Source organism: Crocodylus siamensis, chromosome 5 (genome assembly GCF_052110815.1).
Source record: "Crocodylus siamensis isolate JL-2025a chromosome 5, ASM5211081v1, whole genome shotgun sequence".
Taxonomy (NCBI): Eukaryota; Metazoa; Chordata; order Crocodylia; family Crocodylidae; genus Crocodylus; species Crocodylus siamensis.
In genome coordinates this window covers 137,270,346-137,374,900 of record NC_143399.1, presented here as the reverse complement: position 1 = coordinate 137,374,900, position 104,555 = coordinate 137,270,346, and the positions used below count along the sequence as shown (strand labels likewise).

At 42.8% G+C, this 104,555-nt stretch overlaps 1 protein-coding gene across 1 annotated transcript; it reads right to left on the bottom strand.

Moving 5' to 3' along the window:
• Positions 1 to 1,411: 1,411 nt before the first annotated feature.
• On the bottom strand, positions 1,412 to 75,002 carry TRIM71 (tripartite motif containing 71). Its single transcript, XM_090046453.1, has 4 exons — positions 73,971 to 75,002; positions 28,880 to 29,047; positions 14,204 to 14,338; positions 1,412 to 11,492 (listed from the first exon to the last, which is right to left on the bottom strand). The coding sequence occupies exons 1-4, from the start codon at positions 74,871 to 74,873 to the stop codon at positions 10,041 to 10,043; spliced, it is 2,658 nt and encodes an 885-aa protein (XP_089902579.1). The 5' UTR covers positions 74,874 to 75,002; the 3' UTR covers positions 1,412 to 10,040.
• Positions 75,003 to 104,555: the final 29,553 nt, after the last annotated feature.

Genomic DNA, 104,555 nt, shown 5'->3' with positions numbered 1-104,555 from the left:
ATAGCATTTGAAGTTCATAGTTAGTATTAGGTGTGAACTTTATCCCTATCAAAACCTGAGAACAAGGCAGAAACCCCTGTAAGATGGAAGAGTCCAGTTCCATTAAGCTCTGATGGTTGAGGAGGAGTCTCACCTCTCTTCCCCTCACCCCCCCCCCCCCAAACAAGAAAATTAAGAGTACTTGACATTAGAATTAAAAATAAGTGAAAAGGAAACATATTGACTCCTTCCACATGTATATGCTGCAACTGCATCAAGATGGCATCTCTGGTCCTCTCCTTGGCTTTTGGTGGCATACCAGGGACAGGCAGTGATATCAAGTCACTTACCTGGAGTGCTGATGGAGGGCTTCTGGCATTTCAAGCTCCACAGGGTGAAATGACACTTAAGAGCACTGGTGTAGACTGAAGTCCAGGTGGACATCCTCATTCCCAATTACTGTGTCAGCTAGCGCCTGTAACTGGTGGAGTGTCAATGGCCACTTGAAAGTACTACTAGTATTTCCTTTGTTACTTGTGCCAGAGTTGTTAGATTGGTGGCAATATTTCCTACTGTGGACAAAGATTATGTTGTATTTCTGTATTAGGCACATTCCTAGGCTATTTTTGTATTAGGCATGTTCCTAAGTACTAACAAGCTGATAGACACTAGTGTGACAGCTTCTACTCAAGTGCTTATGAATGACTAAGGGATGACTAATGGGACTCCACTGGACTAGATACTGTACAAACATGGGGGAAACAGAAACCAAAAAGGAAATAATGACTTGTTTGGGGCAAGGGAAACGGTAAGACTTGGAAGGAGGTTTACTTAAAAGGAGGAGGAGGGGGCAAGCAAACTGAGAAGACACTCCAATCTCAGAACAATAAAATACAACGACTTACTCTCTTCATACTTAATAAGCTACTAGGTCCATCATTAACTTGCTCACACATCTGATCACTTTTAAAATTGGATGTAGGCTCTTGGTAAACCAACAGCTCTGCAAAAGTGTTGACAAGACTGATGTGTACATTCTGTACTTACAATCATAGAAAATTAGGGTTGGAAGGGACCTTAGGTCATCTAGTTCAACCACTGGCTCAAAAGCAGGACCATCCCCAACTAGATCATCCCAGACAAACCTTTGTCTAACTGGGTCTTAAAAACCTCCAACGATGGAGATTCCACCACCTCTCTGGTAACCTGTTCCAGTGCTCTACTACCCTCCTAGTGAGAAAATTCTTCCTAATATCTAACTTAAACTTCCCCAGCTGTAACCCAAGACCACTGCTCCTTGTTCTGTCATCTGCCACCACTGAGAACAGTCCGGCTCCATCCTCTTTGGAATCCCCCCCTTCATATTTTCATAGATTTCATTGATTTTAGGGTTGGAAGAGACCTATTTCCAACCCTCTGCCCTGGGCAGGAAAGAGTGCTGGGGTCAGATGAAAAATGATGTCCAAGTGAAAAATATTTAAGACTTCTCTGGGTCCCTGCCTGCCTTTTGGTTGGGCTGTCTCTTTAGTTTGCACATCCTTCAAAAGGTGGATGTTTCTCACCAGGCAGGTATGTGCACCCAGCATCTTGGGACCAGCTGTCTGGTCACAAATGAAGCACATGAAAGCCTTCAGAAATGAGGTGGTGTTATGATTTCAAAAGATAGGGAGGCAATGAGCTGTTTTGGGTTGACTGGGTGCTGTGATGATGCTGTACGAGGAAGAACAACATGCTCTGACAGCGACAGGTCGCTAGACTCCCTGGCACTACCTGGAAGTACAAGCATCAAACCCTTCCTGCATCACACAGAACAAAGGCTTTAAAAAAAAAGCGTCACAGACTTCTGCTTTGGTCATTGATCTTCTAACATGCGTGCCCCTAGCATTTTTTCTGCAGAACTTAAAGACAGGAGAATATGGAGCAAACAAGGAGAAGATGAGCTGATACTCACAGACTTTTTCCGTTCTTGCAAACTGCCCCGCTATCAACCAGGACAGGGCTGTGACTGCAGCAAGGGCTCCTATGTGCAGGACTAGAGCTGTGGCTGGTTGAAGGCTGCTATTAAATCTCTCCTCAGTCTCCTCTTCTCTAAACAGGCCTAGTTACCTCAGCCTGTCCTTAGAAGTCACGTGCTCCAGTCCCCTCACCATTTGTGTTGCCCTTTGCTAGGCTCTCTCCAATTTGGCCTCATCCTTTCTGTAGTGGAGGGCCCAAAACTGGACACAGGGGCCAGATGTGGCCTCACCAATCCTGAATAGAGGGGAAGAACCACTTCCCATGACCTGCTGGCAACAAATCTACCAGTGCAGTAGTCCGATTCCTGGGGCACTCCATTTGAAGCTGGCTGAATTACTCCTCTCTGAACCCCATGCTCCAGCCAGTTTTCCATCCACATTATAGTGCATTCAGCCCACCTGTACTTCCTTAGCTTTCCTACAAGGTTTTTCACAGGCGACTGTATCAAAAGCCTTGCTAAAAATTAAGCTATACCACATCCAAAAGAGCCTGTCACCTCATCATAAAAGGCAATCGGGTTGGTCAGGCATGACTTGCCCTTACTGAGTCCATGCTGACTGTTCCCGATTACTTTCTCCAAAGCACTTGGAAATGGATTCCTTAAGGATCTGCTTCATGATTTTTCCAGGGACTGAGGTGAGGCTTACTGGTCTGTAGTTTCCTGGATCCTTTTTCCCTTTGTTAAATATGTGCACTATGTTTGCCCCTTTTTTTAAATCATCCAGGACCTTTCCTGATCACCACAGGTTTCTAAAGTGATGGCTAGTGACTCCAAATCACATTGCCCAACTCCCTCAGGTGCATCCCACTCAGCCCCATGGACTTGTATATGTCCAGTTTTCCTACATCTTAAAAAGTCATTTCTTAAAACTCCCTACACCAAAGGTTTTTTGGAACTTTTACTTTAAGGACCCTCCTGTTAATTCTGTATGCCATTCTCAGCCATAGAATTTTGACCTTTCATAAGCTTTTTTGTTTTATTATATGCTACTGTGAATATTGTAGTCTTTCCCTTGTACTTGCTTTTCCAGGCCTAGCATACGTTTTAGTTTGGTCTAAATCCTTAGCCTTGCTGAACTTCATATTCCAAAGCAGCCGTTTTCTACATGCTTTAGAACAATTTAAATGAGAATTCATCTAAACTGGCTTCCGTTAGTGTTTAAACCACAGAGCTGCTGTTAAAAAAAAGAGTCAAGTTAATGTAGCCAGACATACTGCGAAGCCTGTTTGTATCGAAGCCAAAGTCGAGACAGCCAGGCTTCACTTGCCAATGTTCCCTTTCCCATGGTCCTTCCCCTGCCTGGCCCTCTTCTCTAGGGCCTCCTCCTCTTCCCCTCCCCCTTTCCACTTATCAGAGGTCTATGCTAGAACTTGTGCAAGTGGGGAATCAGACACCACGCTAGCTGCTTTTGCAGGAAGCAGCCAAGCCCAGGGACATCATGAAGTCAGGACAGCAAGGCAGGAACTTCAGCAAGAATTGCAGCATCCTTATTCCTAAGCATTTGTGTGTGCATGCAGATGCAGAGGGGTTTGGAGGGAATGGAGCAGCTGATACACATTTCAATGCATCTTTCTGACAGCAACTAACTGCACCCTCTGCTTTCCTGTTAACTGGTGTCCAGATGCTGTCAGTGCTGCAGTCTGGGCCCATGCAGCTGATGCTGTCACACCATCCCTTCAGTGTTCCTACAGTTTCAGGTTTGCCACGATGTCTTTTGTCCCCTTCTTATAGGATGCAATAGAAAGAGGAAACAAATAAATAGACACACACACACACAAGCTTGCCATGAAAAAACTCCTCACATTTATTTGATTAAACAAAAAATAAAATAAACTGCATAGGAACATTTTAAAGTCCAAGGAGACACTGACTTTGTTTTAAGGCTGCCAGTAGCTGATACATCATCTCCTTGCTACATCCTTCAGCCTTCTCCATGGACCACAACAATACATTCAGAAGCCTCCGTTAAAACACAAGAGTTTTCTAACATTGTTAACTTGTTCTACATAACAGTTTGCACATGACCTGTCATTGCTTTCTTCTCTGCAGTATGTAACATTTGTAAGTTAAAAGCCTCACCAATTTTTTGTCCTAATAGTAAAGTGAAACTTTTTTGAAGGGTGCAAATTACTGCCATTGCCTATTTCATTAATCAGAGCAGTCTGCCATCAAGATGACCATGCTTCTGTGCTAGTAATTAGAAGATGGGGCTTTATCTTTGGTAAAATTAAGAGGGGGCATTAAAAAACTCTTCATGTTTGTTACATTGGTTTTATTTGGCAAGAGCTGTCTTTTTTTTTTGCGCTGTCGCCAATTTTTGCTCATCTGTGCCTTTAGAGGGCCCATTAAGGTTGTATACATGCGCTTAACACTTAAAATGCATCCATCTGTAATCAAGCCGTTCATGACAGGTAATGCACAATGTGAACAAAGTAAGAAACCCTCCCCCACCAATCTGGTTTAACAAACTAGTTAAAAACAAACAAAAAAAAATCCCAATTTTAGTCACTTAGGAGGAGGGAACCTAAAAAACAAAATCCAGAAACATGACAAAATTTCTTCCTCTGAAGGAAACTGCTACATAGACTGAAGTATTCTACAAACCTAAGGAGTTCACTGGTCTGGTAGTTCAAAGAAAAATATCTACCTACTTCATTCACTACAAAGACACTTAACATTCAGTCAGTAAGGCTCTGCGCAAAGAGCTTAAAAAATATCTACCTGAGTTTGTAAGTTGATACAATCATCAAGAGGAGGTCTAAGACCATGCAGGTACACAAAGCTTTTTTAGAACCATTACTGGTTAAACGACGATGGAAAAATGCCAGCCTGGCCTGTTAACCCGTAAGATCATAGACACTAGGTACATTTTCCACCAAAAACATTTACCAAACCCAACCCGACACCTGATCATTAGTGGTTTGCTATACTTACTTTTCCAACTGTTGTCACTCACCCATATGACAGAAAAAGTTAAACATTTTCAATGCAGTTATTTGATTATGTGCTTTTTCAACTTCACTCCATTTGTAAAAACATTAAGCACACTTAAAAGCACCACTGCTCAAAAATCAAATAAAAGCCCAACACTTGAGCTGCCACTGGCTGTTGTAAGTACACTCAGCCTGAAAAGCTTGGTTGCATTGTCATGGTGGAAAACATCCTGTTGTGTCAAGAAGTCTATATATACAATCACCGAGTCAAAAAAGTCTCATTCCCTTCAAGCATTTGGTGTAGCATTGTGTTTAGAGAAATTATACCCTTAGTCTCTTCTAACAGGATATATACGGAAGCATGCAAAAAGTACAATTATTTTTCCTCTTGTAGAGAGAAGACCTAAAGGTCTTAAGGACATAAGAATTCTGCAAATAAAAATGTCATGTCAACCAGTAGTATTATAATACTGAAACAAACCACGATTTAAGTTTGCATAATTCCTAGTGAAAACTCATACTTTAAGCAATTATTCATATTTGCTCATAAGACTTGCCTGAGTGTGGGAACATTTGGTTTTATTTAAAGTTTCTCTAGCAAGGACGGCCTAGCATTTCCATGGGAAGGCAGGGAAAGACAAAATGAAAAAAGTTGCCACATTGTTCTCATTCAATAATATTCCATTTAAATAAAAATGCTTATTCAGCAGATAGATGTACCCTCCCCCCATGCAGATTTACATTTACTTCCAAGACCTGTTTGATGCTAAATTGAGGTAGATTATTTCTCCAAAGTGAGGTAGAACTTTAAGGAAAAAAGTAACAAATCAGTGGCATTTGTGCATTCTAATGTACCACAGCAAAGTGGGTTTCACTCTCCAACAGTCTCAAGGGACCAGAGGTATGATATTTGTCTACCGCAAGTACCAGTGTTTATTTTTTATACAGCTCCAAACTGTTTGTCTAAACATCTTTTTTTCCTCTTTTTATTTTTTTTTTTGCTTTAAATACCATGTTACCTTTTGGCACCATTTGGATAGGCTCCTTTAACAAACAAACAAAAAACCCTCAAAAAACCAAAACCTTTGGCACATTTTTTTTTCTTTAAACCTGAACTGAACATAGAAGTCTCATGACCTTCAGAAGAAATTAAAACAAAGATATGGCTGGATCAGGCCTAAAGTCTGTTCCTCTAATAAATTACATTTTGGTTTAACTCTAAAGAGACTGAACTCCTCTCCAGCAATTCCATTGGAGTACCACATTGAAGTGCCTCGTTCAGTTTCCCACTTGATTATTTTTGCCCTTAACATACACTAACTTTCAGGTTTTCTACTCCTTACAGTATATGGTTTGTGGGCATCCCCAGTAAGTTTTACTTGAAAGGGTTCTAATTAAAAAAAAAAAAAAAAAAAAAAAGAGTGAATTACCTGAGGATCCTGCACCACCCAGTATCATGGCTGCTTTTAAGCCCTCAGTCAATACAATGCTGAAACTTTCCCTGAAATATAGTCAGATCTGCTCCATATGGCTGAATTGGGAGAATAGAGAGAGTTTTACTTGCTGATCATCTTTCACAAAGTGAAACGTTTCCTGACAGCCAACACTGGTTTAACCCAGCATATTCAAATTCCTCTGGGAGTTTCTAGTGCACAAGCCTGTAGATCTAGAGCTGTCCTTCTTCACTAAAGCTAGAGCTTGGAGAAAGATAAACCAGCTTCACCTTCCCTGCTGAAATCCACTCACCAGTTCAGAAGATTAACTGGACAGTAAAGAACAAGCACAAAGTTTGCAACTCAGCTTCAAACTTTTGTTCCCCCTTTCACACACACAGTCTGTGTGTCCAACACTTAGTCTCTACATGTATTAGGACACAGGGGCATTATCTAATAATAGCCTGAGAACATGCATAGAATAAAAATTTTGAGCCAGATTTGAAATCCTATGAATTATATAACCAAATAAAAACCCCTATGGGGCACTCAATGTTTGGCATTTTACTTTCACTAGAACATCATGCTAACTTTATTTATTGCATTATAAAACACTCCATCTGAAAAGCTACTACTCTCAAATGAGATCAAGTGTGCTTAGCACTATCTACTACAGTAACAGTTTAGGAATTAATTTGGGTAGCCCTACAGTAGTGTTTTAAAAACCAAAGCTTCCCAACATGTGAAATGAAACACTTAGAGGCCAAATGGTTTTTGTTTGTGCTGTACGCAGATCCACTGAACTAAGTAACAGAAACTTAAAAACAAACAAAAAACACAACATTCCTCCCTCAGAGATTTGCGGCCTTCTTCTAGCTTGTGCAACGACAATGCAAAATAGCAAAGGTCGACGGAAATTCCACCAACCAGCAGCCCTTCCACACTACAGGGATGGTGAAGGACAAGAGCAATTTTTCTAGAATTCGACACAAAGAATGCCAGAAGCAGCTAAAGCAGTTTCAAATAATGCCCTGAAGAAAGGAAATCTGAAAGGGCAAGGCCAATAAACAATAAGCACAATAGCTCTTCTGGTATAATCCAGCACTGACAACCATATGGGTCAAGGTAAAAAAAAAAAAAAAAAAGGCCAAGTATTTTTAAGACACAAAATGTGATAAATGCAAGGATACTGCAAACTAAAAATTAAAGCTTTTAACCAGTTCTTTGGTATATAGATCTTTTAATCTAATTAATTCCACAGCCCAAGAAACAAACAATTCTCCTAGTGAAGAACACAAACAGCTTTCACAAGGAGTCAGACAGAACCAGATTGTGAGTGTTAAAAAAAGAATGGCTTGCTTTATCACGCATATGATCTGAATGGCCATATTCAAATTTAAATATATGCATAAAAGATTATCTTTGATATTAAAAAAAAAAAAAAAATGGTTTTTCAACGACACTCTCCATTAAAATTAAGACCAGCTGCAATATGTTGCTTTGAGGAATTTGCTTCATGAAACTTTGGCTGAAGATAGAGTAGTTGTTCTATACTGTGTAATTTAGGGTTAACTCCTCCCCATCTTAAAAGAGGAATTTTGCTATCCCAAGACTCTCAGTTTCACTTCCAAAGTAGCTACTATCATGGAGTGTGAATGTATAGTCATAAGGATTTCTAAAAACAGGAAATCCCTTTATTGGAAGTCTGATAGTAGGAAAATGCAGTGAAAGAAAATACACCTTGAAATACTCAATTAACATGGAAAGAACCCTTCGATATTCTAGGTTGCTTTTGTGAGTGGGATCTTGGAGAGATCAACACTTTCCTTCAAGGGTAGCAAGGCACCTTAGCTTTTTTAGATAATGACCTTGCTCAATCTTTCAGCACAGCTCTTGCTGGAATAGAAAATGCAATTTTTACAGCAAAGCAAGGAGATTGCATGAAGTCTTCAATCCCCACATGGGAAAGCTCCTCACGCTAACTACATTAGCTCTTTTGGTTTGCCATCATGGGCCCTACACAGAAGGCAAGGCAATACATGTCTTGGGAGTCCCTTCCCAACTTAGCTGTTAACACTGGCATGAAAATACTTAAGTGTGGACTGTAACTTCCCAAGAATTATATTCATGTGGCTTGGGAAAGCAGCTCTCTCCAAAGAAATCTCTGCTTCTCCAAAAAAACAAGAATCCCTTCTTCCCTAGTTAGAGCCAAGCTTTGCAGCTTAAAAATCAGATTCAGAATTTAAATCAGAATTCAGAAGTTTTGATTTTGGCCACTGTCCCCATTTTAAGCAGAAGTCTTTGGTGCTGCCCTGGAAAAGATGCATGTAGATCCATGGTGCTTTCTGTTAATTACTTAATAAAATCAGGACTAGTACCACCAATCTATGGGGCTATTCGGGTGTCCTCACCTCTGAGTCTTTTGATCCAACTGTTTGGAGGGTGAGGGAGGGAGGGGAAGAGGAAGATATGAAAGGGTGAAGGGAAAAGAACAAAAAAAGTTTCATTCTTGTCACTGATTAGTTGGACCTCTCCGAAATGCACCCTGAATTTCCAAAGTTGTGCTTGTTTTTGGAAAAAACGAGACATATTAATTTGTCCCAGAACAAATCTATTAACTCAGTTCCTCTAACTAAAGTCTTAAAATGGAAGGAAAAGAAAGACTAGCTATTTCACAAGAAACAAAACTTCAAAATCAAGGGTTCACTCTTCCTTGTTGCCACACTCCTTGTAACCACCAGTGGTTTTCCATAGTGGTTAACACACAAGTGGAGGGAAGAATGGAAACTTGTTCTTCAAAATACAGCTAAGAGTCAACCAAAAAGACTAAAAGAAAAATTAAAGAATAGAGAATACATTAAAGAGTCTTGCTTTTTCATTTAATCTTATAACTAAGCTAAGTCACCAGAAGTGACTTTTGTTTAAAAAATAAAACCCAAGAAACAGAAATCTGTGCATTTTCTTAGCTTCATGTTGTGCTGTGGGATTACTACTCTTAAAACACACATGCCAAAAATGCAAGCATGCTTCTTCTGGCTACTGAACCCCACCCATTTCCACAAAAAGATCAAAGTCTTCTGGGAACAAGACACTGTATTGAACAGTAAATCAAACACATTGAGGTATTAAAAATAATAAAGGAGAACAAGAAAAAGTTCTCTGCTGCAGCAGCAATTAAAAAAAACCACCCTCCTAGCCCAAGCCACAGTATGATCAAGAACACAAAATTCTCTACAAATAGCTAATGCTACTGCTTCCCCCCCCTCTGACCCCTTCTATATTTAAAAAGATACATAGAGCCTTTTTGGCTTAGTCTACAGAACTCACCACACAGACCACCTAATGTGCACAGCAACACATTTGTGCATGATGCCCCATCTGGGGGGGAAAAGAGGTAAAAAATTACTGAACTGTGTGTGCAGGGAGTGGGGTGGGGAGGGTCAGGGAGAAGGGAAAAAAAAAAAAAAAAGATAATGAGGTAGATAGAATTTTAGCTTCACAGGATCACTCCCTGCAGAAAAAAAAAGAAGTACATTCATCTGTAAAAAAAAAATTAAAGATGAGGTAGGTTTGAATCAACGTTGTATTTTTTCGTTATCTTAAAAAAAAAGAAAAGAAGAAAAAAAAAAAGAAAAAAGAATTTCCCTGAGACAGTTTCTTCCTAATTCAGACAACAAATTAGAAGACGAGAATCCGATTGTTTCCAAAGTCGACCACAACAATCATGCCATCAGGGGTGACTGCTATACCCGAAGGACGGTCCATCTGACCAAAGCCACTTCCCTGAGTGCCAAATTTGCATAAAAAGCTACCATTGGACTCAAATATCTGCACTCGGTGGTTCCTAGAATCAGCCACGATGATGCGCCCCTCTTGATCCACTGCCACACCCTGTGGGCGCAGGAACTGGCCATTACCAGTGCCTTCTGACCCAAGGAAGCGTGCTGACTGGCAATCTGGATGGATGACCAAAAGGCGATGGTTGTTGAAATCTGTGACTACTAAATGGCCCTCATGATTGAAAGTCACACCCCTTGGGGAATCAAAGTGCTTCCAGAGTGCCCCTTCAAAGCCATACTTATTCAGAAACACGCCGTCAGGCCCGAAGAGTTGAACTCGGTGGTTCCTTGTGTCAGAGACTAGGATTTTGCCTTCAGAGTTGACTGCCACATCCCACGGGTAATTGAATTGCCCATTCTTGGTTCCTTTCTCCCCAAATTTCAGAATGAACTGCCCCTCAAATGTGAAGATCTGGATGCGATGATTGTCCTTGTCAGCCACAACAATTCTACGCGAGATGTCACAGGCAACACCCGCAGGTCGATCAAACTGGCCAGGTCGGGAGCCCAACGTGCCAAATTTGTGGTGAAAGGTGCCACAAGGCTTAAACACCTGAATGCGGTTATTGCTGCGATCAGCAACAATGATGTAGCCCTCTTTGTCTACACTGACTCCCCAGGGACGACACAGCTTGCCATCACTATCTCCCTCACTGCCAAATGAAAGTCCTGGTAGCCCAATGCCAATGTAACTGCGCCCAGATTTCACCACGACCTTGAATGGACTGTTCTCAATGTGCTGGTTGCACATCATGACTGAAACAAGATGCTCTCCCTCCAGCTGTGGTCTGTAACTGACCACGTAGGTCCCATTTTGCTGATCACTGACATCGGCTCCAAACAGGTTTCCATCAGGGCCCATCACCACTGAGGAGATCATATCGCCTCCTGAAAGGCGTGGCTCACCGTCATGGTCGTATCCCATCACTGTGAAGGAGGCCACTTTGCCCTGTAGTGCACGTTTGAGACCTTCCCCAGTGGCTTTGGTCAGAGGAGCAAAAGCCCCACTGCTAACAAACCCCATTGATTTTATGGCCATGTACAAAGCCTGGTCAGGAGGTGTGAACATGATTCTGTCATCCTCCTGGGGCTGCAGAAGGCCTCTCACATTCTTCAGCTCCTGCACCTGAGCCAGCATGCGGTCCCGGGCCAGAAGAATATCTATGGTGCGCCCCTCCTCTAGGACCTGCTGAACAGCACTAATTGTGTTGTCCAGTTTATTCAGGTTCTGACGCAACTTTTCAACTTGCAAGTAGAGCGACTTGGCTTTGACTTGACGAATCTTTTCCACCTTAAATAAAAAAAAAATGAAAAGATATAAATGCCTATATTAAAGCAGCAGAATCCTACAGAAATATTCCCTCATAGTAGTATCTTGCAAAAAATTGTTGTTGCCATATGGGTGAGAAGATTGAAGAGAATAAGAGTACTCCGCAAGATAAAAAAAAAAAACAAAAAAAAAACAACACTTTTTTAAAAAGTATCCACCCTGCTGACTCTTAATTTTTCCTAATATAGGTTGCATCTTAATATGGATTTTTTTGTTTGTTTTCTTAAGGGATTTTAACTCCCTCTACCAGAGACACTCAACATTGTTTCCCTTTCCCGCTGACTGCCTTTTTCTGCTATGAGAAGGGGCTACATTGGCATGCCACTTGAAATCAGCATTTTTTTAACCCAAGAGAAAGTCTCCCTTTGCGTTATCCCATATTACAGGCACATAGGGGTTCTTGAAAGAGCAGAAGCAACCTCATTTAAAAACACAGAAGCCTGGTCAATCCTCACTGCAGCTCAGGCATAGGAGATAGCATTACTGACATAATAGGAAGTAGGCTAAAATAAAAAACACCTTAAATGATGCCTTTCTGTATGCTGTTAGAAGATCGGACTTATCCACTACTATTTTTTTTAAACTAAAATAGTGTTAATAACACCAATGAAATAAAAAATGGTTTGTGCACATATTGTGACTGCAAGCACCAAAACCAAGATTTTGGAGCCAATTACCTTATGACAAAGTACCTTACATTACTGATTCACCAAGGTTTAAATATTGGCTATTGGCTTGTAAACAACTGTTGGTCTACTTTACACAGACATCTGTATACTTGCACTTTTGTACATGTATATGCACACTTTCCCTCATTACTTGATATCAGTACTTGCTAAAACCATTTAATGTTTTGTGTGGGAACAATACAAGTAACCTATTCCTTGGAAAATTAATGACAAGTATAACCATTACGTTGAGGAAATGATGGGAGTATATATCGCTAAACATTTTCATGTAGTGCCTTGGAAGTTCCAGGAAAGCAGATTTACTTATTCCTTGGCAATCTGTTTCCCTCCATCACAGAATGTGCCCATAACAAACAAACAAAAAATATAAAAAAGGCGAAAGAAAGTCTGCCAAAAGGTCTTAATGTTCAAATAATCTTGCACATAATAAACTAAACATATAATCAAAAGTTTAAGCAGTTAAAAAATGAGAAGGGAGTCACTATTAATTTTAATGATTCTTTGAAAATAATTAAATTCAACTCTGTTGGACTACTGAACTTGAAAAAACATTACGAATTGTCAAAATGAAAATTGTAAACATTTTGAGGCTCATTCAGGTCAATTTTACATTGCTACACCTAAACAGAAAAGGAGAGATCACTACTTTAAAAAACCCAAAGAAAAACAAAACAACCAGTCTCCCGTACAGATACTTCCTGGCTTGCAGGAACTCCTCTCTATCCCTTAGGATCAAGTCACTGTTTGACCAACTTTCACAAACCAGCTCAAGCCTTACAGTTTAAATATTTAAGTCCTCCTTGCTTTATGAAATTTGTTTTTCCTTCATCTTCCTAAAAACAAGATGGATTTATATAGGCTAGTGTTAGGTCCCACAGCGTGTTATATAGACTAGACTAGTGTTAGGCCCGTCTTGCAGAATATCTTGTTGCTACTGTCACTTGTTGTTCTACCATCCATAAAATCTCTCCTTGACTGCAGCTTGTTGCAGACTGAGCATGCCAGAGAAGGTGGGAAAACAGTGGTGAAGTGGTGTCCTCTTATTTTTACCTTTTCATATTCCTTAATTCAGAGATGTGCCAGCACCAGCCAGCCAGTGATAAAAGTAGAGCATAGTTTCTGATGGCTCACTAGCTGTAGTGACCAGAAGTTATCACTACAGAAAGCAATGCCAACATTTTTATTCCAAAAAGCAATATGGAGGCATTCTTGCAAATGAATTCTTGTGACTACAAAAGTAGGTTAGTCACAGCTGTCTGCACAGACTTTTTTTATTACAGATAAACGGCAAAAAAGAAAGACGACCATCTGGACAAGTGTGAAAAGTAGCTTTTATGTTTCAGTACATTAATACACTATACCACATTGTGTCTGCTTGCTACAACATGAAAGGTGTGGCCTTTACCAAGATCTGGCCTCTTCAATGAGTGGAAGGAATGGTCTTTTGGTTATTAAGAAGAAATTGATCCTCCCTCCTCCTCCACCCCCTTTTTTGGATCGTTTATTCATTCTAAAATTAGATACTAACATAAAATAAGAAATGGTGTCTAAGTAAACCAGACTGGGCATAGTTCTCTCCACTCATTGTATGCTTAATGTGTAGGGGGATAAACACCTGCAGTTAAGTTAGGCCTACTCTGTTCAATATTGCTGCAGGTGCGGTAAGATGGTTCCCAGGGTTCTGATGTATTGCTGCATGCCCCCACCAGGGGGACCTCCCCTATTGCTTGTGGGTTACTAGAGTGGGCTCCCTGCAACTCTCAGTCCCTCTATTTTATCTCAAACACATACATAACCCCCACCCCACTTTTGGTGGGGAATATCACCTTCATCCTGAAGATTTTCAATGAGATTACTTAAAAATTAAAAATACTTAGTCCAAAGGCTCATCAGAAATAGGACCATTTACTAGTTCAAAAAGGATCAAATTTCTACCTTAAGGGTTATTTATCAGTAATTCAAGTAAATTAAGTTGCTTTTTACCTTCCATAGCAGTTCACACTCTCTTTCTTCCAGGGCCTTCTTATGTCTAGTTGTCACAGCTTTGACTTCAGACTGCACCATTTTAGCTTTCATTTCAACTTGCTCTGCCACTGCTTGGGCCTGTTCAATACTCAGCTGGAGAGGAAAGACATGTACTGCTTAGACAAACCAATTAAAGTTGCATTAGGCAAGGGGCTCTTGCATTTAACCCAACTCCTCCAGCATTAGAACAGATGGGTCAACATGCTCTCACAGTGCCCACTGTAGGACAAAGTTCGAAGAAGCTGTTTTCATTTAGGTTTTACTGAATGCCTGTCAGGTTCACATACCAGAGGCTGGAACTCCTAAAAGATTTGCTCCAGCAGACCAACACAGCATTCCCCACCCCCCGCCCCGCAATACATTCTGTGCTGCTCCACGGATACCAATCTACTTGCACAAAGTTCTAGTTGCAGAAAAGTTTGGTTCAATAAGCTTGCTAGTTAAAGTGACAAGCCAGAGAGAACCAACCAACCATATGGCAACACTGGTGTTAAATAAATTTTACTGAATTCACAGATCAAAATTTTACTAGCCATGAAATTCTGAGTAACATTATGTTATATAACAAGTGGCTTCTATTAGAATGCCAATGAATACCAATTTCTATGCAAGTCTACTATAATATAGACAGCCACCTCTGACTTGCTTATGAATAAATAAATCAATCAATCAATCTCTTGTAAAGAAGCATCTGTGCATAAAAAGGAAATTAGAATAAGCACGTTAAAACTGGACCAACTGTTAGAAAGAGCTTGACATTTCAACTCCTTTAGACAAAGTAGCGCAGTAAACCTGCCTACTTTATTTTAACAGGCTAGAATTTTGTACTAATGCAATATGCCAATTGTATGCAAAAACATTAAAAGCAATATCAAATTTACAAGGCATGCTTGGGAAAATAACAGACTAATAACAGCATTTAAAAAACTGAATTAAGAATTAACCTGAAGGCTATCATGAACCTTAGCAATATTTTTTTGGTCAGAGGATGCGTTTTTATTTTAGTAAAATAGAATATTTGGGTCCTTCTTTAAATCGAGTAAATCTCCTGTGGGTTTAAGGGCAATAGAACTACAATGATTTTTCTGTATTCAAAACTTATATGGGAAAATGGAAGCTGAAAACATGAAATTTTTAAAATCAGGCTAAAATGGAAGACAGACCTTTTTCTCCGCTCCAAGAGCCTCTTCAGTTTCAGAGCATTCCTCTTCTTAAAGTTTTGTTTTTAGATTAATGGGAAGTAGAAACACCCAGGAGATACAGTTCCTGCTTTGTATTGGTGGCTGAGGCAATAATCCTCAAAAAGGTTGGCGGGGGGGGCAGGAAGGCAGAGGAGAAGGAAAGGAAAGTGCTTTAGAGAGTAAGGCTGTACAAAGCTTTGGGTGCCAATTCAATTCAGGTGGGATTCGGCAGCCAAATCTCTACATTGAATTGGGAGACCAATAAAAAAAAAAAAAGGCCAACATCAATTTGAAGCTCTCTGAATAGTTTCGGAGATTTGGACAGTCCCTGCTAGCCATCGCAGGGAGCTGGACCTCGACTCCATGCCAGTAAGTGTGGGAAGGGGGAGGGAACCTCCATTAGACCCCACCCCCGCTTGCTCCCTCAGCCCCCCTGAGCACCCCCCAACCCTTGCCCACTCTACCAGCCCCATCAATGGATGCCCCGCTGGACCCCAGCCTCAAAAAAAAGAGCTCTTCACTCACCAGTTGCTGCAGCAGCTTCAGGGTTTCTGGGGGTTCATGGCACAGCCCCCCCACAGCACAGGGCAGTGGGGGGCAGCAGGGATAGCCCCCCCCCCAGGCCTGGCAGGAGCTGTTGAGTGCAGAGCTTTTTCTTTTCTTCCTCTCAAAGCACTGGGATGCTAGGGCTGGGCAGGGAATGGGCCTATTTGATTCGGAGATTTGGCCAAATCTATTCAGGACAGTTATTGAAAATCACCAAATAGAACTGCTGTCCTCCAAATCAGCCAAACCCAAAGCAAATACTAGCTGCTTTGCACAGGCATATTTTAGAGTAGGTTTAAAGGTCTTATGGTAAAAGGTTCATAAATGGCTTAATAGGCTGGGTGTTTATTAGAGGTTGAGACATCCAGTTTAAAAAAAATTAAGTTTTCAGCAAGTGATTATCATCCAAGATATCCAGAATGTGTGGGTGGCAAACTAACTGGAGGAATAGTACTTCAGATGATTAGTAGAACATCCCTTCAATAACTTTAAGACTAGACAGCCAAAAAAAACTAAGGTTCTAGACAGTTATTGCAACGCATTGTTTAGTGTTCAAAACCAATGATCAGCAGGAGTTCAGAGCTACAGAGAGGTTGTTTGGTTGGATCTCTACAGGAAAGATTTAATCCTAAATTCTAACTGAAGAGCAGATCTAGTGCAGCACCAAAAGTCAGACCTATTGTAAATATGCCATTTGGGTTTTTTTTGTTTTTAAAAGAATAAACTTCTTTAGAAAAGTTCTTAAGCACTGAGAACAAAACAAAAGCTTACAGTCATATCTGAGGTGTCAAAGTAGAATTGTTATGCTTCCACTTAATCCATACCTTTAATCAGCTGCCTTCCAGCATTCCCTCTGAAATCAACCTGGAGTTTTCCCAAGTAAAGACAGAAGTACTCCTTTCTTCAACTAGAGGGATGGGCCCCTATGTTAGCTGTTGCTCTATTTTACAAGGATGTATTTTCCCCACTATTCTATAACTGAAGCTCATACACCCAAGACTATAATGTTCTTGAACAGCAGTATTGGTTAGGACTGCAACCTGCATGCTACATACCCTAGAAACAGAAAAGGCATTAGAGCATGGAACAGCAAAAACATACCTCCAGTTTCATCACCAAGGCAAGACTGAGATAGCCAAAGACATTCCCACCCCACCCCCAAACAATGAAGGTAGACAGGATGGGGAATCCATACAGACAAAGTTGCAAAGAAGTTTACATGCCACATAGGCCTGAGAATTGGTCAGATAAGACTTCTGACCACTGTTTACCTGCTAGGGCATCTCTCAAGCTTTTGATCCATGGAGGTTTTGCACCTGCCCCCCTCCCCCGGTTTTCGAAATTATTTACCTAGATGATGAAAATGCAGTGCTCAAAGATAGAGACTGGTCTTTCAGGATGTGACATGCCCTTTGGCTCAAGTTGTCTTTTTTATTGCCATTTTCCTGTTTTTGAAGTTTAGGACAAAAACCCAGAAAAATGCACTGCCATGAAAAGCAAATCACTTCAAAGCCCCAGCAAACTGCAGGAGTCAGAAGTGAACTTATTTCAAATTAAGAATGTCTGTGGCACTGAAATACTGACAGTCAGCAAGGTACCACAGCAAACTGCCTCTTCTTTCAAGCCCACTTGCACACCAGCATAGCACAGTGTGCACCAAACTCCAATAGCAGAAGAAAACATCTGGCGTACTAAGGGTATAAAATTGCTCACATTATCAAAATTCAAAAGCATTTGCTTCACTACTGTTGGAGTACTCTTCAGGCACCTGGGAGCTTGCAAGAGCGTATGTCATTTTTCAGGATACCAGTACAAATTGATTATTTCATCTCAACATGCAGTATTTTACACTTATTTTCAAAGCACAGACACCACACAAACAGGCCTGCAAACAAGCCTAGTGTGAAGCATGGCCTGGACTCCTGTGAGCCTATGTACAAATGTTTTGATCAAACATTCCATTCCAAGGTGAAACAACCAACCCAGACTTGCTCAACCTGTTCCTATGTACAGTAGCCATTTTTAAGAGTGGAAAAAAAAAAAAACCAAGCAAAAAACCAAACTGGTATCAGAGCAAGTATAACATAGAAGAGCATCTTCTAATTATGCAAGACTATTCTCAGCTAAATTGGGAAAAGGTTGAGCCTGGACTGACTCCACAGGACATAAAAGGGGTGTTTGTAGTTACTCTCATGACAATACCAAGGGTACTGCAGCTAAATGCAGGAGTAGACTGAGCACTCATAATGAAAGGGACATACGCGTGTCCAATTTCTCCTTAAAGACAAAAACAAAACAGTTCATATCTGTTTAGGAACTGGATGCAATATAGAAATTGCCATTTAGAGAGTGAAAAAACAGTCACTTTGGAACTTGGGGACAACCAAAATAAATAACTCTTTCACATGTGTGTGAAAGAGTTATTTATCTGGCTGTCCCCCAAGTTCCAAAGTGACTGTTTTTTCACTCTTTAAATGGCAAGGTAGAAGTGCATCATCTGCTCTCCCAATTAAAGAATTGGGCCCTCAATTAGTGGTACACATTTTCTAGAAACTCAGTTCCATTCTAATTATTTCCCACCAGAAACAGTTAGATTAGTGCCACAAAAGTGTGGCTTTAGAAACTTTATTTTCCTCTTGTTCCAAAACTTGATAGAAAAGCTAGTGTAAGCTTCTACAGCTATACTTACTTCAGCAACACTATAACCATCCATGAGTTAAGGGCAAATAAACTGATACATATGAGTAAAGGAGCAAACTGGTTTACTTCTCATCTTCAGATATGTTTCTAGCTTTATGTAGATTTAAGTAAGGGATAAGTCCCAAAAAAGTTCAGTTAAGCCCTACAAATTTTAAAAGGCAAGGTTGTTGTTCATTTCTGCTTCATACTGACACCATGCAAGACAGGGATGCTAGTTGTAACTGTTCAAAACTACAAACATTTAAGTTAAAAACAAGTTGCTTTTAAAACCACTTTCATTTTTCTTCTGTGTCACTAGAGACAGCCAAAGTTTTAGTGCACCTTCAGTCACATTTCCAAAAAGCAGAACCCTGACTTTGAAAGTCCTGCTTTGAGAATCATGGAAAAATACAGAATTTTGTAAATCAGAACTAGAGGTATGTGCTCTCCAAATGCACACACTTTTAGCTGGAGTTAAAAGGTTGAATTTTCTTTAATAAAAAGAAGTGTCAAGTGGGCACCAAACAATTAAAAAAAATACTGCATGGAATATTATCTTATTATTTGAAGATGGTATACATCCTCCTTTCTGTGCGAAAGGAAGTTTTTCCAGACCCCTGTGGCTGCTTTATCCCACTTTTGAGCAGCACGTCACATAGGCCTGAGAACTGGTCATATAAGACTTCTGACCACTATTTACTTGGTAGGGCACATCTCAAGCTTTTATCCCACTTTTGAGCAGCATAAGCCACCCAGAGTATACTAGCTAATTTTCTTCTGTGTGCAAGTGTATATATGAGTGTGTTATAAAGTATGCATACACATGCATGCCTCCTTGTCCCAGTTTTTGTTCTTACCTAGACAATGAAGCAAGCTTGGTGCAACAAGTAGTTTATAAGGAATTTAAAAACAAACAAAAAACAAACACACACACACACACCCAAAAGTGTTTTTTGGTGGGGTTTTTTTGGCAAGTCACCATCTTCAGAAAGGAAAGTTTATTCTTCAACTTCTCTTGAAGGTTCATATAAGGAAAATATTAAAAAGTGCTATGGGAGGGGGGAGGAAGTCTTCCACATCCCTTTAGTTTCAAAGTTACAACTGGCCTTAGCAAAAAGTGCTCTCTTTCAAAACATCTAACAGCTTCCCTTGGTTCTAACTAGTTCAGATAGAATCACAGAAAAAGTTAGCGTTGGAGGGGACCTGAGGAGGTCATATAGTCCACCCCCTGCTCAAAGCAGGACCATCCCCAACTAGATCATCCCAGCCAAGACTTTTTGTCTGTCTGGGTCTTAAACATCCAAGGATGGAGATTCCACCACCTCTCTGGGTAACCTGTTCCAGTGTTTTATTACCCTCTCCATGAGAAAGTGTTTCCTAATATCTAACCTAAACTTCTCTTGCTGCAACCCAAGACTATTGCTCCTTGTTCTGTCATCTGCCAGAACTGAGAACAGTCCAGCTCAATCCTCTTTGCAACCCCTCTTCAGGTAGTTGAAGTAGCTCTACAAAATCAGCCACTTTAAAGGAACCCTCACCCCTGTTGGGAACAATGAGAGCCAGTGTAAAAATATAGGCACTTTTAGAAGGTGCAAGTTACTTTGCAAGTAGAAATTATGAAAAACTCAACATGGGCTAAAAATAGCCAAAAGGTAAGTTCTAGAAATACAACCACTGATAAGTGGCATCTCTAGATTTAATTTTGGCTTTTAATACTTTGCTCAAATAAAACAAAACACAAAACTAAGTTAATGGTGGCTTGGAATGCTAAGACTGCTTTCAATGCAGTTCCATTCTTATTGCAGAAATAAATATTCCTGTTCTTGAAAGCAGTTTTGCCTATATTACATTGTACCAGTTTGGTTTTTAAAATGACTTGGCTGAATTAGTTTAAGTTAAGACCAGCCATGAGCCTCTTCCCTTTACTTTTCCCCAAAACAAAGGATGAAAGAAAGGGAACATGAAAGAAAAAAAAAAAACAGGCCAGAATACATGCAGCATCTGCCCCTGCCTCCACTGCGAACAAGGATCTTTGATGAAGATATGGCTGTAGGCTAAGCTGCATTTCAAATCAGAAGCTGACAGACTAGAAACTATTCACTAAGCTCCATCTTCAGAGCAGTAACATCTCACTGTTTTGTATCTTTACAAGTATGCTTTCCCCTCTACCCTTGTCCTCTCCCAAACTGTAGGCGGAAAAAAAACCTCATTTGCACCTTTGGATTAACATTTGGGAAGGGGGTAGTCCTCAAGCAAAGCTAAAGAATTTGCCACACAGCTACCCAATTCTTAAGACAAATTCAGCCCAAACCTGAGTTTGATAGGCAAACATTTTTCTGCCACCTTTAATAAAGAATGTAAGATTTAAGAGTAACAATTTAAAAATTCCTTACTATTTTAAATTTCTCAGGCTGGACAATTAAAAAGCAAAATTGTGTCCATTTCCACTTTTGTTTGGAGCATTTCAGATTTGGGTTGGCAAAACTTAAATATTTAGGTTTGAACCTTTGCAAGGGGATTGCTATTTATTAAAAACCAAGTACACACTTGCACATGCTTTGGAACAAGACAGGAAAAGAAGATCATTTGTGTGAAGAGATGCAGTGGTGAGAAAGACAAGCAGCAGAATAGGACAACCCTTGAAATTTTGAATATTTACTGCCAGTTCCTGTTGTAGGAACAGAAGCCCTAACAAGGTACTCTGGATTGTTGGTTGAAGAACATAGGCAGACAAGGTTATTTGGATAAGTGTGATAGACCAAAAGAACAGTTCGGAAAAAAAAATTGTTTTTCACAAGCTTTTTCCAACTATTCTATTGGTCTAATAAAAACAAAAACAAAAACAAAAACAAAAAAAAACAAAACACATTTACCAAAAGAACCCTGTCTGCCTAACAAAAGCACTAGCATTTTCAACAGTGTCAGCTTTTCAACAGTGTCAGTATATCTACACCTGTGCTGTAATGCACATTAGTCTATTTTAATGCACATTAAAGCATCACTAAAAAGAGCCATTTAGTTAATCCACATCAAAATAAGCCAATGAGCATTAAGCAACAGTTCTACCGTCCTCTTTAGTTAATGCACATGAAGACAGGCTAATGCACATTTTCGTAGTACTTCACAACAGAGATACTAGATTTAATGTGCATTGACTAAAGTGTGCTAATGCACGTGTACTCATGCCCTATGCATCATTTAAAATACAGCTTACTGCTGCTGCCTAGACTTACACTAGGATGCTAGTGACCGAGAATGACCCATCTACATTACAGCCTAGTTTTACAGAATAACCTACTGCATAAGGAAAGTGGCAGAACTATTTTTTTAGACTGAGACAAATCTAAAAAGCGAGATTTAAACCCAGTTCTACTAAAGCAAAAACATCAGCTCCAGTATTAAAAACAAAAAAACAAAACACCCAAGCTGCATACAGTCAACACACCCAGTGCCACTTATCTCAATCATCAACTTCCCATCCACATAAGCTAACTGCAGGAATAAGGTGGATTTAGGAGCCAGCATGGTGGTGGGGCTGATCTGTTTTTGCTATTGGACTTTGCAAATTCCTTTTACTTAAGTGTCCGGTCAGACTCCACCCCATCTGCTCCCCAGCTGGATGCTTCTTATTGCTTTCCCAACAGGCCTCCCCCACAGCAATCCTCAAAATTTATTTCTCTGAGGCAGAAAGACATTGCCCTAATGGCTCTCTCTACCAACAGCTCTTCTGTCTTTGATGTCCAAAGATAACGGAATTACTTCCTCTGTGTTCTGCTAATGACCTAGCCCTGGTGCAGTCTTCAGCTTTTAAATAATATACTGTCAAAACAGCACAGCAAAGGCAGCCCAGGGCTTGCCTAGGCTAGGACAGAAAGTACTATATTTTAAAAAGACAGTTATTTTAACTAACATGTTTAAAGGAAAAAAGCCTACAGAGGTCATACTGTATTTTAACATTTTGTTAGCCTAGTGATTACCCTACAGAGCAAACCCAAAGGTCACCCTGGATATTTAATGTGTTAAAATACAACCTGGCCTATCAAAAACCTCTCCAAACACTTTTAAAGAGACATACACCTCTTCTCTTAAATTTAGAGTAGGGGTAGGCAACGTTTTTTGGCTGGAGTGCCAAAAAACACCATAATGCCTACCTCGGAAGGCAGTGCTGGCATAACAGAAAAACAAAGTGAGGGCAAGGGGTACATGGCAGGATGCCCTGCTTGTGCCCCCTTACCCCCCACCCACAGGCCCTGTCCCCCAGCCCTACTGCCCCTTGCCCCCCAGCCCAGGCTCCGTGGCTGCCAGCAGCTACCCCAGCTCTGGAAAGCTGCTGGAGCCCAGGCTGCTCCAAGCTTGCAGCATTCCAGCTGTCTGCTGAGAACAGCCCGGGATCCCAGCTGGCAGCAGCTCCCTAGAGCTGGGGCAGCTGCAGTCAGGAGGTTCCAAACAGCTGTGCCAGGCTCCATCACCAGCAGGCGTGCCTTGGAGTGGGGGGTGGGGGCAGGGCCTGAGGCAGCGCAGCCCTGGTCTCTTCCCAGCTCCCAACACAGAGGTGATGAGCCCAGTGCAGCTGTTTGTAGCCTGCCTGGGCTCTGGGCAGTTGGGCACACTCTTGCTTAAGCTTGAATCATCCCCTGCACATTCACTCATACTGGCCCAAATCATTAAATTAACCTGTTTAGGGTTTTTTTGGTTTTGGTGTTTTGTTTTAGTTTGTTTTGTTTTGTTGTTTTTTGGGGGGGGGGGGGCGGGGCATGGAGAGATAAAGCTGAAATGTAGTTTGTGTCCATAAGGTATAGATGCACCCTGTTCTAGAGCCTGGTAACAAGCTAACTCAGTAGTTCTCAACCTTTAAAAAAAAGGACTTGGAGGCTCCCCTTGGAAAATGCTAGCTTTTAATTTTCACTTGGTTTTTGACTAGCAGAAAAAGAGCAAATCGATTGCAAATTGCTCAGAAAGACCACAAGTTGGGTTTTTGATGTTATAGATTTCCATTTGAAATCTCTGGGTTTAAATTTTGTGAATCATCTTAGCACACTGTGGCATCCTTAAAAGGATAAATCAAGGTACCCCAGGGTGCTGTGGTATCCTGGTTGGGAACCACTGGGTTAGCTAGCAAAACATTAAAAAAATTCTTCTGCATGGGCTGAACATGCAGTTTCACTGCCCCTGGGAATGATGGAGAACAGAGCATGTAACCGTTTCTTTGGAGTCACAAAATGAATAAAAAACTTTTGGCTTGATCTGAACGTTCTTTATACATTTGCTCGCAGTCCTTCAGAATCATTTGCTGTATTCACATTCATAATCTTTTAGACCCTGCATAGCCTATTTTTGCATTTTCTTGTCCTTAACTAACATTAATGGGTTAGCTTAGTGTTGGACATCTTTTGCCAGTTGTTTCAGGCATGAAAGATACAAAGGAAAAGATATACCACAAAGTTAGTAGGGTGGAAGCAAAAAGTTCACGTGACTACTAACAGAATGGCATTCAAAGCCTCGTGGCTAATTTCTGCTTTAATTTTTAAGAGGCACGTTCTGCTCCTAAATCATCTCACTGATGCTTTATCTCTACCAACAGTACTAGAGGTCAAAAGTAATAATCTAATTACAAACAGACTACCCCTTGTCTAGGCCAGTGTTGGGAAATTCAAAGCACTGTGCCTCTTTTAAGCTACCATATCCCTACTCTTTGCTCAGACTTGGGACATCTTAAATGCTTCAATATGGTTTCCACAGAACAGTCCTGACAGTCTTGGGACTGTCAAATCATGAGTCAGGGTGACCTTTAAAGCAGGCCTGGGGAGAAGTTGTGACTTCCTGGCACGTCCATGAATAAGCAATCCATTTGGTGCCAAGCTCCAAAAAGCCATTATTTCTCTCTGTTCTGGGCCCCCATAATCTCCAGAAATTAGGATGGTAAACAGTTTATAACTATCTATATTGTAGTATGGCCATTTTACTAGGCACTATACAAACATAACAAAGTTCTTGCCCCAGAGAGCAGGGGGTAAACTCATCTGGCCCTATCGGCTGGATGAATGGGATGGGCCCAGCTCCATAGGCCAGATCAGGCCAATAGACACCCCACCACCCACTGCACACCAAATCCAGCATCCCAACTCAACAATCCTGGAGTTGCCAGAGTGGATGTTGGATGCAGCATGGTGGGGAAGGAGGAAGAGGGGGTGGAGGTGTCCTGGACTGGACCCACATGCAGCACGGGTCATGGAGCAGGCACTGAGCATCCCAGACTGGCCAGGGTGGGCACCTTGTGCGTGTCCCAAATGATGGGGCTCCATGGCTGGATCATGCCCACAGGCCATATGCTTTGACACCCTGCTATAAAGAATTTAGCTCAAGTAATGAAACAATAGTTTTCTTTATTCTTCTAGCTGAGGTACTTACATGGCACTCATGATCTTACTATTCATGAACCTTAGAACCAAAATTTACTTTCACAAACGTCCCCACAAGGGAGGGAGTGTTCTTACCCATTTTAAGGGCAGGAAATTGATGTTGAAAGAAATTAAGTCACTCTGAATCATACAGGAAACCAAGAGCAGAGCAGGGAAATGGAACAGGGTCTCCTCTGTTTCTCCCAGCACAACACACGCCACTTCCTTTCACGAGTGAGCAGCATTTGAGAGCATTAGCCAGCTTTTGTTCTCCATGACAAGAATTTAATGATTTACCTCTTAACCATCAAAGTCTCCATGATGCACTCTGAATGTCAATTCCATTTTGGAGTTTGTCTTTAGCACTTATAGAACTCAAAAATGATGCTACCTAATGACCTCTATGAGATTTCGGACCAGTTTTAAGTTTAACTTTTTTTGCTGTCAAGATTTGCTGGACACAAGTTGGCTGCTGAAACCTCCTCTGGAGCACCACTAGGCCTGTTAAACTGGGTTTTACCAATTTGCACATCTCCATCTCTCTATGCACCCAAACACCCTACAGTTTTCTTCCTCTTCTGCCTGTTGAATCCAATGTGGTATATGTTGAAAAATATTTTTACACAATGATGATTTTGTCCTCTTCCTCCCTTCCTGCCCAAAAGTTTGTCAGCAGAGACTGGACCTCTTCAGATAAGTGCAAGTGACTGCCCTCTTTGAATATGGCTGCTTTCCTTCCACTGTCTTCAAGTGGGACTAAATCCAGATTATCCCCTTAGAAAATGGTAGCCAACTATTGTCAGAATGCATGGCAGAACACTGAGGAATAGATAAACGAGGGGACGGTAGTTTTTGGCCACAGCATCCTGTGGCATCAGTCCCACAGAGAAATAGGAATATCCATCTTTGTGGAAGGCTGGGTCAATGTTGCCCCCCTGTTACAGAAAACTTTCAGGTAGAATGGAAAGTAGTAATTGTTTTAAAAATTAATTCTTCAAATGTAGCCTATATACAATTATTTCAGTGAGCTTTAGCCACATGGGAAATTTACAATGTGTTCCCCAAGATTGTTATGGAATGCCAGAGTCTAATGATGTATTCGAATTACCTTAGAAGGCCCTCAAAAAGTTAAACTTTCAACCCCTAAAAACAGTGTACTTAAAGAAGCTTCAGAAAGTGTATTCTACAAAAAACTCACCATGTGCTGTTACTCTTCGAACAGAGGCAGAATTATTGCTTTAAGAGCAAAGTGCAGTGTTCATGATGATGTTTCAAACTGACATCTATTATGGAGGCACCAGTTTCATAAGCATTGCACAAGTCTCAAAATTGTAAAAAAAGAAAAAAGAGGCAACTAGAAGCAACATCCTTTAGGGCAGGGGTTCTCAAACTGTGGGCTGCGACCAAACTTAAAGGGAGCCGCAAACTTCCCAAGGGGTACACATGGCTATGTGGAGTGGTGGATGGCAGCAGTGGCTGCCGCGTGCAAGCTCACCATCCCTTGCCGCCATCCAGCACTCAGGGTTGTGGTATCAAAGTCTGAGAACCTCTGCTTTACAGCAAAAGGTATTTCATGCTGCTATTAACTATAGATGATGACCATTCAGTTATTTTCTGTGTTAAAGATTTAAATCATTTTGAGATTATAACAGGGAGGCAGTTAAGTGTCTGTTATTTAGATTTGGAAAGTCTAGTGAGTGCTGGTTCATGAAATGGCTCTTTACTACTGCAGCAACAAAGCAAGCCACAGCTATTATACTGTAAATGTTACCACCATTCCTAAGGCAGGGATTTTCAACTTTTTTTGGTCAGGGTACCCCCAGCAACCGGTCAAGAAGCAGGAAGGGGGGTTCCCTGGCAGCCAGTCGCAGCAGGGAATCCTTAAGTGCAGTGGCATCTCCACACTGCTGCATACCCCCCTGGAGCCTTCCAATGTACCCCCAGGGGTATGTGTACCTCCCCACAGTTGAAACCCGCCCTCCCCCCAACATAGAACCTGCAGATGTTGTGTAACCCCTATCTTCAAAAAAAAGTTAGTTCTGTGTTTAATTTCAGAGTAAGATAGGAACCACTGCTTGACACTGTCCTCTAATTTCAGGTACCAAACCAAATCAAGGCTTTTCAGGCTACCAAGGATTCACATAGCATTTCAGTACTAAAGTGTGACAGCTGAGAATGGGGCATCAGTATTTATTTGTAAAGCTACTTCCTTTTCAAAAGTCTGGTCATTAATATTGAAAATGAACTGGGGAAAAGCAGCAGTATGTGGAAGTAAAATAGAAGGTTAAGTTAAATTGGCTCTCATGGCATTTATATAGGAGGTAGGATCTCTGGGAATAAGGAATAGTCTAAAAAGTAAATTTGTTGCAAACACACTAGGAAACAGTATACCAAGTGATAATCCTGGATCTGATCTGATTTCTCAGAAGAGACCACCTATATACAAGTCATTAAATCTCAAATTTCAAGAAATATCCTCTAATTTGCGTATCAAATAGCAAAGATAAAAGGCCTGACTTATTGGAGACTGCAGTCATCAGATTCAAATAAAATCCGTGGTCTTCAGCACCTCTAAAAACATGGTTGTAGGTTTGCAAACTTGAGGCCCTCTTTTGAAAAAAAAATCTAGCTCCAAAACACCATGAACTGCAGAGCAACACCTATCTTTGCAGTTCTAATACAGGTTCCAAAAAAGCAGAGGGCAGATTGAAGCCACTCAAATGTTTGGCTTAGAAAGGAAAGATTACACCCCCACAAGTCTCACTGTTTTGTTTTGTTTTGTTTTTGTAGGGCCTAACTATTTTGGATATTTGAGACTGGTGATAAACTACTTCACAAGGTACGAGAAGAATAATATTTACAGGGCTTTGACAATGGGCAGAACCCTGGAAGTTGTAATAACTAACATAATCACTTGATTTAAGGGGACTGTAGTTTATAGCCCAATTCTGCCACATGCATCTCAACAAGTAGCCCTTTATTTCAGGAGAACTTCTACCATCAGCAAAATAACCTGTACTACTGGTTAAATTCCTTTCTATCTACTGAAATTCCTTCTGCCATTTGGAGGGGCATGGTATTTTTAATCCCACCCTGGTTCAATATTTAGATTTGTTGTATGCTCTTGAACAGCTGTAGCATTCCACAAATGGCACCACTTAAGCCAGGGGTGGGTGAAGGCATTTTTTACATAGAGAATGGCCCCTGAATGCAAGGTGCTGTATGACTAAATTCATCCTCATTCAGAGTCTCAGAAGGTTATACTTGTAACAGAGCCCCACTCACCCACACAGTGAAATTGAGATCATTCTGATCCAAGTACTTGATGCTTCCTATGCATCTTGTGGCAATGCTAGTCAGAAACATGGGTTAGAAACTTCTGGCAAGTCCCTGCTCTGAAGAAATGGACACACTTACTGACAGTTATATAGCTGCAATAAGGCATGTGCCACCTGCCAAGCCAGCTTCACCAGTTTAGAACATTGAGCCTGCAGGTATTCAGAACAAGTCACATGTTAAACTGCTCGGCATTTCAAGCAGAAACAGTAAAACATCATTATTTATAGAAAAAAAGACAACGTAATAAAGAAGTATGCAGTTAACACACTAGCATTTCCTTTGATTTTACTGCTGACAAGGTAGAGACTGCATTAACCCATGAACAGAAATAGGGCAAGAAGCACACTCGAACACCAAGTTAGACATTACAGAGAGAAAAAGGAATAGCTCATGTTTGTCTTTTCACTTACAAGGGATGCTCTAGCAGCAGAAACTGCTGGGAGGGAGAGAGGCGAAGGAGCAAGGTTTTCTTAGCCAGAGGAACATCTTACCTGAATAGCCTGGCGTCCTTGCTGAGCATCCGCTAGCAGCTGGATGGTAAGGGTTCTTGAATCTTGAAGGGCATCTTGGAGGTAGATAAAACTATGACCTACATGTCGTCCCATAGTACATTCCCGGCAGATTGGGACAGAACAAGTGTCACAGTAGAAATGCAGCACCTGAGAGGGAATATACAAAAAACCATATGATAGTGAACCAAGCCGCAGTAAAGACAACAGACACTACCATAGCTAAACAAGGAAGAGAGGCGGAGGGAGTAGTGATAAAGGGTTTTTGCAATACCAGCAGTTTCCATGGGGGGGGGAGGGGAGAGCTGTCTCTTGTAAAGGGCCAATCAGCTGGACAGAAGTAAAATGAAAACATTAGTTTTCTTTGCAATACAATATCAGAAAAAACACCACAAAAAAAAAAAACAAAAACAAAAACAAAACCCAACCAACTCACTAATCCACCCCATTCCCCTTCTCAAGAACAGAAACCATCTGCCAGCACTCAGATTTGGACATGCCATCTACTACATGCTTCAAATTACTTTTCTTGCATATACAAGCATTGTGCACACAGATACTAAACCATTTAATTTTGCACAGTGCAAGGATAAGAATTACTATCAGGGCAAAATAAAACTAAAATCCAAGGGTAATCATCCCACTAATTTTTCAGTCTATTGGCAGGATAGAAGATCCAAGGCAAGGACAGATTGGATGCAAATGTTTACCTTGCACCACCTTTCAGTCAAATGTGGTATTGAAGACAGAAAATTTCAGCAATCCTCCCCTGCAAGCCAGCACCTCAAGGTGTCAGTGGCAGTTCTAGGAAGAGCTCATACAACAGAAGTTGAAGAATTTTAAATGGAAACAGAACCCCATTTTGACCAGTACCAAACACAGACAGCAAGTGCTTGCACAGCACCCAAAGTTTCACCTTAGATTAGTGGTTCTCAACATTTCACACTCAAGGCACCTCTACATATGCTTGAGGTACCCCCTTGGAACTCTTGTTTTTTCTATAAGCAAAAAAGTGAAAGAGCCATTTTCTTGTTGCAAAGAACTCTGAAAGACCACTATGGATTTCAATTTGGCATCCCACAGCACCCTGAAAGGCACTCAAGGCACCCCAGAGTGCTGTAGCATACCTAGTTGAGAATCACTGCCCCTATAACCCAAGTAACAGCTCAAAAAGTCTCATTCACCCCTCCCTTTTGCTAGGGCCAGATATGAATTCTAGTTTAATCAGCAACTTGTACTATTGAATTCCATCCAGCAGAGGGGAATATAGATATATATGGCTGGGAAAAGACAGTCTGTGGAGGAGTGCAAAAGCCACCATAATTTGAGAATAAAAAAAAAAAGAGGTCAAAATGACAATCTAACTCCATACCTATACATAGAATTCTTGAAGCAGGAACCCACCAAAAAAAGTCTAATACTACAAGAATGTTTTTTTCAGCAGCAGCTGATTTCAGAGGAATGATTCAAAACCTACAGAAGAACATGGAGCACATGGAAGATTTTGGGGCAAACACTGTACCAGATAAAACAACTCTGAGAGGCCAAACATCCTAATTCTTTTCCTAAGTGTTAAGTCCAACACCTGATCAAGTACACCAGGAAACTAGATTCAGAACCACAGTGAGTGTGTACATGTATGTTAAAAAGCACTCTTTCCCCCCCACAAATATCCCCCTGCTCCTATAGAGGCATCCAAGGAGATGGGTTAAAATTCTCAACAAAAAGGTTTTAATAAAAATAGTATTTTAAAGTGTTAACTTAAACAGATTGTTCCACCAGAAGAATCAGACTCAAACTTCTCTGCATCTACATGAAAAATTTGGTTCCAGACATTCCTAATCTTAAATATAATTTTATACATACATATAAGAGTTAAACATACACACAATGGGGGGGAGGGGGTTACACACACTTTCAGAAATGCTTTAAAAATTTCTAAATGTCTTTCACTACAAAAAAAAAATAAAAAAAATCCTCCTCCTCCGTGTATGGCATGTCTGTATGAATTGGTATACTGAATTTCCCCATTTGGTAATTTTCAAAATTACAAGGAACATACATTATGTACTGCTCGACTACAGCTTTAACTATTAAAAGGTAATGAAGATGAGAACTTGAATCTGTTATCCTTTAAAACATGCAACAGAAACTGTGCATTCCAATCAAGGAGGGAAGTTAAAGAAAATGGGAAGCACAAGAGCCAGAGTCCAGCAAGTTAAACCTGCCATTAGTTCTCTGTAACAGTCAATGCTGGAAGCAAAGCTAGGGCAAAGGCCAGGCAACTATCCTGACAGATCCAAATGCTACTGCTGCAAGAACACAATGCAGAATATTGGAATTATTCAGCTGCTCAAGCCACAGACAGCGAAGCTAACCAGCCTTCTCCCTCCATCCCCCAAATGAATACAGATGAACATTCAGTGGTTGAATTTTAAAAAATTCACACATTCACAGGATGAGATGACCGTTATATTTCAGAGTTTCAAGTTACATATGGAATGTCGTAAAATCTGGAGCCAAAACTGATAATCCTACTTTAGGGAGTAAAGATGTTGACTGACAGCATTTGCTTCTCCATATTCCTTCTCAGAACTTTTCTCCTAGGTTCAACACCATCTACATGACCCTGTAAGTCTTACAGTAATACAATCCTTGTAGTTCAAAATAAGTGTCTTTGTTTGGTTCTAAATAAAGAGAGAGACCAAGGTATAAAAATCCTCAAACACAGACCTTGCATCCAAATGCTGTACTGATCAAATATACAAAAGCTGGTTCAGGTGTGTAAAGAACCCCTCATTCAAATACCTAGAGCAGCAATTCTCAACTATTATGCCACATGTTAGCACCATTAAGCATGCAAGCAATTCAAAACTTAAAATCCAGAGACTTCAAACAAAACAGGAGTCCAGTGTTAAAACATTCTGGCTTGTTGGTGTTGTTAAGCTTCTTGCAATGGAAGAATTGCTTTATTAGTAAAAAAAATGAATGAAAACTAAAGAGCTAATGTTTTCCAAAGAGTACTTCGAGTCTAAAGGAGATTGAGAACCTCTAATCTAGAGCAGTAGACTGAAATGAAGAGGAGTCCAGGACAGTGGTTCATGGAAGCAAGTTAGTAGGTAGTATGCACCCAAAATAAAAGAGATCAGTTTGTTGCAATGCTGCAGGTCAGATACTGGACTGGTGTACTGTCTAGATTGAGACCACAGAACAGCCCCCTACCTCCCTGTTAGATCCAGTACATGCAACAGTCCTCCCCACCCTCAAGTCTGGGACTGTGCCATACATGGTGCATGCCTGGACTAGTGTGTAGCAAGGGAGGCGGGGGGGGGGGGGTGATATAGGTAAGTCCGGGACCCAAACTGCTCACTGAGCCCTTTCTGGCTGGTCCATGGAACCTACACCGCAGTGCCCATGGGATCTCTGCTACCCCACCCACTGCTGTCTAGGATGCATGTTATACAACATGCTGTCCTGGAGTGGGGCACTAAAGAAAAAAAATCTCTTTCTTAAAACTAAAAATGTTATAGGACTGTGCTTATTGGATTTAAGGATTGGTTCTGTAAGTTTATTAGCCATCTGTCCTGCTCTATAGTATTCAAGTATAAAAATTCCCATAAACACCTTAAATACACATTCTACATTTGTTTAAAAATCTGGTCAATTTAGAATTTCATTATAAGACTTTATGTATATGTACAAAAAGTGTATCAATACAAAGTGTTTCATTTTGTCAGTACCTTCCAAAAGGACCTTTGAAGCTTTCAAAAGGAAAAACAGTCTAACAAGGAAGAAAGGAAAGGAATATTTTTAGAGTCTTAAGAAATGATTTATTCTGAAAAGAAATTAAACTATGGGTTGATTATTTCCCAAACAGGAAATATTTCCTGAATTGGTGGCATACTATTTTAAAACACAAAACAATAAAAAGGAGCCTGCCGCAATTTAAACGGAGTCAGTCAACCATATTACAGGGCTATCCATCTTTTACAGCCACAGAAGCCCAAGAAATACGACAGCAAGGCCGTAAATGTGATTGCTTCAGGAAAGGCTGTACAGTGCACTGTAAAAACATTTTACAACAGCAGGAATTCCTGGGCGTCATTCTCCCCGTTTTTGGTCCATCTGCTTTCAAAGGGGAAAGGGGGATGGGCAGAGATGTTGTTAAACCTCCCCTGGGATTCCACAGCAATCAATCAGCATCTGATGAATGGCCACTGAAGTTAAACTCTGACCCGACTCTACAATTCCCACACCAGTTCTCCCCTCCTTACTGTTGACCAGCTTCCAGAATGCCCCACCCACCTTCCTCCCCTGACCAAAATTTCCCAAATACCAGGCACAGACAAAAGCAGTGGAATGTAGTAGCCATTATGAGTGAGGAAAATTCAGTGAAAACAGCAGCAAGAGACTTTTCCTTAAACTGTTTAAATAATGGCCTTTCAACCTGTTCCTCCTCCAAACTCATACTGAACATTCACATTTCAATTTCTGTCAAATATTTTTCTCTTCATGTTTGTGACTGCACATTGATTTATCAAAAAGGGGTGGGGGCAATGCATTGTGTGTGTGCATGCATGCACACACATTTCAGTTGTAGTAATGCAATATTATTTACAAAGATACTTACAGAGTACACAGATGAGATTACTTTAGAAATAAAACCTACAACATTCAGAATTTGTATAGGGGATACCATATCTGAAGCCAAACATCTTCACTGCTGTAATGTTTACACTTGCTCTTCATGACCTTGGGTACTGTGCAAAAATACATAATGAACAGCAAAGATAAAAATTCAGCACTGTTTTACACTATGTTTGTGTGCAAGAGAAAGATTTGGCCATGAAAATTTTACAAATGCGAAGCCAGTCAGCTAGTACCATTGTCTGGGGGGCACAGAGAGACTCCCCTACCAAATTTTATGTGGGAGCTCAGCTTTTACAGAGGTATTACTCATCAACCTTTGACTAAAGAATAGCCAAAATGTCATCTGACTTTGTTGATGGTGATCATTTTGGAGAGTGGTTTACTATTTTTACTATGGGTACAGAGTAGGCAGCATCAGACAGTAGATTAAACTCCATTCCTCTTTAAAAACGCAGGTTAGCACAGAACTACATTTTCCTTTACTTTTTTGAAAAGAAAAAGAAAAAAACCAAAAGTATGCATTTATACTAGTCTCAGATATATATGAACATAGTAAGTAATTATCAAGGCTCTGCAATTCAAACACTGGTTTAAACACTAAAGCATCAATGTCAAGTTAAAATACACTGTAGAAAATGCTTTCTTCATCCAAAAACTTGAGGGCTTTTAAGAAGACATCTCTGTCATGAAATTCAGAACACCCATGATTTCTCTTTAATCTATCTGTCTTGTACCCAAGCAGACCATGCCATTACCACTACTGGATAATACTTTAGTATTTGAATACCAGTCTACACAGAGCTGTGCAGCCCAGCACAGCTGTTTGCACTCTGCCCACTGCAGCTGCCCACGGCTCAGGCTGGCTGCAAACAGCTGTGCCGGGAGCGAGGGAGAGACCAGGGCTGCGCTGCCTCAGGCTCCTCCCCTGCTACCCGCTCCAAGGCATGCCTGCATGCACCAGTGCAGAGCTGATACCAGAGCCCAGCACGGCTGTTTGGAGCCTCCCAGCTGCAGCCAGCCCTGGCTCTGGGTAGCTGCTGGCAGCCAGGAGCCCGGGCTGCTCACAGGAGGCAGCCTAGCCCCCAGCTAGGCAGCTGGGATGGGGAGCAGCCCAGGCTCCATTACTGGCAGCAGCTATCTGGACAGGGCTGGCTATGGCATGCCAAACCAAGTAGCCTCGTGTCCCATGCTCGGCATGCATGCCAGGAGTTACCAACCCCTGCTATAGGGGCTGGCTGAGTTTGACACCTTTGCACTATAACTAGGGATGCACAGATAGAGATTTTTTGGGCAGATACCAACAGCCGATTCTTAAGGAGCCATAAAAATAATCAGCCAATACCAATCCAATTCAGATATGCAGCCAGCCAGCTTGGAGACCAGCATCAAATCGGGCTGGTAAGTCTAGTGTGGGGGAAATGGGTTGGGGGCAGATCCAGGCCCCCACGGTGAGGGAGGGAGTGGGGCAGGGGCAGGAGCTGCTCAGCTAGGGCAGGATGGAGCCACAAGCAGCTCATCCGGTCTCCCACAGTTCACATACCCCGGCAGGATGGTGGGGGGGCAGCACATGGGCCCCCTAGGTCTGCATGGAGTGTGGCAGGATGCAGTTGCGGGCTGGGGCTGCGCTGCACTGCACTGCACTCAGAGTGGGCAGGGGCAGTACTGGGAGCAGGGCTATGGGAGGGGGCCGTAGCCACTCCAGAATTTGCTATAGCCCCCCTAGTGTCACTGCCGCACAGCCTCCAGCCCCAGCCCACCCCACACAGATCCAGGGGCGCACTTCCAGAGTGCAGCAGTGGGAGCCGTCTCACTCCAGACAAGCTGCTCACAACTCCATCCTGCACCCACCCCAGCTGAGCAGCACCTGGTCCAGCCCCACTCCCTCCCTCACCCCAGGGGCCTCAATCTGCAACCCCCCCCCCCCCACCACACACACACACACACACACACACACACACACACTCTAGAGACTTACCAGCCTGATGCTGGTCTCCAAGCTGCTGGGTTGCACTCCTGGCCACATGCATGCATAGGGCATTTATTAGCCACATTAGGCAAAAAGATTTCCGATACTTTCAATAATTTTACTTGTATCCGTGCCGATCAGATATGGGACTGATGTATCAGTGCACTTCTAACTATGACATTAGATCTTGCTCAAGGAATGTCTTCACTCCTTGCTTTTGGATAACTCTACATCTGAGTAAAGCAAAAGGCATTTTCTTTGAACAGCCTAGGCATACATACTGAGCTATACAGGTGGACCACCATCATTATCTACCATTCTGCCAATTTTTAAAATCAGTACCAAGCTTTTATCCTTGCTTCTAGATCATAAATGAAGAAGTTGGCCTTGGACTTATTACAGATTCCAATAAACCCCTATTAGAAACATTCCATTTTATTATTAACCCTTGAACATTGCTTTTTGAAAGGTCATTTGGTTAGTACACTATTTGATGGGGGCTTTGTTGATCAATTTTATGTTCTTAAAAAAGTCAGCATTGCACGGTGCTAAATAAAAAGCCTAGTTTCCTCAACAAATGAAAGTGGCCTTGCTTTACAAAGCTGTTTTTTTGACCAGAGTTCCATCCTTTCATTGAGTATTAGGTTTTCCATTATTTTGGTAGTCTATTGTCAAGCAAGTTGAATGACCCGAGTACAGCCTTTATACGTACTGGTACCCTTACTAGTCACCTAGCATTTCTAATATTTAAGTTTGCGTTTTTGTTTTTACACACAAACCTTTTCTGCCTCTAGGAATTCTGAGAGGTGGCTAATTAAACTTTTAAGATATACTGGGATGCGAAAATGGTTTTAAACATTTTGATTAGTTACCAATTGGGTTAAGGAGTGCATACTAATAACAAAAATCACCCCAATCCTTCCCCAATATAGCACAGAAAAATGTTTAACACTGAACTTTTCTGCATTAGCAGAAAATTCTCTCTGTCTCGCTTTCGATATAGATATTACAATTTTACTGTATTACCACTAAAATTTCTGTTGTGCCCCACAATACTTCAGTCCTCTTGTTTTCTTTTGCCTCATCAGCCATGGATTCTCACCCCTTCCCAAAGACTTTAGCTTTAATAAGTTTCCATAATAAGTTGTCTCCTCTTCATAACCTGAAGTTTATTATAAATAAAAGACTCCATATAAAACTGCAGGAACTGCTGCTGTTTCTGAATTGCTACTTTCACTTCATCTCTGAATTATAAAACAGCTTTTTTGGGTGCATTTGTTTTTTTAAACCAAAGTGACTTGCCACCTCCCAACACCACAACTGCATAACCATGCATGTAAATTGGCCTTGGAGAACTCAAAATAAGGGCAGAGTCTTCCTATCCTTGAAGAAGGGCGTTTGTGCCTCAAAGCTTGCAAAGAACAATTTCCCCCCCACAACTATTTAGTTGGTCTAATAAAAGATACAACATCTAACCAAAGAACCTTGCCTGCCTATGTCCTTAGACCACAGCTACAACCAACAACTTTGCATAACCATGGCTTCTGTACATTTAAATCAACTCTTTTAAAAGTCTCCTTATATTGTATTTTATGTTTCTACACAAACAATTTGGTTCACAATTCCACTAATTTTTGTGAAATCAGCCCTTATTAAAGCATTGTTCTTTCTAATATTTTCTCTCTGACCATTCTGAATATAAAAGTCAGGTCCTTAGGCAGTGATCACTGTAGATCATTGGGAACTGGCACACCTCTGTGGACCCAGACCCATACAGCTTTCCAGGCTAGGCTGTGGGAAGGCACTGGATGGGAGGAGTAGGAGTGGGGAAAAGATGGGGGGTGGGGCAATGAAGAGAGAAAGGATGCATGACCTGCCAGATCTTCATTATGCAATGAAAGCAAATAGCTACTCCAAATCCCTCGCCTCCCACTTCCCCCACCCCCGGTCCAAATTTCCCTGGATTCAACAAGTGTTTAGTACCTACGTTTTCCTGGAATGTTGTAGACTGTAAAAGGTCCTATATTTCATTATTTTAGAGACTTTTTTGGGAAAAAGTAGCATTTCCCCTTCAGTTAATTTTTGTGTCTCAGATTAAACTAACAGCAAATCAACTCTTCAGAGCAGCTATGGTGCTATGCATATTATGGTACTATAAATAACAAATTAATTGAATGAAGTAGGCTCTTCTTGCAATCGCTTTGTTGTGTGGCAATGCAGTTTATATGTAAATATCATCATCTGAAACCAGATCATGCATGTTTTGGTTTTGGGCTCTAGTCACTACTGCAAGCAAAAATATGTTGCATTATAAAACCTTTTTGATCAGAGAAGTTTTATAATTTAGCAACAGTACAAGTAATTTTATAAGCCTTTTAAAGAATTGCACCCATGTTAACCAAGACAAGAGAAGGGTAATATAATCTTATGCATTAGGGTGTAAACTGATCACCTCAGATATTACGAAAGAATTTCCCTCTCCCCTCATCTACTTTTCTGGTGCAACATTGCACAATTGGCCAGGTTCACTGGGGGAAGGGAATCTTCTTCCTCCAAGGCATTAGGTGTTGGTCACTATTAGAGGCAGGACACAGGCTGACCCATTATTTTAATGAGGTACAGTACTTCTAGCATTCCACTGCTTCTCACCTTCCCAAAGACCTCTAAAATCTTTGGTGTAATAATCAATTATTGAATTCCTATGAGTTAATTCTACAATTAAAAGGGATTTATAGCAGTCTATTTTAAGAAGTATTGGAATATGCAGTACAACACTTGTACCGTATGGACATCAAATTCTCACCAATAAGGAATACAATATTGCTACATTTCATTAGTAAGTGAAAGCAAGTACTTTGTCTAGCAATTGATTTATAGCTAGTTTTCAAAAAAAGTCAGGCTTTACAGTGCAGTAAGATTCTGGTTACTGCTTATTTAGAGAAGACTGCGTTCAGAGCAAGTGATAGCAGATTTGAAGGGGTCTACTTTTTATTAAGGAGAGGAGATGGCTTCTCCTGCAACAATGTGCATCAAGTTCTCTTTGCACCTTTCTTAACTGTATTTTAAATCATCTATTGTTTCATAGATCAAATCGCTCACATACTCATGATGGAACAAAAGCTTTGGACAATAAAGCAATAAAATATTAGGTTCCATCTAGGAGATAAAACAGACTTTCAGAACTCTGTCACTGTACATTAAAATATCAATTCCTCCATCATTTTTTCTTAGATGCCCCCATTTTAATGAGTTTCAATATCAAGTCATACTACCTTAAAAATGACTGGTTAAGGAGGGTACAGATGGAGCCCCTTTACTACAGATTCTGGACGTTCCAGCTGGAGTTCAGTTAAGTTGGGAGTTGTACTTGAACCATAAAGCAACTGTATCCTTGTTGAAAAGGACTCATTTTCCATGCTCCAGAGAAAACACTTCCACAGACACATAATAATTTATTAGAAAAAATGGTAATCACATCACAACTGTTTTATTAATTTAACAAGTTGTGCCACCCAGGTCAAATTATTATCTGGCTTTAATTTCTTACCGAATCTCTCTTCCAAGGGCAAGTTCCCAAATTGTTCTGCTCCAAGTACAAGAGGCATTTCCAAAGCCATGCTTATCTATGCAGAATTAAATACGCTTGTTACTTCTCCTCTGTGCTAAGTTTTAAAAAAGGATGCTCCAGTGGCCCTCAATTGCAGCGGAGGCGGTCTATCATGCAGCCCTACCTTCTCTGCCAGTTGGAGGGGTGGGGCCACATAACAGGCAGCCCTCTCAGCCAATCAGCAGCAAGAAGTGGGGTGCGGCAGGCAGCAGCCCTTTGAGCAGGCAGCCCCCTCCCCTCAGCTAGCTGCTGCAGCACTCAGTTCCTTCTCCCTCCCAGATTCCATGGGCAACCAGTAGTCCATAGTGCTGGTGCACCATTACCTCTGAGTGCTTATAGTTAATGTTTGTTCTGGAAGACCTAGCAGTTTTAATAGCCACAGAGGCATTTCAGTAATCATATAAACAAGTATTACTATAGGTTATTCTTTAATTCCTCCCCCACCCACCCCAAGAGTGACGGAAGGAGTAAATTCTTGTCCATTTATTATGGCAGCATATGATTGTTGCCAAAGTCCTGTAAAATCAAAAGAAACAGATCTAAAAATAAAGAGATCTGCTCCCAGAAGCCACCCACTGTTTACTTGGACTGTTTTAGTTCCATCAACACATGGAAATAATATTGGAAATAAATGTTTAAATTACTTAAAGGTTTGTACCAGACCAAAGAGTTTGAGAAAAAGAACACTAATAGTTTTGTTCCGGGGTTTTTTGTTTTGTGTTTTGTTTTTGTTTTTTTTTGTTTTTACACAAAAAAGTCAATTGATACTATTTTTTATTCAGAAAAGAATCAGGTACAGATTTATAATATATTAAAATCATAGGATCAGAAGCCCAGAATCTCTAGGAGGATAGGAGGAATAATAAGTATTAAGCCATTAGTCTTTTGTACTAACTGTCCATCAACCCACTGCCAAAAAATGTTAAGGCTCTTGCATTTAAACCAACTGGGCTGAATTTCTCAGCACCAAAACACCTCTTCCCAAGCGAATAATTAGTCGAAGCAAATCACAGAATGGTTAAGTTTTACACCTTTTCCAAAACATTATATTCATCATTCCAAGCTCTCATTTAAAGGACAATAAGCTAGAAATGCTGCAACCTGGATTTCAGCATTGTGTTCATAATGCAAATTACTGGGAAAGGCAGTTTCAATTTTACGAGGGAAGAGATGCTTCATTCACTGCCTCCCCAAAGCTCAAAAAACCTGGAGTCACCCAGCCCAATTGCATACTTTGCATTTCTCTTGCACCCGATAAAAATCCAGTGTATATCAATACTAATGTCAGTCAGTCTACAAGTGATACCTTGGTATCATCCCCAGACAATAAAATCCAAAATGTATTATCTATAGCATTAACAAAGAAAAAAAAACACCCCAAACAATAGGAACTCTTGGGGGGGGGGGGAGCAGAATTTAAGATAAAACACAAACATTCTTATTTGTTTAATTTGCAGGGCATGGGATTCCAGTCTATTGCACACGCAGCAACAAACATGGGGTTGGAGATGTGACATTCACATGCACATTAAGTTTTATAAGTTAGCATGAGAAAGAGTGAACAGTATTAGTTACTCTAATAATTCAGAATTCAAGCATATACCTTTAATTTTCACCTTAAGGACAGTTTTTGTATTTTTTAAATGGCCTTTCTACAAAAGCCTCATTACTGCAGAGATGATTTAAGCTTATTTTAACTCTACACTAAATGCATACTATTTGAAAACCACAAGAGTCATGATGATCCAGTCTGACTACCTGCATAAATAGAGCCCACAGGAGACGACCATAAGAGGTAAAAAAATAAAAATAGTCCAGGAGAGGTGCACTGTGGGTCACACTGGCAGAGTTAGGTGTGGATTGGGACAAGCCACTGATCTTTGCAAATGTGTCCTAGTATGACAAAGATTGAGAGCTAGAGTACACACAAATCTTGCATTTCAGTTGTGTGCAAGCCCTATTTAGTCATGCATTGACACTTACACCAAAGAGTTAACTATCTTCTTGAAATATGGGATGTTTGGTAATAGTTTTTAGCCAGCTTTTTCCCTTTGCCAATGTAACATGGGTCATCAAATCCCTGTGGAAACAATGTGGTAGTAGAGGTGCACCGATACATTGGTCCGATATCAGATCGGCACTGAAACAAAGAAAATTGACCATACTGGAAAAATCAGCCTGGTGTGGCCAATAATATGGCCAATAAATGCTTGTGCATGTGCACAACTGCAGCACAGCACGTAGGTGGCAACAAGCACAGCCCAGATGCACGAGAGCTACAGGCAGCTGCCAAGTCTGCTGTGGTGGATGGGGATGGGGGGAGGGAAGGGATGTGGCTGGGGGGGGGGGCAGATCAAGGCCCCCCATAGTGAGGGAGGGAGTGGGGCTAGGGTGAGGTGGGGTTCTGCAGCTCATCCAGGGGGTGAGGAGGGAGGTGCCTCCTGCCGCTACATGCACCCCGAAGGGCAGGGGGGTGCTGCTGCTGCAGCAGGCTGGGGCAGTGAATTTTGGGGTCTTACCACAAATCCACTTCAGCTCATCCTTGCTTCTAAACAAGAAGCTTCTTAGAAGAGTTTGTAGATGACTGCTACCTTCTTTCCCCTCCCCACCCTACACCTTATCTTGTCATAAGACTGTCCTGCAGCCCTTACAAGTAGGATTAGGCAACCAGAAAATAAAGTATTAAATTTACCACTTTCTTACCAAAGTATTGTTCTGCTGGGGAAGAAGGGGACAGGAGCTCAAGTTAAACTTGCACGAAAAAAAAAAAAAGGAATAGATGAAAACTTTAACCACCAGTTGCTCAAAAAAAGTTTAGCTAGGAACACCTATGCTTTTTAAAAGATAAAAGTTGGGTTACAGAAGGATTTTTTTCCTTACCTATTTTTCTTAAATGCATTTTGCTGGGCGGAGAGGGGGAACTCAACTAAATAAGTCAATTCAGGTAGGGAGATTATTGCTCTCTAATTCAGTACTGGGATGCTGATTCATTCTGTTATCATCAAGAAAATGAATAACTGTTGCATCAGGAACATCACTTCCTGCAACTCTCCTTTCAAGTAATAAACAGACCTACTGATTCACTTAAGATTTAACAAGATCACAGCTTGAGGCGAGATGTCTGCTTAACAGGAATGGTAGGAGTCCATCTGCTCTGCAAGACTACTACCCATTGCTAATTTAAAAGATTAAGTTTGTACCCAGCTTTCAGTGTCGTGCTGGAATTGGGTCAGTAAGGAGTCAAACACTAATGCCTTGGATGGAAAGAAATCTGACCAAAATAAATAGGAAATTTACATTTTGAAATGTCTTATCTTTTCCTTGTGGAGAAGGGCAGCCAGATCCATCAAAAGTCTTTTCACAGTGTGTATAAAGACTTGCCACATCAGGCTCCCTCCTTGGCCCTTAGCATTCCTGGAGTATCAAACCACAGCCATGATGTTTATAAAAGAATAAACACGATGCAATTTTCATCTCATGCTTGGTGTGTTCAGCTGAACTAAAACTTCACCAAAAAAATTCTATTAGAATAACCAAGTCTCTCAAACTACTACAGAAACTCCCCAAATCACACTGAAAAGTTCTGGTGGCTAGTACTTTTTGCCACTTCACATTCCCCCCCACCCCGTCACCCTTATTTTTGATTTCCACCACAGGGATATCAATCACCTCCCTTGGTTTACCAATATTATCCTTTATTTGTGGAAGATATTAACAGGAGTTAAGCTTAAAATGGTGAAATAGATCTTACTAGCCATTTTTAAAAGAGATAAGGAAGCTTCCATCTTTAGTAATGAATGTTTTGTGCAGATTTAAAAGAAATGGCAAGTTTGAGATAGATAAGCTCCTCTCTCAGGTCAGGATTAAATGTCTACAAACATTCAAATCTTAACATCGGGAGCTAGACATTAAGAGTCAATAGTTGGAAAATCTACGTGCTTATAGGAAGATGCACATGGGAAATAGCTTTAAAAAAAAAAAAAAAAAGCAGTCCACATTCTGTATTTCTTTTCTTGGAAACTAAAAGGGGTTTTGTTGCTTTGTCCTAGTTTAGCTCAAAATGTAAGATACATCTGGAAATAGACAAAAGCCAAATGCCCAGCAGAATTGGAAAATTAAAACATTGGGTCAGACTCAAACAGAGTAGGAAGCCAAAGGTCAAAGCAGCATTAAATCATTAGTTTCCCAGCTGCCACCAAGGCACAGGGTTGACCTTTGATTTTGTAATAAGTGGCCCAAGCAATTTTCTGGTGGCATTATGGACAATGTGGCAGAGTGGAATACTATCCTTCAAAAATAAAAGATTTTAAAAAGGTAAGCCTTAGAAGGCATTAAACTCTATAACCTTTCTACTCAAGCAGACAGGCACCAACCTTTCAGGCATCTTAATATAAGTTATGTTATTAACTTCATATTCATGAGGTAACTTGTGCATGGAAGTGACCACTTGTGGAACTACTTTTCCAGTATATTTGAAACAGAAGTGGACTACAAGTGAAATATGAATTTCAATATCTAAAACTTAAGATTTCTTGTATGCTGAAACATTTTAGTGGTAGATTTCTAGGTTTGGGTTTGTTTTGTTTTGTTTTTTATAAAAAACAAAAACCAAAACTTTTTAAAATGCTTGCTAACTGAAGTCACCTCTTTACTTCCTTTAAAGTTTTCTTTCCCAACAGAATGAAGAGAGTCCAGAGACGAGTTAAAATAATTTACCTATTTGCATTTTGTTGGCAGGAAACAAAGCACTAGTATGAGAATACCCCACCCCTGAAGTTCTCTGAAGGCAACGGTTGCCAGAATAACCAAATTTTAAATTAAAGATTGCATCAATTGTACCTTGAGGGGGAGGGTTCAGTGTTCATGTGGTGCAGCAAAAATCAAACGCCCAACTAAATGAAGTGAACTCAAAGTTTCGAGTGTCAATTTTTCCTCTATTTCAACTCATTCATTTTTCTTAATATCAAAGTAGTGTCTGTACACCTCATTGCTTAAACTTTAAGGAAGCACAAGCAAGTTTAAACAAGCTGAAGAACTCAGAAAAGTCTCCAGATCACTTACAAATAAGTATTTTTTTTTTTACAAAAGTTTGTCTACAGGGTGAAAAAGCAGGCCTGTTTGTTACACAGCAACAGTGCAAGGGTGAAAAGCAGGATCATACGAGGCAAATGGGAACATCCATATATTTGTCAATCTAATCCCAGAACAGTAAACAGCTACAAAATCTTCTTTAAAGAAAAAGGCACTGACTAGAGACTGGATAACCAATACATACTGCCCATGTAAATCACCTATTAGCACTTGATACAGGAGACAAGACTTCTCTGCCTAAGAACTGTCTGCCCAATCAAGTCATCCCTCAATTCTTCTGAGATTGTCATAACATTCATTCCATGTGCAGGTCTCAGAGAAACTCCTTAAAAATCTGGGATAGTAAGGATGATAGATGAAAGGCCTACTTTGATGGGTAAGGAGGATGTTTTCTGGAGGTGTTCAATCTAGGTAAAGAATGCATTCCCAAGTTTGTACTGTATGAGCTTAAGGGTCTGAAATAAGGACTATGCCCTGAAGACACCTGCACTTTTCTTGAAAATGCCAAGAACATTATGCGACAGACTTGACCTTTTTGCTTAGGCACTCTTATAGCCATATGGAGACTCTCTTGGAAGGATTTGCCAAATCATACTAGAGTCCCATTTGGTTTTTTAGGGCCAGTGACAAAAGGGTGATATTCTCTTCATAGAAGTACTCATTCTAAAAATTGGCCTGATCCCTGGGTGGAGATCTTAGTTCCAAAACCAAGTGTCCCTTAAAGAAGCAGCTAAAGAGAGACTGAAATGTGATTACTCCAGTATGAAGACATCTTCAGCCAAGTACACATGCCCTGATTATACTTTTGCTTTTCAGGTCTTATTTTAATGGTTTTGAGGAGCTGTGGAAGAAGTTTAAAAGGCGCAGCAGGGAATTCACCCAACACTTAAAGAAATTACAGGATGCTTTATGGTATGGCTTTGAGTAAAAATCAGCAGGAATTACTAGACAGGTCTCATGGTCTTTAGCATGTTTATGTAAAAGATCAGCATCCCCCAAACACTAAACAAGAATTAGAGTTTTGGCCATGGGGTTGTATGTAACCCCACTTATTTTTCTGTCGTTAGTTAACACATCCCAAGATGAAGTCTTGTACCTAGTACTACACATCTACATCCCAGGCCTATGACAGAAACCTGACATCACAGCAGTTATCACAAATTTAATGTGCTCCAGGTACCATGTCACAGTGCCTTCCTATTTTCTGTGTCTGTACTTACCCCAGATTAGAGGGAAAAAGTTGTCTAAGAATACACTTCTTAAATCCAAGATGAATGCTACCATGATCTTGGCAAAACCCACAGAGAAGGGATTCCCAAACTTTTTAGATCACAGACCAGCAAACCATGGACCCGAAAGCAACTGTGGACTAGTCTGCAGACTGGCAAACAGAGGACCAGCCAACTGCAGTCCAGAAGTGACTGGCATACTGCGGAGTGGCAGCCAACCCCTTTTTATACTCAGTATAAAATGGGTTGGATGCCAGTCCGCAGTATGGTGGTCACTTCCAGTCCAGCAGCCAACCCTTCGCAGCCACAGCCCAGGGGTTGGGAACTTCTTCCCTAGAACACTGATCATTAAAATGAAATAACGCCCCCCAAAAGTAAAGATCAAAGCCACCATCCATATGGAAGACAAGACAATTGCCCAGGGGCAAACTGCAAAACAAGAATGTGAAGACATGCCAATTCCAGTTTAGTCAAATATTTTCTAAAGTCCTGCAATTGACAAGGGTCCAAAGTATTCTCTCTGGACAACTGTCTGCAGTCTCATTTGAAGACATGCAGGTAGTCATTTGCTCTAAAAATAAATTAATAAAAAAAAAAAAAAAAATTATCTGGTACCAACTGAGTGTCCAGTTTCAGAGCAGGTCATATGGACAGTTTCTAACCCAACCACTATGGATCCTACCTCAGAAGCCCGTTGTAGCCAACACCTACTAAATAATGTTGTTTTCTCCCGTCCTTTTTGAAGATCCAACATTAAAAAGCTTGCCAGGTGCCTCGAGGGGGTAAAAGTTAGAGCAGTCACATGGCAGAAGCTAGACCCACAAATTTAATTTTGCAATGAGACTCCAAGGTATCTCACTGAATCAGAGAACTGATTGGATTGAGCACCTAATCAGAGGCCGGATCTCAGTCACCCCTTTAAGAGACCTGCAGCCTCTAGCTTTTTCAGATAGAAGCCCTTAGGGCAGGCCATGTGATCTTTAGGTTAAGTGGGGCAGTTTGCAGTACAGTGGAGTCACATCTTATGCAGGGGTTAGGTTCCAAGGTCAGCGCGTAAGGTGAAGTCACGTACAGTCAAAATTTACAGAGAGCGAGTCATAGATGAAGCAGTTGGCTCTGGTTCAGCTCGAGAAGTTGATTGTGTAGGCTCATCTGCTGCTGGCGGTTTTTTCTTGAAAAACCATGGTGATCAGCAGCTGTCTCTGTAGTCTCTTGAGCTGCTCAAACACTTCTCTTGGTACAGTCTCAAATAGTCCATATACTACATGTGATTTTGAGGTTTCGTTCCATAGAGGGATCATATTCAGAAATTAAATCATTCAAGTGTTTCGCTGCTTGGAACATTTCAGCAAATTTATGAAGATTCCAACTTGCTGGCTCTTCCCGTTTGTCATCATAATCATCGTAGTCTTCTGTAGATGATTTTATCAGTTCCTCTAACTCTTCGTTAGTCAGCGTTTCTCTATGGCCCTCAATTAATTCTTTAATTTCTTCCTCAGGGATGTTAACGAAGCCATTACCACCCACTTGCCTGGCCACCTGAACAATGCGTTTCACTTCTTGGTCAGTGGTCAGGAAACCCTTAAAATCATTCACACATTCTTTCCATAGGTTTTGCCAACATGCATTGACCATTTTAGGCTTGATTGCATCCACTGCCTGTTTAACAAGCGATGCAAATCAGCAATGTTGAAGGGCTTCCAAACACTCCATCACATTAAGACTGGGATCAGCATCCATAGTGCTAAGTATCTGTGAGAATGTAGGCCTTGTGTACGTGGCCTTAAAACACCGAATCGCGCCTTGGTCGAGAGGTTGGAGGATGGAGGTGGTATTGAGGGGAGGGGAGGTGGGGGGTAGAGAAAGACAACTTCAACATCATTATGCGCAAACCAGAGTGCCTCAGGGTGGCCAGGAGCATTGTCTATGATCAGCAACACTTTTTAAAAAAGTCAAGTCCTTTCTCTTCGAGGTACTGCTCGACCTCCAGAATGAAACACTTGTGGAACCAATCCAGAAATAATGCTGCTGTCACCAAAGCCTTTTTATTTGATTGCCAGAACACAGGTAGGAGATTTTCATTCTTGCCTTTTAGGGCATGGGAATTTGCAGCCCTGTAGAGCAAGCCCGGGTTTATTAAAATGCCCGGCCATATTGCCACAAAAACACAGTCAGACGGTCTTTAGCTGCTTTGAAGCCAGGGGCTTGTCTTTCTGATTTTGAAATGTAAGTGCAGTTGGGCATTTTTTTCTAGAAGAGCCCAGTCTCATCAGCATTAAAAACTTGTTCCAGAAGATAGCCTTTTTCTACTATGATTGTTCAGGGTAGGCTTTCACTGCCTCTTCATCAGCAGATGCAGCTTCACCAGTAATCTGCGTGTTTTTGAGGTTGAAGCGGTTCCTACAAAACAAAAAAAACAGAAAACAAAACACCAAAAACTGTGAAGCCAACCTTGGCTGGCTTTGAATTCCTTCTCAAGAGAAGGCTGTCCCTCTTTGGCAGGAGGTTTGAACAGCGCGTATAGGCTAAGAGCCTTTTCTTCCAACATGCTGCCATCGATAGGCACACATTTACGGTTCATGTCTTCCAGCCGTAAGTTTAATGCCTTTTCAGTCTTCACTAAAGTCTTATCATGCACTTGGCTCATCAGCGTAGCAGTTATTGGAGCACTTGACGTCACAGCTTGACAAACTTCCTCTCTCTCGAATCTTGATGGCACAGATGCCAAATTCATCGTGGCCATATTTACGAGCCACATTGGAGACCGACATACTGTCTCCCAGTAAGTCCTACACAGCCAGTTTTTCCCTTCAGTGTTGGAACAGATCGCTGTTTCTTCAGTTGAGCACCAGATGAAATAGTTAGCTTGCGTTTACGAAAGCTGTTGCATGAAAAATATGCATCTTTAAACACTAGAATCACATTTAGCGCAGTGAGATGCTCACACTATGAGGAACGCAGGAACTGAGACCGACTGAGGGAACAGCAGATTCACGTCTCCCATCTCACACTCGTCCGGGGCATATGCTTATTGAGTGGAATGGAGGGCAGAATTGCCCACACTATTTAAATGGGTTTGGTTTTTTTTGCTGAGCATGTATAGTTGGATTCGTGCAAAGTTAAACGTACGTAAGATGCAACTACACTGTAATGTCCACCCACCTGTGGCATAAAAAGGCACTTCAAACTGGGACATGTCAGTTCACTGTTTTTTGGTTTGGTATTTAAAAGTTAGTGGTACTGTGGCCTGGTACTGTAGCAGAGTTTGGTCAATGAACTGCACAGAATAGCACTGAGCTCTTTGAGTCTCCATGTTTTTTCATTTCAGATGCAGCAACTGTCTTCTACTTAAGTTCTCTCTTCCCAGGGAGCACAAGAAAAAAAGATAGCAACTGTTCTGTGTAAGATAAAGCTGTCTAACAATAGGGTTCCCCCAGAACCCTGTTATAGCAGGAGTGACAGAAGACGGGAGCCAGAACCAAAGCCATTCTAGTATTGGTAATATCCATCCCGGGTCTAGTGCATTTATCTGTGGCTTAAGGGTAGGAAACAGCAGAGCTATGCAGTCTGGTGCCTGGATGGCACAGGCTAGCATGAACTAAAATGGTTTCGAGGCACCATCTTCCATGCTGCATTTCCAGCACAATTCCCTGCAGATATGGAGAAGCAGACACCCCAAAGCCCCTATTTAAGCTCTTCCTACCCAGCTTCCTGCAAGGACTGAAACACCAAGGCAATCCTACCCAAATTGGGCTGATAAGGGGGAGGGGGGGGGTGGAAATGTTTTTACCCAAGAAGTCAAACCAAGCTCCCCATTAAGATGCTGGATAAAGGACTAAATTGGAGACAGAGATCTTCCAGCTGCCTCTGGCTTTAAAGCCCAGCTCTCTCCAAGGTCTAAAGGATATGGATATAGCACAAGTACCTTCAAAAGGAAAAAGAAAATAGGAGATGGTCTCCCCTAAAAGCAAAAAGTCCTCCAACACTGCTGGGAATTAAACAGCATCAAGCCTAAAAGGTTTACTTATTAGAAATATTATCAAATAAGAAGCTTTGCATCTCTCAAAACTCCACAGTAAGGTCTAGCTGAGTTGCTGGGCCTGGGAGAGGGGGTGGGGGAGGGGGAAAGTGGTAACTTTACTGAACAAGGCCCTGTTGATAGTGATACACCATCTGTGTCTTCCTGCCAGCAAGCCAAAATATCCACTGTAAAACAAAGTATGTCAACCTTATCCCAGTGGGGAAAGGGCAGAAGAGACAGACACCAAGGATGCTGTGATCAGCAGCATTGTACATACTTAATTCCTTCTGTGGGGGTGCAGCCAACCAGCTGCATTGATGTATTCTGGACAGTGCTTTTGGTGTTTTGACATACTAAAATCAAGTATTGGCAGTACCAGCCAAGACTAAATGAACGCAGTGACTACATCAGGGTAGCTTCTTCAGTTACTAAAAGCCCCAGAGTAGACCAGGTTTTTAATATTATATGCATATAAGTTTACTTTGCAGGAAACTTTACTGATCAGGATCCAACAAAAATGGGAAGGAGGAATGGGAAAGAAGAAGTGTCAAAAGAAAAAAAAAAAAAAAAAAAGATAATAATCAAAGAATTTTAAATGCAGGAAGTGTTTATTAGAACACTTCTTTCACTCCTTGTATGTACACAGGAATGAAAAAAATTTATAATATACATACATACCAACCACACCACACAGAAGCAAGGCTGCATTGATCAGAATGTTGACATGCAACATGTTACAGAAGAGAACAGAAGGTCAAGAGGAAATGCATTAATCCTTCGCAGAAAATGGCAGGATGGATCCTGGACTGACTTACCAAACAATGCCCTCACTAATAAGTAGGTCAAAAGATCCTTATAGAGAACAGAAGCCACGGTTACACTGTACACCAATATTCTTCCTTCCCCTACAGCTATATCTGTTTGCTACTTTACTCTGTATCTAGTTTATTTTTTGAGACAAAGAAAATAAAGACACTTACGGTATACAATGTAACCAGAAAATAAGCATGAAGAAATGCTTGAAATAATTTCAAGTTTAATAAATGATGAACCTCAATTTAAAAAAAACAAACAAACAAACAAAAAAACAACAACAACAACAACTCAGGAGGGAAGTAGCTAAAGATACGAATTTAAACTCCTGTACTATGCATGACAGTTGCAGCAGGCTGATATGTGTACCCTTCTCTGCACATTAAAAGCCCTTCATGGTTAAGGAAAAGCTTCCCAGTCTTTGAAATGTTGCTATTCACTATAACTAGGTAAAAATAAAATTAAGAAGATTTAGTGCAGGCAATACTTAAGATGACTTTCAAAATTTAAGTTTGAATTTTGCTTTAGTACACTGAGGAAATTAAAGGGTTGTGTTTGGTCTTTCTAGACTTCCCTGCGTGATCTGCATGTTTAAATGATTGGAAGATGGTGGTTGGTCTATAAACAGTGCTCTCAACTCAACTGAGAATGCAGGCAGGGCTGTTACAAATGCTACAATAATGGTAGAGGACTTCAAAAAGTAATATATGCAAACCCCTGCAACACCTTGTCTCTCTTGGATCCGTTCCTACCAAAGCCTCAGTATTATACTACCCAACACAGATAGCAGTAGTCAAGATTACCTAGAGATCCTGTGTACTCTCTCACCTCTAGTTCATTATAGCAAAAAGTGTTCATCTAAAAGTTGCCACACTGTCCAGTTTAAATCTAGGCATGAAAACAGAGTCAATACAACACTCTTCATATTTATTTGCCTCCTGGTTTATTTTGATAAGTCAGCTGGGAAAAGGCAAGGGGAGAAACGCACAAGAAATGCTTAGGTTTGATGATAAGAAGGTCTTCAGAATTAAACAACCTATTGCAGTTAAGTAGCCATTGCAAGCCTCTGACCTAGGATAGCACTGCAATATTGAAGCTCATTCACTTTTAAAAAGGTCACCCCAGCCTTTATGGTCCCAAGCGAAAATGCAAGGCTTAAAATCACAACACTAAAGGCTTCACAGCTTTAAATGCATCAGCCTTATAAGTAACAAATATCCCCCCCTGTGGAAACAGTTATAAAGGCACAGCTCACTCCGTTCTGGGATTGCTATGGGTATTCTGCACAACTGTATTAAATATGCATTTCTTTATGCATTAAAAGACTACCAAGTAACCAGCTAAAACATTTAAATATTGGATTCAGCTGGTATTCAAACTTCACTTAAAAAAAAAAGTTTGGAGATTGTTGTTTCAACACCTTTTACAACAACTATCCAAACAAAAGCCACACACTACAGGATATCCTTCTAGCAAACAACACTTTTTATAGCAAACTCAGCAATATACACCTGCAAGTAATTTGATGCACTGTATAAAGCAGTATAGGTAATTGTATTTCAGTCCTATGCATAACTGCATATCAAGCACCAGAACCTGCTTAATGTTAAAAAATAAAAACAAAATGGCACAGGCTGAAGTTAGTTCTGCATCCTTGTGTACTGTCAAGAAGCAATGCTTCCAGCAGCAGAGGGTTAGTGAAAGCTAAAACATATGTAGACTGACCGCATGGCCAGAATTCCCTACCCCATCCTGTGTCTCAAAGAACAGATGCATAGGAGTGACCTGGCAAGCTGATCTGACATCAGATGGGTTCAGTAGGGATATTAAAAGCTCCAAAATGACTACTTTGACTCTCCCACATGCAGCACTTTCCTCCATCTTCCCTGCAAAGATGCATCAAGTAGATTTTGGTCACGAATCAACAGCACTAGAACTGAGGAGACACAGAGCCTAACTGTGTAAGATACCAATAAGAAACCTTTCCTGAACTAGCAGTAGTCCTCAGTATTGTATACTTACAGACTGCTGAGTGACCACACTACTATGCCAGAACAATTCAGACTTAATTTGTAAGCCCTGCATACCCAAGTCATGCTTATTCCAGTTTTAAAATCAACTTCCCACAGTGCCAGGGCCTTTTTAATCACTACAGATGATTACCTATTCAAAAAAAAAAAAAAAAAAAAGAGAACTAACATGTGAAAATACAGTGGAAACTTTTTGCATACAAGTACCTTTCAAGCACAGGCATAAATACTTATTAGGAGAGCAGGAAAACTTATTTTTATACTTTATGTTACCCCATTGTTCCAGTGTTTTACTAACATACTCATCATACATTGAAGGGGAATATTGTTATGTGCAAGCACTAGTCATGCTTCTGCCCAGTTTGTGATGGGGATTCAGAGAAGCCCAAGGGTCACTGGAGGCTAGAATGCAGATTTATGAGCTGCAGACAGCACAAACAGCTCATAACAGGACTACTCAATGCAAAGGAGAGCATGCAGCCCCAAGTACTAGACACAGACCATTCATCCCACTTGGCATTTTTGAGGTCTACATCTTTACAGCAGCAGTTAGCCAGTCCTCTTAACTATCATGTTCCAGGTGAAGCACACATGGGTAGATTTTAAACAGCAAAATCAACTTGCTGAGGAAAGTTACAGTGCAAGAGTCTGCGGCACTTGGAAACTAAACTAGTAACTTCTTATTCCTATCCCTTAACCAGGAAGTCAATCTGCAGAAAGAGTAGTAGTGACAAGGACCTATTGCCTTGGATCAGCTTGATGTATTCTATTATACCCTTCCAACCTCCATATCAAGCAAGTGCACTGGAAGAGAAATGGGATAATATGCAGTTTACTCCAACCCCTTGAATTTCTTAGGGGCCCAAGTTTGATTTCTTAAGTCTAGTATCTGCAGAACTAAATTTTGTGAAGTTGGGAGGGCGGGGAAAAAAGGAGAGTAGAAAAAAAAAACTTGACCTCATGAGTAGAGCCCATGGGCCCCCCTTCAATTCAAGAGAGTTAGCAATCGTTTAATCTGACAGGTAATAAATGGTTAAACAAAAAACAAAAAAACCCAAACAAACCCCTTCACCCCTCAAAACAGAGCTAACTGCACTGTATCACTCATAAACAGGTTCATCACAAACAGGTCCAGGGAAGTGATCCTTCCCCTCTATGTTGCATTGGTCAGGCCACAATTGGAGTACTGCATCCAGTTCTGGGTGCCGCACTTCAAGAGGGATGTGGATGACCTTGAGAGGGTCCAGAGGTGGGCCACTTGCATGATCAGGGGGCAGCAGGATAGGTCCTATGAGGGAGGTTGAGGGACCTGGATCTCTTCATTCTCCATAAAAGAAGGTTGAGAGAAGATCTGGTGACCATCTACAGATTTGTCAGGGAGGGGACAGCAAGGGATAGGAGATGCTCTGTTTACCAAGACACCCCTTGGAGTAACTAGAAACAATGGCCACAAACTGACAGAGGGCAGATTTAGACTAGACATCAGGAAGAACCAGGGGCAATGTGCAGGGGGTGCATGTGCACACCTCTCTCCCCCCCCCCCTCCCCCCCCGAAGTGTGGTGGTGCCCGCCCTACAAAAAAAAGTGGTGGTGCCTGCAGGTGGTGCTATTCATCACCCCGCTGCTGACACCACCAGCAGTGTCTGCAGGTGGTCCATGATCGCTGCTGGCCACTGCTGCTACTGGTGCCTGCAGGTGGTCGCTGACCCCTGGTTGGTGCTTGCCACACCCCACTTGCCACCAGCAGCATCTGTGGGAGCTTTACGCTTGCTGCCACCGCGCTCCTGCCACCACAGCCGTGCCCCCCGGCTGCTGGGGACATGTGTCATTTCATGGGAAGAATTTCTTTACGGTGAAGGTGGTCAGAATCTGGAACGGGCTCCCAAGGGAGGTGGTCCTCTCCCCTACCTTGGGGATCTTTAAAAGAAAGCTAGATAGACATCTGGCTGGGGTCATGTGACCCCAGCATTCTTTCCTGCCTAGGCAGGGGGTCAGACTCAGACTCAATCTGCTGAGGTCCCTTCTGATCCTGAAAAATCTATGAAATCTATTTCTAAAATGTTCAGCTTTCTGACAGGAACAGGAACACCTGACCCTACCCCAAGCATATTTTTCAAAAGAATTGATGCCCCTCCCCACCTCAGTTTAAGTATCTATCCTCCAAAATTTTTTCTTCTTAGTTTCTGATTATTAATTGTGTGAGGGCTTTAAATCTAATCTAATCTAAAAAGAGAAGGGAAAATAAAGGAGTTTCCTCTTATGACCATCAGAAGTTCTTATCCCTAGGTCCAGTCATACCTAGGTAGTAACTGAAGCTGACCATTAGGGAGGCAAAGGCAAGGCAGAAGCCATTTGGCTATAAAAGAGGGGGGTATCTTTCCTGTTCAAATTCAGTGAAGTGCGACAGAGTGGCTTTTGGGAGGAAGACCAGACATGTTTGAAATGTTAAACTCCTGTTCTAGTATTCACACAAATAGAAGTTTCCCCGCCACAACCAACTTACCAACTAAGTGCCTGGCTCTACCATCTGTGTCCATCCTCCCCTCAATCACCTGCCCCCCACCGATTTCCCTGCTGCAGTGGTGATAAGGATAAATTTAAGAGGATCCTCCAATAATTAGATTCTATACATGGAGAATTATAATGTACATAATTGCCATGTATAATAAATTTATAAGTTTTCCATGTACAGAATGCAATTATTGAGGGGGGGAGGGGGAGGTGTCCATCTTGGATTTGGGTAAATATGATAGCTACCTAGTTGTTAAACAACTTCCCCATGGGCACGCAAAGTCCGGTCTTTGGCGATGACTTCTACTTATTTCATCGCAGTACTTCAGTACCTTGTTTACCATTTTTAACTTTAAAAAAAGTTTTGCCCAATGATTGCTCAAAATAAAGAGAATAGACAAACAAAAAACCCTTGGAGAAGAACCTAGGACACTGACTCAGTGGTTAAGACATAGGATTGAGCAGAGCAATTCTCATCCTGGTCCAATAACATTTTAAAAAACTTTAAACATGAATAGATACACTCTCAGATAATGGGAGATACATATTTGAACCCAGGTCTCATGACTCTGGGATGAGTTTTCTTTACACAGTAGCATCACTCTCTCAGTAGTCCTCATCTGGAAAGACCAATGTCTGCTCCACTTTTGCAAGAAAAGGAAAATCGACACCAACCTTAAAAAGAACATTCTGGGCTGTGTATAAGTGGAGCAAGGTGCCTCCTCAATACTGCCAACTGCCTTAGCTGCATAAAGGCCTGGGGTTTAAAACACACAAACTTGTCAAGTGCTTCCCTACTGGCTAGCCCAGGGACGAGCAATTATTTCAGGCGGAGGGCTGCTACTGAATTCTGGAAAGCCATCAAGGGCTGCATAACAGGCAGCCAGGTGCAGATAAAGATATTAATTTTTTAAATTTAGAAAAAGAGGCCTTGTAGGCTAGATAAAATGGCCTGGCAGGCCATATCTGTTCTGCAGGCCGCATTTTGCCCACCCCTGGTTCGCAGACGGGGAGAGGGAGATTGAAAAGGTCCACATCATTAGATGCATGCACTGCGCCCCCACCCTCAGAGTGCTATCCTAGGGCTGGGGTCTGGCAACACTCTCCCCCTCCTTGAGAAGCAGGGGGGCTGGGAACCTGAGTCAGTGCAGGCTGGGTGAGGGCTTATACCCCTCCTTAAATCAGAGTGTCCTGCTGGGGCCTGGCCACCCCCCAGCTCAGCACTGCTAAGTGAAGGAAGGGCTGCTCTAGCTCCCTGTGGCTTCTACCTTAAGCTACTGCAGGCATGTGCCTGGATTTCTGGAATGAAAAGGGAATTTCTATCCATCTCCAAATTGGTTCAAGCTTTGCAGGTTAGACTAACCTGCAAAGATTAATTCAGTTCAGGCTCAGGCTTTTTAAAAGTCTGTCCCTAGCCAATTTGTGATCAATTCTGCTCTACAACTTGCTACTTAACTAAAACTAAAAGACTGCACCAAGTAGTATTCATCACTTCATTTTGCTGGTGATAGATATATGCACAACACTCTAGTACAGCAATTCTGAACCAGGGTACTACAGGATCCTTTTAAGGGCGATGCACGGTGCTATGTAATATTACCACTGTTTAGTGTGCAAAAACCTATACGAGTTAAACCCAGAGATCTCACATAGGAATAGTGTCAGAATAGTCTTACCTGTTGTGGTCTATCCAACAAAAGAATTGCTCTATTATTTTTCCAGTTAAATCAATCAATCAATCAAATCAGCAAAAGGTAAGAGCTGGCATTTTCTGAGGAGTGCCTCGAGTCTAACAAGGTTGAGAACCACTGCTCTAGTAAATATGAACGGCATATACTAGCAACAGCTAGATCAATTTTAAGAGGCACTGGTAAGTCTGACTGGCTTGCTACTGTTATTATTATACATTTAATTTTCAAGTTATGCTTCCCTTAAGTAGAAAGGCAGCAGAGAAAATAGATACCACATTTATTCACATGCCATATGCACTCCCTCCCAAATTAGTAACTGAAGTGGGGGTGCATGTCTTAACAAAATTGATTTCCAAACAATTTGGGTAAAAGAATGTTTTTGGCATAATCAATGTGTGACCCAAATATCCCCATGCTTACATATGCTACAAGACTGATTTAGCAAACATCCAAGTAAATAGCATGTATTCTATATTTTTTATTATATTAAAATTTACTTCTTTTCAAGGAAAATTTCATTCCTCATTCTATCTTCCCAAAACAAAGACATATGTGCGGTATGTGAATAGATATTTACTGTAATCCAACATTTAAGCTCTTGCACCCTCTGAAACTATGCATCACCACTGAATTTTAAGTTGATGTGAACTGAAACTGCATCTTCCAATACATGGTCACACAAGTCCAGGACCAACCATAGCTTTTAAAAGGTCACAAGCTCTACCAGACCATGATCAGAAACATTCCAGGGAAATGGTGCTTAAAATCTATAGCAACAGGTTATTTAAAATCAAAAGCACTCAAGGAATGGATTCCTCTAGATCAGGGGTCGACAACCCCTGGCACGCGTGCCAAGTGAGGCCATTTTGCTTGGCACACCACAGCCAGCCCCAGCTCTGGGAAGCTGCTGCCAGCAACAGATCCCAGGCTGCTCCGAGCAGGGCTTGCAGCGTCCCAGCTGCCTACTGGGAGCAACCGGGATCCCAGCTGGCAGCAGCTCCCCAGAGCCAGGGCGGCTGCAACTGGGAAGCTCCAAAACAGCTGTGCCGGGCTCCAACATCAGTTCCGCACCAGTATGTGCAGGCGTGCCTCGGAGCAGGTGGTAGGGGCGGGGCCTGAGGCAACGCAGCCCCAATGTTTCCCCTGCTCCAGGCACAGAGGTGATGAACCCAGCACAGCTGTTTGTAGCCAGCCCGGGCTCTGGGCAGCGGAAGCAAGCCCTGCCCACATCATCTGCTCCAAGGTGCACCTGCACACGCCAGTGCAGAGATGGTGCTGGAGCCTCCCGGCTGCAGCCGCCCCAGCTCTGGGAAACAGCTGCCAGCCAGGATCCTGGGCTGCTCCCAACAGGCAGCTAGGATGGCTGCTCCAAGCAGGGCTTGCAGCAGCCCAGGCTCTGGCACCTACCCAGAGCTGGGGTAGCTGCTGGCAGCCACAGAGCCCAGGCTGGGGGCCAGGGGCAGCAGTGCATCCTGTCATGTCCCCCTTGCCCTTGTTTTTTCTGCCATGCCGGCACTCTGGCCAAAAAACATTGCCCACTCCTGCTCTAGACGAACACATATGAACATATGAAAAGAAGATAGGCAGGACAACCTACCGTGAAAGGCAGTTCAATTGTGAGTGAGATGTTAAGGAGCATTTTAAAAGTGGGATAACTCCAATATATTAAGTATTCTCTCGCACCTTCTTCAGAAAAACCAGCCACCAATTCCTTGAAGTGACTTCAAATAAGAGTTTTTCATATAAAAGCTGCATTACTTACTTTTCCTTTGGGAGACAGGGAAACACCCAGTTCCCAAGCAATTTAATTTTGCTTCAAGCTGATCACCATTCACAAAATAAAAGAACCAGAATTTCAAAAGGTATTTTATGTGGATGCTAATGTGGCATTAACTTCATCTTCGCTACAGAAAATCTTGGAATTGGTAGTACAAAGATGAAATGGTCTGTTTTAGCAGATACCAACACCTAAGACCCATACACACAGTCCACTCCCCATTCTCCAAGCAAACACTTTACCTTGGATGCATCAGCAGCCCTTTCTCCAGGAAGGGAGAAAGGGCTGCTCATACAGTCACAGAAGAGGAAAAAAAAAAAAAGATAGGAAGTGATAATATACAAGTTAGAAAAAAAAAAAAGAAAACATATCATCATGAAGGTGATACAACCAATTAATTAAAAGCCACATTGAAACAATCAGGGTTGGCAGTATGAAACCCTAACAAAGGAAGCCTATTCCTTCATTTATTGACAACAGCCACCATAGCTCTATCCTATGGCCTCAAATGAAAGTCAGAAAACTAGTATTAGTACATGGATATTCATCCCATTTTTTGATAGCACTGGCCCAAAAATATGCCCTCCAAAAGCCTTCTGGTGTCTCCGATTTACAAAACAGTTATGTTGCACTGAATGCCAGATCTATTATGTTAGAAGACCCGTTTCATGTTTTTCTCTCTTCTAGCGAAAGCAGGAAAAACCTAAAATAAAACAAAAAGACAACAACCCACCTCATGTCTGCTATCTATTCACCCTTGCAAGTCAGTTAGTGGTTTAAATATGCACTTAACATGACAACCATTTCTGGCCTTTTGCCCTAGGATAAACTGTTTTATACTAGTATTCTTTTTATCCTAGGATATTGCAAAAGTGCATCTGAACTTATCCCAGGATTGCACCATTGAATCAATAGCAGAGAAGCAATGATGCATTCAGACACTCACTAAAACCCGATTAGAAGGACAGTCAATTTGGAATATTTCATTTCTGGGACAAAAACACAAACATAGCTTGTCCCAGGACAAATACAATATTTGTTCCTACCTTTAGTTTTGTGCACACTACTCTTCGGCAAACAGTTTTGCCCCAGTGCTACAAGCTACTAGGTAGCAAGCACCACTATCAAGTATTTCAATGACTAGTCATAAGTCATACTAGTGCACTGAACCATAGTTTCATAGTTAGTAGGGTCAGAAGGGACAGGAGCAGATCATCAAGTCTGACCCCTTGCCATGGCAGGAAAGAGTACTGGTATCAGAAGAACCCAGCAAGGTGATTGTCTAGCCTTGTCTTAAAGACCCCTGAGGTACGAGCCAGCACCACTTCGCTTGGAAGATGGTTCCAGATCCTAGCTGCCTTGACAGTGAAGTAGCACCTCCTGATGTCTAATCTGAAATTTACCTTCTGCCAGCTTGTGACCGTTATTTCTAGTCACTCCTGGCAGTGCTCACGGGAACAGGGACTCCCCCAGTGCCTGCTGGTCCCCTCTGACTAGTTTGTAAACAGCCACTAGATCCCCCCTCAGCCTTCTCTTGTGGAGGCTGAACAGGTTCAGATCCCTTAGTCTCTCTGCATAGGGTCTGCCCTGCTGCCCCCTGATCATGCAAGTAGCCCTCCTCTGGACCCTCTCCATGCTGTCCACATCCCTCCTGAAGTGTGGTGCCCAGAACTGGACGCAGTACTCCAGCTGCAGCCTGACAAGTGCCGCATAGAGGGGGAGGATCACCTTCCTGGACCTGATGGAGATACATCTATGGATACATGACAAGGTATGGTTGGCCTTCCTGACTGCATCCCCACACTGCCAGCCCATGTTCATCTTGGTATCAATGACTCCAACATCCTTTTCTGCCTCTGCCCCGATGAGAAGGGAGTTCCCCAACCTGTAGGTATGGTGCTTGTTCTTCCTCTCCAGGTGCATCACCTTGCACTTGTCGGTGTTGAATCCCATCCTATTCTCATCTGCCCACCCCTGTAAACTGTCTAGGTCCAATTGTAGCCTATTCCTCCCTTCTAGCATTCCCACATCCCCCCACATCTTAGCATCACCAGCAAATTTGAACAGGGTGCTTTTTACCCCCTCATCCAAATTACTGATGAAGATGTTGAACAGTGCGGGCCCAAGGACCAAGCCCTGGGGGACCCCACTGCCCACATCCCTCCAGGTCAAAAGTGACCCATCCACACTCTCTGGGTGCGGCCCTCCAGCCAGTTGGCGACCTACTTGACTGTGTAGATGTCGACACCACAGCCCCCCAGTTTCTTAATGAGAATGGGGTGAGACACAGTGTCGAAGGCCTTCCTAAAGTCCAGAAAGACTACATCCACTGCTACCCCTGCATCCAAGGATTTGGTGACATGGTCGTAGAAGGCCACCAGGTTGGTCTGACACGACCTGCCTCTAATGAACCCTCTTAGTTGCCTCTAAGCATGATCTCCCCTGCTGGCCCCTCGTGGACAAGTGCCAACATAATTCTCTCAAAAAGCTTACCCAAGATCAGGGTAAAACTAACTGGCCTATAGTTTCCCAGGTCCTCCTTCCTCCCTTTTTTGAAGAGGGGAACCACACTGGCCCTCTTCCAGTCCTCTGGCACCACACCAGAGCATCACCATACTGCAAGACAACCTTGACATGGTAGCAAAAATGTATTTTAAAAAGGTTTTTAAACCCAAAAGCTTGCCAAAAAGAATTTTTCCAACTATTTAAAGTTGGTTTAATAAAAGATATCAGATTCACCCAAAGAACCTTGTCTGCCTATATCCGTAGACGACCATGGCTACAACCTACACCCCTTTAAGCTTTCAAGAAAGGTTTAGGCTGCTGGGGGACACAGCTTGACACTTTGCAGTTAAGCCCATGGAAGAGTGAGAGATCCTGAAAAAACAAACAAGCAAATGAAACAATAGCCTCTGAGGTTAAGCCCGTCACTAGAAAAAAAAATAAAATAAAAAAATCCAAGGACATACATCAGGGGTGGGCAAAATGTGGCCTGCGGGCCACATCTGGCCCACAAGGCCATTCTATCCGACCTGTGAGGCCCCTAAAAAGGAGTTGGAAAATGAATATTTCTCTGCCCTCAGTTCCTGTCAAAAGTGACAGGAATCAAGGGCAGTAGGACCCAGGGGAAGCCCAGTGGACTCCAAAAGCAGCCAGGCCTGCCCAGCTCCACCCCCCAGCTAGAAGCCCCAGCCAGGGTTTGTGGGCTGGGAGCATGTGGCTTGCTGAAGCATAGAAAGCTCAGGCAGGGGTGTGTGTGTGGGGGGGGGGGGGGGGGGGGGGGACCCTGGGCAGGGAAGGAGTGCAGGGGTGGGAGAAAGCGGCTCCTCCCCACCCATGCCCAGTGCCCTGCACTGCAGTTGCTTGCAGCCTAGTCCCATGCAGGCTGCAAGTGCCTGCAGTGCAAGGCACCAGGCATGGGGGGGGGCACTTCTCTCCTGTGCTCAGTTTTTCCCTGGGCTCCTTCCTTGTGCAGAGAAAAGTGGCCCCTTGCCTGCCCCATGGCCAGCGCCCCATGCTACAGTTGCTTGCAGCCTGCATGGGGCTGCCTGTGCCTGCTCCGGACAGCCCTACATGGGCTGCAAGCACCTGCAATGTGGGGTGCTGGCCATGGGGCAGGTGAGGTGACTTTTCCACACACTCAGCACCAGCTTCTTCCCTGCTGGTGAGCAGGGAGTCGGGGCTGTGCACTGACCCCTGCCTGTACCGCAGGGCTGGGGTCACTGGGTGTGAGCAGGCACGGAGCCAGTGGGAAGACAGGGCCTACACTAGTGCCCCAGGGCCAGGGCCCCACTTGGTGCCCTGGGGCCAGGGCCCCACTTGGTGCCCTGGGGCCAGGGCCAGCGGGGCCCAGAGCAGGGTGGCAGGAGCGTGGGGTCCCAGCTGGCAGGGGCTCTATGGAGTCAGGCCAGCTCCCCACTCCCTGCTGGTACAGCCCAGCCCAGCTCCACGGACCCTTGCCAAGCCTGTGCCCTGTTTTGGGCCCCACTGGTGCTGGCCCCGAGACATTTGGTCCCAAAATATTGGAACACTGGGCCCAAGATGGTGACCAGGGGAGTGGGGCACCTGTCAAGGGGTGAGGCTACCCATGCAGCCCTCCACAGCCTTCCAAAACTGGGTAAGCGGCCCACTGCTCAAAATAATGGCCCACCCTTGACATATATGAACAAAAAACCCCATACTAACAGATGGAAAACCTCTGACAGTTTCTGAAATTCAACAGCATCTCTGGCCATTGTTTTCTAATAGCACCAGCTCCATCATCCAACAGCCATGTGACAAAGTGAGAATTTCATAGATATTAGGAGCTGGAAGGGACCTTGTGAGATCATCAAGTCCAGCCCCCACTCCCCCCTCCCCCTCCCCCCCAGCAGGAAAATCAGCTGGGATCAAGTGATCCCAGCAAGAAACCTATCCAGACTTAAAAAAGAAAAAGAGAGAGAGTCCAGAGTAGGTGCTTGCACCACCTCTGGGGCAAGTTTTCCCCCCCCCTCCCCCTCTTCCTCCCCCCAGACCCTGGACACTCACACAGTAAAGAACTTTTTTCTTATGTCTAGTCCAAATCAGCCTTCCTGGAGTTCATGGCCTTTAGACCTTGTTATCCCTTGGGAATGTCTCATTTGAAGATCATGCATGGCAGTCTCATCTCAATTATGACAGAAAAACTAAAACCATTTAGATTTAGAATCACAGCACTTCCATAGCGTTCGATGGCAGTAGTTTTCTGGGTGGAGCAGATCCCTAATGCACCAGTTACCACAATGTTAAAAAGATGCCAAATTATTTAAGGTTGAGACTGGCACACCTTTTTTTTGTATTCTTTCTTTTAGAAAATGGTTCTCATGCACAGCTAAACTAAAGAACTGTAGACTTAAATTGCTGCATCTCTCTAGCAAAGAGCACACACTCTCCCCGTGACCCTAAGGTACAGATGAATATTGTATTGCTCCACTCCACGAAGAGAGGACTGCTATTCTGACAACTTCCCGAGGCATATTGCGCCTGAAGACTCAAGTCTCATTAGCAACCAGAGGCCTGCTTTTTGCTACCATAGCCATACTGGTTACTAGTATAGATGCAATTTTACCAGCAAAAATGCTCTTAAGTAAGTATACTTTATTCCTTCTGAGAAGCTATTTAAACTGCATCTCTACTAAGGGATTTGCCAGTATAGAACTATTTGCAAGTCTTAAATTGGCACAAATTCAGAAGATTTGTATTTATCTTCCAATAAAGTCTGGAACAAATTTTCAGCTGTTACTAGAAGGGCACAACATTTTCCTGTAGGCAGTCAAGCAGCCTAAGGCAGAGTATGCATAAACTCACTTTAGGACTAAACCTCACCTGCACTCAATGGTGTACACCATACTGTCAGGCAGAAAGGGATGTTAGAAAGAATTGAGAGCAATGAAAAGGATTAGAAGCCCAGGAAATTTGATTTATGAGGAAAGGTTGAAAGAACTAAAATTATTTAACCTGGAGAAGAGAAGACGTGCAGTGGGGAGATTTGATAACACTCTTCAAATATTCAAAGGCTAGTTATAACAGGGGCAGGCAATTATTTTGGGCAGAGGGTCGCTTACTGAGTTTCAGCGAGCCATCAAGGAGAGGCAGCTCAGGGCAGATTAATATTAAGTTTTCTAAATTTTTAGAGGCCCTGCGGGCCGGATAAAATGGCTTGGCAGGCCACATCTGCCCCCCCGGGCTGCGTTTTGCTCACCCATAAGTTAGAAGTAGGATGGCAGCAGACTAATCTCTGTGGCTGCAGGGGACAGAACAATATTAAATCAGCTCAAATTACATCAAGGGAATAAAAAAGGTTGGGTATTAGGAAACCACCATCATAGCGAGAGTTTTAAGCACTGGAACAGACTAGAGAGGTTATAAAAGCCTCCAAGGATGGGGATTTCAACAGCAGGTCAAGCAAACATTAGTCTAGATAGTCAGGGATGGTGGTGCCTTGGGCCAGGGGCTGAATTAAAGTGACTTCCTGAGGTCTCTTCCAGCCCTACTTTGTTTCTAAAGTACCTCAGAGTCACAACCCTTGTCAAGATATCCCAAGTATTTAAATAAATACACCCCTATCTGAATCCATTACAAATACCTGCACTTCTTTAGACACTAGAGGTGCATCAATACATTGGTCAAAAAAGTCTCACTTTTGTTCTCATCAGAAATCAGCCATATCAGGCTGATAATTTAGCCAATAAATGGCCTGTGCATGCACACAGTGCACCACAGGTGGCAAGGAACACATCCTGGCAGCTTGGAGAGCCATCTCCAGCTGGTAAGTCTGTGGTAGAAGGGGAAAGAAAGATCAAGGCCCCCCATGGTGATGGTGCCTAGGGAAGAGACAAGCACTGCCCAGGGCAAGGTGGGTGGGTGTTGCCCAAAGCCACAGCTCATCCAGGGGGCATTGTCTTACATCTTGTCCATCTAGGCCAAAAACAGTACTGCCACTTCCCCCTGCTGCTAAAAATCATAAACTCCATGGAATAGGTCAGAGCCAGGCCACAACCCTCCCCTGGTATAGCCAGATCAGTACCAGATCACACCCACTTCCCTCTTCATGGCTGGATTGGGGCATGGCTGCTCCCACTCCTCCTGGACTGATTCAGGGCCAAGCCCCCCTTCTCTTCCATAACTCCCCCTGCTGGCCACACCTACTTCCCTCTGGGCCAGGTTGGAGCCCAGTCACAGCCTCTTTCCCCCAGAAGGTAGGACCATGCCCCTTCACCCCTGCGCATCTGGTTCTGGCCAGGTCATGTCCACTCCAGGGATGTCCCCCTCCCCACTCTGGTGCCAGATAGGGCCCCACCATATCCATTCCAGGTGCTGGATTGCCACTGTACCCAGCCCATGGAGAGGATAGGCACAGCCTGTCCAGCCTGCCAGCCAAGAAGGTTGGGCACCACTGAGCTACAACTTTTTCCTGGGTCACAGATCAAAAAAGTTAACCAAGTTCCACTGGGAAAACATGTTAGTTAAACTGCCATTAGAGCCTGAACACACACACAAATTTCTTTTTAGATGCTTGTTTTGGCTGAACTACAATTGTTGATGACACTCAAGTTCTGTTTTTGACAAGGATGGTCACATTTATTCTGCATACACAAAATCCTCAGCTTTAACCACTCTTCAGTTCTTGAGTGAAACAAAAAGAAAGCAGGACATCTGAGGTTTAATATAACAACCAGAACTAAATGAGAAAAGTTTATACTTAAAAGCCCAGTTGAGCTAAAAACGTAACCCTGTCAACTCTTATAAATTAAATAGTGATCTGACTCTGGAAGAGAAGTCTGGATGAAGATGCAGAAGAGAGGGCAAACATAATTCTACTCCTGCAAGCTTTTGAAAAAAAGAAAAATGTGGTTTAGACAAGAGCCCATAGGACACAGGATCACTTTTACTAGTCATCCCTATGAAATAAACATAAGGAGGAAAGAAGCACATGAAGAGCTGTAACTCAGTCTGTTGCACAGGAAGAGCCCTGGGGAACAAGGAAAAGTGTGCATTTTGGAGACCGAGGAGGAAAGTTTAGTTACTGGCCCATGTAATTTGGGTCTGGACTTAAGACTGGAACTCACCTTCTGGGTTAATGTTCTTACATTAAGAATGACGATTTTGGTTTTTAAACTCACTGAATATAGAACAGGTTTAAAAGAAATATTTGAAAAGGCTAAGCTACTGAGTTCAAAATGGGTTGTGCAGCAGTGTCAAACTGTGACCTGCACCAGTAACTCTCTGGTCTTGCATCTTGTCTATCTAGGCCAGGTACAGACATTACACTTTTACCAGTGTAAGTGTGATCAGAAGCTGGTCTATACTTGTAACAGAATAGAAGTTTGGTACACAAAGACTATGCTTGTAACAGAACAGAAGATGGGCTTTAAAAATGTGGTGAAACCCAGTCTAAAATTTGCGCCTCCCCTCACCTCCCAAGGGTGAATGTGTGTTCTCTGTCTGCTACCCAATCCAAAGTATGCCACTTACAGAAAACTACATACCTTAGATCAATTCTCCCTTGGGCTTTTTGAATGTCTGTACCTAGTTTACAGTTTGTATTGCAGCCCATCAGTTCTGGGGTATTTCTTACATACACCTTACTTCTTTGCTTAAAAAGAAAAGTCATTCTTTAATCAGGATTTCATACAAACTGGGATTGGAACAAAAGGCGAATCAAGAAGGCAAGCAATATAGAACGGCAAGATGGAGACAAAATTCCCTTACCCTGAAGGTATAAGAAAATAGGATCCAAGTCAACAAAGTCAGGGGATGCATATTTGTACTGTTCTTTTCAACCCGAAGTTCTCTCTTGTAGGGAGTTTGTTTGTATATGAGCTAATGACAGATTAAGGGGGTGGGGGGTAAAGAGACCCAAGTCCCCTAAAACCATGAGATTTGCACAGCCTTGGTGTTGTTAAGGAGAGGCAAGTTTCTAGTAGACACAAAACAGCAAGTTATACATGTACATACAACAGAAATATCTTCCTTTGTGTTCGAGACATCCTTAGCAATTTCTGAACCTTTGCCCACAGACTTGTGCTACACTAAAAGTTGCTAGCTTCTTTACAAAAGAGAGAGACCATATACGCATTACCCCAATTACCAAAATTTTAGGGGTTCAGGTTTCTACACATCTTGCCTCAGCAGAAACTGTTTGAAGTCATGCTTATTTGGGTTAATTAGTAGTGTTGTCAGAATTTACTGACACCAGAATAATAGAAGATCTTCTATTTGTTTACCCAAAAATGTTGGGAATGTTTGGGAAACAGACTGCATGGTGCCTGCTATCATAACAAGCAAAGCCAGCTTCTCACAAAAAAATACCTTGTAAAAAGTAGCAACCTCAATAGGATGATATTGAAGAGAAAGAGGACAAATCTGCCTTTGACCCAGATTCATTTGAAGTAATCTTATAAGAGTCTGGGACTTTTATGAAAGAATTAATGAGCAACTCAGCCATCCAACCTATGCTCATCTTATGGGGGAGGATGGAGGATAGACAAGTTCTTGGTGTAGTACCGGAGCACCACTTTCTCTCAAAACTATGTTGTACAATTGTGCAAGCTTTCCTTTAAAATGAGAAAGGGATTGTTGTTACTTTAAGCATATATGTACTGGGCACAAGGGAAAGAAGAGACTGCAAAGTGATCCAATTTATTAAAGTTTAGGCTAATGTATTTATTAAGCAGCTAAGAGAGATGGTATACTGGTCTCAGCCTAGCCCTAATGGCCTGTAGCCTTGTCACATAAGCAGTTTTTGTTGATGGCTAAGGTCTTAAGAGCGAGTTTGGAGAACCACACAGAAAAGGTAATTTCCAAATCTTAAGTCAGAGCGCCTTCAATACCCATGTGGTCTTTTACTGAGGATGAAACACCATCTTTTGCAAAGAAAAAAAAAAAAAAAAAAAAAAAAAGTGAGACTCCTTGATTAGCCTTCAAGCAGAAGCGCCTTTTTTTTTTTTAAAAATTGTGGTTTTAGTTACTACCCTAAATTAAGATTTCACGTGTCCTGCTTTTCAGAAGTGTGGGACACCTAGCTGCTCCCAATGATTTTAAACATCACAACCATTTAATTTTAGAAGCCATCATGCACAGCTACATACATTTGGAGTCAAAAACATTCCTCCAGATTAGATTATCTTGCCATTAAATTTCTACTGGATTGGAGTAAGGTGGCAACTGCAGTACTCAGAATGAGTTGTAGGGTTACATTATGAATGCTTTGTGCCCAAAAGCTTGTAGTTGAAAAAATTTTTTTAGCTTTTATTAATTAGACCAACAAGGTTTTTGCAATTATCCTCTACTACACATCTCAATTGCCAGAACCCAGTACATACACACGTATACCCACCTGCCCTACAGCATTATGCAGATAGGAACAGCTATTAAACATTTTCATTAAAAATTTTTCTGGTAGCCTCCAAACTATATGGCAATCTATTTTGGAACAAAACTTAAAAATTTTATTTTTTATTCATTTATTTACAATGTTTAGCTATTCTTTTAGCATGTGGCAAGAAACTGACCTATACAACATAACACTGTGCCAAGGAAAGGTTAGGTGGGACTCCCATTAGAAGATATGGGGCAGTGGTGACCAACCTTCTTGGCAGGCATTACACAAGCTAAGCCCTGCCCCACTCTGATCCCTACCTGCAGAGCTATACCTGATAAAGTTTGCACCATGGGGGGCCGGAAGGGAGGAAGGGGGAAGCTTGATCCCCGGGCTGCATGGAGCAGGACTGGACAGGATGCAAGAGGTATTGCTACCATGAGCCAGATTAACCCTTCTCTGACCCCGCAACTGCCTGTTTTATAGGGCAAAGATCCAAATCCCTGATTTTGGCAACAGCTGCAGTGCTTGGGAAGGGTTCACCCTGGCTCTTGGTAGTGACTCCCAACATCTCTCACAGCAGAGTCCTGCCTCAGTTTCACTATGTGGCTAGAGACTGGAGCTCCCTCGCTTCACTGAGTACCACAGGGCAGCTGTCCATGCCATTTGTGGCACACGTGCCACAGGAAAAAAAAAGTCACCTGAGTTTTAGGTGGCCAATTTAAAAGCGCACCAAAAAAAAAAGAAAATCAGACTTCCTTCCTTCAACCCACATCATTCTCCCCCAACCTTCCCCCCACAAAACTCTGGAAGAGTGGGAAGGAAAAGAGAGGGACCAAAGTGACCATTTTAAAAATAACCAGGAAAGTGTGCTATTGTTCAATTACAGCACACACATACACAAAGTTACACTTGCTTCCAGTGACAGATGGCATACTCAATGTTAATTCTCAATCCAAATCTATTTGAAAGAATTAGCTTTAAAAGTTGGCATCTTAGACACATAGCAGCTCACAAAAGACACCTCTCATGGATCCAGAGGGACAGCCTTCCATCTTCAGCTCCCTCTGTGCAAAAATGAAGTTTATTTCTTATCTATGGGGACTTACTATCTTGTACTATCTATACTTTTCCCAGAGCCTGCCCATGGGAATTTACTCCCAAAAGCTTGCAGAAAAAGGACAGTTATCTTTATTAGACCAACTCCGAAATTGCAAAAGTATCATTTTTGAACCAAGAGTTCTAATTTTTTTTGTATGACCTCTATGGCTCCTCACACTTATCTTGCCTACATAACCATCTGACTGCTTCTCTGCAACTGCCCTGCTAGAATTATCATGCTTGTCCCAAGATGATAAAACAGCCTATTACCTATTGTATTATGTTACATTTTTCCCCACTTCCTACACCAATACAATTGGCAACTGAAGAGCATTGGGTCTGTGCTAACCCTCCCATCCTTGCTGCCATTATAAATGGAATTGCCATTCTAGTGACTGAAGAAGCTGCATACGTGGAGAAAACCCCACTCTACTGTAGAGACTCTAAGAAATGGTAAGCTGTTGTTGCACAAAATGAAACAGTAACATCAGAATTGTTCAAGCTCCAAGTATTTATGTTCATGACTTGGAGACAAGAAGCAGCACTGGTATAAGCCAGTGTTCCTTTTCAGATTTACAAAACTTTTATTGCCAGCACTTATGCAGAAAGAGGGAGGGAGGGAGGGAGGGAGGGAGCAAGCAAGCAAGCGAGCAAGCAAGCAAGCACGCACGCACACTTCAGATAGTGGGAGCCCCTGCTGAGGACTTTTCATATAATCAGCGGGCATGTTTGATACTGTTATTGGAGAGAGACTACCTCACAATGCTTTCCAAAGTAAGGCTTCTTAGAGTAAAGTCATTTTTTTTTAAAAGGAAGACATCACTCAGTGATGCCATTATATTCAATCTTTACCATTAAAATAATGCCCCAAAAACTAATATTTCTAAGATCTTAAGCTTGATATGTAGTGATCAAGCCCCAACCAAACAAGGACATTTCAACTAGTATGGAGTTCTCACAGCAGTTTTCTGTTGTGTAAAAGTAAGTCTCAGGACTGTTTACAAGGCAACACATTCGACTTAAAAAACTAAGAGGCAAAGGGTCAGTGACTGCCTCAATTTCATTCAGAACATCCATGTCAGGGATAAAACAAAAATCTAGGGTTGGTATTTATTGCCATGGACCAGAACAACATTGTATATACTTCTGTTTTGTTCCCCCCCCACCCCAAAGAAAGTAGATACTTCATACTGAAAGCAGTGTTTACAATGCCATCTTATTTAGATTTTGCCAGTATGATTATAGCCACTCCCCCCTTCCCAAACTCACTGAGCATCAGTAACAACGTGCATGACTACTACTTTACAACACTGATTCTTAACCAAGGTGCTACTGGCTTGAGATCTTTGTCAAGAAGAACGGACAGTGGTTTGCACACTAAACAGTGCTGAATGACTTGCACAGTAAACCCAGAGATGTCAAAAGGGAATCCGTAATAATCACACACACACACACTCTACCTGTTGGTCTTTCCAAGTTCTTGACAACAAAAGTATTGTTCAATTGCTTTTCCTATAGGTCAAAAGCACAGTGAAAAACTAAGAGCTGGCACTGACCCCCAAGGGGTGCCTTCAGTCTAAAAAGGTCAAGAACCATTACTTTCCAATATACTGTAGTTATGTAATTTTCTGTAAATCAACACTACAGATCAGACAGAAATCCAACCAACTTATCTACAGAAATGTTTACAAACAGCCAGCATAAATCATGAAGAACCTACAGAACAACTAACAACTTTAATCCTGTTGTAATTTAGAGTTTGCACTACCAGAGTCTGTGCATTTTAAGTCTGCTTCCCCTCCTCTCCCACCTCCATTCTCCAACCCCAAGTCCTCTGTTTGCATCTGCTGTGACAAAGACCCTACTAGCATCAATACTTTGGGTTTTCTTTAGTAGGTTGATGGAACAAAGTTTGAAACTTGAGACACCTTCCTTTCAGTGTCAAAAATGCATGAGTAGCCACCCATATTTTCCTTATTATTTAAAAATCACTGACAATATTTTAGAGCACAGTCTCTCAAACACTTTGTTGGAACGTTCCACTTTGTTAATCAGAAAACTAACCATTCACATGAATTTATGTTTAGAACATTACTTAAAATATTCTCTTGGACAACTGTTTTCCCCCATTAGAGGATTTTAAAATGGGAGCTATTTTTAAGAACAAATGTTTAACAAACCAGTAATAATTCTCACCATCTCCATGTCACTTCCCAATATAGCAAAATTTTGGTGTCATACATCTTTCGTGACAGGGATTAACAGCACAACGAGTTCTTGATTTATCTGGTTCCCACAGAATGAGCAGAATGTTTCTTCCAAAGGTTAGTTTAAGTACTTAAACTAAATTTACTGATCAAGCATTGCATATCTAAAAGTTAATACAGCACCAATACCAAAGGAACTAGTCAGTGGTTCATTAAGTAAATACCAGAACACACATTTATAGAAGTTCCTCATGTGTCCCATTCCCCCCTGGATTATTTTTTTGCCAAGAAATCTCCATGAAGCAACTCCAGAGGTTCTTAACTGCTTTTTCCACTGACAGGTAGGAGGAAAAAAAACAGAGTTACACACACACACACCTGACTGTTCTATGAAAAAGCCCTGCAACCCACAAAGGTAATTTCATTGGAAGTTGATATTCTCTGGAAGGACACAGTATATTAAAGTTCCCTGGACTATTTTAGCATCAAGTCCAAGAAAAAGAAAAAAAGCTTAAAATATAGCATTTGATGCTGAATATGTTTTAACTATTTCAAAGACTAAATCATCCTCCATTTGGTTCTAGATTTAAAGACCAATGATTATGTCTAACATTTTCACTAGTAGGTAGAGAAGTATTTAGAAAGGACTAGAAGCTCTGCGGGCAATCCAACAAGGAGAATTGCTCATTTCCTCCCCAATCGCCAAACATCAAACATCTTTCTAGAATAGTCTTTCTAAACGCATGCGTCTTCTTCCCCGTTTCTACGGTATTGAACTGCTAAAGTAACAAATCACAGTTAAGTTGGTCCTCTTAATTGAAACTAAGGCTTCCTAAAGTTCATTCACATTTTTTCTTAATAGGAAAAACTAAATTTTTGTTCAAATGCCCTTGGAATTCGTCTTCATTCAGTTAGTCTTTAGACAAGGATCGGTCTCTCTTAAGGTGGTACAGGATCAAGCAAAAAAAAAAGAGCTAAATGGAAAAAAGGGGAGCAAAATCTTCCTTAACAATTAAGTTACTGGAAAATTCCACCGAGATGCCACACTACATTCCACGGAAGGAAGAACAAAGCATGCTGTTTTCCAGTTTTTAAAAGTCAAAATTCAGTCCAAATCACTACATCACTGTATTAGGTTTGGAATAGGCCTAGACATTTTATCTGCATGTTCCAGATACTGCACCTTCATTTATAAAACCTAGAGAGAATTTAAGAGGTGCTACATTATAGAAATGTAACAGTTTATTCAAACTGGATTAAATGAGAGCATTTTGATATTGCCAAACTATGTAGATCTGTATTGCAAGAACATAGTTAACATACTAACCAAGAGCATAAAAAATAAAAACACAGTTAACAGAAAATGAAACATCATTACCTCCCTGAAAGTTAGATTTTCCCACTTCACCACATTCACCCCCTCCTGACACGCTAGTTTCCTGTTTCTTCAATTGCATTATTGCTATCACTAACGCAACACGAACACCTTGTAGATGCCACCTTTGTATTTTTTTTTTTTTATGAGTTCCTTCAAGCTCAGGGAAAGAGATTTCTTGCAATCAATTTTGCCATATTTTAAGTGTTGAGAGCCTGAATATTACTTGCATTCAAAAGGGAGAAACAAACCAAACCAAGACAAAACAATCCTTCTCCCCTCCAAGAAAGGGGCAGCTTAAAATAGACTTCTAAGACTTGGTTTCTAAGGGGGGGGGGGAAATGATGGGGGAATGCGCATGTGAAATGCTCCCATATCCCCTCAACTCAGCTTACAATAGGAGGTTTTCACAAAGAGGTTTTCAAGTTGGTGGGGGCAGGGGTGGGGCTTAAATTGCTAATGTGACCCAAATGCAAAACTTCAAAGCACATTATGTAGGAACAGTAATAAATAGGAATAGTAATAATAATTTTGCATGTAGCTCAAGAGCTCTACAAGAATGGCCACAGGTCACATCTGTTGTGGTGCCCTGTCCTCACATGCTTTCCTACCACACAACAAACAAACAAAAAGAAGATAGGCCGGGAGGTCCCTTCTCTGGAAGCAAGCAAGGGAACCGGGAAAGCTTTGAATGAAGGAAAGACCTGCCCAGATGCAGAAGCCAGTTGTATGCCCTGTGTTGTAACAAGGCCACATTTTTAAGCCAGCGGCTGATCTAATTGTTCTGAGCCAGTGACATTGAAGGGGGGAAGGCGGGGGGGAAGGGGAAGGGGAGTGCTCTGATGGGGACTAAAACATCTCCATCTGTGACTAAAGGGGAAGCCCAGAGGCACCACGCAGCAAGGCCCTTCCAGCTGAGGCATTTGGGAAAAGAAGCATCCCAGGGAGCAAAGTCAAACTGGAGGTTTTGGGGAGGGAAACAGTTCAGGCTTTTGAGAACAGGAGGTTAAGGGGGAGGGAACCACAGCTCATGGCACAAGAAGGAGGAGAAGCCTCGAAACTGAAGTCCCCCGCCCCAACCTGCCTTACCTGGCTCTTTTGGGTCCCAGGCCCGGGGGTGGGGGGCAGGGCACAGGCCAGCAAGGAGGGAGGGGTCAAGAGCTCACCTCGTCGTCGTGGTGCTGGCAGTAGCTGGCGCGCTCGGGGAAGACGGAGAGGATGCTGTAGGGCGCAGCGGGGTAGGGCGGGCTGAGGCCGAGCTGGGCGGCGCCGGCGGGGCCGGGGCCGGGCCCGGGCGCGGGGGCCGCGAAGCGCTCGATGAAGTGGTCCTTGGTGAGGCGGACGCGCTGGTGGGCGCGCACGCAGTTGTCGCACAGGTGCTCCTGGCAGTCCAGGCAGCGGGCGCTGGCCGCGTTGCCCTCGTCGCACGAGCTGCAGCGCGGCTCCCCCTGGCGGCTGTGCGGCCGGCGCAGCAGCAGCGGCCCCGACGGCGCCGCCCCGCCGCCCGCGCTGGACGACGAGGACGAGGAGGACGAGGACGAGGGCGGCGGGGCGGCCGCCGAGGCGGCAGGCGCGGGCGCGGCGCGGTGCGGCGGGCGGTGGTGCCGGTTGTTGCCGCCCGGACCCGGCCCCTGCCCCGGTCCCGACCCCGCGGCGCCGGCCCGCCCGTTCTTGTGCTCCTCGGCGGCCGCCGCCACCACCACCACATCCAGCAGGTTGCTGAGGAGGAAGTTGGAAGAGGGCAGCGCGTCCATGCCCGACGGCTCCGAGATCACCACCTTCTGGTCGCAGACGGGGCAGCGCAGCTTCAGCGCCTCCCCGCCGCCCGCGCCCGCGCCCGCGCCCCGCTGCGCCTCCAGGCACTGGCGGCAGAAGGCGTGCAGGCAGGGCAGCACGTGCAGCCGCCGCGACGGGGCGCCCCCGCCCCCGCCCCCGCCCGACGAGGAGGAGGAGGAGCCGCCGCCGCCGTGCGAGGAGGAGGAGGAGGAGGAGGAGCTGGACGAGGCCGAGCCGCACGCCTCCTTGCACAGCGGGCACACCGGGAAGTCCGCCTCGCCGAAGGAAGCCATGGGGGGGCGGGACGCGACGGGACGGGACGGGACGGGCTGGGCTGAGCCGGCCGCTACCTGCGGGCCCCGGCGCCTCGCATGGGAGGGCTCAGCGCAGCGGGGCCGGGCCGGCTCCCGCCGCCCCCCTCCGACGCCGGCTTCGCCACCGCATGGTGGAGGCAGTGGGCGCCTGAAGCACGCAGGGACCCGGCTGTGGGGGCCGGGCCGGGCCGGGGGCGCCTCCGGGCGCTGCTCCGCACGCGGCTGCTCCGCTTGGCTCCTAGCCGCGCCGGCGGGGGGCGGCGGGCGAGCGGCTGGGCCGGGCGGCGGAGCGGCGGCAGGTCCCCGCCGGCCGGCCTGAATTATTCATGGAGGTGTATTATGTCCGCTCGCACAGATGAGCGCCGCCGCCGGTCCCGCGCCCCCTCCTCCTTCTCCTGCTCGGCCCGAGCCCCCGGGATCACATTTCCTTTGTCATCTCGCCGGGTGCCGGCGCGCGGCTGCGGAGGGGGGCGAGAAGCGATAATAATCAAGGGAAAAAAAAAAAAAAGCGGCGGCGAGCGCAGTCCAAAAATAAGAGCCGCTTCTTCACCTCACTGCTCCCCCCCCCGCCCCCCCAGCAAGTGGCCAGCACCGGGTTACAATTAGCGGCAATGACTCACTGAGGCGGCGGGAGCCCGCGCCGCGCGGGACTGCAGCGGAGCCATCGCGCGGGGGAGCTGCCGGCGGCCCCTCCCGGCCGGGGGCTCCTCCAGCTGCGCTCCTGCCCCGGCTCGGCCTCGCCGCTCCGCGCTCTCCGCCCGCCCGCTCTTGAGAGTGGTCGGAGTTCGGGATCCTTTTAATCTCCGAAGGAGCGCGCTCACTTCCGCCTGGGCGCCGGGGGGAGGCTGAGGGGCGGGGGTGGGGGGCTGAAGGCAAACAGGAAACATTAACCCTCTGGCTCCTCGCTCGCTGCCTCCTCGAGAGCCGGAGGTTCCTGAATCTTCTAGTATTCCGCCTCCCCGGGCTGTGGGAGGGCTGCTTATCTTTCACGTTGCCACCGCTTTGTTTCTCAGCCCCTGAGCCTCGCTTGTCCCCCCTCACCTCCAGATCCGTTGGACAGAAGCGCAGCCTGCTTCGTTTTAGGCTCCCCCCCCCCCAGCAGCTTGGTATGAAAAATTGTCCCTTTTCCCAGTTTTTAACAACTGTCTGTCACACTTCTTTTTTCTTTTTCAAAAAAGAGCATCCCTTGAATTGAAGAGGAGGTTGGACACATGACAGCTCTCAATCGGGCACTTTTGTAATGTCTTGGTGAATTATTCGTTTTTTTAAAGTTGACGGCTGTAGAGTTTGCATTCAAATGTTGTCCCTGCTTGGTTTTATATCAGAAAAAATAAAAAGATTTTAAGGGCCATTGCTGGGCAGGGAACAGAAACTTCCTTTCAAAGCTCATGAAGCAAAGAATAAGTAGTAAATAAGTGGTGGAAAAGCAGTGTTCAGGTTGCCAAAAATCAAACCCCTTTTTGATCTTTTTAACTACCAAATATTTTGTGTTAATCCAACATGGGGAATCCAGGCTGCTCCAAAAGTTAAGGTTTGTTCACACCACCACATTGACTGTCCTCTGGCTTATCAGTTAAATAAAGAATGATACTTGAAGATTTGCAATTGGAAAGGAGGACGGGAAATAGGGAAGAGGTCAACAAATTATGAAAATAGGATAGAAGTTAGAAACCAAACAAAAAAAGCAAACCCCAAAGCAGCAAAGATGCAGCAAAGCATCTCCTTAACATTTTCATCTCTAATACAAATGCCAAACAAAGGGGTGTGAAATAAATGTCAAGTAAGTAGAAGATAGCAACATAATTGGGCAAAATGGTAAAAAGGAAAGCAGGCTAAAAAAAGCAACAACCACAGAGAGTGTCTCCTGCCCATTCAGGCCTTGGTCCTACACACACTCCTCATGCCCATGCTTAGGTTGCATGTTTAGCATTAAGCACATATTTACATTTTTGCAGAACATGAGACTTTATTTGCTGCTGCAACATGACCTGAAAGTGAAGAGCCCTTTTGCCTGCAGTTTCCTTGAATAGAGAGGGACTCCCCAAGAGCATCAAGCTCCACACATGCACACCAAAATGCAGGCATGGGCTGCTCCTGTGCATTAAAGCAGGCAAAGCCATGAATGTTTACAGAATCATGTTCCTAGAGCATATGATGTCCTCAGGGCATGGACTTACATATCTGTATGGTGTATTTAGCATGTCTCTATGTGTTGCATAGCTTATGCTATGTAAACCACTCTCTAAGGTACCTAAGTGAACGTTGCAAAAAAAATTCTGTTTTACATTTGATTTTCCTATCCTGGTGTTTGGTTTGGTTTGCCCCAAGGAATAAATGGAAGGATACAAATAGCTAATACTGGCTTGTGCTCTGTGGGTTGCTCAGATAAGAGTCTCCCCCAACACTATCTCTATGCACAGCTCGCATTCCCACCTTCCACGATGCAAGTGTTTGGTTTGCTCAACTAACAAACATGGACAAAGGAATTCTTCCCTTGCATACCAACAGGGTAGCTGGTGCTACACAAGTAGAGTGTAAGGCTCCTTGACCCTTGAAAGATTCAATGCATCTTGCTCCAAAGCTTCTAAACCTCACAGCTTATAGCCAGCTCCTGTATGTTCAGCAGCAGAAATGCATGTAAGCAAAGAGCTATATAGCCACAGAAACTCTTTATACTACACACATCACCTTCATACCTGAGCACCTACTTTTATTTTCTAAACTAAGGATCTCTCTTTCCTCCCTTTGAATGTTGGAGAAAGCTTCTTATGTTGATGAAGGGTGGCTTTTGTATCTTACTTAAGAAAAAGAAACAGGTAAAACTAAACTGGATCAATTTGCTTTGCATTTACTTTTAAAAGTGGTGAGATCCATGCTCCACTATTAAGTACTTGAGCTTCCCAATGTACTTCATCTATCTTTAACTGCATGGTTAATAGCATAATGGATTTTTCTACTGGGTATGCTTAGCCTCACATTTTTAAATCAGCATAATTTTGTTAAATTAAAAACTATTCTGCCTCCTAAATGTAGTAAAACCTCTACTGTTCATTGTCTGATCTTGCGAACGTGGATGTGTCTAACTGCATAATAGTAGGTACAACATGGGAACCTTCAATGTGAGAGGGCAGTTAATTTTTCCCTGGGTAACTAATACTTCATATCTTCCTTTTTTAATAATTACAACAACGTATATTCCAATTGTCAAACCATGATTGCCTTTTCTCAAATAAATTACAATTACCTCCGTTATTATCTGCAGGTGTTTTCTGAATTTTGGAGTTTGATGCAAAATGTTTTTATTATTTTCTTTTGCAGGTCTTTTTTTCTTCCCTGAAGTATAAATTAAAATGCCATTCCTACTGCTAGTCTCAGACTATGAGTCAGAGCTGGGACTGTGTAATAATTTATTTTGAATCCAATTACACCTTATAATAACCTAACTTCAAGGAGAATGGCCCAGCTCTTTAAAGGTATTTAGGAGAATCATAAGGTGGCCAAATCCTTTAAGGATCTGGGTCAGTATCCCTTTCATTGAAAATCTGTATTGGACAACAGCAATAGTCCATTAGCACAGACTGCCATGGCTCAGTATGACACTTACACCTTGAATATAGTCTCACAAACATTTGGAGCCATTGCAAAAGGGGAACATTTCAAAAAAGGCAGCAGCTGTTATGCTGTAATTGTTACATTTGAACAAGCCAGGAACTATGCAAAGATAGCAAAACTGCTCCAAATCTAACACCGCTTCATCCAGTGTGAAAAGTTGGAGCATTTTTTTTCTCCACAGCTTCTCTGCATGTAACAATTGGAACGTGACAGCTGCTGCCCTTTTGCAACATTCCCCTTTTGAAATGGCTCTAAACGTACATGTGTCCATACCCCTTGTTCCTCCTTCAAGGCAGCGGAGAATTGTACCTTAGGCCTGGAAAGCAACTGCACTTAAGCCATTTGTTAGCATCTGCCTCAAATTAATGGAGCATGCTTTTCTCAATACATGTGCAGGGGCTTATCTTTATTAATGGTGTTATGGAAAAGCTATGTTCTGACACTGCAGTGTCCCAGCAAAATTAAAAAAGCAAAAGCCGTGCACCTGGACCCGGTGATTAAAAGCTTAATCAAAACTGAGGAAAAACTCAAGATTGGTTGTTGCAGATGTTGTGGTATTTGATTATAATTTTATAGGTGAACACTGACAGAAAGCTTTTACTCCTCAAACCTTAGGTAAAGAGCTCCAGTGACTCAGTTTTTACACTGTTATACTAGGCCAATTCTTTGTCAGTGGTAAGACAGTGTGTGGTGTTGAAGTATTAAAACCCTGTGAATGGTGGTTGCCATCTGATTCATTTAGTCTTTAGATGTGCACTGGCAGGCGTCAGCATATAGATCTGATTTTTTTCTGCTTTGCCTCTGGAGACCCAGAAACTTTTATCCTGCAGAAGATAAGTTTGCAGGCATAAAAGCTGCCATTGTAGTTCACTGTTCTAGCATGGTACTGTCTAGGTTCTTCCAAAGACACAAACAAAACCAGAGCCTCTTCTTGTTGAATAAGTTTATTATGAAACAGAGTACTCTCAATCCTCCCTGTTGTGACATCCTTAAGAATGCCCCTAAGTCAGGTTGCTGCCCCTGACTCATTATCCACATAATATTGCAGATGGGGAACAGACAACAGTGTTTATTGTTGCCTTCATTGCTTTAGCAAGTGGATTATATCCAAAATAACTCTTTATTTGCCACACGTATTGGCACGAGGCTGAAGTTGGCATAATCTTTTTTTTTCATGATATATTGCAAAATAAGTTCAAGATGGGAATAATATTTTTGTGATCCAGAACAGCATGATCAAAGCTATACAATACACAAGGCCATGAGAAATGTGTCATCTCCTCTTGGCTTGCAAACAGTCTAAACACTCTGCTGCACTATCTTAGTTCAGCGGTTTGCATTCTTCTTTCTGTCTCTGATTTTGAGCTCTGCTTCCTACAATTTCTAAAAGATGTCCTAGATACCAAGTTTACTGTGCCAGCTAAGAAACCCCTCTTCTGCACACTGACTCTTGCTTAGTCAGACACTTGTCAATAGATTCATTAGCAAGTACAGTCATAACACTTCTTACATCTATTTCTGAGTTCCTATCCTGAGATAAAAGGCAAAGGAAGTGGAAGATCTGCCCAAATGGTATAATTCCACGACATGGCCAGATACTGTCTACACAGCACATTCTCTCCCATCAAGACAATGATCTTTGTGAAAATTAATTTGCCTGTTTTCACCCTTTGTACCCTTTAGGACCCTCATCAGTGGCCTTCAGAGAGGTTGTATCAATGTGGTTCCTGCATAAATCATGCTTGGCTGGATGCAAAGGGACCAGTGCATAGGTATTACAGGGCCTTCCTGCAGATGGCTGCTGACATCTCTAGCAGTCTCTTAGAAGCAATTGGTGTGAGGGATCAGCTCACCTACCCCAATCCTTTAGAAGGAAACTCTGTTCCCCCAAGAAAGTGTAAGGCATTTAAATTAAAACAATCCACTGAGTTTCTGTCACCTGCATGCAAGTAGCCTGCAGTGTTGTGGCCACTGGTTTGTAATTTGAGTCACTCTCAACACTGCTCATGCCATTTTGGCCACCTTTTTACTCTGCTACAATTTTGTGTAAGTGGGAGAGAACTTCCAGATTTGTAATGCTGCAGCTATTTCATCATTTATTTCCTTCAAATCTATTGGCTGAGTATCATGCAATGCTGATTGCTTATGATAGTTCAATTTCACCAGGACTTTTCCCTGATACCTTGGTCCCTGAGAGTGCAATTTTCTCTTCTACACTATCACAGATCCCTGTGATGTCACCTGCTATCCAGCTCAACTTCCTGTTAAACTGAAAGCCTGCACTGGCTTTTACTACAGCTAATGGCATTGTAACCATTAACCCTTCAGACTGAAGTTGGGAGTAAGAGCTGTGTGACACTCCTTAAATGTTAACCCTGACTCTGCTACTGATTTGCCTTGCACAAGTCACTTAGCCCATCACTATTTTTCAACGTTCATGTCTAAAGTGAAGTAATGTGTTAATTCAAGTTTAAATTAGATGTGCTTGCAAGTGGCTTGATTTTCAGATGTTAAATGTGCTCAGCTCCTGTTCACAAAACATGCAGTAGTTTATAAAACACATACCAAGTTGCTATTGGGATAATACCGAAAAGTTCTTGAGCTCATCTACAGACAAACTTCGTCCCCTAAAGATCACATTGTCCATTCAATGAACATCAAATTCACCACATACAAAACTTTCTTTTTTATAGCCATCAGCCCACCTTTCAGGTCCCTCAAGGAAGTTCTAGAATAGTGAATTTTTGCAACATGTCCTGAAAATTAAGATATTCAGCTTTTGGCAGCCAGAAGTGGAGAACAGACTCCAGTTTTGAGAACTTATCACTGAAAATGTTTTTTGGCCAGCACCCTTTGTATCTAACTGTGTGCACATTAACAGCAGAAGAGGAAGATGGCAACTCTCAGGAGCTTGCAACTGCTGTTCTTCTACATCAAGTTTATTTTGACTGTACAGTTATCTTGGGTTAACACTCAAGCATTGTCCTACCTTGATGTTTGTCCACACACAAAAAGTTCCTTAAACTAGATTCTGGGCATGCTCTTTACTCTTATGGGCAGGCCCAACAGTGAGGAGGCACAGCTCCTAATACATCCACTCCATTGCACAGATTCAGGCTAATTTAACTTAGGTGTTGCTCCAGTGCCTTCCCACAATTCTTTCTGTTTGCCCAGAGAGAGCAGACTAACACTCTCACAACCCACTGCCAAATGGTGCAGATCACATTAATGCAGTGCTAACAACCATGGGATATGCCCAGAGAAGTTGTATTCTCACACATGAGTGAGTGAGACCAATATAGACACAAGGACCTGAATGCTATTTCACAACATAGCTATTCTCATTGGAGGCAAGTCAACTCAAGGGGAGTACTTGAAGTACAGAACTGTTAACCTCAGTTAACTGCAATGAGGACATACCTGTAGAGCAGTGGTTCCCCAAGCTGTGGCATGGGTACCACCAGTGGTAGGCAGACAACCTGTCAGTGGTACGCATTAACAGATTGATTATAATTATTTTATATGAAAAAAATTTGCTGGTCATACTTAAGGTTGAACTGAAAAATTTGCTGGTGGTACTTAAGGTTGTATCATTTTAAATTGGTGGTGCGCAATCTGTCAGAGTTTGGGAACTGCTGCTTTAGAGCAATCTGTTATCAGGACCCAAGGCTTTAGGACTTTACAGATCAAAAACAATGCCTTAAACCTCACCTGGAAGTTAGTACAGGCTACTTTCCACAGCATGCTCCTTAATGTGAAATATTTCTTAAGAAACTAAGAGCCATTTGCTAGATTTGTTGAAGTTTGTAGTGGTCTCAAGTATTTATCGTTATTATTGGGCTTCCTGGAGGAGAAGCCTTGGGAATGGATGAGGAGAAACATTCTACTGTTCCTTCTTTTTTTTTTTTCTCCCTGTGAATCTTCTTCAGACTCCTGTCTTGCGGGAGGGCATAGCCAGAGGTATTCATATACTCAAAGAAAATGCAGGTGTTTCCAGCCTGGAGAGCTAGGGCTTTCCCAAAGTTTTCTGGGGACTGGGTGCAGTTCCCTAAGATGAAGGCTGCAGGTCCTCTCCTGTTGCTTGACAGTTTAATTCCTGGGACTTGATTGAGTGGAGGGAGTTTCTATGGCACAGGGAATTTCAGTGGAACAGTCTTGGGCTTCCCTGACACCTATGCTCATTTCCAGTGGGCTTCCCTTTATAAATGTACTGCATGTTTAGAATTGTAGCCTATTATTGTAGATTGTGCCATACCAAACTCCCCTGATGATGGCAGGGTCAGATCTTAATCAGCATAAATTGAAGTGAAAGATTTGTGAGACAGTTCATGCACATTTACAGGGAAGATATTAAACAACTCTTTGTAGTGTTTCTAAATTCTGTGCACAGAAATATAGCAAAATGATTGGTATAAAACCATTCTGCATTTCAACTCTGAAATACCTTGATTTTGCCTGATGTTGGAAAAGACAAGGGGAAACTTTCTGGAAACATGGGGAACTCTAAAAATAACCTCATGGGAAAAGGAAAATTAAAAGCAGAACAGCCAAAATGTTCCTTAGTGGGAAAGAACTACCTGATCAAAATTCTCAATTTCCAACTGGGAAAACATTAATTGCTCCCTCTAAGCTGTGTGATGTGCATGGCTGCACAGGTGCGCTCATGCTGTGCTGCCAGGTGCACCTGTGCAGCCGCACACACCATGCACCTTAGAGGGAATGCTGATGAGCATTTCCTCCATTTACTAACAGATAAGTTTATAGACTTCATAGACATTAGGGCTGGAAGGGACCTCAGAAGATCATCAAGTCCAGCCCCCCGCCCAAAGGGCAGGAAGTCAGCTGGGGTCATAGGATCCCAGCAAGTTAAGCATCCAATTTACTCTTGAAGGTGTTCAATGTAGGTGCTTGAACCACGTCTGATGGCAGGCTGTTCCAGACCTTGGGGGCTTAGACAGTAAAGAAATTCTTCCTTATGTCCAGCCTGAAACGGTCTTGCAGGAATTTATGTCCGTTCGACCTCGTCATCCCTTGGGGCGCTCTGGTGAACAAACATCCCCCCAGATCCTGGTGGTCACCCCTGATAAACTTATAGGTGGCCATCAGATCACCCCTGAGCCTGTGCTTTTCCAAGCTAAAAAGCCCAATAGCTCTCAGCCTGTCGTTGTAAGGTCTGTTTTCCTGACACCTCTGATCATGTCTGTGGCTCTTCTCTGCACTCTCTCAAGCTTCTCCACACCCTTTTTGAATTGTGGGGCCCAAAACTGGACACAGTACTCCAGCTGCAGCCTCACCAAGGCCGAGTACAAGGGGAGAATGATGTCCCGGGATTTGTTTGAGAAACATCTATGGATGCAAGCCAGCATTTTGGTCACTTTGCTAGCCACAGCATCACATTGCAGGCTCATGTTCATCCTGTGGTCAATGATGACCCCCAAGTCTCTTTCTTCCATAGTGCTAGCTGGCGTAGCACTGCCAAATCTATAAGGATGCTGCAGGTTTTTCCTCCCAAGGTGGAGAACCTTGCATTTTTCAGTGTTAAACACCATCAGGTTCTCATCCACCCAATTGCTGAGCCTGTCCAGGTCAGCCTGGATCGCCCTCCTATTTTCAGGTGTGGATGCTTTGTCCCAAAGTTTGGTGTCATTGGAGAACTTGTCCAGTCCGCTTTTGACTCCAATGTCCACATCATTAATGAAGATGTTGAACAATATGTGTCCAAGGACAGAGCCTTGGGGGACCCTACTGGTCGCAGGGCACCATGATGATTGACTTCTATCAATTACTACCCTCTGGGTCTGACCATGGAGCCAATTTCCCAGCCAGTGGATTGTGGGGGACCTAAGGCCACAGTTGGCCAGTTTTGCCAAGAGGTGATCATGGGATACCAGATCAAAGGCTTTTTTGAAGTCAAGATATATGACATCAATCTCTTCTCCCTTGTCCAGATGATAGGTCACCTGGTCGTAGAAGGAAATGAGACTGGTCAAGCAAGATCTACCCACAACAAACCCATGCTGGCTATCCCTCAGGATGTTGGTATCAGCCAGTCCAGTAAGGATGGCATCCTTAATAAACTTTTCTAAGACCTTCCCAGGGATAGAAGTCAGGCTGATGGGCCTATAGTTTGCCGGTTCCACTTTCCTCCCTTTCTTGAAGATTGGCACCACATTGGCCTTCTTCCAGTCTTCGGGCACTACACCAGAGCTCCAGGAGTTTTCAAAGATCTGTGCCACAGGCTGGGCTATGATGCTTGCCAGCTCCTTGAGTACCCTGGGGTGTAGATTGTCAGGGCCGGCTGATCTGAAGGTATCCAGCCTCTCAAGGTGTTCCTTCATGAGGTCAGCATTGATGGAGGGCAGGGGATCTCCCTCACCTAGACCTCCCTGTCCCATAATGGGCATGGGCATCCCATGGGATGGATGAAAGACCGACACAAAGTACCCATTTAATAGGTTGGCTTTTTCCTGCGCATCAGTTGTCAGTTGTCCTATCTGGTTTAGCAGGGGTCCAATGTTGCCCTTGCTTTTCCTCTGGCTCCCCATATACATGAAAAAGGACTTTTTATTGTCCTTGATGCTTGAAGCTAGTTGGAGTTCAGTTGCAGCCTTGGCTTTCCTGGTTTGCTCCCTCCAGGACAGGACCAGTGCAGAATATTCCTCCTTGGAGGTGAATCCCATCCTCCATCCTTTGTAGGCCTTTGTTTTTAGCCTCAGGAGGTCTGCTAAATCCCTGGAGAGCTGGGGGGTGCTACTGTGCCATCTTGCTGCCTTTCCTCCGAGATGGAATAGAATTAGCTTGTGCATTGAGGATCGCTCCCTTGAGGAGCAACCACTCATCCTGAACTCCCCTCCCCCTGGGGTCGTGGTCCCTTAGGGCCTCACTAACAAGCCTCCTGAGCTTGTCAAAGTTGGCTTTCCTGAAGTCAAGGACTTCAGTGTTGCTGACTGACTTGCCAGCTTACAGTGGATGGTGAAGGTGATCAGCTTGTGGTCGCTGTCACCCAGCTTCCCATCAATCACTAGGTCGCTGATTAGGTCATGCCCAGTAGCCAGTACCAGGTTGAGCAGCGCTTTACCTCTTGTTGGCCTGTAGACTTCTTGAGTCAAGTAGAGGTCATTCACGCACAATAGGAAGCTTTGCAACTGCTCAGATGTTGCTGAGTGATCCTCCCACGAGACGTCTGGTCCCACAGGCGACAACCTGGTAAGGGGCCTCCAGGTTCTTGACCACCTGGGTGATAGCGATCATCGCTTGCTGGAATTCACCATCCAGCACAGGGTGTCAAGGGCCTGCAGCAAGGCAGTAGCCCTAGACTTCAAGAGGGCCAAGTTCAACGAGTTGAGGAGATTAGTGGGAGAGGCGCTGGGGTTCTCGAGGGCAGGGGAACTCAGTGCCCAAGATGAGTGGTCGTTCCTTAAGGAGACGATACTCAGGGCCCAAGGGGTGACCATCCCAACAAGAAGCAAGGAGGGCAAGAGTGCCTGAAAGCTTCCCTGGCTCACCAAGGGCATCCGGGAATGCCTGATTGCCAAAATGGTGGTGTATATCCGATGGAAGGGGGGTGCTATCACCAAAGAGGAGTATACCTCCTGTGCTCGGGCATGTGGGGGGGCTGTCAGGAAAGCTAAGACAGACATAGAGCTAGGACTAGTGTCCAAGATCAAAGATAATAAAAGTGCTTTTTCAAATATATAGAGAGGATGAAGAAAGCACCGGGAAATGTGGGGGCCCTGCAAGATCCTCTGGGCAATCTGGTGGTTATGCCAGAGGAGAAAGCACACCTCTTTCTTCACCTCCGTTTTCTTGTGCAGGGACCGGGACTTCCCCATGATGCAAGACGGACTCGAGGGGAACGCCTCCAGACCTCAGGTTGGGGAGGAATACTGTGTCCAGTTCTGTGCACCCCACTTCAGGAGGGATGCGGACAACATTGAGAGGGTCCAGAGGAGGGCCACCCGCATGATCTGGGGGTAACAGGGCAGGCCCTACAATAAGAGACTGTGGGACCTGAACCTGTTCAGCCTTCACAAGAGAAGGCTGAGGGGGTACCTGGTGACCGTCTATAAACTCACTAGGGGGGACCAGAAGGGTTTGGGAGAGACCTTGTTTCCCCTAGCGCCCCCTGGCATAACAAGGAATAACAGCCACAAGTTGTTGGAGAGTAGGTTTAGATTAGACATGCATAAGAACTACTTCACTGTCAGGGTGGCTAGGATCTGGAACCAACTTCCAAGGGAAGTGGTGCTGGCTCCTACCCTGGGGGTCTTTAAGAAGAGGCTTGATGCCTACCTGGCTGGAGTCATTTGAGCCCAGTTTTTCTCCTGCTCAGGTGGGGGGTCGGACTTGAAGATCTACAAGGTCCCTTCCAACCCTACTTCTATGATTCTGTGATTCTATGTCTGGGTAGTTGAAGTCACCCAGGACAACCATGGTCCTGGAGCATGAGGCCTCAGCTAGTTCCTGGGCAAACTCCTGGTCAAGCTCTTGACTTTGGGTGGGAGGTCTGTAGTAGACTCCCACCATTGTGTCCCCTGTGCCGTGTTCCCCACGGATTTTAACCCAGAGGGTCTCCAGTCATCCACCCTGGTCGCCAATATCAGCTTGCAGGGACGCGTAGCTTTCCTTAATATAGAGAGCTACACCCCCGCCCCTTTTATCTACTCAATCTCTCCTGTACAAGGTATAGCTGCCTATACACGTGGTCTAGTCATGGGTGGAGTTCCACCAGGTCTCCGTTATCCCTATGATGTCATAATTATTTGTGTTAAGCAGGAGGACAAGTTTCTCCTGTGTATTCCCCAAACTCCTGGCATTTGTATATAGGCAGGCAAGTGTCCCCCTGGGGGCTCTTGTCTTGCCCACAGATTGTACCAGGGCTGGGGCAGGGGTGGGCTCCCTTAAATGCCTTGGCCTGCTGGCTTTGCAAGGGTTGCTCAGGGGCCAGCAGTGGTGGTAGTCCCCCCATCCCCCAGCGGGCTTAGTTTAAAGCCCGGTGGAGCAGGTCAGCCAGCCTGGCTGAGAAGAGCCTCCTCCCCAGCGGAGAGAGGTGGAGGCCATCTCTTCCCAGCAGCTCGCTGTCTCTCTTGCCAAAGAGCAGGCTGTGGTCATGGAAGTGAAAGCCTTTAGCGACACCCTGTCCTAAAGTAGAATGTAGCTGGGGCAAAATTTGCTACAGGGATTTCCCAATACCAAAGAAACCCCTGAAGTCAAATGTGGCGCAAAGCACACCGAAGTGGTGTACACTGAAACACACACACAGCTGAGGCATCCTGAGCCCCAACCAGCCAGGGTGCCTTGAGCCCATCTCCATGTACCTTAGTGTAAGGGCTCTGCAGCAGAGCCTGGGTGTTGAGGCCTGCAGAAACAGGAGAGCAGCCAGCTCAGGGCTGCCTGCTCCCCCATCTTGAGGCACATGGCTCACGGCACAGGGTGCCTCAGTGTAGGAGCTCTGTAGCTGAGTCAACCCGTGCCCCAGCTAGCCCCCACTGCAGCATATGGAGCAGTGGGACAAGGTGTCCCGCTGTAGAGTGCATGGGCAGTGGCATGCACTGCAGCACAAATATATGCGGCTAGTATTTGCACTGCTGCAAACACAAGCCCCTGCTAGTGTTGACATGGCCCTAGAGTTCTATTAAATCTGGCAGACCCTTATATTAGGCAGAAGACACTTTATAAACTAACTAAATCAGGGGTACATAAGCTTTCCTAAGCAGAAGCTACTTCACCAGATGCTAAATAGACCCTTACATTAACCAGTATCATGCAATGTGGTTGTTGTGTCTTTGTTTAAATAAAGACAACTAAATAAATTGTGAGGGCTTTGCAGCACAGCCACTCCCTTCCTCTGTGTTTAAAAAGTATTTAGCACCTTTCGGGTGCTACTGCAAGTTGAAGGAGTAATAGTGAGGAAGGAGAAAGCACAGCCTCAGGAAACAAAATCAAATGGCAGCAACAGGAAGCTGTCCTAAGATGGTGGGTCTAGTGCAGGTGAAGGAGATCAGAAAAGTAGGAAATCAGGGAAACAGATGTGGTGGTGCCAGGATCAGAGGCTGGTGATCTCAAGATTCCCATTCCTTCCCATCTGGTAGTGAAGGAAATTATGTAAAGTGAAGGGGCAAAGGGGGCCTCCTTTTTTCTCCATTTCTTTCTCCCCTCACTTCCCATGATGCAATTAAACATCAATTGCTGACATCATGCATGCTGAATGCAAGCATTGTATTTAGCCTGCTATGCTCTTCTATATATAGATTGGTAGCCAATCTCTGCCATTTGTCAGAGGGAAGACACAAAGGGAATTAAGTGGGAAGTTGTGCTGTATGCTTCAATTTTTTTTCCCTGTACTGCTAAATAAGATGGTATTCCTAATAGAACTGGAAAACTTAAAAAGGTAATTTTTTTTGGCTCCATTTATTTAAATGAAAACATAAAAGATGAATCTACTATGATTGTTTTTAGCAGTAGAAAAGCAGCAGTACTGGTCTTTTATTAAGGCCTAAGAAGTTTGGAAATAATTTAATGTGAATATGGGGCAACTTCTCTTGTATTTAAATAAATGGCTATATGGCAGTTTTCCCAAGTTGGGCGTCATAAAGGAAGGAAGGAAAATGCAGCAAATCCATTGTGTTTGGAAGTACAGAACTCTTAATGCCTGAGGCTCTTAATAACAAAGCAACATGTCCAAATCCTACCTTAGCACTGCTGATAGGAGCAGGACAGTGTGGGTTTGTGAAAGACCCCCGCAGCCACAGAACAGCCAGATCTGTTTTGCATTGACTTGGTTCAAGTAATTTCTGTCAGCATAAAGTCAGGTGAAGCGTTCAGGAACGTTTCTGTGTATTTCCCATGGCTCAGACTTTCTTGCTCTCTCTTATTAAGACTGCCCCCTCTTTCTATAACTTTAATCAAGATACATTTCCCGCCCATCACCTTTGTTGACCTGGTTAAATGCCTAATTATGGTCCTACTAGAAGAAATGTGAGGTATGCCACTGGTGATAGCAGGACCCAAATGTAACCCACCCAATATAATGCCATCTCACCTCTGGTCAGGCTGCTATGCTGCTTTCTCTGCCTTACATTTTAGGGGGCTTTGGGGCCATTCATGGCCTTTCTTTTCCTAATTGAAGATTTAGCCCTTCATCAGTAGGTGGTGTTCCTCGCTACTGTAGCTCCTGCTGGGCTTTTAAGAACAAGTCAGTCAGATGCAAACATGCAGTAATAGGTTGCTGCTGAGTGTGTTCTGCTGGGGAGGGCGATGTGGGGGAAGACTTGATTTTCATTCCTGGTTTTCCCTCTCTCTTGCACCTGCACATCACAGCGTGCCAGAAACATCCAGTGTGCACGAGTCTGCAGAATGCTGGACGTGCTTGTCTTCTCATTCAATCAGGGAACAGAAACAGTGCCATGTTACTTGTCTGCCTAATTGAAACTAACCATACAGTTATGCTGGAGAGTATCGGGACGGTCATGGAGTGTGACATTGATCTATAGATCAAACGCAGACGTGGTTAGGGTTGATGGGTGTATGAACCGCTCTTTGTTCAAGCAAAATGGAAAGAGCAATCCCTTTGTGTAGAGTGTGGTACAATAATAGAAGTCACCCCTCAAGGCATCATTCAGCATGGCAAGGCCTGAACTGAAGCGGAGTCCAGTATGTCCAGGATTTCCCTAGGGACCCACTGCAAGTCCATTGATTGGCTGTGGCTCTGTGTATGTGAGATCAAAACCAATCGAAAAGGGAGGCAGCGATCTGAATGGTTGTGGGCGGGAAATGAAAGACAGAGCTACTTTCAGGCTGAAAAGGCAGGCTTAGATTCCTAAGAAGGAAACTACCTCCTGTTTGTTTCTACTGAGTTTATTACAACAAGACTTTGAGGACATTCTTTAAAAATGTATAAAGTACCACTTAAGAAATAGCTGACTTTTAGCGGCAATTTATTTTCCTAATGGGACTTGATCCAGCAAGGCTCTGAATACTGACTTAAATGCTCTCACCAAAATGGGGGAAACAGAGGCCAGTGACAACCAAATAATACAACTGAAATTGCAAAATCTCCCAGGGAACTGCCTCTGTTAAAATAAGTTTCACAAACAACTGCATTTGACAGAATTGCTAACAGCTCCCAGATGTCCCCAAAGCAGGGGAAAAAAACCCATAAATTATCATACGTATTATTTGCTACAACAAGGAATCTCATGTATACACATTTTTACTTGTATTTGTTTCTTCCTGTTTCTTCATATTTCAGACTGAGTACAAAAGACACAATCTTGGATCTGGAGGGATATTAAACATAATATTTTGTGTGATCTAAACTACCCCCCTAAACACAAGCATGACTCAAACAGGCACCATCCCTACTACAGGAGCAGAGGCAGTCAAAGCAGCTGTCAATTAGCATGGTGCTTCTGGAAGTATGGCTGGAGTTTTTTTGCATCTTTGGATATAGACAGTAATTCATGGTAGTTAATATGGAAGCCAGTCTTCTTTCAATCTTCTGCCTCCTTTGAATGCTCTCCTAAATACCTGATATATAGTGTACCTTAATTCTTTGGAGTTATTTTTGTATCTTGCTTTCCTATCACTTTTTGTATCTTGCTTTCCTATCACATCTCCATGGAAGCTTGCCTCGAGTTGGAGAATAACAGTTTCTTTTAAGGTGAAAAGATTCTATAACATTTTACATATTCATATTTCCCTTTTAAATATATTGTAGATACTGATTGAAAATGTGTCTGGAAGGGAGGAGAATACTGGGACAGCTAAAACAAAAATACCAGAATATTGTTGGTCTGTAATTCCCAAGGTGTGTGTCATGAAAGTGGCAGAAGTGTGCCATGAAAAATCATGCTTTATTAGTATCAGATTCAGCCTGTGAAGCCTTGTCATCTAGCCTACAGGGCTTACCATAGGTCTAGAAATTCGGCAGTGGGGAAGTGGTGGCAATTAACACTGCTACCCCCCTGCCATTGCCAAATTTCCAAGCCCTATGTAGCTGGATCAGGCCCCAGGTGGGTTGGGCCCGAGGCTGGATCCAGCTAGTAGACCGACCTAGCCCTATTAATCTGACCCATTGGGCCAAGAGATTGGGCACCACTGCATACAGCTCATGAACTGTAAAAGTGAAGCATGCCACCAATTTTTAGTGTATCCTAGGTATCAGGTTTGGGAAGCATTGGTCTATAGGGGAAAGGCTATATCAGAAGAAAGATAACACTGTCTGACCCTGACAACAGCAACTGCGAATTTAGACTATATAGAGCAGCTACCCAGATTTATCTTAAAATAGATGGTTTCAAACACTCTTAGGTAGCACTCTTCAAACACACTCTGTAGTTGTGGACTTGACAGTGTTGTTGAGACATAGCTGTTTCACTAAAAAAGTGATGCTTTATAAATGTAAGGATCCATGGTACTGAAGTGAGCTATATGAGAATCTCAGTTCCTCTACATAGCCTGACCTTTAAATTTTCCTCCAAGGATTATGAATAATGTATTGGATTTCCCAGAAGGCTGAATTCTACACAAGCAGTAACTGACAGCTTTTTTGATATCTACTGTGTAAGCTTGTCTCTTCTGGATTGTTGTGAGATTCTGGGGGAAAACACAGTGAGAGAGGTATGCCCAATTTAAAAGGAAGTTGGTCTATCTCATTTAGAATTCAAGACTCCTATAATTTTTTGTGCAAGATATTATATGATATGTTTGTCGACAATGTATGACATTTTCCTCACTAAAGTAATAGCTATGAAAAAAGAGACATTAGAGAGAGCTTATCAAAATTACAAGAACTGTTGGCTAAAAGGGCCCTTCTATGAAATTAATAAGTACAACATTAAAGTCCATGGAAGTGTGGATTTGGGAATTGGGAAGTATGTATTCATAAGATGACTTAGACACTACTTCAGAAGCTCCCTTCATGAGAAAATGATAGGCTGAGACAATAGCTACATGAGCTCTAGCTGTTGCTAAAGATAATTTGAAAGACTTCACCAATAACAAAAGGTACAATATTAGAGGAGTAAGAGAGAAAAAAACATGTCAGTCCTCTGGACTGAACACATTTTCTGGAATCATTTCCACTTAGAAGCATATAATCTTATAGCAGTTTAGACTGGGCAACCAAAAGTCTTCAAGTTGAATCTGACTTGCCAGGAATTCACTGTCACTTTTCAAGGGAATTCCGAGCAGAACTATGACCCAAGAATCTCCTGTATTGGGAAGAATTTGAGTCTGTGTTTTCTTTCCCCCCTGGCTTGGGATAAAAGTCTTTGAAGCAGAACACTCTTGTCATGAGTAAAATCCTATTTTTAAAAAGTGATTTCAGTGCTGAAAAGCTTTTTTCGTATTGATTTCCAATTATGCTTAAGGGCCTAATTCCCCACTTTCAAATTGTGATACAGGCACTTAGGTGCTTTTTATTTCTTCCTTTTTTATTTATTTATTTTTTTTGAATATTACTCTAGACCTATTGGAAAGAATCATGTCTGCAGGGCCTGAACAACTCTTCTTGAGTCTCATCTGCCTCCTAGGCTAGAAAACTTCTTAAAGTAGTTAATCTGCTACTTTTACTACTATACTAATACTATGTAGCACTATATGAAGCCTGGAGTGAAACTCCCGAAGCTATGGAGTGAATGTGGAATGGAAAAAAAATGTTTTCTATGCTGTGTGATGAAAAACATACAGTAATATAGAAAAATCAGAAGCCAGCCAGCTGTCACTAGTAAATTCCTCTTATGGAGTGGGGGATCAAGACACACATATCAGATAGACAAGCTGACATCCATGTGCTAGACCAATATTAATAATGGGAAGGGAAAAATTACAAAAGATAGAATGTGGAATTTGATATTACCTCTTTAGATACTGTACTAGAGTATTAATGTTTTCTAACAAATCCTCAGTAGAGCAGTTCAGCTCTTTCTGAACTTATGGTTGATTGTGACTTGATTTCATCATCTGTTCATGGATCTTCCAAATCTCAGTAAAAAAACGCAAAGAATTTTAGAAATACCAGTGCACAAAATCCAATCTAACACAACTCTTTTTGCAATTTTCACCCAGAATGCTATATTTGTTGAGCTTTCAACCAGATACAGATCAGACCGGGATAGGCAACCCCTGGCACAGGTGCCAGAGTGTTGAGAGTTGCAAGACATTTTGCTTGGCACGCATGCCTCACAGACCCACACATGCCTTGAGGCAGATGGCAGGGAAGGGTCCTGCCATAGCAAGGATTGGGCCACTTATGGTTCCCCCACTGTCTGTGCCTGGCACACCAGCATTTTACAAGTTGAGATTGTGGGTGCTTTTGCACTCTGCCCAAAAACATTGCTGACCCCTGGATTAGACATTGCACAAGATATCAACGCAGGATGAGGGAAACCTCCTGGATCCCTCAAGCTAAAGTACAACTAAGTTATGACCCTCTGCACTCCTGCAAAGTGTGATCTTCAGGATAACAATTTGCAGGTTCCCTGGTGAAATTTGACAATAGCTCTGAGCACACAATGCACCTCATGGCTATAAGCAAAAGAACTGAATACAGCGCACTTAAAATAAAGGTCCAGGCTTGTTGCAGACCAAATGGAGTCCCTTTATTATTGCACAGAGCTCTGTGCATGACACACTGGCAGCAGCTGAGTAAGAGCTTCTGAACAAACATCCTTGAGGGACTCTGACACCCCGTGCATTAGGATTTCCAGTCAAGGAACCTGGCAATAATGTGGAAACAGTAGAAGGAAGAAGTAACTTTCTTTGTACACACAGGTGATTATGGCAGGCAAGGATGAGACAAAGTAAACCTCTTCCATTGGTATGTGGGGCAGAGAAGTGAGTGCAAGTAATTTACCTGAAGGGCTTTAATGCATTAGAGCAGCTTATGAGGGCATTTGAGTACTGTAACCCTAGAATAAATCAGACTGTGGAAGGATGCTGCTTTTTAAATCCAGAATTAGGATCCAGAAGAAGGAATAGCTAAGTATCTTAAACAGCTGAATATACTGGCATCCACATGTAAAGAAAGATTTATTTATTGGAGACAACTATCTGTGGGACATCTGATTCTAAACTAAGAGAGGGATTGTTGAGAGAGGCTGATCTGACTCTGTACAACCACTTCCAAATTTCAGGGGTACCTGAAATAGTTAAGGAAAGAACCAAAACAATTGCTAGCGCAAAACAAGCACACAGGATCAATTTAAAGGAACTGAGAAGACAGAACAAATATAGAAAGACCAGTTACGAATGCTCCAGTGTTAGTACTGTGGGAAGCAGCCTGCAAGATGGAAAGAGAAATGCCCAGCTTATGGGCAAAGATGCCTGGACTGTGGGTAAACCAAATCATGTTGTGTCTCGCTCAGTGCCACAACAATCCCAAGAGAAATAAAACCACACTCTATACAGTCAGTGGTGTAACAAGCAGAGTTGGCCCCCCCAGGGTAAATGCTGCATGAGAATGGGGGTGAACTATGTTCTGAAAGTGGGTGGCAGTGTGGGTGTGGGCAGCTTCTGCGAGTGGGGACCTCAGGTCTGAGAGCGGTGGGGGACATATGCCAGAAACTCCTAAACAGTCCCTGGATGAGCTGCTGCTGCTATCATGTCACATGTTCTCCCTGCCCCAGCTGTTGCTCTTGAAGCAGAAGGAACCAAGGACTTTTTTGAATTCCTGGCATGGGTATGCTCCCGGAGCTTAGACCTTGGTAGGATGCGGGGGGTGATTTGGGCACCCTTTCTAACATTTTGCCTGAAGGCAGGTGCCCCTTTTGCCCACCCCTAGTTATGCAACTGCATACAGTGGGGTAGGGCACTGAATTTTTTGATAAGGAAGATGAGGTCTTCTCAGCAACTTCAAGCAGATCCAAATACTCTGAATATGTATGTACTACAGAAGAAAGCTACTACACACAGCCATCTGCCATATTTGCAACTATGTTCATGGTACTTCCTGATGTCACCCTCCAAATCATCCCCTCCTTCCTTTTTTTCAAACCTGCCATTGCTACATTTGGGGGCCTGGCCCTGCCCTTGCCCCAGGATCCCTTTCTGCACTTCCTTATGGAGTGGGCCAGGCACTCAGACCCTAGGCAGCTGACAAGTTGTGCCAGCAGCTTCATTGCCTTGTACAGTATCACCAAACTTCCTTGTCACCTCTGCTCTGGGAGGATTTATCCTGTACTGAGAATATAGACTTCAGGATATACACTTCCTCAAGCAACATTAATTCAATTAAGGGATTTTTCTCTTATTGCTCCCTCATTTATCTGTAACATTTGTATGTGCATTCTTTTTCCAAGTACTCAGAATGCTCTTTGAAGGCAGAAAGTAGTCCTAAGCAAAGCACACCCCTTTTTTTCCCCCTTTCTCAGGCTAAGTTAGTTTATCCCTAACAGTACAAATTTTAGAGTTGATTTCTTCTTATAAGTTTTTTAAATCTGACAAAAACCTTAGCTTAACCACCTGAGGCTAAACTCTGTGCTGATGCCACACTACTATGGGTAGTGGAATTATAGCAGTTTAATTGTCTCAACTCCTTGTATCATTAGAAAAACGTAGAGAAACACTTACCCAGTTAGGTGTACAGTATAGCTTATACATCTTGGGGAAGTATATATTCTTACTTTACAATAATGTCATATTTACCCCCTTGACCCTCACTCTCCATATGCTAATACCTTAAAATTAGGACATTATCTCTCTCTCTCTTCCCTGACAACTTCCTGTATTGTGTGCAGGTCCCCTGTTCAACAAAGCATTAAGCACTCATTAAGCATGTGCCTAGTTCAATTGATTTAATTGGGACTATTCACATTTTTTAAGTTACCCATGTGCTTAAGTGCTTTGAAGGACTATGGCCTAAATGACTATAACCACTGCAAAAAATGTATGTTAATGATCTGTTTTCGACACAGGCATTTGTTTTGAGCTTTTATTTATTTTGTGTATTTTGTTTTTTATCTTCTGAACTGTTTTTCTAAATTGAATGTGGCTCCAAAATTTTTGTCTTCTTTCTTGAAAGATAACATCCTTCTTGTTGGGACTTGCTGCTTGAACTATTTAGGAATGAATGGTCATTTGACCTGCTGGGCTACCTTGTGTCTGCTATTATCTTTTAATGTATACAGTTGTAGTACAACAGGTTGGATAACAAAACAAGTACTTTATCATCTTAAAAAAAATCTTTACAAAGGCTAACTGGTTAGATGACTTTAGAGAAAACTAAGATCTAGGGAGCTGAGAGTATAATCCTTCATCTTAAGCCCACTGAATTCAATGGACACTTGATCAGGCTTGTAAATATTGCTATTAATATATACAGAACAGCTGTGGAAACAGATCACTAAATGTGACTTTCCCTACTCTGCCTAATCAGTGGGCCATGACTTGCACCTATTTCAACGGGATCGGTATTAGGCCTGCTGCCTTCAGTATTGATAGGGAAGAAACATTCCTGGGGGAGGGCTGAATTAGACTCATCACTCTGAATGCTCCTTTAGCCGGTCTTGTATCTCAGGAAATATGACAGATTATATGTTAAATTATTTAGGGTATTACTATTTAGTTATGAATTATTTAGGTTTTTATTATTTACCAGTAGGATAATTACTTAGCATAGAAAAACGTAAACCTTTCAAGAAAGTTATGGTTGGATCTAACTCCTGGTATCCTAATAATTTGGTAATGGGGGTATCTGTATAATACATAGAGCATGCTACATCCTGTCGTGCAGCAGACTATCATTGTTGCTAAAGACTCCTGACACCCTGCTATTCCATTCAACTCTGTTATTTCTTTTTTTGTATTATGGTAGCACCTAGGGTGACAGCCCCATTATCTTAGGCACTGTATATACATCCCTCATGAACAATTCCTGCCCCTGACAATTTGCAACCTATTACTATGATTTTTCAATTGGATTATTTTTAGGTAGTAGAGTAGGCTGCTAAAACAGAAATAGATTAATCTCATCGGAAAATACACCTGCAGGCTTTATATTTTTATTGCACTATTGCAGCCTTTTCAAAGTATTTTATACCCCTTCTTTGTTTGGTTTTATTTCCTTGCTCCCCTTCCCTCCATTCCCCCCCCCCCAAACTACTGTGCACTGATTATGAGATCTTTTTGTTCAACCTTTATTTAACCTTTGTGGTCACTGTTCAAGAGAAGAAGCTTAATGATCAAGGAAAGAGTGCATAACCTTATCTTCCAATGTTATTTTGAGAGAGACAAAGCAAGGAGATAAAAGTATCTCATTTTATCAGGTAACTACGCTCAACAGTATCTTCAAATCAGCATTGACATGGTGTAGATCAAATGTGCAGTTAAAATTTAACTAGTTGAAACAAATTCCACTGATGAATTCTGATTAAATAACAATAAAAAAGCAAATTCATTATTATAACTGTGAATAAACAACACAAGTTTAAATGTACTAATGTGGAATCATGTGATCTAATATATGCAAAATATTAGGTGACTATTGATGACGATGATTTTTTTTTATAACATGACAAATGTTTTGAATTCAATAAGTTCAGCAAATGTGACTTAGAAATGCACTATTATTTTTATTTAGTATTCAACATTCATTCTTTTTTCTGTTGAAAATGTTTCAGTCGTTGAGTCAGGCAGTTAACGAATGTATCATACATCCAATAAACACAGCACAAATAAAGCCAACAATTCATGAACTGTTCATAATGAGTCCATTGGCTGAATAGTATTTCCCTGAACTAGTCAGTGAAAACTTACAAATAATGAAAGTGCTTGTACATATTAGGAAAGACTCCAATTACCCAAAAATCAATAAAAGGTCTGCATTTTTTGTTCACAAGCAACCAGAATATTTTGTAGTATTTACTGGATCTTTGATTAAGTTTAGTCAGCCTGCTCTGCTACACACCATCTCATCAGTATTCATGTACATAAACTCCCACTATGTGTTTTTACATACAGTGATAAGTTTTGTTAGGCAGGAACATGTTTTATTCTGTCAACTAAACTGTATTGAATTATAGTTTATGCAATAAAGGGCAAAACTCCCACAGACTCATATGAAAATGGAACTAAGGTCTCTGATCCATGAAGTGCTGTGTTAGTTTCTCTTATGAACAAAGCTAAGAAATTCAAGTGACCAGTGCAATAAAGGATGATTTTGAAAATGCAAATGCATATGTACTAGACCATTTTTTTTCAGACCAGCAAGTAATTGCTTCCAATGCTTTTAAAATAGCTTTTGTAGACCCTTCTGGTCTAGTCCTATCTTGTCATTGATTTCCAGGCAAAACTTTTAACTGATTTCAGCAGGGAGTTCTACACGCAGATTGATGGCAGGATATGACCCTCTTAATTTGCATGAACCCATAAACAGGTTATTTCATCCTCTGAGTGACTCATTCTACCTCAGTTCATACAATGGTCAAATTTTAAAGCAACAAAGCAAGCTAAGTTCTGTGCAGGAATTGCGAATTCTTGCCAATGAATCTACAAACAATCATTTAGAAAAGAATTAAAGGGAGATGTGACAAGATAAATATTATTTATTTGATTTTTCCCTTTTTTTAAGAGCAACATCCCCTAACATATGGTTTAAAAAGTGCAAGGGCTGAATCTAACTTAATCTTGTATCATATAAAATCTAATGTATTCCATATTACTTGGAACCAAAATATGCACTTTTTGTCTATTTTCACCTGCATGTTAACTGTAAATTGGAAAAAAATATTATTTCCAAAAGAGCTAAAATCTCTAGTGGAAGTCTGCAAAGGACTTGTTTTCAGTAAAACTATTAACTTGACTACAGTGGGTGTTCAGCAATTATTTGGGATAAGATAAAACCAAGAGGAGAGAGACCATACACTAAGGTGCAGGCGTGATACTGACTGGGAAACTTCCTTATAGCAAAAAATGCATGATGCAAGAAGGAAGAAGCTCTGTGAGTTCCCAACAAGATGCAGTTGACTGGGTTTTTATTCTGAGGCTTTTGGAGCTTTGGATGTAACGCGTAGGTGCCTAGGCAACTTTTCAGTGAAGTTGCATTGATACATGACTGGTGTGTTTGGACACCCCACCCAGCTTTTCTCTGGTAGGAAAAGTGTTAATGTAAATGTGCTAGCTCAGTGGCGCTCAACCTTTTTGCCTGGTGGGCTGGACGAACAGTGTCCAGTCCACGTGGAGGGAAATAGGGGAAGGGAGGCAGTCCAGCCCCAACCCAGCCCTTTGGGGGAAGGGGGCTTGACCCAGCCCCCATGAGGGAGAAAGGGCATGGCCTGACTCAGATCCAGCTGCCTGGAGGGGAGAGGGTGCAGCCCAGCTCCAAGGTGCCTTGTGAGGTTTGGGGTTTGGGAAGTTGGCAGCAGGGGAGGGTGTTTGTATTAATTGCCACTGCTCTCCTGCCACCAAACTTCCCAACCTGTGGTGAGTCCTCTGGGCCAGATGGCATGGCTCCACAGACTGCAATTGGCCCGTGGGACGAAGGTTGAGCACCTTTGTGCTTGTTGATCTTAAACCTTTGTGTATAAAGGGTGTGGCTGAGTTTCAGCTATAATTACTTAAATGCTTTTTGATGCTTAATACTTTTCATTTACAGTATTACTCTAAAGATAAAAACAATCCCCAAGGACAGATGTTTTTATATTTTAAAGTCCCTTACACCCAGAAAACATGGGGAAAAAGCAGTAAGTGGAGTTGCCATGGTTACCAAATAGACCCCATTTACACAAATGTTTAGAAAGAGATGCCGTAAAACACTTGTCATATTAAGAGCTTCACAATCCTTGATATCTTTCCCGCCCCATTTTTTTTTTCCCTTTAAGGTGAAGCTAAGAGTCAGCTTCTAAATTTGAGTATCTCTGTCAGCTGCTTCTTGCAAACTTGACTTTCACCTGATCAGAGTTTCCTTGCTGTACTATAGCTACCTTCTCAGATGGGCAAAGATGGCCTTATGTTTTAAAGAACTAAACAATAAATTTGGATTTTGTTCCTGGATCTGCCACAGACTTCTGGTGAGACCTTGGGTAAAGCTCTTGTAATAATCCCTCTATGCCTCTGTTTCCTACCCATTACAATTGAGACAAGCATCTCCCAGTGCTTGAAAGATACTTAATTGAAAGGCATAAAGGCAAGTTATTTTCATACTCTGTACAAAAAAAAAAAGAAAACATATGAAGCTAAGCTGCTCATGGGGTAGTGCTACAAAATTCAACAAGTTACAGAAAGAGAGGAACAAGTATCTATGTCCTTGGCATTGATATCTGAGTGCCTAGAAGCATTAATTAATATATATAGGATTTTATCCTCATTTTATAGATGTCACCATGCAGTTCGCTCAAGTCACAAAAGAAGTCAATGAAAAGGCTGGATTACAACCTCTTCTATTCTAACATCTACTTTAGTGCCTTTGCCATAGAACATGCCTTCTACTCTTTCAGACTGCAATTGTATTTTGTGAGCCTTTTCTTAGAGTTGTTCTATGGATCAAGCTTCAGTGTAACAGTTTGGTTCAGTGGGTGGGGCACTGGACTAGGAGCCACACAATATGGATAAGAATGTAAGAAGCTCCATACTGGGTCAGACCAATGGTCCATATAGCTCAGTAACCTGTCTCTGACCATGGCAGAGGTGGATGCTATAGAGGGGAAGCAGTGAACCAGAATGATCTCTCTCCTATTCAGCACCCTCTCTGGCAGCCACCATTACAGGTTTAGAGTTGCAAGAGGAACATCTCCAACCATTCTGTTCTGGATTCTGTCCTTGGTGGTGCCATTGACTCTGTTTGGTGCTTTTGGCAAAATCACTTCACCATTCTCTGCCTCTTTGTTTTGTTTTTTTAACTGTAAATCGGGTATATTCACATTTAGGTCTCCAGATAATGCATGTATGGATTGGCTAAGGTATTGTTAATACAGTTCCAGTTCATTAATTGACAATTGTAACGAACAAAAGACCTGTTATAGAGTCTTTCTGCTATCAGTTACATCCACTGACCTCAGTTACACAAAACCAATGGCTCTTCCTGTCTACCTCATGACATACAGAGAGAAACATTTGTGTTCAGCTTTGACTGTATGATGGAGAGAAGTTTATAATAGGACAGGGTCTTCTTTAACACTGCGGCATACCTTGTTATTATGCAATAAAGATGGGTGGGAAATAGTCCATACATTTTTGTAATGACACAAGTATGTTTTAGGGAAAAAATATAAGACAGGTTTATATAAATTACTCCAGCACAGTGGAGATAAAACTATACAAACATGATAGTCCAAAACTTCAATTTACTTTCAGCTTAATTTATGTAGAACAAGAGTGGCACCCAGTGGTTGGTTAGTTAATCACAGGACTGTTTCTTTTATAATTGTTGATGGCATTAATTTTTTTTCCCACTTCTGACTTTAAAGGTGACTGGCTGCATATGCCCCAAAAGCAAACTCACAAGAGAAAATATGATCTTTTAATCAATTAAGTGGGATTGATTCACATCGAAGCTGCCGGTGCACAAATCAAACCATGGGTTGCTATGCTTAATGAAGGATACACCTGAGGGGATATGTCTCTCAGAAGCTAGTATCTGGGAGCACTCTTGACATGGACTAAGTAGCTGTCAGCAGCCCATGTTAGCCAAGTTTGGTACATTTTGGCAAGACCTGCTAAGTCCTTAAGAATTCGTGTTTCTGCCTTTTTGCATCCACTCATTCATCTTCAGGGCTTTTGTTCTGCCTCCAAAATATGCCCTGGCTTCAAAGCTGTATCTAGAAGTCTTAACAGATGAAAGGTCATTGCTTTGAAGCATAAAACCTTAAAGAATGATGCAATCAGTTGCAAGTGAAGAAAAACAGACAAAAGTAATGATAGTAAGTCAGTTGCAAGCAGTGGTAGAGATGTTTGGAAGTCAAATGAATGAGGGTCATCAGGAAAGGAGCACTTGATTTTGGTTTGTCAAATCTAGCTCGGGCAATTATCATTATGCAGAAAACATTACAAAAATGAGGAAGTAGTCCTGCTTCATTTTTCAGGCAGGAAGAACATCCATTTGACAGTTCTCATGAATGCACATAACTTTCACTAAGTAATGCAGTGCATGGTGATCATAATGTACGTGTCCCCACTCCAATGCATCTGGAAAGACTTCCTTGCTCTGTAATGATGACATGGGTCATCCTCATGTTACAGCTCTGAGAACACTTTAAAAAGGTAATAGTTATTTCCCATTTATATGTAACCTGTACGAAATGTCTAAGCCATTTTGTACTGCAGTGTGTCTTAGTTTGTATAAGATTTTGTTTTATGTGCTGTATTTGATTATGTCTGCTGTATGTTGTCTCATTTCTGCAAGTGATCTAGAAAGTAGCAGGAGATACTGCGCATAGGCAGATATTCATGGCTTTTGTTAGGCCTATTGTCCAGGGATACCCCCTGCTGTTTACTGTAAAGAAAAGCTAGTTTCAGTCAAGTTTGGAGAGGGGGAAATCAGACCCCTAGTCTGATTGGCTAAACTGGGCAGTGTTCTTTTTGAATGAATTGGTTGAGAGAACGGCTGGGGCCAGGGCAAACTCTGATTGGGAAAGCTTGTGTAATGTTACTCTGAGTATATAAAATTTTCTCAGCTGGGATTCAAGCCTCTGTCTTTCCCCTGGGGCTGCAAGGGAAACAGCATGATCTAGCAGGTGGCTCCCCGTGGAGGTTGGATAACCTTGAATGGCTTTGTGTAGTAGAGAGTGCAGACCTGTCCAATGCACTATGGACAGACCCCCCTATGAGAGTCTACTATAGCCTCCCAATGGGAGGATCTCAGCTACATACCTGTTTTATGGAGATGGGAGATTTCTCCCTAGCTTGTTTGGCTGAGGGCAAGCAAGACTCAGGGGCATTTAAATCCTAAGCCTGATGGGTTTGGGCTTACATGTAGGATGCCTGCCTGGGATTTGGAAGTATCTGAGCCCCCAGGCTGAAGAGACTGTGAGGTAGGATACTTGTCAGTAGTAGAGCCACATAGATTTGAATGACTGAGCTCTGTTCAGTCGATAGACTTTAGAACAGATTTGGCTAATTCGGCCTGAAACATGACATTTAATAATGAGAATAAAAAAAGCTTAATTGGGAGCTAGAGAAACTGCTTGGGGGGAGGGTCTTCCCCTATCACCCTTCCCTGCAGAAGCGAGCTGCAGCTACATGGAGGGAAAACCTCAGATACAAGGAGAAAAAGTCAGTCTCAAGGTTTCTCTCCTTCTTTCCCCTTTGGTTTTCCTGGGTTTTGAGCAGGATAATACCGTGGGGTATTAATCCCTGGAGCACACTGACCAGGAGTGTTGCTGGCAGGTTTGGGCCAGGGTGAGGCGCCTGGCATGGTCTGTTATCTAGTCCAGGCCCAGCACAGTATGGCCTGGCCTGCCTTTGTTGTTTAGTCTAGGCTCCGTGCAAACAGGCCTGGGCCCCACTTTCATTGTTTTTCAGCTGTTGTATAGCTGAGCCCTGCTGCATGGGTCAGGATAGGTCTGACTCCCCTTCTTTGAGCTGTTTGAAGTTTGCAGTTTGCAGAGCTGGGGATTGGGACTAGGGATTTTGGGGGCGCAGTATGCCAACTGAAGCTGCAAGTCACACCCTCAAAGCCACTGTGGACATGGAGAATGGCACCTTACAGCTTCCCCAGGACTAACGAGGGCCCCCTTGCACTGCAGAAGGATCTTCGCTCGCTAGCAGCTACCTGAGATGCAGCAAAACCCAAGGAGCAGCTCCTAAGACCTTTCTGCTAAGTAGCAGGTATTGGGGTGCAGGCCCCCAAAACTGACCTCTGGGTGAGCCCCCACATCTTAGACTGCCTGAGTATGGGTGGAGTTTCACTAGAGACTGTATTTTGTAGTTGGTAGTGTTTTTAATTTTCATTTGATGTTTTCCTTTATTTTCCTTTCCTTTTTGGGGGTGGGTGGCGGGGAGGAGGGTAATACATGTCCTTTTGCATTTAAACTGCTTATGAGGAGTCTATGCCTAAACAAGACCCCCCAGCCAAATTCAGGTATCCCAGATTTCTGGGTGGGGGCTCAAGCCAGA

Bases quoted from the DNA above. Each gene is read 5' to 3' on its own strand.
- TRIM71 (XM_090046453.1), bottom strand. From the start codon at position 74,873: ATGGCTTCCTTCGGCGAGGCGGACTTCCCGGTGTGCCCGCTGTGCAAG. The intron at 14,339-28,879 runs GTAAGATGTTCC...TTTCCTCTCCAG, and splicing joins AAGGACGCCAGGCTATTCAG to CTGAGTATTGAACAGGCCCA. The intron at 11,493-14,203 runs GTAAAAAGCAAC...TTTTTATTTAAG, and splicing joins AGTGTGAACTGCTATGGAAG to GTGGAAAAGATTCGTCAAGT.